Source organism: Manihot esculenta, chromosome 6 (genome assembly GCF_001659605.2).
Source record: "Manihot esculenta cultivar AM560-2 chromosome 6, M.esculenta_v8, whole genome shotgun sequence".
Taxonomy (NCBI): Eukaryota; Viridiplantae; Streptophyta; class Magnoliopsida; order Malpighiales; family Euphorbiaceae; genus Manihot; species Manihot esculenta.
The window spans coordinates 1384544-1488592 of NC_035166.2; the positions used below are offsets into that span (position 1 = coordinate 1384544).

At 30.4% G+C, this 104049-nt stretch overlaps 6 protein-coding genes, 1 long non-coding RNA gene and 2 other non-coding genes across 18 annotated transcripts; 5 read left to right on the forward strand and 4 right to left on the reverse strand.

The window, feature by feature from the left end:
- The first annotated feature begins 2318 nt into the window (after positions 1 to 2318).
- Positions 2319 to 4328, forward strand: LOC110616798. Its single transcript, XR_002488266.2, has 2 exons — positions 2319 to 2593; positions 3944 to 4328. It is a non-coding gene; the product is annotated as an uncharacterized LOC110616798 (long non-coding RNA).
- A 1742-nt stretch (positions 4329 to 6070) lies between these two features.
- LOC110616869 (ubiquinol oxidase, mitochondrial-like) lies at positions 6071 to 12741 on the reverse strand. 2 transcript variants are annotated; one of them, XM_043957250.1, is made up of 4 exons: positions 12376 to 12741; positions 12190 to 12300; positions 12007 to 12122; positions 6071 to 6512 (listed from the first exon to the last, which is right to left on the reverse strand). In XM_043957250.1, exons 1-3 carry the CDS (start codon positions 12724 to 12726, stop codon positions 12093 to 12095), a joined length of 492 nt encoding a protein of 163 aa, XP_043813185.1. In that variant the 5' UTR covers positions 12727 to 12741; the 3' UTR covers positions 6071 to 6512; positions 12007 to 12092. The 2 variants fall into 2 exon arrangements, with proteins under 2 accessions (XP_043813185.1, XP_043813184.1); XM_043957249.1 differs by having other exon boundaries at positions 12007 to 12300.
- A 1061-nt stretch (positions 12742 to 13802) lies between these two features.
- On the reverse strand, positions 13803 to 13876 carry TRNAN-GUU. Its single transcript has one exon. It is a non-coding gene; the product is annotated as a tRNA-Asn (tRNA).
- Positions 13877 to 15438: 1562 nt separating this feature from the next.
- On the reverse strand, positions 15439 to 15512 carry TRNAN-GUU. Its single transcript has one exon. It is a non-coding gene; the product is annotated as a tRNA-Asn (tRNA).
- A 3136-nt stretch (positions 15513 to 18648) lies between these two features.
- On the forward strand, positions 18649 to 38151 carry LOC110617494 (eukaryotic peptide chain release factor GTP-binding subunit ERF3A). 7 transcript variants are annotated; one of them, XM_021760315.2, is made up of 19 exons: positions 18649 to 18818; positions 19231 to 19305; positions 19496 to 19570; positions 20729 to 20782; positions 20879 to 20983; positions 21970 to 22081; positions 22928 to 22973; positions 23130 to 23201; positions 29342 to 29404; positions 29499 to 29653; positions 29832 to 29896; positions 34017 to 34167; positions 34759 to 34864; positions 34969 to 35104; positions 35343 to 35407; positions 35553 to 35717; positions 35951 to 36023; positions 36116 to 36186; positions 37753 to 38151. In XM_021760315.2, the coding sequence occupies exons 1-18, from the start codon at positions 18815 to 18817 to the stop codon at positions 36166 to 36168; spliced, it is 1575 nt and encodes a 524-aa protein (XP_021616007.1). In that variant the 5' UTR covers positions 18649 to 18814; the 3' UTR covers positions 36169 to 36186; positions 37753 to 38151. The 7 variants fall into 7 exon arrangements, 6 of the variants coding, with proteins under 6 accessions (XP_021616007.1, XP_043813346.1, XP_021616006.1 ...); XM_021760314.2 differs by having other exon boundaries at positions 18659 to 18818; positions 19493 to 19570; XM_021760316.2 differs by having other exon boundaries at positions 18660 to 18818; positions 19264 to 19305; positions 19493 to 19570.
- Positions 38152 to 43190: 5039 nt separating this feature from the next.
- LOC110618288 (loganic acid O-methyltransferase) lies at positions 43191 to 44987 on the forward strand. Its single transcript, XM_021761438.2, has 3 exons — positions 43191 to 43581; positions 43651 to 44301; positions 44500 to 44987. Exons 1-3 carry the CDS (start codon positions 43483 to 43485, stop codon positions 44818 to 44820), a joined length of 1071 nt encoding a protein of 356 aa, XP_021617130.1. The 5' UTR covers positions 43191 to 43482; the 3' UTR covers positions 44821 to 44987.
- A 3315-nt stretch (positions 44988 to 48302) lies between these two features.
- Positions 48303 to 51166, reverse strand: LOC110618177 (loganic acid O-methyltransferase). Of its 2 annotated transcripts, none has more exons than XM_021761263.2 (4): positions 51034 to 51166; positions 49999 to 50287; positions 48978 to 49249; positions 48303 to 48851 (listed from the first exon to the last, which is right to left on the reverse strand). In XM_021761263.2, the coding sequence occupies exons 1-4, from the start codon at positions 51118 to 51120 to the stop codon at positions 48501 to 48503; spliced, it is 999 nt and encodes a 332-aa protein (XP_021616955.1). In that variant the 5' UTR covers positions 51121 to 51166; the 3' UTR covers positions 48303 to 48500. The 2 variants fall into 2 exon arrangements, with proteins under 2 accessions (XP_021616955.1, XP_021616954.1); XM_021761262.2 differs by having other exon boundaries at positions 48978 to 49330.
- A 13627-nt stretch (positions 51167 to 64793) lies between these two features.
- LOC110617077 (histone-lysine N-methyltransferase, H3 lysine-9 specific SUVH4) lies at positions 64794 to 82932 on the forward strand. The gene is made up of 16 exons (XM_021759681.2): positions 64794 to 64875; positions 65448 to 65945; positions 67058 to 67126; positions 67415 to 67480; positions 68718 to 68772; positions 68936 to 69045; positions 70006 to 70185; positions 74617 to 74727; positions 76406 to 76504; positions 77079 to 77128; positions 77230 to 77318; positions 80114 to 80273; positions 80708 to 80813; positions 80898 to 81080; positions 81876 to 82265; positions 82536 to 82932. The coding sequence occupies exons 2-16, from the start codon at positions 65466 to 65468 to the stop codon at positions 82647 to 82649; spliced, it is 2262 nt and encodes a 753-aa protein (XP_021615373.1). The 5' UTR covers positions 64794 to 64875; positions 65448 to 65465; the 3' UTR covers positions 82650 to 82932.
- Positions 82933 to 91892: 8960 nt separating this feature from the next.
- LOC110617698 (cyclin-dependent kinase D-3) lies at positions 91893 to 102170 on the forward strand. 2 transcript variants are annotated; one of them, XM_021760658.2, is made up of 8 exons: positions 91893 to 92359; positions 92656 to 92954; positions 93035 to 93143; positions 93603 to 93728; positions 98476 to 98711; positions 98782 to 99102; positions 101189 to 101288; positions 101960 to 102170. In XM_021760658.2, the coding sequence occupies exons 1-7, from the start codon at positions 92255 to 92257 to the stop codon at positions 101244 to 101246; spliced, it is 1254 nt and encodes a 417-aa protein (XP_021616350.1). In that variant the 5' UTR covers positions 91893 to 92254; the 3' UTR covers positions 101247 to 101288; positions 101960 to 102170. The 2 variants fall into 2 exon arrangements, with proteins under 2 accessions (XP_021616350.1, XP_021616348.1); XM_021760656.2 differs by lacking the exon at positions 101960 to 102170 and having other exon boundaries at positions 101189 to 101644.
- Positions 102171 to 104049: the final 1879 nt, after the last annotated feature.

The window sequence follows — 104049 nt, forward strand, 5'->3', positions numbered from 1 at the left end:
TAAAGGTAAAGTTTAATGTTTTAAAATTATAAAAATAATTTTTTATTAGTTAAAGATTTATTCAAATTTAAATGAAATGTTTATAATTTATTTAAAATGAAAAAAATAAAATAATGAAAAACAATGAGAACATATTTTTAATAGAGCATTGAAAAAAAATATATGTGAGATTCACATAATTTTTACTTTAAATAATGAAATGAAATATATAAAATTATAATTAAAATCTTTTAGTGGAACTTTTAAATCTCGTGGTTGAAAGCCAATAAAGGCATGTGAGTGTATTAGTGAGAAATCGAAGGAAAAATAAAATAATTTTAATTTTTAAATTTTAATATAATTAATCAATTAATTTTTATATTTTTAAAATTTAACACTTAAATTTTTATATAATTATTTTGTTCGTTCAAATTGAAGATATTTCCATTTATAATTTCGTTAATCAACTAATTAAAATGATAAAAAATATTTTAAATACCTAAAATATTATCCTGAATACTTAAATACTTTTTAATATAGATGAAAAATTTTATATTATATAAACTATTCTTTCATAAAATTTTATATTGTATAAATTACTTTTTCATCCTTAAATTTTAGTATAATTGATGGATCAATCATTATATTTTTAAAATTAAATTCTCAAATCATTTTATATTTAGTTCGTCTAAAATTACAATTTTTCTATCTATAATAAATATTAATGCAAAGCTAGTGGATGGTAAAATTTTTTCTGAACGTGCAATTTTTTTTTAAAATACTATTTTTAAAAGTTTATAATTTACGTAATAGTTTTAAAGTTATAAATAGTGAAATATTTTAACGAATGAAAATTGAAAAATTAAAAATATTAAAAATTAATTAAATAAGATATTATAGATAAAAGTCAGTGGAGAAATAAAGTATTATTTCAATTATAATAAATAATGATAGACCGATTATAAATATATTTAAGTGTATAATTTTAAAAATATAGGAATTGATTTATTAATTATACTAAAATTTAAGAATTTAAGTGTAAATTATCCATTTAAAAAATAATAAAAATATTTTTATATTTTTTAATAATAAAAATAAATAGAGATCTCTTATTTAACGGATTGATTATAAAGATATTTAAATATTTAATTTTAAAAATATATAAATTTATTTGTTAATTATGTTAAAATTTAAAAATTAAAATATAATTTATTTAATATTAAAAAAATAATGAGAACACGTTTTTAATTAGAAAATGAGAAAAAAGATAAAATATTTGTAAATGAAAAAAAATTGGGATTCACAGAATTTTCACCCTAAATAAAGAAATTGCATATATAAAATTATAATTATAATCTTTTAGTTGCTTGTGGGAATATGAACGTCTTATAAATTTGCTATTTATTTATTTTTTAAAATATTTTAAATTACATTAAACATTTAATTACATAAATTTAAATATAAATAAGATAAGAATTTTTAAAGTCATATAAACTATAAAATTATTTTATATAATAAAAACAATATAATGCTAGATAATATAAAAACCAGGATTACCTTATTTTTAAATGATTATTTTTATTCATACATAATGCACTTTATTAAGGGTAAAAATTATATTTATATATAAACATATAAATTTATTTATTATACATATATATAAATGTTATTAAATAAAAAATTATTATTTAATTCTTAATTATTTATAAAAATTCATTAATTAGCATATTGATTTTTAAAAATATATTAAAATATAAATTTAAAAAAATTATTAATGATTTTTTTATTAATTTTAATTATTAATATTAAAAGAATTTAAAATATTCTTAATATAGAGTAAGTAATTAGTAAATATTATAAATATTTTATAGAAATAAAAAATTAATTAATAAATTTTTCATATAATAAATATTAAAAGATAAAATACTTAACTAAAAAGAGATAAAAAAATAATTAATAGTTTTTTTTAAATTATAATAGTTTTTTAATATGAAAAAGAATTAAATATTTTTTATTTATAATTTTTATTTATTTTTTGAATTATTTTAAAATTATTATTTATTTTTATATTATATTTATATATAAATTGATTATTAGTAGTTTTATTTTATTTTTTAAAAAATTTTAAATTTTTTAATATGTAATAAAATTTAATATTTTTAAAATAATATAATTAAAAAATCAATATTTTTTAATATACACGAGAAAGTACCGTAGATACAAATTATGAAATGGAGAAGTAATAAATTTTTACTGAAGAAAAATACTTTTATTTTAAAAAAAATAAAAATATTTAACATTAATAACGTGCATTAGCTATTATAAGCTCAGTATCCCAGAAAAAAAATCAATAAAATGAAAAAAATCTCGTGGTCCAAAGCCAACAAAGGCATGTGATGTGATCATATCATTACCAGACTACGGTGGGAATCTACTGTGAAGCCTCTTCCCGAGAGACCTTTCCTTTTCTTTGTCCACCCCACCATTATTATTATTTATGTCCTCTCTCAATCTCTTCTTTTCACCAGACCACCGGCTTCAAATGGGTATTTCCATCTAGGGTTTGCTAGCTGGTTTCTCACCCATAGCACATGTGGATGGCTATAAAAGGAAGGTGCATGTTCAAGGGTTTTGTTGTCTGAGTGGGTTTAGGGTTTCTTACAATATGTATGAGGCCAGTAGCCTTCGGATCTGTAAGATTCTTGGGTGATCTTACATACCCAGTTTAGTTTTCTTTGTCATGAAGGATTCCTTGTTTAGGGTTTCCTCCATAACTCTTTCTGCTGGGTGTTAGGGTTTGGTTTTATATGTGCAGTAAAAGGAAAAGAAAAAAGGGAAAAGCTAAACAGTGTGTTAGGGTTAAGAAGTGGAGCTCCTTAAAGTCCAATAGAGGATCTTGCAGGGTAGATTGAGCTGCTGAGCTATGGATACCACAGCCCTATCCCATAATAAAAGGGAGTTCTTTTTTTCAAGTCTTCTTGGATAGGCTTGTGGCTTGCATATCTCTGGAGCTTCATTACCTTATTATGTTAGATCCTTGTTTGGATTGAAGGGAGCTCTACATCTAAATCTTTCACCTCTACTGCTACTGCTGCTTCTTGCTTTCATGATCATATCTTTATATAATGTTTTTCTTAGGTTTTTTTTTTTAAAAAAAAGAGACTAATTACCAAGTTTTTTCTACAGATTAAATAGTTTTTTATTTTATTTTATTTTTATTATCTAGTTTATTTGGTTGACAGGGAATTGGGTTTTTGCTATTTTTGTGTATTTGAGACCGTTGGATCAGGGGAGGATCAACTGCATCAGCTGATGATGTCTTTTTTTTTTTAAAATGTTTTTCGGGAGTTGTGGCCAATGAGGGATTGAAGATTTGAGTGGCTTAGATCACACTCATCACAGGATAGATTTACTGTACTTCTTTAGCTTTTATTATCTGTGCAGAATTGTCTTTTTCTAAAAAAATATATAAACATATCTGCCTTATTTATTTTAATTTAATTTCATTGTTTATGTAAATTAATTTGGGAATTAGGGAGGCTTTGATTAATTCATTTTCTGCCTTTTTAAAGATCTTTCAATGATAATTTTGATTAAAATTAAGATTAATTTTCTATTTAGTTTGAAACTGATAATGGCTAATTGTAGCTTCAATTATAGTTTTGATTTTTTTTTAAAAATAGGGATTTGAGATTGGTAGACTAGAATTTGGGATTTTTAGAAAGTTTCAAATTTACTCATCTAAGCCATTTATCTAAGCCTGTAAGTGTTATAGTTTTGATATTTTAAGCATTTGTTAAAATATTTATTTTATAAAAATAAACATTATCATTAATATAATTATTTTATTTAAATAAAAATATTTATAAATAATTTATTGAATACAAAAATTTTACAATTAATATATGTTAAAAGAGATATTATTTTTCAAATAAAAATAGCTTTTGGTGGCTTTTTCCCACAGTTTTTAGCAGCTGCAACCAGCAAAGATGGAAGGAACTTGACTTTTCTTTCACATGTGGCTAGTAGTTTTCTGGAGATTCGTTTAAGCCTGTAGAACGTGGCTGTCACAGTGGAGGGGAAACTCCGATGAAGGTAAAGGCATTGGTTCAGTTTCGATTTTCATATTTGAATCCGGGTCAGCAACCGAATTCTAGGGCTCCATTTGATTTTCATTTAGATTTTACTCTTATTTTGGGTCTTGGATTTCTTTTATATTAGATTTTCTTGTAAAGAGACTCATTCAAACTTCTGAATCTTTAGTGATTCCTTATCCTGCTTGAACTGAATGAGTTTGAATGAAATTAAAAGGTAAAAAATTTAATCCAGATTGAATTGGAGTTGAACAATATATTATTAAATAAATATTATAAAATTAATTGTAACATTTTATTCTAATTATACTTTTATATACTTTATAACTAATTATTAAAAATAAATTTAAAAAGTCATTTATGTTTTTATTAAACTAAATAATGATATTTAATTCATTACAATAAAATAAATATTTAAAGTTAAATTTTATAATAAATCTATTCATAAAAATAAATGTTAATATATTAAATGGCATGACACATGAATAAAAAATATATTTACTTTTTATAATATATTAATATAATGTTGCTGATATTATTAATTATTCAAATTATAAGTGAAATAGTTAAAAATATTTGATTTTGTTAATAATAATTTTATGTTGATAGTTATTATTAATTTCGATTGAATTTCAATCCGTTTGTAATAAAGAAAATGTGTTTTTTTATAAAAATTTTAGATATATTTTTTTTAATTGATTTTTGGATAAATTAAGTTTCAGTTAAATTTAACAATTTCAGTAAAAATAATATAATCTTTGTATGTTTATTTTATAAAAATTAATTGCAATTGCTGCCTAATCGGTGGGTAAACAATTGGGTAATTTGCACCCCACAGTTTTGTCACTTTTATCTCAGTCACTCCAATTTCTTTCTTAAAACTCCTTAAGTTCGATAACATTTTTCATTCATTCCTCCGTTTAGTTGCTAACATTGAACGTTCACGTGAAAATATATTCTCCTTCTTTCTCTATGCAAATTTCTTGTATGGAATACGAAAAGAATGATTTTTTTTCTCTTTCAAAAACTCCATTTGGCCCATAAACGATTCTATGATTTTCTCAAATCTTTTTTTTTTTCTCTTATTTTTTCTCTCTTATATGATTTCCTTTCTGGATTACAAGTAAAAGCAAAATTTCTTTCTTATCTCTTATTTTTTGATCAAAAATCACGGGAGTTATAGGCAACAAGGTTCCAAAATCTTTCAAGAGAAGTTAGAGCCTTGAGTTAGAGCCTTCCAGAAATGTATGGAGGGGACAAGAGGCATAAACAAGTTGCAGTTTGAGAGGGGAGATGCACGGGCTCTTCTTGAAGAAATCAGACAAGAACTGAATTATGAGTAGGACCTGAATGCCAATCTTCGATTGCAGCTGCAGACTCAGGAATCAAATGCTGAGCTCATACTTGCTCTCAAGGACCTAGAAGAAATGTTGGAGTTGGAGCAGAAAAATGGGGAAACACCTGAACCTTCAAATAAATCAAGATCCTCTGAGATTGCTGCGTCACGAAGTGATACCGACGATGATGAAGAGCAAAAGGCATTGGAAAAACTCGTAAAGGAGCACAGAGATGCTAAAGAAACATGCCTGCTGGAGCAAAGAATAATTTATCTGAGCAGTGAGATAGAGATGTGTAGGAGGGACAACGATGAGCTAGAGATCCAAATGGAGCAGCTTGCACTTGACTATGAGATTTTGAAGCAGGAGAACCATGAAATGTCATATAAGTTAAAGCAAAGTGAGCAGCAAGACCAACTGAAGTTGCAGTATGAATGCTCTTCTTTCGCCAATATAAATGAACTACAAGACCAGATTGAAAGCTTGGAAAATGAACTCAAGAAGCAGTCCGAAGAATACTCCTTGTCTATGGTGACCATAAATGAACTGAAAACCTATATAAAAATGACTAACAAAAACTGAATAAATAACCAAAAACTGATCTTTTTTTTTGAAATTATTAATCAATAACCCAACTGAATCAAACCCAAACAAGATAACTGAATTGTATGATCTTCCTGTCTGAACAAAAAATTATGTAGAACAATAAAAAAAAAGGGAATCAAAGGATGAGCAAGTGATAATCACAGAAGCAAAGTGATTAACATCACGATGATGAGCTTCATCAACACGGATCACTATTAAAACATCCAGCAAAGTTGCATCCTTCGGCAGCCTCCAGTAATCTATTGCAATAGCAGGAGCTGCAACATTTTCAGTTTGACCCTTATTGATATCACTCTTCTATAAGCTCTGTATACGAATGTACAGCTTCTTCCTCCAAATACCCAGTAATTCTGTGAGCCAATTTGGGAGAAAGCATATAAACAACAAAGAACACTCCCTGCACTGCAAGCTCTCGTACCATTTTGGCTTCACAAGCTCCACCATTGTCATCAGATGCATCCTCTCATTCTCAGATTCCTCAAGCAGAGCTTTAATCCTGTTGGATATTTAACAAATTATCTCAAAAAAATCATAAAAATATTTTGAAATAAGTTGCAGATTTTAAGTTGGTTAAAAGGATTTTTTCCACTTTAAATTATCTTAATCCTTATCCTAACTAAACCAGATTTTTTATTTGATTTTGTGGATATCTTAAATCTTTATCTTAACTGAATAATATTTTATCTGATATTGTGGATTTGAATAACCATAAGCACTATAAATAGGAGTGCATTTATGTGTTATGGGATACACACAAAAAACTAAATACTTCTCTTTTCTCTCTATTGTTTCTTCTCTATTTCTGGGTAATTAAACATAAGCTGCTGTTCTTGCTCCTGGGTTACTTGTAATTCAGAAGGCTTGTTAAATCCTGGAGGATACGCAACTGTAGGCAAATTATCCTTAAGGACAGTGATTATTATCACGCCTCAAGCAATATTCTGCTCATCTTTTATTTATTTTCTCTATCTTTTTCTACCATTTTCCAACAATCTTAAGGATAATGGTTGAAATTACTTCTCCCCAAAATACTTTCATTACTGGACCTGTTGATCCTTCTGCCACTGTCATTCCAAGTGGTGATCCCGCTGCAATAATGCAACCTGCCATGACAATGTCCAAGCCATTCCCAGATGTCTCCAAAATTGAACAATTCAATGGTGACAATTTCAAACGCTGGCAAGAACGTGTATTTTCAGTTCTTGATATACATGGAGTTGCTTTTGCTCTCATCGATGCGAAACCTGCAGAAACTTCCAACAAACAATGGGAATTATGGGTTCATGCTAATAAGGTATGTAGGTACACTATTATTAGCACATTATCTAACGATCTCTTTGATGTTTATTGCTCTTATAAAGAAGCAAAACAAATATGGGAGTTCATAATTGCCAAATATACTGCTGAGGATGTTGGCAAACAGAAATTTACTATTGGCAAATTTTACAAATGGGAGATGGTGGATGATAAAGATATAAAGGCACAAATCAATGAATACCACAAACTGATTGAGGACCTGAAATCAGAAAATATAACACTTCAAGAGGAGCTTGTTGCTGGTTTGCTGATTGAAAAATTACCGATTTCGTGGAACGACTACAAGCAGCAACTCAAGCATAAACATAAGCAGCTGTCCCTTTCTGAGCTTATTACTCATATCATCATAGAAGATACAAACAAGAAAGAGATCAAGAAAGCTAAAGGAAAAGAGATCGCTGCCAACGCCAACCTCATTCAAGACAAGCCACACTACCAAAACAAAAGGTATGAAAAGAAATATGATTATAAACCAAAAATTAATAATCATACTTTTAAGAAAAAAGGCAGTTGTTTTGTGTGTGGCAAGCCAGGCCATTATGCACCTCAATGCAGGAAAAGAATGGGGAGAAATGACAATCCTGCTAAACCAAAGGCAAATTTGGTGGAAGCAGATGACATAATTGCTGCGGTCATTTCTCAAGCCAATCTTGTGGCTAGTGTGAATGAATGGGTCATAGACTCAGGTGCTACGAGGCACATTTGTGCAAATAGAAGTGCCTTTTCATCCTACACTCAAGCTAGTGCAGGAGAAGATTCTGTGTTTCTTGGTGACTCAAGGACTACACAAGTTCTTGGAAAAGGCAAAGTGCTTCTTCGTCTCACATCTGACAAATTTTTAAAACTGAATGAGGTGCTACATGTCCCTGAAATTCGAACTAATCTGATTTTTGTTGCTCTGCTTGGTAAAAATGGAGTGAAAGTTGCATTTGAATCTGACCAAGTAGTTATAACTAAAAATAATGTGTGTGTAGGTAAGGGATATTGTAATAATGGACTATTTGTATTGAATGTTTCCAAGATTGTTAATGATGAAAATATTGATTCTTTTGCTTACTTGATTGATTCTTTTAAATTATGGCATGATAGGATGGGTCATGTAAGTTTACCTTATATTAAGAAGATGCATGCAATTGGACTTATATCTAATATTAATTATTCATGTTTAGATAAATGTGAAGTATGTGCTGAATCAAAACAAACAAAGAAAACTTGTGCTTCTATTTTTAGAGAAACAGAATTATTAAATTTAATTCATATTGATTTAGGAGATTTAAAACAAACTATGACTAGAGGTGGAAAAAGGTACTATGTAACTTTTATTGATGATTTTTCTAGATATACTAAAGTATATTTATTAAGAAATAAAGATGAAGCCTTTGACATGTTTCTTGCATATAAAAATGAAGTAGAAAATCAATTAAATAGAAAAATTAAAAGAATTAGATCAGATAGAGGAGGTGAATATGTCTTACTTAATGATTATTATAAAAAATATGGCATAATCCACGAAATTACCCCACCATATTCACCTGAATCAAATGGGGTAGCAGAAAGAAAAAATAGAACTTTAAAGGAAATGATGAATTGTTTACTTGTTAGTTCTAATGCACCAGATAATTTATGAGGTGAAGCCATTTTATCTGTATGTCATTTACAAAATAGAATTCCTTATAAAAAAACTGGTATTACACCTTATGAATTATGGAAGGGTTATCCTCCTAACTTAAAATATTTAAAAGTGTGGGGGTGTTTAGCCAAAGTTATGCTTCCTGAACCAAAGAAAAGGAAAATTGGTGCAAAAACTTCTGATTGTTTATTTATTGGTTATGCTAATTGTAGTGCTGCATATAGATTTCTTGTGCTCAAAAGTGATGTTTTGGATTGTAACACTATTATTGAAACTAAAAATGCTGAGTTTTTTGAAAATATTTTTCCTCTAAGAAATAAAGTTATTTCTAATGCATCTGTTAGTGAAAATATAAATGAAAGTGAAATTGAAGAGTTAAGAAGATCAAAAAGACAAAGGAAAGAAAAATCATTTGGAAATGATTTTTATGTTTATCTTTTGGAAGATGATCCTTTAACTTTTTCAGATGCAATTTCTTCTTCTAATGCATTATTTTGGAAAGAAGCTATTAAAGTTGAAATTGATTCTATTTTAAAAAATAATACTTGGGAACTTGTTGATCTACCACGTGGAGCAAAACCAATTGGTTGCAAATGGATTTTCAAAAAGAAATTAAATCTTGACGGTTCAATTGATAAATACAAAGCTAGACTTGTTGCAAAAGGTTTTACTCAAAAACAAAATATTGACTATTTTGATATATATGCTCCTGTTACTAGAATTTCTTCAATTAGAATTTTAATTGCTTTGACTTCTATTTACAAACTTTATATCCATCAGATGGATGTAAAAACTGCATTTTTAAATGGTGATTTGGAAGAAGAGATCTATATGGTACAACCAGAAGGTTGTATTGTTTTAGGTTAAGAAAATAAAGTTTGTAAATTGCTTAAGTCTTTATATGGTTTAAAACAAGCACCAAAACAGTGGCATGAAAAATTTGACCAAGTTTTGTTAAGTAATGGTTTTTCTTCTATTGAGGTTGATAAATGTGTGTATACAAAACTTATTGGAAATGATTGTGTAATTATATGCTTATATGTGGATGATATGCTCATTTTCGGTTCATGTCTTGATATAGTTCAAGAAACAAAACAATTTTTATCTTCTAAATTTGAAATGAAAGACATGGGAGAAGCTAAAGTAATTTTGGGTGTGAAAATTGTACGAAATGATCATGGGTTAATGTTGACTCAAGAAAATTATGTTGAAAAACTTCTAAAGAAATTTGAGAATTTTGATGTGAAACCTGTAAACACTCCATTTGATGCTAACAGTCAGTTAAAGAAAAATGTTGGAGATGCTATATCCCAGTCTAAATATGCTCAAATTATTGGAAGTTTAATTTATTTGATGAATTTTACTCGACCAGATATAGCTTATGCAGTGTGTAGACTGAGCAGGTACACTCAAAGTCCTAACCATGATCATTGGAATGCTTTGGTACGTTTAATGAAATATTTGAGAGGTACCATAAATTATGGTATTCTATATAGTGGATTTCCCGCTGTGCTAGAAGGGTATAGCGATGCAAATTGGATTTCAGATTCAGATGAGATCAAATCCACTAGTGGTTATATTTTCACCCTAGGTGGTGGAGCAATATCGTGGAAATCAGCAAAACAAACTGTTATTGCTAGATCAACCATGGAATCAGAGTTTATTGCTCTAGATTTGATTGGTAATGAGGCCGAGTGGTTGAAAAACTTCTTGGCAGGCATTCCATTAGGAATGAAACCAACACCTTCTGTGTCTATTCATTGTGATTGCCAAGCTGCAATAGCTATTGCAAAAAATAAAACCTTTAATGGTAAAAATAGACACATTCGGTTGAGACAAAATGTGGTAAAGCAGCTGCTAAAAGATGGAGTTATATCTATTGATTATGTGAAATCAGAAGTGAATTTGGCCGATCCTCTGACTAAACCCTTGGGAAAGAAATTAATAAACGAAACATCGAGGGGTATGGGACTACAGCCTGTTGGAGGAAGTCAACAATGATGGTAACCCAACCTATATGATTGGCGATCCCATGAAATAGGTTCATATGGGTAATAACAAATCATTAGTTGATTTCAGCACTTTATAAAGTCCTACCTATGGTGTTAGTGCTAAAACTGCAAAGAAAGTGAGGTTGAGTTAAAACTCTTAATTATTTCCATATCCTTTATAGGTGGTGTATAATCTGCAGTATACACTTGATGGAATGACCTATATGAGAGTGGAGTGGAGCCGCTCCTATGAAATTGAAGGCAAATTTCTAGAGCTCTCATGAACTTCCAGGCATGCGCATGGCTTATTAGCGCAACACCGCGTCAAACAGCAGAATTATAAAAGTACATTGTGATTGGTGAAAAGTTTAATTTACACTAAGAATTGTTTGGTTCATAGAAGCTTAAACTTCACCAAATATTCAGTAAATTATCTTTCACTTAATCAAATTTTGGTTCATAGTCCAAAAGACACCAAAATTAATACATTGTACTGTACCCAGAAAATATTTTACTTAAATTTATGTTTCAATTCTTTTGAAATAAGTGGGGGATTGTTGGATATTTAACAAATTATCTCAAAAGAATCATAAAAATATTTTGAAATAAGTTGCAGATTTTAAGTTGGTTAAAAGGATTTTTTCCACTTTAAATTATCTTAATCCTTATCCTAACTAAACCAGATTTTTTATTTGATTTTGTGGATATCTTAAATCTTTATCTTAACTGAATAATATTTTATCTGATATTGTGGATTTGAATAACCATAAGCACTATAAATAGGAGTGCATTTATGTGTTATGGGATACACATAAAAAACTAAATACTTCTCTTTTCTCTCTATTGTTTCTTCTCTATTTCTGGGTAATTAAACATAAGCTGTTGTTCTTGCTCCTGGGTTACTTGTAATTCAGAAGGCTTGTTGAATCCTGGAGGATACGCAACTGTAGGCAAATTATCTTAAGGACAGTGATTATTATCACGCCTCAAGCAATATTCTGCTCATCTTTTATTTATTTTCTCTATCTTTTTCTACCATTTTCCAACAAATCCAACCACCACTTTGCTGGAATCTGTGTAGAGACCTCAAGTGCAGCAGCATCCCTCCTACCATGCCAGGCACAGCAGCCACAGTTTATCACATCATGGCGTGGCAGCCATACCGTTTCTGCAATATGTTTGATAAATTTATTCAATGAACCAGACAATTTTACACAAAAATCTAATAAACAAACCAGGACTCGAAGCAGTTTCACTGTCCTGTACGCAAACTTATCGAGAAATGTCTTTGGCACATGATGCTTTGTCAGATCAATTGATGTGTTGGACTGGTAAGTCTCCCATGGCTACACAAGCAAAAGCACAAAGTTTACTATGGCTTAATAAGCAGAGCAGAAAATTTTTTGGAAAAGTTTACATACCATGAAGCAATTCCATGGCCACTCAGTACCATCTTCTCTCAAGATCTTAGGCCTCGAGATGCCCCAGTAACTCGAAATGACCGCATCGTTAATCGTCTTCACCGATTCCGCTTCCATCTCCGCTTGCTTCGCGTCCTTCTCAGTCAAATTGGTCTCCGCCGATGTGCTCATCATCCTTCTCCAATAAAACACACCAAACAACGAGCCATTTCGGCTCCTAAGCTCCGTCCAAATTTCCGTCGGCTTCAAAATATCAGCCGTCGTTGCTGCCGTGGCCGTCGAGATATACCTGCTGTCACTTCCACTATTTAGCAAGCCTCGCACCACCGAACTAAACACCAAGTGGTTCATCAACTTCTAATTAAGATTATGATTTATTAGAAAAAAAAAGTAAAAAATATTCTGCACAATGCAATTTAACAATTTAAATGAATTTAAATATATTTTTATAAAATTACGTAATGTTTATTTTTTTCAATAAAAAATTTATAAATAAAAAAAATTGAATTTTTTCAATTTCAAATAGAAAAACTGTTAAAAAAGTTATCAATTAAATCAAATTCTTAATTTTAAATGAAGAATTAAAGTATTTTTAAATGGTTAATTTAGTTCTAATTTTTCTTAAATGTGATTTAATTCATTATGAAATTAAAAAATGGAGTTTTTTTTAATTATAATATTTTAGGAAATTAAGTTTAAAAGTTAAAATTGAATTTTAGTTGGCATTTTATACATTAATTTAAACAAAAATTTAAAAATGAATTAAATTAAGTTTAAATAGCCATTTGACTTTTTTACCAAAATATTGCATTATATTATATAATAGAAATTAAAATCTTATATTTAGTTTTCATTTATTTATAAAAAATAACTTATATTTAAAAAAATTTTCATAAAAAATATATTTCAACGAGATAATTCATTTTTATTATTTAATTTTAATTTAAAAAATAAAATTTATTAACAAATTTATATACAAGATCTTAATAAAAATTATATAGAATATAGAAAAAGTTATTTTTATATTTTGCTAATGAATTATAAAATTTTAAATGTTTTTAAAAATGAAAATTGGCATTACATAAGATAATGGAATATTAATATAATTGCTCAAAATTTTAATTTTCTAGTTATTAAAACTACTCAATTTTTTGATATATGAATAGAAAATTAATATATTAAGCATTCATTTATTCACAGAAGATAACTTATATTTAAAAAAAATTTCATAAAAAATATTTTTTAATAAAATAATTTATTTTTTATTATTTAATTTTAATTTTAAAATAAAATATATCAATAAATTTATATATTAATATGCTAATAACATTCTCAAACTACAAAAATTGACTTGACTTTATTTTCTTTTGACATAAAGACTTTCAATTTTTTTTTTTATTAAAAAAAATAAAAAGAATACAATTATTCGCTAGAAGGAGGGCTTGAACCTCCGACCTTGTGGTTAACAGCCACACGCTCTAACCAACTGAGCTATTCCATCTGTGTTCTAGGAACTTCTGCAATAAATTTTAATAATTTCTAATTCTTTCTTTTAGAGTGCAAATTTAAAAACCTCCTGTTATTTCATGAAAATTTTTTTTTTAAATATATTATTTATTCTCTAATGTTTAGAGTTTAAAAAAAAACTTATAAATAAAAAAATAATATTTTATAATTAAGAATGGTTATTGAATGTACACATTTATTTGATCCGTCCGAATTCGTTTTGATTTCAAATTTAAAGTATTCACTTATAATTTTGAATTCGAAAAATTTATTATCTTATTTCACTATAGAAAGATATATATATATATATATATATATATATATATATATATATATATATATATATATTAATATCTTTTATTTTTTAAATTATAATTATATTTGATAAACATATGAAGTTTAAATGTTTTAGTTAACCATAATTTTATTTTTTTTCTCATATCTTATTTTAGTTTAGAAATTGAGAGGCTTAATTTCTTGAATTTTGGGTTCAATCAAGTTTCAATTGAAATTTTCAATAATACTTTAGATAAAAAAATTAAAAATATTGATTTAGTAAGATTTGAATTAGCAAGTATGTGGGAGGCATGGAAGGAGCAGAATCATTTCATTTAAGATATCAAATGTGGAGTGGAAAAAAATAATTTATGGAATTAAATTAAATTAATTTAATTAATGTTTGTATAAAAAAACTCTTTTTTAGTTCTATCTATTATATTTTCATATAAATACTAAATCGACCATTTTTCAATTTATAATTAGTTTTACTAATTTTATAAGTTTTTTCTGAAATATAATGTACAATTAAAAAATTTAAAAATATAGTCTTCACTTATTTCACGAAAAATAAAAAAATATTTTTTTATATTTTTTCGTATTTGAAACACTAAAAAATTTAATCAATAAAAAATATTTTTTTAAAAAATAATTCTTCAAATTAAAATTCTTATCAAAATATTTATATATAAATTTATTAATAAATTTTATTTTTTAAATTAAAATCAAATAATAAAAAATAAATTTATCTTATTTAAAAATATTTTTTACAGAAAAAATATATTTTTAATTTAAAAAATAAAAAATATTAATAAGAAGCCTAGTCTTATATATATTTATATTATTTTTTACTTATAGTTGGCCACTTCATTAATGAGGATCATATTCACTTCGATTATAAAAAAAAAAAAATAAATAAAAGTGCAATTGATTTTCTTTTAAAAAATTAGTTCAATAAAATTTTTTTATTAAAGTTTATTTACAGAAATAACTAGTATTTAAAAAATATTTTTCATATCTATATAAAAATTATTTTTTAACAAAAAAAAATTATTATTCAGTATTTAATTTTAACTTTAAAAAATAAAATATATTAACAAACTATATATAAAAATTTTAATAAAATTGTAAAATATAAAAAATGACTTAATTTCTATTTTAATGAAGAAAATATTTTTTGGTTAATTAATTTATTTAAGTTGCGTTAGTTAAACAAATGAAGTGGAATATAAAATAAAAATTTTGTAAAATCATCGTATTATAAAAAATGTGCAATCGCTACGCTAGAAGGAGGGCTTGAACCTCCGACCTTGTGGTTAACAGCCACACGCTCTAACCAACTGAGCTATTCCAGCAACGCGAAATAAACTCTGCAAAGTTTATTTATATTATAATTCTTAGGCCCATTGTTTTGTGGCAACAACGTTTACAAAAATTAATGTGTGATTTCTGGATTTTTATTTTTATTCCTAGGAAAAAATTAAAATTTTGTTAAAATAATAATAGGAAAAAAATCTATCCTCTTCAAACTTTTACGATTTCACCATTTATATCTAATATCAACAAATGACTAACAAAATAATTATATAGAATGATACAAAGACCGACTATGTCAGAGTATGAAATCTGTAAATGACATTGGAAACTTCTTGTGTTATAGACAATTAATTAATAAAAAATAATTATTTTTATTATAATATTAATTGTTATCATTTAAAATAAAAAAATAAAACAAAATTTTAAAAATTTTCACAATAATTATTTATCTTTTTTTGGATTGATAGATGTCATAACCGAGATAACTTATTGATTTATTGCTTTTTCTATTATTTATTGTTTTATTTTTTCAATCATTTAAGTTATGTTTAACGTTAATATATGTATAATTTATGCAATTAATTATTTGTTATTTAACTATCACAATTATTTTTATTATTCAAAATAAAAAAATTATAATTTGAAAAATTTTCAATTTTTAAATGTAATTTTTTAATTAACTTAATTATACTTAAGATTTACACATATCTTTACTTATGCAATTAATTAATGTAATTAATAGTTTTTGTCATTACACATTTTCTTTAATAATTTAATAAAAATTTACTATTTAGTCTCAAAATATTTTCATTACATTCTTTTTATTATCTTTTTCATTAAAAATAATAAAAAAAAACAAATTTTTAAATTGAAATTTACCCTAATAACCCCTTTTTCTTTTTCTTCTTCAATAATCTAACTTTTTTCTTTTTCTTCATCCTCCTCAATAACTCAATTTTTATATTTCTTTCTCTTTCTCAATGATTTTATTTTTAAAATCCATTATTTTTCTTCTTTTTCTTCTTTAATAACTCACTTTTTAAAATATTTTTTTAACTTTTTTGTCCTTTTCTTCAATAACCCAATTTTTAAGATTAAAATTTTCTCATTCTCCTTTTTTTTAATAATTTAAATTTTTTATAAAAAAAATTAAAAAAGAAAAATTAAATCAAAAAATAAAATAAAGAAAAAGAAGGAAATACTTTAGTCTTTTAATATATTTTTAATAACAAAAATAAATGAAATTGGCCGACGCATACAGAGCAAAATTATTTATCATAATTGCATGTGGTGTTGAGATCAAATTATTTTAAAATCACCTTTCGATTAGTTTACCAAAAATAATTTATATTTAGAAAATATTTTTTAAAAAACTATTTACTTAGTGTATGCACATTTCATGAGAATTAAATTTAAATTTATTTTCTGTTGAAGTTTAAATGTTAAAAAGATAATTTACCTATGAATTCTATTGAAGAGGTTAAAAATATAAATATTATTTTTCAATCTAAATTTATTTTTAAAATATCAAAGAAATTCAAATAAAACTGAAAGAGCATAACTCATATTTTTAAATTATTATAATTAATAGTTTTATTTAGCTATTTTTAATAAAAATTTATTTATAAATTTAAATAAAAAAATAAAATTTAATATTTTCATCCCTACCGTACAATTTAAAAGTAAAATTTTCATTTGATCTAAATTTAAATCACACAAGACCAAAGAAAAATATAAAATTTGAGTAAATAATTTATCATCACATTAATTTATTTTTAGAGTAAAATACATTTATATTTTTCAGGCATATCAAAATTAATATATATCTTTTTCTATTTTTAAAATTAAATAACTTAAATTTTTTTAAATCTAAATTGAAAATCGCTCTATGAAAATAATATTTTTTGATAAAATTAAAATATAAACTAGACTATATATATTTTTTAAAAATTTAAAGATATAAATATTGATTTTAATATAATCTAATGATTAAATAATACTATATGTCTAAGATTATTTTTGAGTACTTTCAAAGATAATTAATGGAAGCACTTCGAGACTTAACCTGGTGGAAAATGTATCCTTGTAATCTTGTGAGGTCAAAGGTTCGACTCCCATCCCTATTTCAAAAAAAAAAAAGATAATTAATGGAAGATTAGATGGAGTAGCCTCTACTTTGATAAAATCAAAATATAACAATTAAATTATTGAATTTTACAAATAAAAAAAAAGTATAGGTTAATTTTGACATAATTGATAGAAAGAGTTTTCTCTTTAGTGAGGTTTTCTGGAAGAAGATTTCTTGTTCTCTTGTCGAAGTTTGTCAGCTTCCCATGGCCGGATTTTTTTCGCTTCCTTCTACTTGGTGGTGGCTCTTCTCTCATCCACCTCCAGCAATTGTATATAATTCTTTTATTTTATAGCAACTCCGATGGTTTTTTTTCTGGAGATTGTTTGAAGATCAGTTTATGGTGTATATTTTTTCGTACTTGGGTGGCAAACATAAGGAGGTATGGGTTGATTTTTCTTTTGGTTACATTGCTTTTTGCTATAATTTTTCTAGGTTGTGTTCTTTGAGGGTTGGGGTCTGGCAGTTGTTAATGTCTATTGTTCGCAAACTCCTGTTTCGAGAAATGTGTTAAGAACGCTGAAGAGCGTGACTTCTTCATTGTCGCGGTTTTTAGCTTGATTCGATGACATCCTTCATTGATAGGAGTTAAACCTTGTGTTTCCAGTACTGTCTTCTTGTCTACTTAGATCTAGTGGTTTTTGTTTTTAAGGTTCCTTTCTCCATCTCTCTTCTGGCAGTCTTTAACCTGCTCCAGCTTTTTCAATGCTACTTCAGTATGTTTGTATGCCTTATTGGCTCAGTAGTTGGAGGTTATTTGTCGCTTTTGATAGTCTCTTGTTGTTAGTTAACACAACTGGAGAAAGAGGTGCCTTGATCCACAAATGCTGCAAGGTCATTTGTCATATCAGGATTGGGCCTCTAAATTTGGGCTTTATTTTTCTTTTATTTTTGGGCCTGAAGGCTTGTAATTTTGGTTGTACTTTTCCGAACCCTTTTCTTTCTAATGATGGGAAAAAAATATTTTCGGTTGTCAGGATATTTTAACGAGCTGGAAATTCACACTCTTACGCATGCATTTTTACCCGTAAAAAGATATTTGTCTCATAAGATTTTCTTGTAAGGATAAAAAAGTACTGCACTCGAGAGTATTTGTATAATTTTCCCTTCCTGTAAACCCACACTGTCCATATTCGCTCGTCTCTCTCCCTCCCCTCCATTTCTCATCCCTCTTTTTCTCTCTATATCAAAACCCTAGCTATTCTCCAAATCATGGGTGCGTCTCCGAATCTACTTGCTAAACTTTTATCTTTCAATTTTTCTATTTATCTGATATGAATCTCTTATCTCTTTGATTTTCGTTGTTTGTGATCTACTATTTTGTGTTTGGTTTATTGTTACTGACAATCTGAGCTCTGATCTGAACTTACTAGTTTAATTAATTTCCTTGGATTATATGTTTAGTAGAATTTCTTTGTTTTCACAATTTCATGAAAATTTCGTTTCGTAGCTGAAATCAGGATGTAGTTTCTCTTTGAAGTTGTAATTTACTGGTACGATTGTGGAATTTTCATTCAGCGTTACCGAAGTAAGCTAAATTAGTTGGCGCATTTGCAAGGATTACTTTTTGCTGTATTGGATGATGAATGTGAATCTAAATTAATGTTTTTGATTTTTGTGGTGTTTAGTTTACCTGTGGTTACTCTTTGTTTTGATGGTAGATATTGAGGAGGAGATTCGCTCGTTACAACTTGACTCTGCAGGTGGTATTAGAAATAATATAGTTCATATATTTGATGAATGATATATATATATATATATATATATATATATATATATATATATATATATATATATATATATATATATATATATATATATATATTCCTTCTTATTCTTCTTCTCTACTATGTTTTCAATCTTACGTTGAATGCTTTAATCAAATCATAGCAGAAGATAATACTGGAGTTATTAACCCAGAAGATGCAAAGTTGGAGGAAGTGGAGAAGTTGGATAGAATGGAGGAAGGTTGGTGACACATTTAAATAAGTTTTTAGAACTTTGCCATTAATATATATATGTATATTTTGAAACAAGGGTGTTAATGGCTGAAAGACTGTACCTATTGCTAAGATTATAAATCTGCATTAATTTCAAATTGGATGACATAGAGCTTCTTGAACTACAAACAACCTCATAAAATTTTGAGATGGCTTACTATCAAATTTGATTATATGAGAATCATAGTTTTTAAAGCTTTGCCTCAGGCTGGAGGCCCAACAACACAAGGGCTAGCACCGGTTCACCTGAGTGTGGTCTTTTCTGGGTGCGAAGTGCAATGAAGGGGGTGCCTTTGTTATATTTTATGCCCCCTTCTACTTTTTCAGTTTACCTTATGTTCTTTTATCTGTGCTAATGCTAGTGATATAAGATTGGATATTAAGTTTATGGTATATTATATCAACAATTAAATTTCTATAGGATTCTCTGTACCAGTGTTTCTCTTTTGTTGGTAAATTTATTTCAATTTATTTGTAAACATTTTCCTAGAAACTTGTCAGATGAATTGATCTTTTGACATCATTGCCCTTCCAAGTTCCACCCTTTTTCTATTTAAAATCACTCAATATGTGGTTTGTCCATTAGGAAAATGAAAATCTAGTCTGCTTTTCTATTTATTTAGCCAAGATTGATGGAAAAAGGCCTAGGATGTGGTTCCATTCCAGAATCAAGTACATTTGTTTTTATTTTGGCCCTTGTTTTCTATTCTTATATTTTTTCTAGTCCTTCATACCTACTTGAACATATTTTATTTAAAAGAATGAACTAACTTTTCTCTATCATCTGTTTTCCTTTAAGATACATTTATGCATATGCATGCATGTATATATACAATGTCATTCTTTGCAAGAGGATTAAAAGTGTATCTCTTTTCTTAATTCTCACAAAAAAAAAATTCAAGATAAACTGTATTCTTCTCTCTCTCTCTCTCTCTCTCTTTAATCCTCTTTGCAGAATGTAATTTGAAGCGTAGATGCTCACATTTATGTGGAATTTATAAATGTTTATTACTTGGTCTTGTACACTGTCTCTGCTTGGTGACAGTTCTAATAAGTGCTTAAATATCTTTGATTAAAGTTTGGTATTTAATCTTCATTTGATAAGTTGTGCTTTGGGTATTTACAGATTCTAAAGATGATGTTAGTCTCAACTCTAAGGATGTGCAGGCTGAGTCCAAAGGTTCTTCTGTTTCTTTTGTTATATTTAATCTAGCTTTCCTTTTTGTAAGGAGGTTTATATATATATTCGCTTATTGTTTTGGTTTGCTTCTTACAGTAAAAGATAAGGCAGTATCTGCTCCAGGAGATGTTGAAACACCAGATGAGATGGAAGAAGACAATAAGAAGCGGCACTTGAATGTGGTTTTTATTGGCCATGTTGGTAGGTTAATTTATTATATGATTTTGCCCAGTGAATCTCATTTATATATATATTTATTTTTTCCTTTGATACCCTAATGTATCAAAAGATTATTATTTGTAGATAATTGGTTTCAAATAGAGCTGAATGGTGACTGCAACTAGTTTGGAATTAAAGCTTAATTGTTGTGGTTGGATACATAATTATTGATGTCATCCCATTTCTGTTAAGCAGCTATTGTTGGTGTTCAGTTTCGTGTTATTATACTGTTGCATCTAGTTGTCCTATTAGTGCTAATTGTTGTTTCCTTCTTGTTTGAATATTGATGTGTATTATTATCTCATTTTCCACTCACTAACAGGGTTGCATCTTCCTTCTTTTAAAAGGACCATTCTGCCTCCTTAATTTTTGTTTGGATCTAGGTTTTAATATCTATTCTTATCACAGCTGTGGTTGAGTCGTTGAGATCAAATTGTGGTGTTGCAGCTGGCCTTACCATGAACTATACTTAAAAATTTAGCTTGCAAAAGAAAGGGGTGTATAGCAAGTGGATATTTTATGATGAAGATGATGAGCTTCAGGAGAATGATTTGGAGCGCTTGCAGAATAGAACCATACAGTGCCAGATACAGGATAGGTCTTCCATAGGCCATTTTGCAAGGATTATAATGTCAAAATCACAGCTGTTGATTGTAGTGTTGTAGCTGGGCTTATCATGAATTATACTTAAAAATTTAGCTTGAAAAGAGGGGTATATAGCAAGCGGATAATTATGAAGAAGATGATTAGTAGGTTCTATTGGTGTTCCTTGCAACTAGTAACTGGTAGAATTGCATTATCCTCTTCTTGTATTAGAGTTTCATAAAATTGAAACTTGTTTGCTTACCTACTAATTTTTTGACTGTATTTTGCACCTGATTGCTCGAGTATGTTTTTCTTAAATGAATTAACCCTATATATTTGGTATTCTCTGAGTTCATTTTTTTTTCTGTTACTTTGGATTTTAGATGCTGGCAAGTCCACAACTGGAGGGCAGATACTTTTCTTAAGCGGTCAGGTTGATGATCGGACAATCCAAAAATATGAGAAAGAAGCTAAGGACAAGAGTAGAGAAAGCTGGTAGGGGTTCCTTTCCTGTCTTAATTCGCACTGCTCAAACTGATTTTTGATGGGTCTATTACTAAGTACTTGTGTGCCAGAAAGAAATTTGCTTATTATGTTGGTTGATTATGGCTATACAATTGGTCTGTTCTTATCTTTTTCTTTTCCCCCATTGCATTAGCGTTTATAAGTAGAATGACTCACCAATATCTGCAATTAGGACGACAAGTGAAATTACTACACCTATAATGATATTGAACTCTGATATCTTTCTCTCTCTATTTCTTAATGGGTTGATCAGATTAATAAATTTCTGGGGGGGATTTTGTTTGCCATTTTATATGTTCGGAGGTTTACTCGTCTCTTTGATAGTATACTAATCACTTTTTAGGGAACTCAGAAAAGAGCAACAAGGTTTTAACCCTCAGTAGGCTTGAACTGTATTACCCATGATGAAGCCTTAGTAGTATCTTGGTTTTGGCATTGTAACAGCTATCAAACTGCATAGGTTTTTGGATCCACATGCAGGTTAGCAAAAATGTTAGTCTTAAAATTTGATCTGCTGTTACGCCCTTACCACTTTGGGAGTAATCACCAGAGAAAAGAGTTTTAGCATCATTGTTCCTCTGATTTAGCTTTGAAGCCTGTAATAGATTCAATGATATGGGTTATGTTCTACCGAGCTTTTGGTAACAGAACTATATGATGGAATAATTTATTTATTCTTTTATTAACTTAAAATTTATTGTAATTTTCTAATCTTGCATTCATTAAGATATCTGATGTGCTGCAGCTTGGGTGTTTTAGTTCTTTCTTATTTAGTGAGTGCTTTCTTATAGCCACAATTATCTTCCATGTGATTAGGTACATGGCATATATTATGGATACTAATGAAGAGGAGAGGGTTAAGGTATCCTTAAATTTTCTGGGATTGTTGGTTTCATGAGGGTAGTTATTGTTACTTTCTTGCTAATGCAGTCTGTTGCTCCTATTCATCCATGTGGAGGACTGTATTACAACTTACAAGCTGGATACTGACATTCTAAATGTTTACCACTTATTGTAGGGTAAAACAGTTGAAGTGGGAAGAGCACATTTTGAAACAGAGACGACTAGATTTACAATTTTAGACGCACCGGTGGGGAATCACATTTCCATTCCTAATTTCCAATTTATTTATTCTAATTCTTTGTATCTAAAGTTGCTGCAATAAGTCGGTTTTACTGGATCAACGGATCAAAGTGTGTTCAAAAGCCACAATTTGCATTATTTCTGTTGGTTGAGAAGTGTAGTACTGGAAAATTGTCTTTTGGCTACATGTTCTTTAGCCAGTTGAATTGCCTTTCATTTGCTTTTTTTTCTTCCTCTCATTTCCGGTGAGATCACCCTTCTACATTCCCCCTTCTTCTGCAGTTTTACTTGCTTCTTGATTTATAGCTGTTATTGTTTACACGTTGCATAAATCACATAGATGTAATTTTTGTATAACAAAACTTTTGCTTGTTTATCTTGTAATATTCTTTATCTATCTTAAGATTCTCAGTCACAATTAATGTTTATATTGTTAAGAAGATTCTGTAAGTAGGTCAGAATCACTGTGTTAGTGCCTTAGTTTAGGAAGAAATTATTCATTCTAATTAGGAAGATGTTGTACCTCTAATTAAGCATGTTTCCTATTTAGTATCTGTAAATCCTATTTAACCCCAAAAACTTGAGGGAATAATCAAGCATCTTAATTCAAGCAGATTCTTCATATGTGTAGTATGGTATGTGTAGAATGATAATATTTGTTATATTTCACAATAGAGATTACAACCTATTTATACATGAGAGACGGTATCTGAACAGAAAGGAAAATCAAGCCTATGATTATACAATCCCTAAGATTAAGCAACTGACCCATCTATCAATATTTACTTCCTATATTAATATATTTTCTTTCTATAACTTATAACACTCCCCTCAAGTTGGATCATAAATGTTAATCATGCCCAACTTGTTACATATATAATCAACTCGAGTCCCATTTAGAGCTTTAGTGAAAATATCTCCTAATTATTCTCCAGTTCATATATGTCCTATTGATATTATCTTTTGTTGGACTTTTTCACGAACAAAATGACAATCAATCTCGATGTGTTTAGTCCTCTCGTGAAATACTAGATTGGAGGCAATGTGGATAACTGCTTGATTATCACACCACAACTTAACAGGCACTGAATTTGTGAACCCAACTTCTTCCAACAGTTGACGTACCCACAAGTAGGGATGGCAGGCGGGCGGGTTTTCACGGGTATCCGATCCGCCCAAACCCTATTAGGACGGATTTGGGTATTTACAAAACGGATTTGGGTATTTACAAAACGGATTTGGGCGGATTCGGGTTTGAAAAATTTTACCCGTCTTGGATTCGGGTAGGGTTCGGGATTAGGTGATCGGATACCCGTTACCCGAACCCGTTTAGCTATACTAACCCTAATTCCTTATCCCTAATTCATTTTCTCATTTTACTTGAGCTTCTCTCTCTGTCGGCGCCTCTCTCCCCCCTTCCCTTCCCATAATTTCCAATCGACGCCTCTCTCCCACTTCACTGACAACTGCCGGCAGCCTAGTCGGCACCGGCGACATTTGCTTCCTCTCCCCAGTCAGCGATATCTCCTTCTCTCTCTCCAGTCGGCGATATCTCCCACTTCCCAGTCAATGCATCTCTCCCCATTTCACTTGAGGAGTGCCGGCAGCTCAGTCGGCACCGGCAACGTCTCCTTTCTCTCCCCAGTTGACGATAAATCTTCTCTCTCTCCGGTCAGCGATATCTCCTTCTCTCTCTCCAGTGTGGCGACATCTCCCACTTCCCAGTCGGAGACAACTCTTCACTTACCAGGTTAATGTATTTTCCAGTTTAAATGTTATGCAGATAAACTTTACATCTTTTGGCACATTGATATATTTAGTCTCATGAATTGATTTTTTGAGCATCTTTTGTCAGGGGTTTTCCTAACCTTTCTTTTTGCTGTTGTCATCTTCTCTTGTGGTTTTTTTGGATGCTTGGCATTTGTCAATATTGTTTTGAATATTATACTGCAAACTGGGGGTTCTGGCTGACATGCTTGTTGTAGTCAGTAGCTATCTATTTTCGGAACTGCTAGTTTAGTAGTAAAGTAACACATACTGGAATTATGCTAGAAACATGAAAGAAAAAATACTCTTTTCTTTTTTCAGGCACTTAAAATGGTTTTGGAAAAGGAAAATTGGCTGAAATTACAATCAGATACTGTAAAAACAATCAGTTTTGATGGGCTTGTTGGGGATGGGGCACCCTTGATCGTTCCATCAGGTGGTGACTCCACTAATATCAGATTGCGTCATTCTCATAAACCATTGAATCTGGTTGACCCTACTGCTGAGAAGAATGGTTTTACAAGTCGGTCGGGTTCGGGTAGTGTGCGGGTATTGCTAAACGGATTTGGAACGGGTACGGGTAGTAAAATTAAAACACTAAACGGATTTGGGACGGGTTTGGGAATTTTATATATAATCGGGTTCGGATTTGGGTACTCCCAATTTCGCGGGTACCCTACCCGTTGCCATCCCTACCCACAAGATTTCACAAACGGCTTGTGCCATGGCTCGATATTCAGATTTAGCACTAGAACGGGAGACCACATTTTGTTTCTTACTTTTCCATGAGACCAAGTTATCTCCCACAAAAACACAATACCCAGTAGTTGACCTCCTATCAACTTTCGAGCCTGCCCAATCAGCATTAGAAAAACATTCAATATTTGAGTGCCTATGGTTACCATAGAATAGGCCTCGCCCTGGGGCCCTTTAAGGTAACAAAGAATCTGTCCCAGAGCATCCCATTGGGCAACAGTAGGAGAGGACATAAACTGACTTACCACACTCACTGAATATGCAATATCAGGATGAGTCACCATCAAATAATTCAGCTTGCCAACTAATCTTCTATACCTTCCAGGATCTGCAAATGGCTCACTGTCTTCTGTGGTAAGTTGAAGGTTAGGGGTCATTAGGGCATTACAAGGTTTAGCACCCAATTTTCCTGTTTCTGCCAACAAATTAAGAACATATTTTCTTTGAGATAAGAAGATGCCTTTCTTACACCGCATAATTTCGATTCCCAAGAAATATTTCAAGGAACCCAAATTCTTTATATGAAATTGTGTTTTAAGAAATTCTTTTAGGGATGTGATGCCAGCAATGTCACTTCCTGTAATGACGATATCATCCACATATACTACAAGCAGAATTACTCCACTATCAAAATTTCTATAAAACACTGAGTGATCACACTTACTTATCTTCATTCCAAACTGTTGGACCACCTCACTAAACCTGCCAAACCATGCCCGAGGACTCTGTTTCAAGCCATAAAGGGATTTTCGAAGTCTACAAACCTTACCTGACTCCCTCTGAGCAACAAAACCAGGTGGTTGCTCAATATAAATCTCCTTCTGAAGATCACCGTGAAGAAAAGCATTTTTAATATCTAGTTGATGCAAAGGCCAATCATGAGTAGCCGCCAAGGAAATAAACAATCGGACAGATGCGAGCTTGGTAACTGGGGAGAATGTATCAGAATAGTCAACTCCATAAGTTTGTGCATAACCTTTGGCCACTAAACGGGCCTTGAGGCGAGCAATAGATCCATCAGGGTTTACTTTCACTGCAAACACCCATTTGCACCCAATAGCCCGCTTTCCTGGGGGCAAGAACATCAACTCCCAAGTACCATCAGTGTCAAGGGCCATCATTTCCTCTTCCATTGCAGCACGCCAACCAGGATGGGACAAAGCCTCAATAACAGTTTTGGGAATTGAAATAGAATTCAAAGCAGTGACAAAACAACGAGAAGAGGAGGATAATTGATCATAAGAGACACAAGATGAAATAGGATAAGTGCAAGTACGTTTACCTTTGCCAAGAGCAATGGGCAAATCCAAATCAGACAGTGAAGGATCAGTGGGAGCAGGATCAGTTGACGAAGAAGCGGGTAGCGGAATGGAGTCAGAGTCCTCTAAGCGTCTCGAATACACATGAAAGATGGGAGGGCTACCTGGTACATGAGCGAAAGGTGTAGGAGTAGTCTGAGGAGACAGAGAGCGAACAGTGTATAACAAGAAGTCATCTTCCTCCTCCTAGGTATTATAAACAGATGATGGCGGAAAAAACGGAGCAGACTCAAAGAATGTTACATACGCAGACACAAGATACCGATTCAGATCATGAGAAAAACAACGATATCCTTTCTGACGTCGAGAGTGGCCAAGGAAGACACATTTGAGTGATTTGGGATCCAATTTAGTAACCTGTGGACGAACATCACGAACAAAACAAGTACAACCAAAGATACGTGGATCAATAGGAAACAAAGATTTAGTGGGAAACAAAATGTTATAAGGGATATTACCATGAAGGATGGAGGAAGGCATGCGATTGATAAAAAAACAAGCAGTGGATACAGCATTAGCCCAAAAACATTTAGGTACCTTTATTTGGAATAAGAGGGCTCTGGCTACTTCAAGAAGATGCCGATTTTTTCTTTCAGCAACTCCATTTTGTGAAGGAGTGGCAACACAAGAGGACTGATGAAGAATCCCTTTTTGTAATAAATAAGATTGAAATTCTCCAGAGAGATACTCTTTAGCATTATCACTTTGTAATATACGGATGGAAGTATTGAATTGGGTTTGAATTTCAGCATAAAATGCACAAAAAATAGAAAATAATTCTGAACGACTCTTCATTAAAAATAACCAAGTAGTACGAGAGAAATCATCAACAAAAGTAATAAAATATTTAAAGCCAGACTTAGACACAACAGGACAAGGACTCCAAACATCTGAATGGACTAACTCAAAGGGGGACGAAGCCCGTTTATTGACTCGAGACAGTGTACGTAAACAATGATGTTTGGCAAATTGACAAGATTCACAATCTAGAATAGACAAAGAATGAAACTGTGGATATAACTTCTTTAAAGCCGAAAGAGAAGGATGCCCCAAACGACAATGAACATCAAAAGGTGTTAAACGCGTGGAGCATACCAGAGATCGAGGAGATCGAGGTAGTTGCTTATCCAAGACGTAAAGACCCTCTGACTCACTCCCTCTACCAATAATCTGCTTCGTCGAAAGATCCTGAAAAATACAGTGATCATGAAAGAATGAGACACAACAATTCAATGCACGAGTGAGTTTACTAACGGAAAACAAATTAAATGCGAGCTTAGAGAGACATAACACAGAGGATACAAAAAGAGAAGGGGTTAAGTTGACATGACTAGAACCCATGACAGAAGATTTAGTGCCATCAACAAGAGTAACATAAGGCGATGTATGAGACTCAAGATTGGACAAAAGGGTAGAATTAGCTGACATATGATCGGTAGCACCAGAATCAATAACCCATTTGGAGGATGAAGACACAAGACATGCAGTAGAGTTACCTGACTCGGTGATTGCAGTGATAGAGGAGGAACTAGAGGATTTTAGAGATGATTGGTATTGGATGAATTGTGCATACTAATCTGCAGATATCAAAATTCCCTGATCGGAAGATCCATTCAATTTGTGTTCCGTGATTTTAGTCATCATAAGAATCACATCAGTTACAGTGGTAATTTTAACTTCAGCCATAAGGACAACTAACCCAAAACGATAGCAACAAAAGAAACACAGAATCAGAAAACAGTACCCGGCGTGAACAGTACCATGTGAACAGTACTCGCGAATAGTACGGATGAACAGTACCAATGAACAAAACCCGAACAGCAAACAAACTTCAGATCTGACAAGGGAACGATGTGGCGACTCCAACGATGGTGAGATCCAAATGTTACCCTTTATGGGTAACCCAAATGAACAGAGCCCTAGGTCTCCAAATTTTTTTTTTATTTAAACTTGACTAGAGAGAAAAAAAAATAAATCTCTACGAGAATGACTATGATATCATGTAGAAGGATAATATTTGTTATATTTCACAATAGAAATTACAACCTATTTATACATGAAAGACGGTATTTAAACAGGAAGGAAAATCAAGTCTATGATTATACAATCCCTAAAATTAAGCAACTGACCCATCTATCAATATTTACTTCCTATATTAACATATTTACTTTCTATAACTTATAACAGTATAGATGACAGACCTTCATGTTTTCTTTCACTTTTAACTTTTTGTGTGATGAAAGATTTCACATTGTGCTTTTTGCTTGATTAACCATTTTCTATTGTGCTTTCATTATATATATAGGGTCACAAGAGTTATGTTCCTAATATGATTAGTGGAGCCTCTCAAGCTGATATTGGTGTACTGGTGAGTTTGTATTGCTTAATTTTGTTTTTTGCCTATTCTTTTTGGGGGTCTTGGTTATGGGTTTTTGATAGACTTTCATTCTCTTACTAATTAGGTGATTTCTGCTCGGAAAGGAGAATTTGAAACTGGGTATGAAAGAGGTGGGCAGACCCGTGAACATGTTCAGCTTGCAAAGACATTAGGGGTCTCGAAGCTTCTCGTCGTTGTAAATAAAATGGATGATCCCACTGTGAACTGGTCAAAAGAAAGGTGCTTTTCTTGGTTTAATTTGTCTGTGCGTGTATTATGTGTAGACATGAATAACTGTGTGCCTTTTATTTTGTTTGATTGCACTTTTTGTAAATGGCCAAAGGAGTATTTTTTGCGTGTGTGCATGCATGTGTGTGGTCCTTTTAGTAGTTTTTTTATGCTATTTTCCCCCTCTCAGGTATGATGAAATTGAATCAAAGATGATACCGTTTCTAAAGTCTTCAGGCTATAATGTGAAGAAAGGTACTGGATGTTTTTTTTAAATGGATATAACCTATCAGATAATTAATCCTATAAATTTTTATGCATTTCCATTTTACATTATGCCTAATTTTAAATTAAAGTTTAGTGGTATCATTGATCACATTAGAACTTTGTCAGTATTTATTGGGATGTGTTAGAAATAATTAATTGGGATGAAGTAAAATAATTTTGGTAAGTTGGCTTGCAATGCTGCGAAGATGAGTCTTCTTGTTTTGCTGTGGTGAGCTAGAGTTGCCATGCTACATTTTTTAGCTGTCAATGATTTTCTGGTTTCTGGTTAGTAATGTGTTCAGGTTGATATGTTTGTGTATGGGTCTTCAAGCTCACTCTTCTCTGTTTATTCTTTCCTTCTATTCTCTTATTCTCTTATTCTCCTCTCCCCCCCCCCCCCCAAAAAAAAAAAAAAAAAAAGAGAAAAGAAAAGAAAATTGCATCTGCTAGATCGAACACATGGTTTGAGGTTCTGAACCTAGCATCTGATTCTGAGTTGAGTCTTTTTTGTTCCAGTGCCATGGGTGCCTCCTTTTACTTGTTTAGGATAAATATGGTAGAGCGGTCCACTGCAAAAGGTTGTGAGAGCTGACAATCTATGACAATCTCCAACCTTATTGCCAGGGTATGCATGAAGAGCACACTTTCTTGTGTCCCTTCATTATTTTTGTTGCCCATTTAAAAAACATAGCAAGTTAAGTGATTCACTAAACATGTTTGCAATGTGGTGTGTGCATAAAAAATGTAGTACGCTGGCATTCCAGAAGGACCAGAACATTTTGTTACATGTCTTGGATCGCTAAAATAGGATTCTGAAGGGATAAGAAAGAAAATAGGAGATGAAGAAGAATAAGAAGTCACTTAACAAGAAAAAGAAAGGAAGAATGTTGTGAAGGTTAAGAAGATAATGGGACTCTTTCTTTAATTTTATCTTAAGTGGAGTTAGGTGAGGGAAATATTTGACTAATTGACAGCTTAGGTGAGATTCTAGGAAATAGGAACTGTTGTTATTTCAGAATTAGGCCCTTGAGTAGTGTGAACTTTGGGATCTGCCAGTGGGCTTCACAGTTGGCCCAGTTTGCCAAAATGGCGTAAGCCATTTTTGACTTTGCTGGGCCACCATGCGTATGCCCATTGTTGCTTTCATTCCCAATCAATGTGGGACCGAATTTCACATTCCAACACTCCTGCAACTGGGCTGGACCTTTTGAGGCCCTATTATAATTTTCCTTACAAGTGCCTGGGTCTAGCCTCCATCTTTATATCCAGCCTACCCATGCTTCTCTATATGGGCTTGGGTCTAGCTCTATTTTGAGCTCATTCATGCTTCTCTACATGGGATTGCGTTTGGTCACCATTTTTTTTTGGTAAATTATGCTTTAATATTTGAGTTATATCATAATTAACGGATCAGTCCTGTATTTTTAAAACCGAACACTTAAACCCCTTTATTTTCATTTTATCTAGATGCACAATCCTTCTATTCATTTCTCTGGATGTTCAAAGGTAAATGATTGGTCAAACATCTGAAAACTATTTTTTCTACTCACAATACCCTTATTGCACCGTACAACACATATAAAAGAAATTTTTATATCTAAAAATCCAAATTCTCCTTCTTTCGTTTTTATTTTTATTTTGCAACTTTTATGTATTAAAACAGATCAGTTTCTGGATTCAAAACCTATAGTTTTACATTTAAGTCCTTATCAGTCCTTGGATTCAAAATCTGCAGTTTTCTCAAAATTTCTACTATTTTTAATTTTCTTGGTATGAAATCAAACTAAATATATAACATTAACTCTTTTCTTTTTATGTACAAACACAAAACAATTTGAAATTTTCTGGCTTGCTGCCATTTCACAAATTTTCTGGGTATAGAATTCAAATAATTATAAACACTTAAATCCTTCAATTTTTATGTATTAAACAAATATTCAAAATTTGTAGTTCTCAAAATATCTACCATTTTCAATTTTCTTGGTATAAAATAAAACTAATATATAACATTAACTCATTTCTTTTTATACACAAACACAACACAATTTGAAATTCTGGCTTGCTACCATTTCACAAATTTTTGGAGCATAGAATTAAAGTAATTATAAACATTTAAGTCCTTCCATTTTTACATATTAAAACGGATCAGTCCTGGTTTTCTCAAAATTTCCACCATTTTCAATTTTTTCTAACTTTCCAAGCCAAAGCAAACATTACAAAATAAACATTTTCATTCATTCAAACACCCCATACAATTAAACCATTTTTGTTACTACTACAAGCAATAAAAATATACAAATTAACAGTAAAGTTTTCAAATTTCCTAATAGACATCTATTAACTTGCTATTCACCTTCGGAGGAGAATGAGAAAGGAAGGAGGATGAGAAAGGAAGAATGAAGATTTAGATTTTTAGACGTAAATTTTTTTTATATGTGTTGTATGGTGCAATAAGGGTATTGTGGGAAAAAAAATTTTCAGAGGTTTGATCAATCATTTACTTTTGAACTAAAGGAGAAATGGATGGAGGGACTATGCATTTGAATGGAATGAAAATAGAGGGGTTTAAGTGTTCAGTTTTAAAGAGACTAAAGTGTAATTTACCCTTTTTTTTTAATCTAATAATTAGTACCACTAATAATAATCGCAATTATGTTCTTTAATGATTTAAAGTAATAATAGGTGCACTGAATTGTGTCAAATAAGCATAATTCACGTGCCACGATCTAATTGGCATACTTACACCTTGTGTGCACTGGATTTAGTTTAGTGGCATAGAATGTATTATACCAGTATCATGACCAAAGGGGTACCACATTAAAACAAAATACATGTTAAAGATTTCAAGGGATGCTCAATATATAGCATGTATATTGTATGGTTGTGAGATGTCTGAAGGAATTGACATATGGGAAGCCTCTGGGATTGAGTTAGTTTTCCCTCCTGCATTTTTTTTGAAAGTTTGAGATGGCTCAATCCTCCAGTATGGCAGGACGTGATGGTTGGGGATGATAGAAATCTTGTGGGAGCCTACCATACACTTTACACTCTGGTGTTCAACAAGTAGGCTTTGGTGGAAGACTGCTTGGCATACGAGGTTTGGTGATTAACTGGAACCCATTTTCTTCAGGGATTTCAATGAGGATGAGAAGATTTCTATTGTGCTTGTCTTTAGCAAGTTGGCAGCAATGAGGAGACAGATTGCATGGGTGGAATGCTACAAAGGATGTGAATTTCATTTATAAGCTTTTTTGGATCTAATTAGAGTTACAAGTGAATATTTCCCTTGCCTGAAAAGTTTAATCTAAGATAAAGATACATTGGATGTGGATGATTTAAACAAAACAATTTCCTTGGTTGGATGACAGATGTAGTGCAATAGGGAATAGGGATGAGGAATTTTGGAAGAACTTCTTCAAGATTAGGATGGTATTAGAGTGGTTGCAAAATGGAAAAAAGTGGGGATTATTTATATTCCTGGTTTTTCTGAAATTGGAGAGGAAATGCATGGGATTGAAGGAAGTTTCATTCTGAATTGAAAGTCTAAAATATTATATCTTGTGATGTGCTGCAAGTGGAACTTCTTTTTTCCTTATATTTTTGTTTTCTTAACTTGCTTTGTATGCATTAAGAGTCAGGGAGTTAGTATCTCTCTTCTGGCATTGGCTACTTATTAATTTGTTCAGTTTCATTATATATAAATAAAATAAAAGGCTGATAGTTTGTCAGGTCATTGTGCTTTATACCAAAAGTGGTTCAGTTGTAAATCTGAGGTGCTTTTGGTTGGTGAAAGTTCTTGGTTTTTGTTTGGGCTTTGGATGTTCTTGTGGCTTGGCCTTTTTAGAACCAAATCCTATATATGTGTATATACATTATCCATGCTTTCATCATTGTTTTTCTCATCTGAGCAACTGGTCTTCAAATGAAGTTTGCGAATATGTTATCATCTGGGCTCAAAATACAAAAAGCTAAGATAATAAGTTGTAAATTTATAACTGGATTTTTTATGTGATTGCTTGTTATTTTGATGATATGAGTGTAATGTTCTAGGTACATGACATTATCTAAATATCTTTTGAGCGTTATTATTATTATTTCAAATATGCAGATGTCCTGTTCCTACCAATATCTGGGCTGCTTGGTACAAATATGAAAACTAGAATAGATAAAAGTGTGTGTTCATGGTGGAATGGCCCGTGTCTTTTTGAAGCTCTAGATGCTGTTGAGGTTCCTCTACGAGATCCAAAAGGTCCTTTTAGGTGAGTCATTTTTGTTCTTTTCCATTCATCTCTTTGCTGGTCCATTCTACATTGTTTGCTTTTAATAGGCAAATATTCTTTTTGCATGGTCTTTAAGAGCTTGATAATATTTCCAAGGTGCACTTTTTCTTTTGGAATCAAAGAAAAGAATGTCTATTCCTTTTACGGTATCTGGGTATCCCAATTTTTGTTTCATTTTATTGCACTATGTCAATTCTGACTGCTTTTGAATTGGTTTATATATTTGTATTCCTCTTCTCTGAACATACATCTTTATTACTTTCTAGCACCTACAAGAATTCAAACGATAATATTTGGCTTAAATCTCCTGTTCTGAGGAGAGTTCAAATGTCAATGTTATGCAACTGTTAGCTGGGGAGGTGTTCATTTGTTGATGCATGAGAGGTTCTGAACATTGATATGGAATGCTACTGTATTAGTGGGAGTTCTATCTTATTTTTTTGTTACTTTCTTTTTTTTTTGACTCTGCACTATTTAGAAGATCTTCATTGTTGAATTCAGTTCCTCTGAGCTATTGTTGATCTTAAACTTTTTTCTGATCCATGAGCTACTGTTGATCTTAATTTGCAGGATGCCTATTATTGACAAATTTAAAGATATGGGAACTGTAGTCATGGGCAAAGTAGAATCTGGTAGTATTACTGAGGGCGATTCCTTGTTGGTCATGCCAAATAAAGTGTGTTCTCTAAACTTGAGTTGATCTCTTTACTCTCCTTTTCAGTTATTCTTAATTCATTGCTGTTGTAATGAGGCCTGAGGGTTATATGTATCAATCTGCAGACTCAGGTGAAAGTTGTTGCTGTATATTGTGATGAAACCAAAGTTAGGTGTGCGGGGCCTGGAGAAAATCTTCGTGTTAGATTATCTGGGATTGATGATGAGGATATATTGGCAGGTTTTGTCTTGTCAAGTATTGGTAAGTTGTTCTGTTAGTCTATCCCTGATGTACCAAATAAGGTCCTATGCTTGTTGTAGTAATGGGAAGCTAAATTTGTCAGTGAGGACTTTCTGCCTTCTGTGTATCTGCAAGTCCATTTGTCTGAATGTAAATTTTCACCATTTCGTTTGTGCTCTCATGCTAATGTATGGGCATGCTTTTGGGTCTCTGCCAAAATTTTTATGTTAATCCTGTGATTTTTCTTTTCATTGCACAGCAAAGCCAATAGCTTCAGTTACAGAATTTGTTGCTCAACTGCAAATCCTTGAATTGCTGGACAACGTATTCTCCCAACTTCAATATTCTGATCCATATTTGCTTTTCCTGTCTTTTTTCAGTAGACAATCGTGATGTCAACTTTTTCTTAGATATAATACCCTGATGATAATTTTAATTGACTAAAGTGCTGATAACTTGCTGCTTCTAGGCGATTTTTACAGCTGGCTATAAGGCTGTTTTGCACATTCATTCTGTAGTTGAGGAATGTGAGATTGTTGAACTGCTACAACAAATTGATCCAAAGACAAAGAAACCTATGAAAAAGAAAGTCCTCTTTGTGAAGAATGGTGCTGTTGTTGTGTCTCGCGTTCAGGTATTTGGTTCAGCCTTCTTTTCATTTTCCTTCTACACAAGTTTGTCTGTAGCTTGTTTCCTGGAAGAGCTTGATTGTAGCTGTGCTTAAATTTTTGAGTCTATAGGATTCAAATGCATAGAATTATGCGCTCATTCAAGCATAAATAGTACATTAATTTTTGATGGTTTGATACATGAGTGTGTAAAGTATTATCTGATATGTATTTTGATATTTGATGATGTGCTTCTCAGGTAAATAACATGATATGCATTGAGAAGTTTGCAGATTTTCCTCAACTTGGCAGGTTTACTCTTCGTACTGAAGGTAGGTCTATGAATATTGCTGTTGTCTTGCTGATGCATGATTAATTCATGTTCTTTGCGGTCAACTCTGAATTGGAGTCCTGGGCTTTACAGGGAAAACAGTTGCTGTGGGGAAAGTCACTGGACTTCCTTCAGTTTCTAGTTAAACAGTTTTGGTGTTACAGGTGATTATGTAAATTTAATTTAAATATTTCTTTCATTACATTAAATTGTTTATGTTCCAAGTTCCCCTGGGCGTCATTTTCACTGAACCCTGCTGGATGCCAAGTTTTTAGGAGTTTTTCATTTTGCTTTTGATTAATTTAGTCATTTTGCTAATTGTTAAAGAAATTTAATGGTCATGCTGAGTGAGATGGTCAATTATCTGACATTTTTGTTCGGCACTCATGGATCAGGGTATTATAAATATTGCCCTTTATGTACTGAATGAGACAATGGTGGAGTTTGAGTGGATCAATTTGATATTTGAGGAGGGTGAATTGGACCTTTTATTGAAAATTTTCAAATTCTGCGCTTGCTTGAGGATTTGTGAATTGGATGATCAAGTGCTTCCAAAAAGTAATTCAAATATGTGCAATAACTCAATAATGACAACTCAATGAACAATGTTGGTCATTTTATGTACTCTGAGAACACGGTCTGTATTGGTCTAGAATGGGTGTAACAGGTGATACACAGATATAAGGGAATATGAAACATTATATATCAGTAGTTTATGTGAAAATCAGAAATTCTTTGCCTTGTTTGGTGTCCTGAGTTCTTTTTATAGATTGATCCAATCAAAAGGAATATATTTCCACTTTTTAGGAGAATTGAGGCAGCCTTAGAACATGATGATAGGAAGGAGAGGTTAAAGAAAAGGGAAGAGAGTGGTGGGGAGCATACTTTGTATTTTTATTGCCTTTTAAAGATGTTCTACAGAATGGGATGGGGGTTTATTTTTTAACTTTGTTTGTACTTTTCTTTATTTGGTTAATATTTGGTACGGTTGGCAATGCAATTATATTCAACCAAAATGTGAACTGATTAGTAATTGTCTCACAAACCTTCAACCCGTGCAGGACCTATTAGTAAAAAGGGTGCACTATCCTGCATAAGTGCATAACCTAATTAGTAAGTAGGTTTTGTTAATAGTTTAACCTATTTAGCAATCTGTGAAAACTTATTTCTTCTAGCTTGTTTATATAAAGCATTTTCTTTTCCCACTATAGGTGATTGATATACAATACTATGATGATATTTAGTCCAATGTTAGGTTCATTGTTGACTTAAGTCATTTTGCTAATGGTCTTGAGAAAAATACTAACAACGAAGGTAACCAGTTTGGTCTACTTTGGACCAATTCAATCTGATCTATTTTACCATTTCTGATTTCAAAATCACTTCTAAATCCATTATTTAAATCCATGTGCTCAACTTCCCTACCTCACCATATTTAAGTTGGGTTATTCATTATGTGAATGCTGCCCTGTTTGGGAAAAATTATTTATTTGTTTTGTTCATACCTATTTAGCATTGTTATTAGAATTATATTAGGATTTGATTGTTTATTTGACTTCTATTTGATTTGTTTGATTAACATTACTGGCACTAAGTCTTGTCTACTTGTGCTATCCATGTTGCATGATATTTGGTCATATAGAAAATTTTCAGGGTTGGGGTTTATATGGTGTATTGGCTTGCAATTTGTCGTGCATCTTCTTAACATTTTTTTAATATTTTACATGCAGTTTTGATTCAAAAGGATAGCTTTTTCTTTCTCGCGTACTTTGCGTGAAGTGCCAGCATGCCGAACTTGTTAACATATGGTAGTTTCATATATTTTCATGGAATGAAGCTCCTATAGTTACATGGTGAGTTGGTTATTTTGCTGCTTTTTGGTGTTCTCAAAATCCAGAATTCTCAGGTATTCATGATTTAGATATAAGAAATGCAGAGCATGCCCCTTACTTAACTGGTGGTAATTAACCAGTTTTATCTGTTGTAGCTTTCTCAGTATGGTTGAAATTGAGTTACTGATTCCCAGAGTTTAGAATGTAGCGTGGGCACTTGTCTAATACCCATTAAAGTGTATATTGGTTTCAATTATCGTTTATTTTTTTAGTGGTTTTGGCTTTGCCGAGTTTTTACGGGCATTGTTTCTTGCTTGATTATTTACATATCAGGTTGTGATAAATTGTTTTGGTATTTCTTTCAAATACATCCAATTCATTTTGGCAATTAAGTTTGAAAAGGACAATGGGATAGTATTCAATTCAAAGAATATTTATTCTAAATAAATACTAATGTTTATTTTTTATTGGTCTTTTTATACTAGATTTTAGAGCATTCGATTCAAATCGAAATAACAAACTGAACCGATTAATTTTGAAAATTTAATTTTTTTATTTGGTTTGGTTGAGTTATAATTTTTTTTAAAAATTAGTTATTTCTGTCGATTTGATTTTAATTAGAAAATTCAGTTTAACTGAACCGAATATAAAAGAAAACGTTTTCAATAAGACTTCTAATTTAAACCTTAGCTCCCCACTCCTTAAACACCTCATGCAGACACAATTCATGATACTTAATCTTTTCAATTTCCCTTGCCCCAATCTCATTTCCTCTCTCCTTCTCCTCTCCTCCTTTCTCACTTGAAAATTGAATCTGCTATTATTGTCATCGAGGATTTTGCTAGTTCACCATCACTGTCGTCATTGACCAATGAAGGATCTTGCTGATTCAACGTTGTCGTTGGTGTTGCTCAAGAGAGGATCTTGTTGTGGCTCCCCTCTATATTGATTTTAACTCATGTCATTGCTGCTTCGTTCTACTCATCTTTGCTGCAAACCAATCGTCTTTTTATCTGTCTCATCTCTGTCGGCTTGAATCCATAGATCTACTAATCTCCGTTGGCCTGAATCCATAGATCTACCATCAATATTATGCTCGACAGCGGTGAAGTCTCATCTCCACCGGTTTGAGTCCATAGATCTACCATCGATATTGTACACATCGATGGTGAACTACTTTTTTTATTTCTGTTTAAATTGACTAGGAATAGGTAATGGGTTGCTATTGAGTTTTGTATGTGGGTTTTGCAATTTTGCTATTTGATTATATATATGTAGATTTTGTTAAGTTTTGTATGTGCGTTTTGTAATTTTGCAATTTGATTATATGTAATGGATGTTGTTTTGTTTTTGTTTCTTTAATCTCTATTTAGATTATTGGTTTGAGAATTTAGTGTAAATTGTATGTTTGTTTGCTTTTTTTTTTTTTTTTTCAAAAATCTTTATGCAAAGTTGTTAGTGAAAATAGATTTGAGCGTTTTCTTAGTCCTTCCTCCATCGTTGTAAACTAACTATGACAGGAGAGAATAGCAAAATTGAATTGTATCAAATTGAAAATTTTTTTAATTTGATTTTTCATATACTTTTAGTTTGATTTTAATAATTTTTAAATTTTAATTTTTGATTTTTTTTTTTTCAGTTTTGTTCAACTGAACCACCAGATTGTAAACCCTAGTCTATGAGTCTATATGTTTAGACAAATAATTTTAAAAAAGAATGATCCCAGTGAAATCAAATTCTGGATCAGCCCTACTTGCGAGTGTATCGTATCTTTAGGCAAATCCTTCCCTTTGAGCAGTCTTATAAGAGCTTATATTTTATTCTTGGATTCTCTCTCGGTCTCACCATATTAATTTGCAAACAAGTTTATAAACCCTTCTCACTCATTATTCAAGGGTGTCTAGAAAGTAGTAGTCCTTCCACTATTTCTTCAATGAAGCAGAATATGGATGAGATGTCGAATATGTTGGATGTCACTCAAGGCAATAATATTTTTAACAATGTTTTAAAAATGTAAATTGATTATTGGACTTGAAAGATTTTGATATTTATCTTGATATCTATTTTTTGAATTTTGTATTTTACTTATTTTAATTTTTCTATTTGGTTTAATATTAAAAGCACATGAAATTATGTGCCTGTTTAGTTTGATTTGAGAGGAAACTGCCTTTCAAGGTAAAAAAAAAAAAATTTCTTTTAGATGCTGAAAAACAGTTTGGAACGGGTTCTGTAGTACTCTGTGTTATTATGATTAAAGTTTATCAAAATTTTTGTCTATTGAATAAAAAAAATTTTAAATGTATAATAATTTTTGTTTATAATATCGAATATAAATATTTAATGAGATATTTTAATATATAATATTTATATATGATATTTTATTTAATAAAAAGTTGTGTAATAAATATTTATTTAATATAATATATTTAATATTATATGTAATAAACATATAATATATTTATTTTTAATATAAAATAAAGAATTATATGTTTTATTAATAAAAAATTTTATGGATTCTATTGTAATTTATAATTAAAAATTTTTAAATTTAATTTAGTTCTTTTAACTATCATTAATTGAAAAGGGTTTTAACTTCATTGTTTTAATTTTTCCATTCAAAATTTAAAATATTAATTGAAAAGGGTTTAATTTTATTAGTTTGATTTTATTATTTAAAATTTAAAATTTTAGATATAAGTATGAGTTAATGTTTAGATTTTTTTTAAAATTAGCCAAAATGTTAATTTAATTTATTAATTAATATGTTTGAAAGAAATGCTTTTCTAAATGATAACTTTAACGACAATACGAAATGGATCCAATCTCCCGGGTCTTACAAGGCTCGAGACTAAGTTCAGTCCCGGGTCTTACAAGGCTCGAGACCAAGTTCAGCTGTCCCGTGTCGGATTTCGGTACTATACAGTTCAATAAATATAAACCCGAAACCCTAGTATGTCAACGAAAAAAATATGACTTAAAAATTTTAAGAATATATTGTTATGAAATTAAAAAAATTTCATCAATATTTATAAAATATTTAAATTATAATTTGAATCATGTTAATATTTCTTTTTTCCAAATATATTAATTAACATGTAATTCGCTTAATCTAATTTTTTTTAGTAGTTAAAAGACATATTACCCAAATACATATTTGAATTCTCATTTTCAGTATAAAATACAAACCTACATTTGAATCAACATTATGTTAATTACTATTGAAATTAACCAAGATTATAAAGGAAACAATGATAATAATTTCAATTTAAGGTTTGCATTCTTGAAAATAACTTAAATATTATTGGGCTAGAATTCAATCTTATTAAAATATCATTAGTGTTTAATTTAACTAATGCAACTAAAAATATTATTATGTGAAATCAATGATAAACGCATATATAAATAATTTATTTTACAATTAAGATAAATGTGAAATTATTAATTTATCATATCAAATTATTTATTTTATTATTTAAATAAGTAAACAAATATTAAATAAAATAAGAGCAATGTTGTACTATGTAGAAAAAATTATTAATTAATCTCAATTTTAAAAAGTATATTAAAATATTTTAAAAATTTATTTGTTAATTTTAACCGCTTAAAATTATAAAAAAAATTTAAAATTTTTTTAATATGAAGAAATTAATTAATAAACATTTTTATAAAATTGAATAACTAATTAATAAATTTTTCATTCAAAGATAGGAAGTAAAATAGATAGAGTATCTGCGAAAATTAAATTATTCAAATTCAAATGCTATTTTTAAAAATAGCAATATCCGATTAAAAATTAAACTATCCGAACCCATTCAAAACTCGATTATTATTATCGAATAAAATTCGAACCCGTTTAGTCTTATATATTTTAATTAATAATTTATGTAAAAATATTTTTTATTAATAATTTTTATTTAAAAATTTAATATTTTTAAAAAATATTTAAATTTTAATTTTTAAATAAAAATATATAAAAAATTTATAAATATTATTGTGAAATATATTTTTTTATATTAAATTAATTATTTATATAAATGGGTTCGGATAGTAGGTATTCTATATATAAAATCTGAACCCGTATTAAATTAGATTATAATTACTCAAATCTGTTCTATTAGGGTTCGGTCAGATCGAGTACCCATAAATACCCGATTCATTATCATCCTTACTTAAAGGGACTTAATGGTAAAATATTTAACCGTTAAAATTAGTAAGATCATTAATGAGTAGATTTTTAAAATTTTATAATATTTTTTAATATAATTTTTAAAATTATTGCGCCATATCCATATCAAAATATATGAAAATATATCTATTTTTTTCATAAATATTAATATATTTTTTAAAATTTGAAATGCAACTAATAAATTTTAAAGATAAATGGTTTAGTTCTGATAGAAATAGAATTAGTTAAATCTTTTTCTAGAAAAATGTTAAATGAATATGAATTAACATAGAACTAAAATAAAAATAATTATTAAAATATCATATAAGAATGCAATTATAAAAAAGTTGACGCCCTTTGCACAATTACTTCAAATTTCATGTAATGTAATGATTTTAAATTATATGAAAATATAGAAGAAGCCAAAAGTGTCATTTAAGCCTTAAGAGATAAAGCTTCCTTATCACAACATAATTATCAAAAAAGAATATCCATTTGTGCACTTTCTATATGCTTTTACAAATAATTATTTTTTTTATATAATTATATTTAATTTTTTTATGGTAAAAAGATATATAAAAAAAAAAACTACTTTCCCTTATATACTCTTACCAATTTTGCTTCACTATTAGAATTCCCAGGATCATGTTCAAATAAAAAAAAATCACCTAACCGAATTAATTTAAAAATTCAGTTTAATTTTTTATTTATTTCAATTTTATTCGGTTTTAATTTTAAAAATTTCGGTTATTTCGGTTCGATTTTGATCAAGAGATTAGATCATATTAAAATTAAAATATTTCAATTAAATTTTAAAATATTAAAAATAAAGTGTAAAAAATAAAAAGTTTATTAAAAATTCAAACCGAATTAAATTGAATTAAATTGATTCAGTTTGATTTAGTTTTTAATCAAAATCGATTCGATTTGATTCGATTTTCATAAATATCAAATTTTCAATTTTGATTTATTCAGTTCGGTTCGACTTTAAACCGAATTGACCGAATGCTCAACTCTATTCACTATTATTTTTTTTTCCTATAAAAAAATATAAAAAGATATACTATTTAAGCCTCAACACATAGAGCTTCCTTATCACATCAGACCACTCTTATATGTTTGTGGAAATCTTTTTTTTTTCTACGTTTAGGTAATAATTCATATATATATATAGTGACAATAAAAAAACAACAATTATGAAATATTGACAACATGATATTACCGCTGCTTTCCTAATCATCATTTTAAATTATATATATATGGAAAGTTGTTAGGTCCACCAAAAGACTTTATGCATATGAATGTGTATACGTGGAATCCATGTGGATCAAATTCAAATAACATTTTTTATATGTATATGCATGCATTTGAAAGGGAAGAGAAGAAGAAGAATCTTATATAATATGTTTTATTCTTCAAGCTTTTTAATGCTTAAATTCTTTTTAATTTTTCATTGCTAGAAAATGGAAGGCTTGGGAAAAGAGAGACATGATATGGGAGAATCATTTCCTATGACTGGTGGAAATGGGTATTACAGCTACTTCAAGAACTCCGATGTTCAGGTACTACTGCTATCTTTATTAACTAGAAAATTTGCTCATATGTCTAATGCTTGTGATTTTCTCATGCAGAGAACTGCAGTAGAGATGGCAAAATCAATGATACTAAGATGGATTATTGAACACCTTGACTTAGAAGAAGCTTCTTTCAGCTTGTTCACCATTGCAGATTTAGGTTGTGCATCAGGACCCAACACATTCATTGCAGTAGACAACATTGTACAAGGTGTAATAAACAAGTACAAATCCAAAAGCTACTCTAACCTTCCAGAGTTTCAAGTATATTTCAACGATCATACTGCCAATGATTTCAATACGCTCTTTGCCAATCTTCCTTCAGACCTAGGATATTTTGCAGCTGGAGTTCCAGGGTCTTTCCATGGCAGATTGTTTCCAAAATCATCCTTAAACTTTGTCTACTCATCTTCGGCGTTGCAATGGCTTTCAAGGACGCCAAAAGAGTTAAGTGAGTTGAATTCTAGTACGTGTAATAAGGGTAGGATTCATTACGCAAATGCATCAAATGAAGTTGGTAAAGCTTATTCTGCTCAGTATGCAAAGGACATGGAATGTTTTTTAGCTGCTAGAGCTGAAGAGATTGCTCCTGGTGGATTAATGGCTATGATTATTCCAAGTCGTCCTGATGGAACACTTCCTTCTCAATGTGCCCTTAGCCATGTTTTTTCTCTGGTGGAGTCCTCCATAATAGATATGGTAAATGAGGTATGAGTCATCTTTCTTTTTTCACCTATTTCATGAAATTTGTGATTGAATTTGAATATTGTATAGAATTTTATTTAAAATAATATGCTAAAATTTCGTGATTTTATTAGACGAGTCATAGATGATATTTCGAACGTGATATTAACCGAGTCGAACACATTGATTTTAATCAATGATATAATTGCATACCAATTTCAGGGAATAGTGAGCAAAGATCAATTGGACTTGTTCAACTTGCCTTTGTACAGTCCATCAGAAGAGGAGCTAAGAGCATTGGTAGAGAAAAATGGATACTTCAGCTTTGCAGAATTTGAAACTCATGAATTTTCAATGCCATTACCTTCTGCTGAATTTATTAGAGCTGCTCTTGAAAACCTTATCAGGAATAGTTTTGGATCTGAGATTACTGAACAAATATTTGATAGATACTCTGCAAAATTTGCTGAGATTTCCCGAGACACTGCTGCTCATTGCAGTTCAATTGGTTTTATTTTCCTCCTCAAACGTCGCCGTATTTGAGATACACTTATCATTGGATTCTGTATGTTTCAACATGGTCTTTTTCTTTTTGTTTTAGACATAAAGATAATTGCATTATAAGACTGCTAAACACAGTCTGTCTTAGTAATGATTTCAAGTTTATGTATGTTAACTTCTTGCACTTTTCTTTTTATTTTAATAATATTTGGTCAAAATGTTAGATTTTTTTTTTTTTAACCAGAGAATTATAATTTTTAATTTATTAGATTTAATATTATCACAATAATTATAATTTATTAATATACAAAAAGTTGCACTTGTCAATGAAAAAAATTAAAAAATAATTATCGAGTCTTAAAAATACGTGATCTAAAATTATAAATAAATTAAATTAAAATTAAAATTAAAAATTAAATAAAATTAAAATATTAATTTATGTATATTTATTAAAAAGAAAGTTTAGGATATAATTATTAAAATTGATAAAATTTAGAGTTTTTTTAACGATCATCGTTATATTAAAATATTAATTTTTGATACTGATGACGTGACATTTTCATTAATTTGATGGTTAAATTTAATGGTATGATATAAATAAATTTATATAATTAATTTAGAGTATACTAATTAACTTTTATAATCTTTGTGATATATTTATTAAAATACGAATAATTTAAAATTTTTTTTACCATTATTCCTAAAAAAAATAATAAAACATTCAAATAGAAAAATAATATTACCATTTCACTACAAGAACGCTATAACAATATCATTTAATTCGCCAATTGGATCATTATACCTACTTATTCAAAACTATGCTTTTAACTCCGTCTTTTGAAAATAAATATCCACCTTAATACTTTTATTTCTAATCCGCTAAAATAATAATAATAAAAATATCTGATAATGTAAATATTTTTATATTTTATGAAAACATTGAAGAAACAATTTTATAAATTTTACAAAATTAACAAAATAAAAATTATTCCTTTTTGGTAATTTGTCAATTATATAAAAGTTATAAAAAAAATAGTAAATTTATTTCAGTTTTTGTAAAAAAAAAAAAATCTCTTTTTTCTTTAAATTGATCAATATATTTAAAATAAAAAATTAAAAATCAATAATTTATGATACTAATAAAAATTTAATGCTTTTAAATCAATAATTTATAATACTAATAAAACTTTAATGCTTTTTAACACATTGAGAATTAAACTATTTAGTGTTTTAAATTTAAAATAGAATACAAATTTATAATTTAAATTTAAAATATACTATATAATAAATAATAATATTATTTGATATATATTAATATAATTATATACTAATATATAAAATAATAAAAACATAATAACATAAAAAAAATAATATAAAAAAAATTATGAAAGTAATAAAGAGAGAAAAAAGCTCAACAGATAAAATACCCTTCTCATAATAATAAATAAAAATGGAAAGGAGTGGAAATATATAACAATATTGTTAAAAATACGTTGCAGTAAATTATGTCAGAAATTTCAAACTTAGGGGTCATTTTTATTTTTAAAAATATGAAGATTTATAACATTTAGTTTTAATTTAAAAAAAAAAATATTTTTGACCCAAATTTACCTTTATGATCCCTTTGTGTCTCAATACTCTTGCCTTCTACTCTTTCTTAAACCTGACTTCTTCTTTCCATATCCTATGAAAGACGATCTACGTCAATTGAAAGATTTGGTTTTCAGTTACAAGTCAAACATTTTATTTTTGATGGAAACAAAAACTCTTAGTTCTCGTATATAATTTTTTCGTAATTTTTTACATTTTGATGGTTGATTCTCAATTAATAGATAAGGATTGAGAGGAGTTCGTTAATGTGGAAGAGTCGTGAGTCTGTTTTTATGATTGACTTTTCTTCAAATTTTATTGATTCGGTTGTTTCGAAAGGTAATGTTCAATGTAGGTTTACTAGTTATTATGGGTTTCCAGAATCGCAACGACGATGTTAATTTTGGAATCTTATTCAAACTTTATCTCGTAAAAGCTTTCTTCCGTGATTTTATTCTGAAAACTTTAATAATTTATGCTTGAGACATGAGAAAGAAGGATGTGTATTTTTGTCAAATTATCTTATACAGGGGTTTGATTTTGAATGATTGTAAATTTTTATTACACTCTCTATAACTGATATTTCTATGAGATGAATTCGTTGTAATACTATTTTAACTAAGTTTGGGATGATATTGAATTTTATTATTACAATAAGTTTTTTTCTTTAAAAAAAATTAATTTTAAAATTATTTAATTTAAAAATATATTAATTTATACTAATGGTAATACTCTCAAAATATTATATTTTGATGGTTTAAAAATTAAAATAAATTTATATTTTATACCTTTAAGATTTATATTTGATAATAATAGTTGATAAATAAGATAAATGGAGAGATTTTAAATAAGATACGAAAACTCAATCTCCGAATAAGAAACAAGGTTTAAATGTGTCACAAGTATTACTCTTTTAGGTTCCTTTTTCATAGAATTTAAATGTCTATGATTTTGGAATTTTTATAAGTAAATATTTAATGATCCTCGACAGAAAAAAAACTTAACTTGCATTCTTTTATTTCTTATTTAAGTTTTTTATTTGAGAATATTTGGGAATTAAAAGTATTTGAAATTTTTTTGAGACTATAGATTTTTAATTTGAGAAATTATAACAATATTTTTTATATTAAAAATAAAATTATCAAAACGTTTGAAAATTTGACTTAACATACAAATAATTAAAATTTTAGATTAAATCACAAAATTATACAAATATTTAGTTTTTTCATGTAAATAGGCCAATTTTTTAAAGTTGGTTACATCATGTAGCATGTAAACCTCACGACAAAAATAAAAAATGACATATATGATGCCATATCAGCATAAACATCCTTCTAATTTTTATTTTGAATTTAGATAAAATTATTAAAATATTTGAGAATTTGGCATGTAGCGCCAATAATTAAAAATTTAGATTAAATCGTCAAAACTCATAAAGATTTAACATTTTTGGCAATTTACGTTGCAAGTTAATAAAGGACTAATTAGATTCCGTTAGGAGAATTTTAACTAATATCGTTTAGTTAAAATGATATAAAAGAAAAGATAGGTTAGAAGCCGAAAAATCTTATTAAAAGTTTTCAAATGTTGAAAAAAGTGAGTTTCAAATAGCAGTTAAAGAAAATTATTTATGATTAAAAAAAACTCTAATATGTAAAATTATAAAAATATCTAAAAAAATAAGTAAAATGTAAAATTAAGCTCTAAATGGTAGAATTTTCATATTGAATTTCGTAACAGCCCTACGACTCTCGTCACACTTTTGAAAGTCGTGCGCCTCGAAATTTTTTTTTCGAAAAGTTATGGTGGGTTTCTATCGGAGGTCGGCAATAAAAGTTAAATTCAATCCAAATTTATCATAAATTTCAAGTCTAGTTGTTTCGTGTCACAAGTGAAAAAAAAAAAAAAGAAATTGACTTGTTAAAAGCAAATGAGGTCCTTAATAGGAGAATACATTATTTACTTCAAACACACTTGCAAAAGAAAATAGAAAATTATACAATACATTGGATGCAGCACTCTCTTAATAAAAAATAAATGAATCCTCCTTGAGATGATAAGGATGGATTTACATATGTAATTATTAGTGAGAGTACATATGTATCGGAATCTCGAATCATACATCACTACATTTATCTACCAACTTCTTTGCGTTTAAGTATTAAGAACACAGTTGAAGCCTCGCCGTGTTGCAGAGGAAGAATATTTTCATGGAGCTTTTGAAGAAAATTTTCAAAGAGTTGATCCAAATTGAACTCATCTCCAAAGTGCTCTTTCAAAAGTGATTCCATGCCAGCTCTGATGTGAGATGATACTGCTTTTGCTTTTGTTGAATTGCTGCTTTGGCTCTTCTTTAAGGGAATGCAAACTACTCTTTCTATGTTGAAACATCCATTTCTTTTTACAGCTTCTTCCACTTCTTGTGGAGAGGTGAAATACACTGGGATATTGAAGTCATCCACTTTCTCTTCACTTATGATTCCCTGTAGCAATAAAGAATGATGATAATAATGATTGTAACAATCCGAAATCAAAATCATTATCACCATTAAAGAATAGGCGAAATCGGGTGATTACTATGATGATGATGAAAGCAAGAGTCTGCTAACCTTGTGAGCCATCTCCATGAGGCTAGATCCTAAGAGATCATACGCTATGTTGGAATAAACTTGAGAATGCGGAGTTTCACTCAACCGGCCAGGAAATGAAAGCAGAAGCAACCCACCGGGGACGACCTCTTTTGCCCTAGAATCTAGAAAGCAATCCATGTCCTTACCAAACTGCTCTGTGTAAGCCTTGAGAGTTTCATCTCCAGCACTAGTATAACAGATCTTCCCTTTATTCCAAGCAGGAGAGCTTTTGTCCAATACCTCTTTTGGCACTTGAGAAAGCCATTGAAGGGCATAGGAAGAGTTCATAATGTGGAGAGAGGCATTTGGAAATAAGCGACCATGAAAAGAACCTATATTCAAAATTTAAACCAAACAGAGTATATGCATACATAATAAAAATCAATAGACTATAATCAAATTCAATCATTCAATTCAGTTCAATCATTGATTCAATTCGGTTTATAATTAATATCGACTAAAATTCAAATTCGAAACTTTATAATTTTAGAGAAACTTTAAAACTATTTGATGAACGCCGGGTTTCCTACATTTGGGAAGTGAGGCCGGATCCCGAAAAGAATACAAGCCTAAGACCTATCGGGTCATCCTTAAGTAGACTGATCGTAAATTTTAACTCAGATACATGGGGCAGGCCGGAGGGATCATGAGTGCAGACCCAACAGGAGATAACCCAATCCGGGATGTGACATGAGGGAGAAAAGCTGACCTAGTCATTTCGCATTCTTAACAGTACGCGCGTCGGGAAATTAAATGGCCGACTAGTATACATATAGGTTTGAGTGACAGAAACAGGTGTCATTATAGTAGAGAGGCGGTTAGACAGACAAAAGTAAAAGGGATAAAAGGGAATGAAGGCGATTTTCTTAGGTCAAACTTACACACATATTGAAAACTCTATTTTCTGGATCTCAGCATATCACCGTTGAATTAAAACTCATTGATTGAATTATTTTATTTTAATCCAAAGACACAAAAGTGATTTTGATTTGGTAAGAACCTGGCAAACCCATAGGGTAATAGTTGTTGTTGGGAGGAATGGAGGAGAAGAGGGTGTTGAAATCATTGGAAACATGGTCATTAAAGAAAACTTGATACTCAAATTGGGTCTGGTACTTCTTCTCTACAGCTTCAATTATGTTTTGGATTGCAATGAATGTGTTGGGCCCCACAGAACAACCCATGTCTGTGATTTTAAAGGTTTTGTTAGGCAAAGAATGGATGTTGATGTCTAGCTTTTCCACAATTGCCTCATTGATGAGTTCCTTTACTGCGTCTATAACTTCTCTCTGCAAATCAATAAATAATAATAAATGAATTAATTATAATTATAAAAAAGTTAATTACTATCAAGTTCCTATATTTTGTGAAAAGAAACTACTTGGTCCCTTTTTTATTTGATAAAAGCTTTGGTTTAAAAGTTTTTTTTAATAAAATAGGGTAATTTATAATATAGTTCTTGAGATTTAATAAAACATACAATTTAGTCTCTATCATTTTAATAATAAATAATTTAATTTTTAAAGTTTCATTTTGTTAACAACGTAGTCATTTTATTAAAATTCACTGTCCGATTATAACAATTTAGTCATTGAAATTTCTCTTTTTATAATGGTTTAGCCTCTTTAGTCTTATTAATTTGTAATAATTTAATTCTTATAGTTTTAATTTTTATAATAATTTATTCCTTTTAATTTAAATTGACGTGTTCAATTGACAGTTGAATAATGGCAAATTTAATGGAAATACTATTTTGTTAATAAAATAAAAACTCAGAAACTAAATTGTTTATTATTAGAAAAGTAATGACTATTTTGTAAGTTTTGCTAAATTTCAGGGATTATATTGTAAATTATTTTATAAAATATAAAAAAATTTGATTAAGTGATTTAGAAATAGGGACTAAGTAGTTAACTTTACTAAAGTATAAGGACCTAATAATAATTTATATCTTATAAGAAAATTGAGATATATATAAACATTAAAAAAGCTTGAAGAATTAAACATATCACAGAAGCTAATTACAAATAAGTACCTGGTATGAGGAGTTGTTGGAATAGCTATGAAAGCCATCTCCACCTTTCATTGGATAAGCCTTAGAGAAATTCCCATTCTCCACCATGTTTGCTTATTCTCCTCTTCTCTGTCTCTCTCTTCTTCTCTCCTCCACTTTCAAATGCTTATATAATGATCTATGAGTTATAATTTAAAAATGATTATAAAGAAATTAATGATGCCATTCTTTCATATAATTATCTTATTATTGTCATTATCTATGAATTATATATAATTAATTATTTCTAGAAGAATACAAATTAAGTGGTCCAACATGAATATATTCTTTTGACAATTATGTTGTGATAAAAGAAGTTCTGTCTTAATATATATTAAGGATTTATTTCGCGATCATTTTTTTAATATTTTGACTCGATCAAAATACAATCGAGAGTGATTTATTAAAAATTATTCGTTGTAATGTTTAATTAACTACAACTAAAATTAAACCGAACAAAATAAATCTAAAATTGAAATTTTAATATTTATGAAAATTGAATCAAATTGATTTTGATAAAAAAATGGAATCGAATTTAACCGATCTGATTTAATTCAGTTTGAATTTTTAATAATTTTTTTTATTTTTTAAATTTTATTTTTAGTATTTTAAAATTTAATTGAAATATTTTAAGCTTAATATGATCTAATCTCTATATTATTGAAAATAATATACTATTATCACTAATCGATTCGATTCAATTTTTTTGATTTTTTTTGATAAAAACCGAACCGAATCAAAATAACTGAAATTTTTAAAATTAAAAATCAAATCGAAATTAATTCAATTCAGTCGATTTTTTTATTTACTCACCCTACCTATTATTAAAAACCAGAGTTTAAATTATTTTTAAAATCATGAAATTTTGAATTTAAATATTAATAGAAATTAAATGTAGCAAAGACAAAAAATATTATTTATCAAGGATAGGGGTGAGCATTCGGTCGGTTCGGTTTAAAATCGAACCGAACCGAATAAACCGAAAACTGAAATTTTAGTGTTTATAAAAACCGAACCGATCCGATTTTGGTCAGAAACCAAATCGAACCGAACCGGTCTGATTCGGTTCGATTCGGTTCGGTTTAATCGGTTTTGATTTTTAATAATTTTTTATTTTTTACACTTTATTTTTAATATTTTAAAATTTAATTAAAATATTTTAATTTTAATATGATTTAATTTCTCTATATTATTGAAAAAACATATTATTATCACTAATCGGTTTGGTTCGGTTTTTTCGGTTTTTTATACATTTCGATTCGATTCGGTTCGATTTTTAATTTTAGAAATTTCGGTTAAATTTCATATACTTTCATAGCTTCAATGAAAAAAATTTAAAAAGTATAAAAAGACAAAATTAATTTGTAATAATTGATTAATTTAATTTTAAAAAATAATAACTGAAGTATCAACGGTCATATAAACATCCAAAAATTAAATCATAATAATAAATCAAATAAATTAAATTAAAATATTTTTTATATATTACCACTCAATTGGTAATTTATTGATGTGAGACTTCTCACACCAAACAGTAGCTGAATTTCACGAATAGCTTCCTAATGGATTAAATTTTCAGTATTTTATTTTTTTATATTTCCTATTCAACACAGAATTAATAGGTTAGAAAGATTAAGCAACGCGCTTCCAAATCGTCTGAATATAAACGCTGAGATTCGTGAAAATATAAATTTCTTTTTAAAAAAATTACTATTTAATTTTTATATTATAATAAAACTCATTAATTAATCTTTTAATTTTTAAAAATATATTAAAAGTTTTAAATTTTTATTAATTACTTTCTTCATTAATTTTATTTATAATAAAAAAATCTAAAATTTTTTCTAATTAGTTTATATTTTTATAAATTTAAAATCAACTAATAAATATTTTTATATTATATAAATTAAATAGTAAAATATTTAGTATTTAAAATTAATAAAAGAAAAATTGATCAATAGATTTTTAATAACTTATGGATAATATTTTAAAGGGCAAACTATCATTTATAGTTAAACCTTTAAATATTTTTTAATTTGAGCCATTTTTTTCAATTTTAGCTAAATTAAAATGGTTATTAACAATTTTAGTCCGGCCTCGGTTGGCGATTGAAATATGTTTACGAGGCATGCTGAGTCAATTTTAAATTGTGAAATACCTGATTAAAAATAAATTATATATTTCACAAATTTAGTCAATTATTTTTTCGATTTAATTTAAAATTTCCATTCTCACCTAAGCAAACCATGTTCATGCAGTAATCTACTAAAATAAAAATAGTTCAATTAAATAATTTTTGGGTAGGATTACACGATAAAAAATAACACTAACTTAGCCTAAAATTGCTAGATACTTATTTACAAATTAAGTATAATTTAATAGTGAGTAAAAATAAGATAAAAATTACTTTTTGACTAAAATAATTTATAATAAAACACTTATTCCTAATATCTGTAAGTAGTTAATTTAGAATAAGAGACTTATTTACAAAAGTAATTTGTAAGACTGTGTCAATTTTAATCTAGTGTAGAGAGAACTTATTTTAATATGATAATAATATTCTGTCCTATTCCTTGATGTAAGATTAGTGTAAATTATTGAATTCATTACATCAAACTAGATTCAAGTGGGTGCAGTAGTAAAAAATATATATTTTACTATAGTTGATTCAAATATATTTTGCATTGAAAGATTAATTTTTACACTAAATTAATAGTCACGTCAGGTTCTGTTACACTATTTTTTTTATTTTTCGACTAAAATTGACAGAAAAAATAAAAAAATTGTATAAAGATTTGGCTAAAATAAGAATTTATCATAATTATATTAGGTGGGATTCACAATAAAATATTATTTTTTTACTGATTCAACATGTTATATAAGAGATTTTTAATTTTCAATTGATTTTTGAAAGAAAAATTAATTAAAATTAAAAAAGGACAATTTGGCTATGAAATCGGATACCGGTGGTAGCATGCGTGATAGACTTGGAAGTTTTTGCAACGGAACTAGTTATATTAAAATCAGGCACCAGTGGTAGCATGTGTGATAGATTTAGCAATTTTTGCAACGAAACCAATTATGTTGAAATCAGGCATCGGTGGAAATATGGGTGATAGACTTGACAATTTTTGCGACAGAAATAATTATGCAGAAATCGATCACCAATAGTAGCATGGATGGTAGACTTGGTAATTTTTATGATGGAAGCGGTTCTTCCAAAATCGAGCACTCGTGGTGGTCACATGGGTGATAGATTTAAAAATTTTTGCGATGGAAGCAGTTATGCCGAACTCGGGCACCGGTGGTAGCATGGGTGATAGATTTGACAATTTTTACGATGAAAGCGGTTATGCCGAAATTGGTGCCCGGTGGTAGCATGGGTGGTAGACTTGACAGTTTTTGCAATGAAAGCAGTTCTGTCAAAATCGAGCACCGGTGGTAGCATGAGTGATAGACTTGATAATTTTTACAACAGAAGCGGTTCTGCTAAAATCGAGCGCAGGTAGTAGCATGGGTGATAGACTTGATAATTTCTAAGACAAAAGCAGTTCTGCCAAAATCGAGTACCGATGGTAGCATGGGTGATAGATTTGGCAATTTTTACGACGAAAACGGTTCTGTCAAAATCGGGCACCGGTGGTATCATGAGTGATAGACTTGACAGTTTTTGCAACGAAACTAGTTATGTCGAAATCGAGCACCAGTCGTAGTCGCATGGGTGATAGACTTTGCAATTTCTATGATGGAAATAGTTATGCTAAAATCAGGCATTGGTGGTAGCATGAGTGATAGACTCGGTGATTTTTGCCACAGAAATGGTTCTGCCGAAATCGGAAACCGATGGTTGAATGAGTGGTAGACTTTGCAATTTTTGTGATGGAAGCGATTCTGCCAAAATTGGGCACCAGTCGTAGCATGAGTGATAGACTTAGTAATTTTTGCAACGGAAGCGGTTTTATGGAAATCAGGCACTTGTGGTAGCATGGGTGATAAAATTGGCAATTTCTGCGATAGAAGCGATTCTACCGAAATTGGGTGTCGGAGGTAGCATGGGTGATAGATTTGGTAATTTCTACGATGGAAGCGGTTTGACCGAAATCGGGCGCTGGTGGTAGCATAGGTGATAGACTTGGCAATTTTTGCGACGAAAGCGGTTAGGCCGAAATCGGGCACCAGTGGTGGTCGCATGGGTGATAGACTTGGTGATTTTTTGCGACGGAAGCGGTTCTGCCAAAATCGAGGACTGGTGGTAGCATGGGTGCTATACTTCAAAATTAATGCGATTGAAGCAGTTCTGCCGAAATCGGGCGCCGACGATAGCATGGATGATAGACTTGACAACTTTTGCAATAGAAGCAGTTCTGTCGAAATCGGACGCCGGCGGTAGCATGATGATAGACTTTGCAATGGAGGCGGTTTTGTCGAAATCGAGCACCGGTGGTGGCATGGATGATAGACTTGGCAAATTTTGCAATGGAACCAGTTATGCCAAAATCAGGCGCCGGTCATGGTCGCATGGGTGATAGACTTTGTAATTTTTGTGACGGAAATAATTTTGTCCAAATCGGGCACCGGTGGTAGTATAAGTGATAGACTTGGTGATTTTTGCCATAGAAGCGGTTTTGTCGAAATCAAAAATCGGTGGCAAAATGGGTGGTAGACTTGGTAATTTATAGGACATAAGTAGTTCTGTTGAAACCGGGCACCGTGGTAGCATGAGTGATAGACTTGGTAATTTTTGCGATGAAAGTGGTTATGCCAAAATTAGACATTGGTGGTAGAATGGGAGATAGACTTGGCAATTTTTGTGACAGAAGCAGTTCTGCCGAAATCGGGCATCGGTGGTAGCATGAGTGATAAACTTGACAATTTTTACAGTGGAAGTGGTTTTGCCGAAATCGGCATCAGTGGTAGCATGGGTGATTGACTTGGCAATTTTTGCGTCAGAAACAGTTAGGCTGAAATCGGGCACCGATGGTAGCATGAGTAATAGACTTGGTAATTTTTGCGATGGAAGCAGTTATGCCGCAATCGAGCACCGGTAATAGCATAGGTGGTAAACTTGATAATTTATGCGGTAGAAGCAGTTATGCCAAAATCGGGCACCGGTGGTAGTATGGCAAATAGACTTAGCAATTTTTGCGACGGAAGCAATTATGCTGCAATCAGGCACCGGTGGTAGCATGAGTGATAGACTTGATAATTTTTGCGATGAAAACCGTTATACCGAAATCGGATACCGGTGGTAGCATGGGTGATAGACTTGGCAATTTTTACAATCAAAACAGTTATGTTGAAATCGGCCACCGATGGTAGCATAGGTGATAGACTTGACAATTTTTACGATTGAAACAATTATGCTTAAATCAGCCACCAGTGGTAGCATAGGTGGTAGACTTGGTAATTTATGTGAAGGAAGCAATTATGCCGAACTTGGGCACTGGTAGTAGTAGTAGGGGTGATAGACTTGGTGATTTTTATGACAGAAGGCGTTTTACCGAAATCGAAAATCAACGGTAGCATGGGTGGTAGACTTGGCAATTTTTACAATGGAAGCAGTTTTACCGAAATCAGGCACGTAGTAGCATGGGTGATAGACTTGGCAATTTCTGTGACGGAAGCGGTTTTACTGAAATCGGGAATCAATGGTAGCATGGGTAGAAGACTTGGCAATTTTTGCGATAAAAGTGGTTTTGTTGAAATCGTGCATCGGTGGTAGCATAGGTGATAGACTTGGCAGTTTTTACGACGGAAGCGGTTCTACCGAAATCGGGCACTAGTGGTAGCATGAGTGATAGACTTGGCAGTTTTTGCAATGGAATCAGTTATGCTGAAATTGAGCACCGGTGGTAGCATGGGTGATAGACTAGACAATTTTTGCGATGAAAGCGATTTTGTCGAAATCGAGCACTAGTGGTAGCATGGGTGATAGACTTGGTAATTTTTACGACAGAAGCAGTTATGCAAAAATAGACCACCTGGGTGGTAGACTTGGTAATTTTTGTGATGGAAGCGGTTCTGCTAAAATCGGGCACCAGTGGTGGTCGCACGAGTGATAGACTTAGGAATTTTTGTGACGGAAGCAGTTATGCCAAACTCGGGCACCAGTGGTAGCATGGGTGATAGATAGACTTGGTAATTTTTGCGACATAAGCAATTACTGGTGGTAGCATGGGTGGTAGACTGACAGTTTTTGCAATGGAAGCGACTATGTTGAAATCAGGTACCGGTGGCATCATGGGTGATAGACTTGGCAATTTTTGCGACAAAAGCAGTTCTGCCGAAATCAACTTTACGGGCAGTAACATGGGTGATAGACTTGGTAATTTCTAGGACAGAAGTGGTTTTGCTAAAATCGGACATTGCTAGTAGCATGGGTGATAGACCATACTAGACTTAGCAATTTATGCGACGAAAGTGGTTATGTTGAAATCGAGCACCGGTGGTAGCATGGGTGATAGATTTGACAATTTTTGCGATGGAAGCAATTTTGCCGAACTCAGACACCGGTGGCAATATGGATGATAGACTTGGCAGTTTTTGCAACGGAAACGGTTTTACCGAAATCGGACACCAATCGTAGTCGCATGGGTGATAGACTTTGCAATTTCTGTGATGAAAATAGTTATGCCAAAATCGGCCACCGATGGCAATAAGGGTGATAGACTTAGTAATTTTTGCCACGGAAGCGATTTTGCAGAAATCGACTTTACGGCAGTAGCATGAGTGATAGACTTGGTAATTTCTAGGACAGAAGCGATTTTGCCAAAATTGGGTACAGATGGCAACAATGGTGATAGACTTAGTAATTTTTGCCACGGAAGCGGTTCTGCCGAAATCGAGTATCGGTTGCATGAGTGATAGACTTAGCAATTTTTGCGATGGAAACAATTTTATCGAAATTAGACACCGGTAGTAGTATGGATGATAGACTTGATAATTTTTGCAACGGAAATAGTTTTGCCGAAATCGAGCACCGGTCGTGATCACATGGGTGATAGAGTTTGCAATTTCTGTGATGGAAATAGTTATACCAAAATCGAATATCGATGGCAATAAAGATGATAAACTTAGTAATTTTTGCTATGAAAACAGTTCTGCTGAAATCGAATTTATTCTATTTTAAACCTAAAAGATTAACAGTGCCATTGAGTTATACTATTAAAACTAGAGTTAGTTGCAAAGGGTTTATGGAATTGGTGGTGGAGTGCCTATGTCTGCTTCGATGCATTTAGATATATTAAGTTTTCTATTGATTTTATCAATAATAAAATAAAATAAAGTTAAAAGAAATAAAAATAAAGTCAAAATAATATGACGTCACCGTAATGTCCAAAGCGGTTACAATTTTTTTTTGTTGAATTACATTACAATAGTTTGTTTGATGGTAGATAATAATATTTTATTAATATTTAAAACAGACGTCTTTTAACACTTTATTACAGTTAAATTTCATCAATATTTATTTAGTTTTGTTTAATAATATTAATAATTATAATAACTGTTAATTATTGTAGTTGTGAACATCTATTTAAATAGCATTTAACAAAATATTATTAAGAGTAGAGAATATTATTTTAAAAATGGTTGTCCAATAAAATCTTTGATGGTAATTAGTTTTTCACTTATTTTGACAATTAATTAGGTTTTGAAAATAGCTAAAAGACTGAATTTATCTACTTTAAAATAAAAGTAAAATATTTTTAAATTATCACTAAAAGATTAAATATATTTAAATAAAATTAAATAAATTAAATAAAATGTAATTCATATTTTTAAATTTTTATAAATATAATTTTATTTAATGTTTTAATGTTTAAAAAAACTTAAATTTAATATTTTTGTCTCTCATTTATAATTGGATTTATTATTTAAATAATATAAATTATAAAAATTACAAAAATAATGTAATTTTAAAATATTTTGCAGAAATAATGTTGGCTTATGAAAACATCAATGTAATTTTACAGTGGTATTTTCTCGAGCATGTAAAATATTTTAAATATTGTGCACGCTCTTGAAAACGCCACTCGTAATGGCATTTTAGCAACTGAAAACGCTCCTGTGAATGGTATTTTCAAAAGCAATTATTTCTCCTGAAATGCCATTCACAATAACATTTTCAGGAGAAATAAAATTCCTGAAAATGCCAATTAAATTGGCGTTTTTAGTAGTAATATTGTCTATCCCCAATCACAGTTGCCACTCTCACAATATTTCTGCCACCCATCGCTGATATATTATTTGTAAGTTTTTATATTCATGCTCAATTTATTTAGTTCTTTGTTGTGTTATATAATATATTGTCTACAAAGAAATTAAAAAATAATTATTATTCATTTATTTTATAATTAAAAAAGATAAAAAATAATACATTATAGGTATATTAAATTCTATATTATTTTAATTTTATGTTATTTTATTAGAAATAAGTTTTAGAATAAATATTATTCATTATTTAAATAATTTATTATTATAAAATTATGATAATTTACTATTTTAATAATTTATCAGCATTATTATTGAAGTGTAGAGTGTAAATTGAGTTAATTTGCTATTTTTGTGAAAAGAGCAATCCAAAAAATACATAATATAATATTTAAAAGCAACTAATGTCCCCTAAGTGCCCTCCTGTACCACAACATGGAAGCTTTCTTACACGTTGTGGATTTCTTCGAATATCATGTTGTTGCCCTTCCGAAGGAGCTTTTGCCTCACCTTCTGACTCCATATTTCTATTAATATTCATCTCACCTTGTTGCATAGAAAAAAACAGTTGAAATATCATAGATTGATAAAAGTCACTAAAAAAATGTCTAGCATAGGATGTGTCTTGCGTATTATGATATGTTGAAGTAAATGCATTAAAAACTGGAATGATATACTGATGCGGTGTTGTATTTGGATATTGAGATACACTTAGTGATGGTGTCATCATTTGAGTGAATTAAATTGGTATGATATTGCTTTTTATGAGGAAAATTAAATTGAAATCCAAATGAAGTGTTCAAATTCCACTCTTTTGATGGCGTGGAAGTTAATGAATTTGATATTGAAGAATGGAAATAGTAGTCGTATATAGTTGGAGAGATTTGCAGAACATCTTCTCTAGAGTGAACATTAATTGGAATACGTCTTTTAGACATAGTATGTCTCTTCCTTCTTCGTTATTTGATAGGAGGATTAATACGAGGTATTTGTATAGACGGAGGAGCTTACTAAAATAAATGAGCAGAGATACTCGACATTTTTCATTTAATAGTCCTAACATACTGAAAACTCTATCGAATTGAATGACGTGTTTGAGAAGATGATTTTGAGAAATTATATACATCATGGAGTTCGTCCACCTACAATAAAAGTAAATTATTACTTCAAAAATACAACATGCAAATGTATATATTTTTTTCAATATAATAGTTATAAAGAAAATATGTATGCCGTCACTCCAATTTGTGCACCTTTCGAGGAGATCCAACGTCTTTACGTTGCATAAACTATTGTATATATTCGAAACGTGGTCCCAATGGTTATTGCAATGAGCGGCTATTAGCAATGCAAATATATCGATCATTCTAGACATTAATGTAATGTGAATATCAATGTGACCAATTATTATCTAATTGGCCACGCAAGTCAATACAATACAAAGAATCATCTTGTTGTGGGGGGCAATGGAATTGGTTGATCCATTTCAAATTGACGGAAACAACGATTAGGTTGGTGCCATTTAATGATGTGAAAATATATTAGTGGTACAATCGATTTCCATACACTCCTCCCATTTAAAAAATAATTCGGCAAATTATTCCCAACTGATTGATATGATTTCCAAATCATCTACAAGCATGTATCCCTTATTGAAGCAAATAATAAATTTAATTTAAATAATATTTTAAATTATCATCAAAGATAATTAAATATTACTTGATGGGGGTGTTGTTGATCTAATTGTATTCGTAATACTTATAACACATACATAGATGTTTGGTTTGTTTGCATTGGAGCTTTCTACCTGACAAAAGATATTTAATGACACATAAGTAAAATTTACTAATAATTACTAAATAATTTTGTTAACTTATATAATATGTACCTGAATCCATATGGTTTAATTGCATCTAAAGATTGTGGTATGCGAATTTGCAGAGCAATCGTAGGAATTCTTTCACATGCCCAAAGTTGAAGAAGTATTATGTAACCACCAATTTAAAATGCATTTGAATTAGTTTCACGACACATTTCTCTATATAACTACTATAACCATCATATTGACTGAAATCTAAATCTTAATAATTGTCATTGTGAATGGTTGACTTAATTCAGTATTGATCGCAGTGTCTATATTATTCATCACTTGATTTTCTATATTGTGCATCTGATAAGCTGTCTCAACATCAATTTTATCTAACTCAACAAAAAATTCAACGTGATTGTAACTTTGAATTGTATTTAGATTATCAAATATAACATCAATATCGTCGTCATCCCTAACAAGCAAAGTCGACCAATATATTGATCCATATCCAACTATGGGGTTCTTATAGATAATTCTAGAAATCTTTTCATCACTCCTTAAACCTATTGCACTTGATATTTTACGAATCAACTCATTGAAAGTTGGCTTACTTCTGAACTTAATTCTTCTTGTCTTAGCACATTCATTTGCAATATCGTATTAAAAGCCATATATCGAATAATTTATTTGACCTCCCAATGAACAATGAATGAAACATCTGATGATGACATTTTTTGTACCTATAAAAAAAGTTTGATTACATTAATTTTATGTCACATGGAAACATAATTTTTGTTTAGTTTATATAGTTTTCATTTTTCAAATATAATACTATGAAAAATTTCATTTCACTTGTAATATTATTTTTGAAGATAAAATTTAAATTACTAAAATAATCATAAAACTAAAACTACATTTTCTTACAGGGATAAATACATATATGCCCTTTTAGCAATATTCTCCCATTTACAATATAACACTTAGGACATGGGTAGATTTTGGTTGACTGATTTTAAACCTATTACATCAATATTGGTGTATTAAAAAATAAAAGAATACACTAATTCATTATAAGTGTTCATATTTTCTCTTTTCCAAATTTGCATTATTATATTAAAATAATGCAATAGTATTATTTCACTTAAAATATCAAACATCTCCGACTCTGTTGTTTTATATCCGGTATTAATAGTTTCTTGCAAATATTTGTTAATCTTGTTAACATGCTCCATCAACCCAAACGATGAGTCCATTCTAACTTTATATATATTTTCCTATATTTTTCTCATTCGCGCTTCAGCATATGCACTTCGCAATACTTTAGGAGTTATAATTGTCATAACCATCTATAAATTAAAATAAACATTACTTTACCATTCATAAAAATATTATCTCTTGGCCAATTTATTTGAGATTGAAGGATAAACACAATTATTAAGAGATGATTAAAATATAACAAAATTAAACTATGTTGGATAATAAATGACAATGAATAATAAATTATAAACTTAACTTAAAATAATTTAATACATTTAAACCATCTACAAAATTAAAAATATTAATTTTTTATTCACATATATAAAACTTACCTTAGTCGCAAAGTTGTAGTATCGAGCAGATGGATCAATATCAAATTCAAATTCTACCTATAAATAAGTTAAAAACCTACATATTAAACTTTTAAGGACTAAAAAATAAATTTTATGAAATAATAAATAATAACATCCGAATAAAATTTCAGAAATGAAAAAATAAATAACTTACCTTCAACATATGTAAAATTCTCAAATAAATGGCTCAATGGCAAATTCAGATTTCATCTACAAATAATGGTAAATTTACATATTAAAATTTAAGGACTATATGAGAAATTTTATCATATAAAAAATTAAACTCATAAAAAATTATCAAAGAACTTTTTTTTTTTATAAAAATATTCAATACGAATGTATGCTAAGGTGAACGAAAATTTTAAATTATATATAAAAATAATTAGTATATAAATTTTAAGGACTAAAATAAAAATTTTGCATAAAATTTTTTGTAAATGTATATATCAAAATTTAAGGATTAGAAGATAAATTTTATCAAATAAAAAATTAAACTCATACAAAATTATAATAGAATTTTTTTTATATAAAAAAATTCAACATCAATGCAACCACTTAGTGAACGAAAAATTTAAATTATATATACAAATAATTAGTATATAAATTTTAAGGATTAAAATGAAAATTTTATATAGAAATTTCCGTAAATTTATATATCAAAATTTAGAAGATAAATTTTAGTAAATAAAAAATTAAATTTATACAAAATTATAAGAGAATATTTTTTATAAAAAAATTCAATATGAATGTAACATAAGATGAATGAAAATTTTAAATTATATATATAAATAATTAGTATATAAATTTTAAGGACTAAAATGAAAATTTTACATAAAAATAATTATAAATTTATACATCAAAATTTAAGGTAAAAAAAATTTATATCAAGTAAAAATTAAACTCATACAAAATTACATAGAATTTAAAATTTTATGCTTCAAATCTCTTAAAAAATTGTAAGGACTAAAAGAAAATTTTATTACCTCCTTCTGCTTCAAGACTCTCCAACACCAAATTCAACTCAACTCACTACATTCTACCTATTTATAGAAGCAAGTTCACGGGGAGAAAACTCGGAGCATAAAATCTCTATCCGTGAACTTGCATAAGTAGCGTGAGGGAGAATAATGCGTGAAAGACATGCACACGACCTCCCATAGCCATGGCAAGGGGCATGGCAAGTCACTGAAAACAAACCATGGCAAGGGGCATGGCAAGTCACTGAAAACACTATTGTTAGTGGCGTTTGCAGGATAATGAAACAGTTTCTGAAAATGCTACTGATAGTAGCATTTTTATAATCAAAATAATTTCTTTAAAAATTTTTTTTTACTGACATCTTTATGAACACACTATTTTAGTAAATATTACAAGGTGCACTGAATTTTTTGCAGCAATAGAGGGGGCCAACTCTAATTCTACTAGCTGCATCAATGTTGTGTCGGCTTTGACTGTCTGGTCTCCTCCACCACAGGGTTGAATTAAGGTTAATATTGATGTCTCTTTAAACTCACAACGAAATTTATTAGATTTCGGCTGTGTAGTCCGAGATGCTAATGATAGATTTATGGCGGCTAAAGCAGGCTGTTTTTGCAGTCAAATGGAGGTTAAGTGTGCTGAGACAATGGCTTTTCGAGAGACGTTGAGCTGGATTAAAGAGTGCGGATGAGATCGAGTTCTTTTCGAATCGAATGCTCAGATTCTTGTTGTATCCATTAACAATACTTCGTTAGATGATTTATCTTTTAGTTCAAAATTATAAATTGCTTCTATCCAGAAACAAGATGTAGTTTTATTTACAGGTCTGCGAATGATGTCGCTCATATTCTAGCAATATCAACTCATTCTGAGTCAAGTCAAGGAGTTTGGATTCATATCCTACCTCCTCGTATAGTTTTTTATTATCGTTTCGAGTTGACGATATTTTTGTCATTTGAAAAAAAAAAAATCCTTTATAATTCAGATACAAATCAAACTTATTTACCTGTTAAAATAATTGACCGGCCTTAAATAGACTTTTGTACTTTTTACAGGTCCAAAATGGCCTTTTTACCTTTTTTTACTTATAATTAAAAAATAATTAATAAAAAAAAAGAGAAAAAGCCCTAAATTGGTCCTGAGGGGTGGAATTCAAATATCTCGGGATTCGCTCTTCGTCTGATCATTTTCTCTCATTTCTGTCTCGCTTTTCTGGTATGTGCTGCTTCATGTTGTACTCTTTTATCTATCCCCATTTCAAAAAAAACCTATAGAACAGTGAGACATTATAATAACCAGCACCTTGTCACCACCAATTTCAGTGAGACTCATGCTTACATTTTGGGGTTTCCCCATTTTTAAAAATTGTATCTTTAATTAGATTTTGAATGGGGATTTTCATTTCTTGAAACCCCATTTCCAATTTTATGAACAAATCCAATTTGGCTAAATCACTAGCCACTTTAACACTCATAAATGTTATCTCATTGTTGTTCAGAGATGAATTTGAAAGTGATTTTATGGTTTTATTCGTTTTGTCTCGTTTTTTAGTGGGTCACATTGATCATTTGAGTACTAGACTAGAGTCTAAATGTGGTCCAATCTAATAATTCATCGATTCTTTGTCTTGAAGTAGCGAGTTGGGTTCAGTGTTTTTTTTTTTTTTTTAATTTTAATTTTAATTTTTGTTTGCTCATATTAGTTGTAGCCGTCATCTTTGATTTTTTATATTTTTTTTCCTACAAGGGTTTTATTTCTTATTCAATTATTTTTGGTTTTTGATGCAGAATTTTGATTTTGGATTAATGGGTAGTTTGCACGAAGGTGGTAATGATTCCAATCAGAACACCAGCGAGCAAGAAACTCAAACTATAGTACTTGATGTTAATGTGACCAACAACAGTTCACATGTAATTGAGAAGTTGAAGTCCAAAGAACTTGTTCTGGAACGAAGGGTTAGCCAAAGACTTAAGAATATTCCCCAAGATAAAAGACCCTATTATGGTGATGATAATAATGGTGGCAAGAAAAAGTCTAAGGTTGATTTTTCAGCCAAAGATTGCCAACCAGATGAGGCTAGAAAAGAAATAGAAGATAAAGGCACTGAAAGTGGCTCTGCAATTGGTGAGCCCGATGATACAGAAATTATGGAAATAGAGGATGATGCTTATTTGAAATGGACAGATTATGAGGGCTTTATAGCTGATTCTGTTCATCAAAAGGCCATCAATAGGGTGAAAGAGACAATACGGATTTTTAACAAGCATAGCCTTCACTTTGCTCAGGTGATCTCGTTTGCAAATATCTATCAAGCGAATGGATTAAAAAAAATCATATATTAGTTTGAAAGTGTTTGTTTCTCTAATATCATAAATAAATAGAATGACTCATATTAATTTTTGTTTTTCCCATCTCCATTATGTCAGATATTTGAACATTTTGGTGCCTTAGGCTTACAATTGCCACATATCCATATTTGCTATTTTTTTTTATTTGAATTAATCTGATAAAAGGAAAAGGAAAAAGAAATAATTTCTTTTTCGATTTTGAAGTATCTTTATTATTGCATGATAAAAGGTGCAATTACTTGTTTGTTCATTTATACTTGCTAGTTAAATCAAGGGATTTAGAAAGATGCTTTGTTCTATTTTATGCTTTTGTTTTCCTCCACATCATTCTTTAGTGATGAAGTTTGTGGGTGGTGAATTACTTTATAGATTCTATACTCTTGGCTTTGTTTTCAAAGTTTTGAAATTTAAAGCGTAGGCATTGAAATTCATTTATCATGTAGCAAATAAGATAAGGAGACTTGGATGTGGACAAGTAGCAAAACAGATTTCAGTGGCTTAAATTAACAAAAAAAGGAACATTAGTATCATTGCGGTTAAATTGAAATTGATTATTGTCATTAAATGGTTGTGAGTTAAACTAATTAATTAACAATATTCTTTATATTCTTACCTACTTCTTAGGAACTATCCTGCCTCTCTATGTTTAACTTTGAATAGGCATTATACTTGGAGAGTTTGGCTATCCAATTCCAAAGTTTTCATCAAATGAGTTATAACTTTCATTGAAGATAACATTACATTTTGGAAACAACTTGTATGTAAACCCAATTTAGACACTGAGTTTGATTTATAAAGTGTCTCTTTTACGATGACTTATTGATGAGGGCATCTTTGTCGTTTTGTGGCTAGTTTTAGTAGTTACTCTGAATATGATTTGTCCATAAAACACATTTATTGGTAATAAGATCCTTCTGGCGATAATTTATGTTAAGCAGAATATATATTTTTTATGTTGTGAAATTGACAGCTCATGAGTTCCTTAATTTGGATAGATAATTGTGTTGGAGTTAATATCCGTGCTCAGAACTAATAAATATTTGTAACAGGAAGAGAGGAAGAGATGGGAGAATATTGGAGAGGTCAATGATGAGCAAATTGATAATGGGACAGGGAATGTGAGAATCTTAACCTTTTGCTTTCCTTCTTACGAACTCCCTATCCCTCAATCCCTTTTCTTTTTTTCCTCATTTCTGAAAATTTTGTTGTTCTTGTTGTTGAACCCATCAGTTTAGTCAATATGTTTTAAAAATTATTGTTCTTACATTGCTTTCCTTGCTGCTGCTCCCTTAGGACCTACAACAATAGAAGAATGATAGCATTGAGCTGACCATTTTGTGCCATATGTTTTGTAATGTAGATCTTATGTGGTTCTTATTTATGTTACTTCCTTGAGAATTTTGCAGAATGAAAGCCCAATTACTGACACCAAGCGATCTGTCATTCGACCTGATCTTAAGGCAATTACTGAGGCAAGTTGATAGCTGTTCTGCATCCTTTGATTATCATGGACATCCAGTGGCATGCTTTCACATTTCTGTTATTATGTTGCTTTTGGCACAATAATGGTGAACAAAGATGTCAAACTGAGATTTGAATTGAGGATTCAAATATAAGAGTTGGGAAGTCTATACAAATCAAATTGTAAGATTTTATATAATTAGTTTATCAAATAAGAAAATGACTTGTTTTAGCTTAACAGATATTTAATCATGTAGGTGACTGGAAAGGCACTTGTTTTAAAAGCAATCAGTGTGTGCCTCATCCACCATGATACATTCTTCTCATGTGTATGTTGCATGCATAAATGAAAAAAGCATTCAAAAACATTTCTCATGTTAATTTAATAATTAAAAAATATTTGACATTCTTAATCTATATCACATTACATGGATGGTATACCTTTTTTTTTTCTATTTATGATCTCTACAGCTTCAGTTTCACAGTTTTAACTATCAAGTTAAGCGTAGGGTTTTCTGACCTATGGAATTCCTATTTTAGTTCATCTTTAAAATGGTCATGTTTCTATATCATCTTAATACTTGTTTAGGAAAACAAGAAATTAGAACCATAATACCATCAAGTCGATTGTTTCTTATCATCTGAGTTGGTGTTGAATTTTATGTTTGGGGAGAAAGAAAAAGAAGATGGCCAAAGAAAGAGGCAACCTTTGAGATGGAAAAAAACTGGAAGAGAGAAATAAAAAAAATAGTGATTATAATATAGAGATCAAGAGTGATTAAATAAGATGATGAAAAAAAAAAAAGAAGAGAGAATACTTACATATCTTGTTTAGTTTGAAAAGAGTGAAGATTGTACAATTTACTTGAATCATACACTTTGAGTCATGAACTCATGTTTTATCTTTTATATGGTGACTCATAAAACCAATTCAAATTATATGCTTGAATTCCTTCAATAATGCAATCTGAATATGATTCTAAACTATAATGGCGAATAATTACAGTTAGTTGACAGTCTTCTCTGACCATGGATTGTTAGGCTTAGATTGATGCAATATCAGCACTAATTTATTGATTGTCACCATGAGCCATTTTATCTCTTATACATAATGTCAGCCTTTAGAATGATACTTTTTTTTGAGTGCTCATCTTAAAATTCTAGTCATTGGTGCATCTTAAAATTTTAGTGGTTGATTCTTACATTGACATAATTATTATTATTATTTTACTTTGTTGATTATGGCAGATGCAAAATGAAAATGAAGTCTTATACCCTGAAAAGATGATTGGTCATTTACCTGGTTGGTGTACTGTATAATAATTTGTTTTTTGGGTCGATATTTACTTTCCATTATTTTGAGTTTTATTTTCAATTGTGTCTACCTTTCTAGTTATGCAATTATATTTTGCTGCTTTGAAATTTTTGGACTTGAAAATACTATGAAAGTATTTCTAATTATGCAGGTATTGCTGTTGGCTACCAGTTCACCTCTAGAGCTGAAATGGTAGCCATTGGTTTTCATGGCCATTGGCTGAACGGAATAGATTATATTTCAAAAGTTTCTGGAAAGCTGGTAATGTCCAATTAGCAATTTGTCAGATATTATAATGCCTCCATTTATATTTTTATATCATCCCACTCTTTTTTTTTTAGTATCTGGGAATTTTTTTTATATTTCCTTCCTGCATCCTGAAAAGTGGATAGTTTGGTAGTTTGTATAAGGATTGGTGCTTATGAAATCACTCATTTTTTTTTTTGCTACTATTTTCTTAGAACTTAGTTATCAGAGACAGTAGTATAGAACCAAATTCTAAAATCTATCTCAAGCTGACTTTGCGTGTTAAATGAGCAATATGGTTGGTGGTTGGTGTTATTCTATTTCCTTTCTGAAATTATAATGTTGCTTTTAAATTTTGAAATAGTTGATTTATTGTCAAGTTTTTCAATCAACCTGAATCAACTCACACTGTATGTCGTAGCTCCCTTATGTTATGGCAGTAATTATCTTCTATGACCCCATTTTTTCCCAAAGAGAAGACAAAAGAGTATGAATATATATCCCCTTCATGGATACTGCCTTTGATGCTTAAGAATAGCAAGGTTACATTTGTGTGCATCAATGAAGAGTACATTTCAGCTTGTGATTACCTTAAACTTCCTCTTTTAACTCCTGGGAGATAATTTACATTTGTTAATTTGCCTTTAGAACTCATTAAATCACATTAACTTTGATGATCTGGCTAAGCTTAACTATGCATATAATTGAGCGCTGGTAGTCTTCTAGGAACACATTTATGATTTACCAAAAATGTTTATCCATGCTAGTATGATTACTTGGAGTATTTGTGTTAAGAGAATGAGTGAGAATTTTTATGGAAATTAAAATAGGCAATTGATGTTGTTAAGCAGTCTGATCCTGCTTGATTGGCTGGTAGTTGGCCATTGATTAGGACCTTTGTTTGTCATGTTAGGCTTATATTAAATGGAGCATGTGAGCTTTTAGAATGCTTAAATGTCTCTTGGAATGTTGCAGAATCAGAATTATGGTTATACCTGCCCACTAGCAGTGGCAATCGTGATGTCTGGACAATATGAAGACGATGTTGATTGCATACATGAGGTTGTTTATACAGGCCAAGGTGGAAATGACTTGCATCGTAGTAAGCACCAAATCAAGGATCAAGTCATGCATCGTGGTAATTTGGCTCTTAAGGTGTGATGTGGATTTATGTTTGTATCCAATTTTTGTCATGCTTTGTCATGTTACATTCCACAGATACTATTTTGGTGTTTCAATGCAGAGTTGAAATTTAAAGGCCCTCATTATGAGATGGCAACCACAACCTAGTGAAAAACAATGTCCTTAACCTATTCCCCTCATAGTGGGATGATTATGAACTGATTATATGGACCTTGCAAAGTAGCAAGCCCCATTAGTAGGCATAATCCTTGTGGACAATTATATAATTTCGAATACTCTGCTGAACTTACACAGTTACACTAGAAGATTCTGAATTTTTTACAGTCATTCTTCTTTAAATTGTAATATAGATACCTAGTTGAAGTGCTTGATTTGGAAATTATGTTTCTAGGAATGGATTTAAATTTTAAAAAGAAAAAGAGAACAAGAAGAAAAAGAGCGGGGAGGAATAAACAAAAAGGCTACGTCATTCATAAACATGCTACTTAATACATAAGCTTTCATATCTATAATGAAACATATAAAATATTGTTTCACAAATTACTCTAAATTATTGATTTTGAATGCTGCAAAAATTAAGGTGATTTGTCTTCCATTATCCCTTGAATTATGGAGACAACTTATCCTATATTAGGAGTAATCTTGACATTTATTAAGGAAAATCTCATCAATTCTCATACTCCCCCTTGATGAGATTTTTCTAAAATTACGGATTTAGGCCTTTTTTGAGCTACATGTGGGCGTAACGCGCACCTTTGGATCTAATGGATCTGAGCAAGCCTACACCTAGTTCTGCTTACTTGATTGGTGGTGAATGTAAAGGTGGTCTTCTCCCTTTTTCTATATATATTTTTATTTTTCTTTGTTTTTTTCCTCAAGAAACAGAAAATGAAAAAATTTGAAGAAATAGAGTAAGGATTTTAACCCTTGGCTCTAATAAAGGAGAAACAAAGAGTAGAAGACTAGGGACTTCAACTCTTGGCTCTCAAATCAGGAAGGACAAGAAGAAGAAGAAAAGAATAGCTTGATACTAAAGCTCATAGCTGGAGTGATAGGGTCTTTCTGCCTTGTGCACGCCATAAATTGTGTTGTGGAGTGCCTAGCACACCCCATGGTGTGCTAAAGTCCTTTCCAGCTGCTGACTTGTACACTTATGATCCTCCTTCCTTACTTGAGTTGGTTCCCTTTACTTTAATTCTAAAGTGCTCCGCAACACTTACAGTCGATAAATAATGGATTTTGAAATTGAAAGGGGAAATGTCATTAAAACTGCTAATCAAAGGTAACGACCCTTATTTAAAGGTTGTGAAGCCATTATTTGTAAGGCAACGACAAGAGGCCTTTTGTAGGCAGAAAGAAGTGTTGCTTTATTTTTTCCTGTTCTCTAAATATCCAAGCATTTTGCTGTCTTTTCCCAATTTCCTTTACAATCAAGATAAACCCTTCATTCTTTTTTCCTTTTTATAATGTTTTTAGTTGAAGAGCTAAGATTATCAAATAGACAAGGTGATTTGAGGTGAAGCAGAGCAAATCAACACTTCACATTAAAATTTTTGCAGAACGCGAGTTATTTGTATTTTCAGTGTACTTATTTGATGAAAAACATTATGATTTATGTTAGGTTGCTTTTGTAACTTTACAATAATGAAGTTTGTTTTGCCCACCATATATGTTATTTTTATTTTATAGCTTGTAGCTATTTTTGGAATCATTTTTATGTAAATACATAAAATAATTAGAAAATAATATGAAAGAAAGTTTCGGACTTCAATAGTGTTTGCTAAATATAAATTTAGGCTTTGACAAGATAAAATGTAGGAAAAATGAATAACGTGAAGTTAACTCTTGAAATCAATTTTTCATAAGCTAAATCTTTATTTGATGTATTTATGCATATTTTTTAGTTGTGTATCTTAATTTTGATTCTATCTTTAAATATCGATTCATTACTGTGAACTCAGCAAAATTTTTACAAAAATTTGCATAGTGATAGGATATTAATGTTACATTACAGCTGGCATATTTTTGTTACTCACGGAAACAACTATGAACATGACTGACTGTTATTTAAAACTGTAGTTTCAATTAGGTCGTTCGGTTCCGGTTCAACTCTAGCTAAGAACCAAAACTTCTGGAACCAAATTTCGGTATAATTCTAAGCAATTTCAGTAAGGTTTCGATTCGGTTCCGGTTGTTATTTTGGTTATGTTTTAACTTTAATTTTAATTTTAATTTCAGTTTAGACCTTGATTATTATACATAAAATTATATATTCTCATATTTATTTTAAAATAGTAAATAACTAATATTAAAATAATAATACTAATATTTAAACAATAATAATATTAATATTAAAAATACATTATGTGTAATTCTCATAAAAATATTATATTATTTTATATATAACTTTAGTTAAAAGATACATGTGTAATTAATATCTAAAAGTATATTATATTACTAACATATTATTTACTCATATCATTAAAAACTATAAAGCAATTAATACATTTATGGCTAAAAAATAAATACACACCAACATATATATAATTTAAATTCTATTACTATAGATTCAATTAATAAGGATATATATGTGATCTATTTAGATTACAATAAACTATAGAAAACATGGTTCTAAATAATGGCCATTACGTTATGTAATGGCTGTTATGTAACGAAAAATTAGAGGTCGTTACCTGTTACTCTATTATTTAAAGGCCCTCCTGATTTCCATTAGTAACGGCATTATTGAACGCTATGTAATGGTAACGGTCGTTATCGAAAGTTAACGGTAACGTCCATTACTATTAATTCAATCATTCTATTTTGCATGCCAAACATAATATATTATGAGGTTCTATTGAGATCCAACAATTTAAGAGCTCTTTTCTTTCAAACTCTATTTTTCTTTTCTCTCAAACAATTCATTTTTTCCTACATTTTTCTTTTATAAGCTTATATCCATCATAAATTACTCCATTCATTAGTGTTTTTCTTCTAAAAGATGAGTTTATTTTTCTTTTTCTGTTTTTATTTTTATAATATGCACTTTTACATTTTTTTTTTTTTTGTATTTTTGTTGATTAAAGATCATTTTTTATGTTAGTTTTGAGTTAAAATTATACTTTAGTTTATCCAATATATAAAATAGTGTGACTTTTTTCATTTTAAACTATACTCATAAATTTATTTCATTCAATTAATTGTAAAATAACTCACATAAAATCTTATGCTTAAGTTTTATTAGTCAGTTATTAATGGCCAATGCTAAATGTAATTCATATTTAGGACGAGTCATAATACCTAAGTTAGTTATTATAAATGAATTAAGGTATAGGTTTTTGTAATTGATTTTTGGTGTATTATTTAATTCCATTACATTAGTTTGTTATAATGATGTTTAATTTAAGTTATATAGTTTATATTCAATGCATTTATGCCTATTATATAGTTGTTTACATTATTCTGACTTATATCTATCAATATTAATTTATTTTATGAATTTTGCAAATTGTTTTAGAAAATTTGCGTAGCGCCAATCCGTTAGCGTTGTGTTACTGCTGTTGCATGCCTATTTTTTTGTTACTCGTAACTGCAACAATGAATGTGGGCGCAACCGCGATTTAAAGCCACGATAGCTAACAAATTAAATTATTTAAATTATATAGTTAGAAATTTTTAATACCTCATTAGAATATATGGTTATTTTATAATATTGTAATAACTATTTAATAGTTAATAGAGAGAGTTTGTATTAAATTATATGAGTAATTTAATTCACAAAAGCGGGTAAATAATATTAAATATAAGAATAATCAAATAGAGTATATAAACACATATGCGCGTGCGCACAAACGCACAATGAACTAAGCTTTTATCAAGTTGAGTCTTGAATAGTCCACAAATAGTTTATTTTATTTATATCATTATTTATAGTAATTTACTATATATTATTTAACACTATAAAATTAGGATTTGAAAATTCTTTGTATAGAATCATATATTTTAGTATATGATTTATAAAATTATATTGAAACTATATGATATATAAAAATATTATTGAAACTATATAATGGAACCATGATATTATTAAAATCACTTAAAAAACATACACCTAAAAGTCAGTTTTTTCAGTAGATTTTTAGTAGGGCTCCTGTTCGGTACCAATATTATTCTTGATAAAAAATTAGAACCAGAACTAAATAACATTGGTTCTTGTTCAGTTCTGATACAGTTTGGTATGGTTCTTCCATCCCTTGTTTCAATTAATTCAATTTATTCATATTTTAAATTATCATGTTGACTTTTTTTTGAACCATTTCGCACAACTCGATGAATAATATGTGGCATTGATTGAATGAATTTGGAAACACCCAAATAAATGTTGAGTGCTTGAATCAATTGGCTATGTCACCAAATTTTTGTTTTTATTTTCATTTCTTGTAGAATAGTATGGAGCAATGTGTACCTATCAGAGTCATTCGTGGACATAAACTGGGTGTGGGTGTTGGTCGGAGTAGATCTCGCAAAGTGTACACATATTGCGGCTTGTACAAGGTGGACAATACTTTTTCTTTCAGCTCCTCTTATTTTTAAGGACTTATATATGTTATAGTCATAGTGTGTTAATGAATGCTCTCGTTACAAATTTTGAAGATGCACAACTTTTGCGATTATGCCCAACACTCACCATCAATAAGTGATAATTTTCTAGGAGGCACATTGTTGTTACAAATGTGTGGATTCTCAATTTTAGATCTTCATGTCTTCTCATTGTATATGCATGTGATATAAATGCAAACACACATAAATACATGCATATACACAAATTATAGGCCCATATTATTTGAATATTCTATACTGCGCATTAAAATTCAATTGTATTAATTTGGTCCACAGAGTTGTCAATTTCATTTCAATTGTGTTAGATGGATTCAAGACATGCCTGCTTTGTTGACGTGATTTTGAGATAAAACTTCTCAACATGAACAATAATTGTTGATCCAAATGATGTAGGTCCTTCTTGGGGCTCTTAGAGCTTATGGATGTTTAGATATGAAAAATACTTCAATGAATTTCTTGAGGGTATAATTTTGGAAAACATTGCTATTTGCCTTCTAGCTTAACACCATTCAAGCATAGAAACATGTTTAGATTCATAAGCTATAATTGAAACAAAATCAGTAACTTACAAACTAAATTCATGAAATTAGAAGCATAGTTTCATAATTTGCTAATCTCCATATTTGCCTTCTGGCTTCACGCCATGTAGCATACACACATGGCTTACATCCATTGGATATAATTGAAACAAAATCAATAATCAACAAAACAAATTCATAAAATTAAAAGCGTAGCTGCCCCCATTTGTACTATGATCTGAAATAAGTGTCTAAAACATTGGTATTTCAATGTCGTAGAATATTGTGGCACATGTTGTGGTAGCTAAAGCTAAGGTTTGAGGAAGGACAATGAAAAGGAAGAGAGGAGGAGAAGGAGAAGCAACAACGCTCAAGCAAAGGAGGAATAGGAGGAGAATGAGACTCTTTGTTATCTTTTTATTTTTATTAAGTTTTTTTTGTAAATATTATTGGGTTAACTGCTAAATGAGAATTTTTGTGGAATACAGACTAGTAATGACTATTTATTAATTATATATTTAGTTATTTAAAGTATATTGTTTAACATTAGAAATTAATAATAATGGCTTTTAAATATTAAATACTGTAATTGTTATTTTGAAAAATTTTATCATATATTTATTAATTTCTCATTTTAAATCAATATTTTCTTAAAATAAAATTTGTTAAATAAAATTAAAAAATGAATTGTGCCAACAAAATATAATTTCCATATTACATTCTAGATTGGTGCAGTAGGACTTTCTTATCATTAGCCCATATATATATGAGCCATTGTCTTCTCACCTACATCAATAATTTCTCATTTGTAATTGAAGTTCTGTTTGAGAAATGCTTTGTTTTTCATTTGTTCATTTTTAGTGTGGAATTAATATTGATAAGCATAGAGTGACTGATTATTTAACATAACATATTTATCTTTGCTGCTGAATTTCATATAGATGATCAATATTTGATGTTTGTTCAATAAAAAAAAATGAAGTTATCCTATGGTAATTCCACTTTTGGTATGTACTATCCAACGGGTAAAAGTTTTGCAAGTGCTTAAACTCTGACAATATCAAGTGTTCCATTAATTTTCATTCTGTCTGTAGGTTGTAAAGCATTGGGCTGAGAAAGGTATTTCAGGACATAATGTTTTTAAGTACCGTTTAAAGCGACTTCTTGGACAACCCAAAGTGAACATAGATAAGGTGATCATCTTTTTTTCCCCTTTCTTATGGTGGTATGTTTACTTTCTATTGCGGGAAATCATATATATATAGATATGTTGTATATTCCTTTCCTTGTAGATAGCTTGATTCCAGGTTTGATTCTATGGGTTAATTTTGGAGATTTACATACCTATTTATTGAATATATATATAAATATGTAATATTTTTCTATGTGAAATACATCAGATAGTCTTCTACACTTTCAATCCTACAGAGAAGGCATTTTGGTAGTTTATCATAGTGGTTTACAATAAACAAATTGCAAAATCGTGCTTTATTTGGTGGTTTTGCGAACATTTTTTCTCCTTTTTTCCTTATTTACAGGCAATGTGTCGGTGAATTTACCCTTTGAATAATTTCCTTTTTTAATCCATTACATAATGGTATGGTGGTTCAATGCATCTCACACTTAGCTGTAAAGAATCATGCTTGAGTTCGTTATGTCTATTTGTTTCTATAGACAGATTTCTTTGTGGCATAATAATTTTTTTTTCCATTTGTTTTACTTGTCTGCCAATAGTATTAGTCTAACCAATTTGTGGCTATTGTTTAGGTTCATTATGAACGACAAAGAAACTCTAATGTCTCTTCAAGATTACCTGGGTATGAAATCTATAAATTAAGCTGTTATGTAAATGATTGTACATTGTTTTTCTCGAGCATTATAAACATCATATGAACTGATTTATGTACTGTTTTCTAAGCTTGGTCTGTGAGGACATTTCTTATGGCAAAGAAGCTATATGCATACCTGCGACAAATATGATCGATCATCCTCCAATTGCACCTGCAGGCGAGTTTGCTATCGACTTATGCCTATTTTGTTTTAGCGGATCTTAGCTTATTGCATTATAGTTGTTTGATTTTCTTTTTCCTAGTTTCTAGTGTTGTATTGTTGTATGAGGAAGAAAATTTACATCACTATATAACTTCTACTTGTTGCATTCACAACCTTTACAGTCTCATAAGATTGCATTATGATATTAGGCTTCTTCTTTGTTTACATTATGATATAATGTGATCATGTCAAATCCTATTCTCCTTCCTCTTCGTCTTCATCCTCTTCTTCTTCTTCTTCTTCTTCTTGGCTTTGTCTCCAAGTGATCCTTCTCCTCCCTCAATTTCTGCCCCTTTTTTTGTTATTATAAATACAATAACAAACATGTGTGATAATCCAATTTCATTTTTTTTAAAATAATACAGCTAAGTCACATGATGTGAATGAAATATTAATATTATGTTGCCATGGAATGCCATTAAGATATGCTCACAATGATTTGAAGACCGGACTGAAATTACTCTTATTGATGAGAAGTAGAGGAAATATCCAAACTGTCTATAAAATAAATATAAATTTAATTAACACAAAAATAATTTGGAATAATTCTTTTTTAAAAAATAATCTTTTCAAGGTTTGTCTACCAGAGGATCATTAGTGCAGTCAGCCGCTGTCAATTATTCTATATTAGTGCCACAACCACAATCTAACTTAATTTAGGATTTTTTCAAGATCATCTCCATTTTTGTTCTTTTTTTCAAAAAGAAACTATGAAAATCTGTTTTGCTGCATATCGTGTTTTATGTTTTCTTTACTTTTTTTTTTTATCCATGCATTTAGCATTTTAAAGGCTTATGAAGGGCATTCCACAGAGGAGGAGAGAAATCGATCCCAGAGAACTGATATCAAGATTCTACGCCTTGGGCCATCACAATTAAGCGGCCTAGGCATGTTTTCCTTACTTCCCTCACATTTGTTTTCAAAACACAGAAATATAAACTTCGAAACAAGTGACAGTGGTTTCTTCATTTTAGTTTTTCTATATAACTGCAGTGCCACTTGCCTACTTCTTCATTATTATACTCTAATTTTCTTTAGATAATTTTTTATTGATCTTCTCTAAATTCATATATATTATCTAATAGTTTTTTCTTTTCATTCAAATTAATTTTTTTGAGGAAATATTTATTATATACTTAATAGTTACAATAATAAGGCTAATCTATTTACGGTAAAAATGTGGAATTTTCGAGTATTACATTAACAAGCATAGAGGAATTTGATCTTTTCAGTTTCTTTTGAGTATCATCTACCTCTTATCTGGCAATACATAAAGATATAAAAATATGGATTATCTTAGATTTTCCCTTTGGAACTACTCATTACTAGTAATATTTTTTTACAACTAGGCCTTTATTGATAAAAGGGATTCATAACAATCATGTGATTGTGTTTTATACAAATTGTGATGTCTATTTTCACCAAGGATTTTCTCCTTCAACTAAGCACAACAGATGGTATTTGATTGGAATGGGAAATTACGAACAACAACAACTAAGTCTTGGTCTTAAACCAGTTGGGAACGACTATATAGATCCTTTGTCCCTGTTCATCCTATATTAATCCAAAACTTAAAAAAATCCTTTGATATTACTTCCCTTCACGTCATATCAAGTCTCTTCCTTCCCTTTCTTACTCCTTCCTACTAACTTACCACACTTCCGTCTTGGGGCGTTTTAACAGTTGACACTCTATATTAGACATGATTTTATCTCCAATATGTGTTACATGCATGCTCAGACGAATGTGTTAATTAATAATCTATTCATTATCATGTTACTGAACATTTATAGTAACATCCACATTTTTTCCAAACTGAAAAATTATAAAAAAGAAAAAAAAAAGTCAATTTGAAGGAGGTAAAGGTTGAACTACCTTTTTGAGGCAATACTTATGTTTTATTGAAAGTAATTATATTTGAAGTTTGAAGTTATGTGGATATACTCACTTTTAAAGCTAAATTTCCAGGGCAAGGGAGATGGTGTTGTGGGTTGTTGGGGTGGAGAGTTGGTGTTTAGAGCGCATGAAAGTGAAGGGATATGTGGCATGGGAAGGGAGTGTTATGGATAGTTTTGAGTTTTTGCTTTCAGGTTATTTGATGTAAATTTGAGATGCTAAATATTATTCTGGTATTTGTCCCTAGTTTTTTGTTTTTGAGATATCATTCACTTCCCAAGTTTTTTTTATTTATTTTTCTATTACCTTTTCTTTTAATGGGAAATGGCATTTGAAGTACAAATATAAAAAAGATGAATGTAGTAGAGATGCAGGTTTTATGATGAATATCTGATACTATGATGATAGATAAGATTAAGAATGACCATATCCAACTGAGTGCATGTAGCACATATTAGGGATAAAATGAGAAAGGATCAACTGAGAAGATGTGGTCACTCCAATGTAGAGAACCAGCAGCTCCCACATGGAACTGTGATAAATTAGTGGTAAGAGTAAGGAGAAAATGGAGAGACCTAAAATAATATATTGAAAAGTAGCACCAAAAGATGTATAATTGAATATCTATGAGGAACTGGTCTCAAATAGAACTGAATGGCAACAAACGGCAATATAGCTAACCCCAACTAGTTTGAAATTTGTTTCCATTGTTGTTTCTTTTGATATAGAAATGCTTGTGATGCCCATTCCGTATTCTCTTCAGTGTTCTTATGTTACTGAATGTGTTTACTACCACATGTTGATTTTTATTAATTCTCAGGCTTTATCAATGATAAAATCTCAAAAATTTGTAGGGTTTAAATATACCAAATCTGTTCAAGTTACAGAAAGTATTACTGTTCCTCCAAGTGCTTATGGATGCAGTTGCAGAGGCCAATGTACTGATCCAAAGTCTTGTTCTTGTGCTCAACTTAATGGCTCTGACTTTCCGTATGTCTGCATAGATGGTGGGAGGTGAGTTGTGATTACGCTATTGATCTAAATCAATCTTATTTGGTCACTTTATTGGAATGGTGTACACCAGCATTGATCCAAGATGGAATCTTATAGTATAATGCTACAGACTCTTTGTTTATCTGGTAGTTTTGCTAAAATTTACCATTTTCTCCATTACAATTATTAGTGCCATTCATATAATTCAACTGGGGCTGTTGCAGAAAGTGTCTGGTACGGCAACATGTAATTTTGAACACATTTCTGAATTAAATTCTTTTCACCATAACTTTACGGGACTTGAACTTATTAACATGTAGATTATGCCGTTTTTACTGTCATTTTTCTCTATTTGCAGCCAGTTTAGTCGCTGTCCTGAATTAATCTGCTATATATTGGTCACTTTTCTTTCTCATCTCAGCCAGAATATACTCTGGAATATTTTCTGTTTTCAGACTAATTGAACCAAAGGATGTGCTGTTCGAATGTGGACCAAAATGTAGCTGTGGACCAAATTGTATTAACCGTGTATCTCAAAGGCAATTAAGATACCAACTTGAGGTATATTATCTGTGCAATCAAGAAGCAATCGCTATTCATTGTCAAGTAGCACTGGTGTCTAATTGAAACATTTTCTTTGGACAGGTCTATCGTGTGGATAACAAAGGATGGGCTGTCAGGTCTTGGGACTTTATTCCTTCTGGTGCTCCAGTTTGTGAATATGCTGGAATTCTTAGAAGGAATGATGAGTTGGATAATGTCTCCGAGAATGACTACATATTTGACATTGATTGCTGGCACACAATGAAGGGAATAGGAGGAAGAAAGGTACTAGTATCTGATCATTTGAGAAACTGGCACTTTTATGTGCTTTCTGAAAATCTAATACGGATATTGAATGTTCGGAGTATACAGTTTACTTCTCTTTTGTTCTCCCTTTCTTTTATCTGTTCAATAGCATTATCTGCTGAGTTTTTGACAATATGTTGTATTTCAACTATTTGATATTTTATAGTAAGGAGATGGGATATCTTCAACTTGTTGGTTTGAATTTTCATTTTAGAACTAGTTAAATATTGAAACAGTATGAGACTATTAGAATTGCTGAGATATTCCCTTGATTTATGGGATGACTATGAGAAATCATGTGATTGATTAGCAAAATTATTGGATTAGTTAATGTTCATATTAAGGAAGATTTTTGGAAAACCATATAGATATTGTATCTTCCCCTATAAATATGGATTTTCATGTATTATGCTAATATACTAGTCAATGAAATGCAACCCTTTAGGGTCTTGTGTTGTGACGTAGGCTCTCAGTAGCCCAATCACATAAATCGTCTTTGTTTTTTTATCGTATCTTTTCTATCATTCTAAATTTCAACAGAGACTACATTTCTCAGTTTTTTTGTTGGTATGCTGAATTTTGGTTTTAACCAGTCTATTGCACTGGTTTCAAACTCTTTGCCATTTTCATTATAAACTCTTCTCAGAATTTACATATGTATGACTGCTTCTGTTCTGGTGCTTGTTTCTAAAGCATCTCTATGTTGTAATTCTTCACATTCTAATGCCATGTCATATAGAGGCAAAGGCTTTTACTGAGGCACTTCTCTTGCAGAAGCGACAACACGATAGATCTATACCTACAAGTGATCTTGCAGAGAAAGAGGACCATGAGCTGACAGAGTCTATAGCTACAAGTGATCTTGCAGAGAAAGAGGACCATAAGCTGACAGAGTCTATAGCTACAAGTGATCTTGCAGAGAAAGAAGACGATAAGCCGACAGAGTCTATAGCTACAAGTGATCTTGCAGAGAAAGAAGATGATAAGCTGACAGAAATTGAGTCTGAGTTTTGCATAGATGCAGGTTCCTGTGGTAATGTTGCCAGATTTATTAATCACAGCTGTGAACCTAATCTATTTGTCCAGTGTGTTCTAAGTTCCCATCATGACGTTAGATTTGCTCGGATAGTGCTTGTTGCTGCAGATAACATACGTCCTATGCAGGTAATTTTCTCTTATTTCTCTTCCTCTCACTTTGGCTTTCATGGATATTTCTACCTAAACTTGACCTAATATTAGCCATTATATTTGGAATTTGTGTGTGGAAAGTGGGCAAATCATCAACATCCTTTGACTAATGTTTGATCTATAAGAAAAGTTTTGTACTCTTCCTGAAGCTGCGTCAACTTAAAGTGTTATGAGCTTGTCCTGAAGCCAAAGCTGAACACCGATTTTATTTGGAATAACTAAAGCGTGTTTCGTTGTTGCAAACAGGAACTCACTTATGACTATGGCTATGCACTTGATAGTGTTGTTGGTCCTGATGGGAAAATAAAGCAGGCACCATGCTTCTGCGGTGCGAGCCAGTGTCGGGGACGTTTGTATTAAACAGATGAAGGCTTCCAAATGAGTTGTATTCCTTTCATTCTTCATTTCCCCCTCTCTGAAAGAAGCAATTACCAGTGATGGATAGTGTATTTGATGTATTGTCTTCTTAAACCTGTTGGAAAACTCAGTGATGAATTGGTGTGGAAATGCCCCAAAGGAAATGTTCTTACACACTTTACTTTTAGGTGTTGTATAAGTAAATGCTACCTTCTTGATGTTTCTCATATGAACAGTGCGGATTTTTACCTCAGTGGAAAACAATCAGATGATTTCTTGAACCTCATTTCTTGATTTGCATAATTGATTCATGTTGTTTACTAGTTATGCATTGGCATATTTATACCCTACAACTCTGTGAAAGCTATAAAATTTTTTTTCCCTAATTTAAGTTATTAAATTGCCTGTATTTATATTGTGTTTATTGGATCCATGTTTAATTATTTGTTTGACCCTATTATTGTTATTAGAATAATTTATAATATAGTTTTTAGGATTTAATAAAACTTACAACTTAGTCCTTTCCATCATTTTATTAACAAAATAGTACTTTCTGTTAAAATTCACTATAATAATTTAGTATTTCGACTTTTAATTTTAATAATTATAATAATTAGTTTTTATAATTTTAATTTTTGTAATAATTCAGTCTTTTTAATTTGAGTTGATTTCATAAATGGTTAACTAATTCAAGGATGATCAGACCAAAGCCGCCTATAGAAGAAATGAAAATTTCCATCACTTCTTTTGTATTTGGTTGGTAAAAAATATTAGAGTTTAATTATAAAAATTTAATTTTGAGAATCGATTATAAATAAAATTAATACCTATCAAAGTTGATGAATTTTAAACGGATTCTGTAAAGTTTGGATAATAGTTTTTTTTGAACTAAATGTCTGTATAAAATAAAAGAAAATTTATTATTTAATCTCTAGAAAAATTTATTAATGGGTCTTTCAATTTTAAAAAATATCTTAAAACGTCTTTGATATTTTAAAAGGTTTATTACTTAGTTTTTCATTAGTTTTAACTATTAAATTTTATAAAAAAATTTAAAATACTCTCAATACGAAATAACTAACTAATAAATTTTTTCAAACAATAAGATTAAATAATAAAATACTTAATAATAAAAACTAATGAAATGATTAACTAATATATTTTTTAAAACGTTAAAAATATTTTAATATATTTTTCAAAATTGAAAAACCAACTATCGATTTTCCTATATTATAAAGATTAAGTAGTAAATTTTCTTATAATAAATTCCACAAACTTTTCCATATACCACCTCTCTACTTAGTTACTATTAACATTTATAGACAATAATAGAAGCAAGGATTGTCGCCCCACGACTTGCAAGAGACTCCAAAACTAAGGGATCCGAAATAGTAGAATCTTTCCTACAGCTTTAAGTTAAAGGTTTTCTTTTGAAATCTCGACATATTGCTACCACCGAGCCCATGCTTAAGCTTATTAAAGACTTCTAACCAAACTTCCATCATAGAATCTCCCCCTATCCAAGAAGAGATTACCTCAATCTCAACAGAAAATGAATCTGAAGAAAGTTAATAAACTATCCAACACTAGAATGTGTTGGATTAATCTTGGAGATGCTAATACCAAGTTCTTTCATAATGCTGTGAAGATTAAAGAGGTCAAAAATACAATTACCAGCTTCAATTTGCCATAGGGGTGATGAATGAATAGAGCAGGATTAAAGAAGCCGTAGTTGGTTTTTATAAACAACTATTGGGCTTTGTCGATCAGAGGAGGCAGTCAACTGCATCAGATATAATTAGGGGAGGTCCTATGGTTTCAAAGGAAAAGGTTGCTATGTTATGTGATGTTGTCTCGGATGAGGAAATAAAGAACATTTTCTGGTCTAGTGGGGTGGATAAGGCCCTATGTATTGGTGGATACAATGGATTTTTCATCAAGAAAGTATGGAATATAGTAGGAAGGGATGTGACAGATAATAACAAATAGATTGGGGAGGGTCCTTAGTAGGATAATAAGTTCTGCTCAATTAGTCTTTGTTCCAGGCAGGAAGATTGTGAATAATGTACTGCTAGACTATGAACTTGTTTAGAAATTACCATAGAAGGGAGGGAGTTTCTTATTGTGCACTTTAAGTAGACCGTAGGAAAGCTTATGACTTGGTGCATTGGGACTTTTTAGAGGACATGTTGATTGGTGTGAGCTTTCCTACTATATTCTTTGATTGGGTTATGACTTGTGATAGGTCTATTTGATTCTTAGTCTTGGTAAATGGATATATAGAGGGATTCTTTCAAGGGAAGAAAGGAATTAGACAGAAGGATCCTATGTCTCCTTTGCTCTTCGTGTTGGCTATGGAGTATTTATCTAGGTACCTGTCAGTAAGAGTGGAGGAAAACTTTAAATTTCACAAGGGTTGAGCTTAATCACTTGTGTTTTGCGGATGACTTGTTCCTTTTTAGCCATGGGGATAGGGGTTCTGTGGAGATTCTTGGTGAGGGTCTGAAGCATTATGCTTTAGTGGTTAGGTTACAAGCGAATGATTCGAAGAGCTATACATATTTTGCTAGAGTTCAGGGACCTATCAAATAGTAGATCTTGCATTTTCTAGATCTTAAAGAGGGGATGTTACTCGTTACTTATTTGGGAGTTCCTTTGGTTTCTACAGCTATGAAAAAGGACCATTTGAAGAGATTGATTGAAAGAATTATAGCTAGAATAACAAGCTGGATTGCTAAAAACTTATCATATGTGGGCAGGCTTCAACTCATCAACTCGGTGCTTAGGAGCTTGCTTTGGTGCTACATCTTTATTCTTCCTAAATTTGTAGTGTATGGCACTGATAAAAGATTTAGGAGCTTTTTACGATTGAGAACTGGTGAAGGAGGAAGAAAAATAATTGTTGCATGGGATAAAGTATGTAGATCAAAGAATGAAGGAGGCTTGGGAATCAAGGAGGTTATGTCTTGGAATAAAGCAGCTGTAGAGAAACAAGTATGGTACTTGGTTGCTATTAAATCATCTCTATGGACCTCCTAGATGGAAAAGAATGATTGAGGAATGTGAGCTTCTGGGAGATATCTAAACCCTTAGCTGGCCTTGGAGGCATTTAATAAACCTAAGCAAACAACTCAAAAGTAACTATTCGTACAAATTAGGTAGAAGAGAGTTCTCTTTCTAGTATGATCCCTGGCTCAACAGGAAGAGTGTGATAGATAAATATCTTACCATCAATATACAAGATGTTGATGTGCCTAAAATTGCAAAAATCAAGGATTGGTATAGACAAGTGAAATGGAGGCTACCAAACCCGTCAAACAGTGTTACTGAGGAAACTTGGGCTTAAATAAAAAAATTACGAAGCGAAGGAAGAGTAAGATGATAAGATTGTTTAGAAGTTGTCCATTACAGAAAGTACATTATTGCCAGTGCCTGTAAGCATTTTAAAAGAGCTGAGAATAAAGTAATATGGTGAAAACTGGTGTGGGATAGTAAGATTGTCCCAAGGGATCTGGAAAGAAATATTGCAAAAATGTGAAGCTGGAAGGGAAGTGTTCAGTTGGAGGAGAGAGATATGTTGGATGGTACGTAGAGCTACTGGCAAATATATTTTGGCTAAAATTAGAAGAGTTGCTTTTGCTGCATCTGTATATTATACCTAGCAAGAATGTAACTTGGTGGTGTTTCAACGTAGATGTTTTAGCGCAAGTAGAGTTATTGCCAGAGTTTTGATGATTATAAAGTTGAGGTTAATGGGTAATAGAGATAGGAAAAATGATAGATGATATAATTGGAATTGCTGGAATTGTGGCCAATTGACTTGTAGTTGTTGATATCCTCTTATAGGTGCTTGGAGCTGATTATGGTTTCCTGCATTATACAGATGTTGATAGAACTATGATATTGGTCTTAGACTTAATTTGCTGAAATGGATTGGAGAATTGAGCTCTTATAGCTAAAATTGATTGGGTGCCCATTTGCAGAGTGACAGTGTTGATCTATCCTTTGCTCATCTACTCTCAAAGCAAAGCTCAATAGCAGTCTTGTATGCAAAATACATTTGTACTGACAAGTCCCTTATACTGAAGTTTTTTTATTTGTTATTGGATAATGGGTAGGATAATTTCTGCATCCTCAATCAAATGAAGTAGACAGCTTTGTGTTAGGCATTAGATGTAGTATGCAGTATTCCTAGATCATTTATCACTTTTATAATCTCTTTTCAATTTTTTATGTTCATAATTATATCATTATCTCAAAGATAAACATAATTAATCGGTCAATGAATACGAATGAATGTAATGCTACTTAACAAACTACATCGTCTCATGGTTCTCTTAACTTTAATTTAATTTGTTTTCTAGAAATATCATTTGGATTGAATCATTCTTAATATTTGGCAATAATATAAGAAAACAAGAATTAAATAGGTATCAAGTAACTGATCAAAATTATGGGTTACATAGCGAAATTTATTTATAATCGTTAGTGTATCACGTAATATCAAATAGAGATTAAACTTGAATTAATCTTATTGGATACTTATCACATATATAGTATGAATCATGTACCACAATATTAACTCTTCTTTCTATGGAGTGTATATCTATATATTATTCAATACTATATAGATGCTAGTTACATTCAATGTTTAGCTTTGAGTTCATATAGCGTTAAGAAAGAATATTTAATTTAATTAAATATAGTTAAATTCATTCTCGAAGGCGACACTAATGCATACACTTTGAACTTTTTATATTATCACTTTTGGTATTAATTAGTTTATAATTGTCTCATTTTCGTTAGTCATTTAAATAATAAATATAATTGCCGCAATAGGAACTCACTTATGACTATAGCTATGAACTTGATAGTGTTGTTAATCTGGTGGGAAAATAAAGCAGGTGCCATCCTTTTGCGGTGCGAGATGTTTGTATTAGACAGATGAAGGCTTTCGATTGAGTTGTATTCCTTTCATTCTTTGTTTTCCCTCTTTAAAAGAAGCAATTACCGGTGATGGATAGTGTATTTGATGTATTGTTTTCTTAAACCAGTTGAAAAACCAATGATAAATTGGAGTGGAATGCCATTAACAAAATTTTGTTCATATCTTTACTTTTAAGTGTTGTATAAGTGAATGCTACCTTCTTGGTGTTTCTCATCTGCATAATGCAAAGTTTTACCTTAGTGAAAAATAATCATAGGATTTCTTGAACCTCATTTATTGATTTGCAAAATTGCTTCATATTGTTTATTTAGTAGCTATATTTATACCCTACAACAATTTGTGAAGGCTATAGCTCTAGTTTTTTTTTTTTTTTTTAATTTAAGTTATTAAATTTCTTATATTTATATTATATTTATTGGATCCATGTGTTAAGTATTTGTGGTAAATATTTGTTTGATATTATTATTATGAGAGATTTACAATTTAGTCCCTGGGTATTGCCACTATTAACAAGTCAGTCCCTGTATTTTTAGAAACCTATTAAAACGTCCTTATGTTTTTTTTCCGTCAACGAAATAGTCCTTCCGTCTATTTTTACCGTTAAAAATATAGTAAAAGACTAAATTACCTCCTCATTATTTTTCTCCTCCTCCTCTTTCCTTTTCTTCTTCATCAATTCTTCCTCCTTCAGCTTCTTCTTCTTCTTCTTCTTTTGCTTCTTTTTTCTTCGTTTTCTTCTTTTTCTTCTTTCTCTTCTTCTTCTTCTCCTTCTTCTCCTTCTTCTTCTTCTTCTTCTTCTTTTTCTTCTTTTTCTTTTTTTTTTCTTCTTTTTCTTCTTTCTCTTCTTCTCCTTCTTCTTTTTTTCTTCTTTTTCTTCTTTATCGTCTTCTTCTTCTTCTTCTTATTCTCTTTCTTCTTTTGAGGAGGAGGAGGAGGAGGAGGAGGAGGAGGAGGAGGAGGAGGAGGAGGAAAGAAAAGACAGGGACTATTTCGTTGACAAAAAGAAACAATAAGGACGTTTTAATAGATCTGAAAATAGATAGGGACTATTTCGTTGACAAAAAGAAACAATAAGGACGTTTTAATATATTTCTAAAAATATAGGGAGGGACGATTTCGTTGACAGAAAGAAACGATGAGGAGGGACTATTTTATTGACGGAAAGAATCGATAATGACGTTTTAATAGATATGAGAAAAGATAGAGACTATTTTATTGATCGGAAAAAAAACGATAAGGACATTTTACTAGATATGAAAAAAGATAAAAATGTTTTAATAGATTTTTGAAAATGTAAGGACTAACTTGTTAATAATAGCAATATCCAAAGACTAAATAAATGGTTTTATTTGAGGGTAAAATTGGATTTTAAAAATTTTCTCTCTCCTTTATCTAATTTTAACGGAAAAGAGGATGGAAGGATTATTTTGTTGACGGAAAGAAAATATAAGGATGTTTTAATAGGTTTCTAAAAATACAGAAACTGACTTGTTAATAATGGCAATATCTAAGGACTAAATTATAAATCTCCCTATTATTATTAGGAGTTAGCAGTATTCGGTTCAAACTGAAAAAAATATAGTTATTTCGGTTCAGTTCGATTTTGATTAAAAAAAATCAAAAAAATCGAATGAACTGATTAGTGATAATAATATATTATTTTTAATAATATAGAGAGATTAGACCATATTAAGGTTAAAATATTCTAATTAAATTTTAAAATACTAAAAATAAAATGTAAAAAATAAAAAATTTATTAAAAATTCAAACCGAACCGAATCAAATTGAATCAGATCAATTCGATTGGATTTGATTTGATTTTTAATTAAAATCAGTTCGATTTGATTTTTATAAATATTAAAATTTCAGTTTTTGATTTATTCATTTCGATTTAATTTTAAACTGAACCGACTGAATGCTCACTCCTAATTATTATAATTGATATTTGAAGTATTGCCTGTGAACTTTGAAGTAGGTTGAATATGCTTTTTATATAAAAAAAAAAATTATTAATCAATCTCTACGGTATAGAAAAATTTACTAATTAGTCTCTCGATTATGAAAAATACACTAAACGTTTATAAAATTTTAAAAATTAATCTAATTAATTTTTTCATATATTTAATTATCAGTAAAATATTTAATTCTTAAAATTAATGAAATGACTAATAAATGATTTTTTTTAATATTTCAGAGATATTTTAATGTATAATTCAAAATCAAAAAATCAATTAACAAGTTTTTCCCGCGACCACAAAAGCTAAATAGTAGTTTTTTTTTATATAAAAAAAACTTATCTAATTTATTTATGTATATATATTCAATTTTAACATCAATGCAAAAATAGCAAACTTGTTGCTAATGACTGAAGCACTCTCAATCTATTTACAACTCCTTTTCCATAAATGTACTCTTTTCTTTCTTTTTTTTTTTATTTGTCTTAAATTATAAGATTGTAATTTATTGATTAGCTAATATGCCTCTATTTAATCTCTATTTAATCTCTATTTAATATGTATTGAAAAGGTAAAATTTATTAATTCCAACAATAAAATATTAATGGAATAATATAGGTGAAAGGTATATGAGAAAAGAGAATATAATATTTAATTTTTTAACTATATTAGGTATATTTTTTTAATATATATAAAAAACAAACAAAATTTATTTTTTCCCATCTAATAAATTTAATTTAATAAATTTTTTTAATAATTGTATTGTTTAAAATGAAAGAATTATATTTTTGTTAATTGAATAAAAAATTATTTTAAATTAAGTTGAAATCTTGTATAAATTTACAAAAATTCATTTAAATTTTTTTCTTACAAAATGAATATATCAAATAATTTTTAAATTCGTTATTTGTAAAAAAAAAAAAAAAAGAATAAGTGAAGTTTTGACCTTTAGATTTTAACTTGCATGAATTAAAATTAAACAACTTTTAGCAAAGGCAGAAAACAACAATTATATAAGATATTTTATTTTTCTCATAACTTTATAATATTTGAGCATATTAATTTCTTATATTATAAAAACTAAATTTTTTCAAAAACTTTGAACTAAAGTTTTTTTTTTAAATTTCAAACTATTGCGGCATCAAATCCACGTCGAAAGATTTTAGTTTTATATCAAAACTCATTTTTAATGAACTAAAATTAAGGAAAAACCATTGCACAAATTGATTAATTGGCATTGAAATGGCTGGTTGAAACCAAGGGACCAGGATATAAAGGACATTGGAAACATCTTTTGCTTGAAAATTTCTCCCAAAAACATGTTCATTCTAGTAGTTTTAGTCTTAATCCAAAAGCTGATAAGCCCATTAAATGAATAGATAATGATTAGGAGATATTTTTGGGAGATAGGAAAGAGTGATGAAAGCCAACTAAACTCGACCCAAATATATTTTAGCATTTATAGAATAATTGTTTTATAATTAGGTTTGTATTAGAGGGTAATATTTACTTTTTAGAACTCGGGCTAAACATATATAAAGCTTTTTCTCTCCACTGTTTGAACCATGAGATATTTTCTCAATTTCGATTTAATTTAAAATTTTTGTGATTTCATCTACTTTATTCTGTTATTCTAATGCGACCGTTCTCCATCTCTTTTTAAATCAGAATGATTGCCTACGAATGAATTTAGTCTCTCTTTAATTTTGGCGAGATTTATAAATAAATAAATATTTTATTTATTTTTTATTTTTATATCTATGTGTCACCTTGATAAATTTACTTGAATTTGATTTAAATTGCATGAAATCTATTTGTATTTCATGTTTTAGTTTGTAAGCAAGTATTTTCAAAGGTTTCTTATTCAATAGAGGGTCTTATTGCATGTTTGAAAGAGGTGGAAAGATGAAAATTTTGATACCCACTAATTTTCAATGAAATATTACTATAATTTTTTCATTTGAGGATAGATATTTAGAAAGAGGGAGATAATTAGAAAATTTCCATACATATCTTGTCTTGTTAATCCATATAATAATAAGTAGTAGCATTATTATGATCTTTGAAAAAAGAACACTCAGCCCAAGGGATCAAGCTTATTAAGAATGCAATATTCTTGTTAAAAGGTTAGAAATAGTTTACAAAATGAAAATAAATAAATAAATTATTAAATTAAACCATATATTAATTATATCTAAATGTAAAACCAAATGAAATCATATGACAAACATTGAAATTTATTTTAAATTTAATCTATCTACAATTTAATTGAATTCTAGAAATTTTGTGAAATGAGATTGAATCAAAGGCTGTATAAAATCCCATAAGAAAAAGTAAAAAGATAAATTGCTAGTCTCCTTTTCTTTCCTTCAGTTCACTACTAGTTCCCTTCCCTTCCCTTCCCTTTTGGTTCCCTTCCGTCCAAACAGAGTATTTATTTCCCTTACTTTCCCGTCCTTTCCAACCTACCAAACACGCTGCAATTCGGCCAAAATCAGCTCTGTCTTCCTTTCTTTCTCCCAATCTGATTCCTCAAGCCTATAGAATCTTTTTTCACCGTGTAAGATAATAACCAGAAAAGAACCAATTTCCAAAACCCTATTTTTTGAACATGAATTCCTGAGAAAAATTCATCGGATTATATAGATATCAATTGCAATTGTATTAGTAAAAGAAAAGAACGGAAAGAAAGAAAAAAAACAACAATGTCAGAAAACGACACAGAAAAGAAAGTTGCTGATAGGTATCTCAAGCGTGAGGTGCTTGGTGAAGGTACTTATGGTGTCGTCTACAAAGCCATCGATACTAAGGTAACCCTAAGATTGTATCTTTACTGCATCCTACCTGTGTTTGCTTTTATTATTGGATTAATTTTTTTTAAAATTTTTTTACATAAATGATTGGTGGTGAAATTTGTTTAATTGTAGCTTAAAAATTGAAGAAATTTTCAATTTCAATTTTTTTGTTTGGTTTTCTGGAGAAAGGCGGGGGAGAGGATTTTCTTTAAGGTTTTAATTACCTTCCCAATATGGATAATGAATATGATGCTGAATGTAAGGTGTGTGCTTTTTAGTTTGTCTGATTGGTCACTGCTGTATATGTGCAGACTGGACAGACAGTGGCTATTAAGAAAATTCGGCTTGGGAAGCAAAAGGAGGGGGTTAATTTTACAGCACTTCGAGAGATTAAACTGCTTAAAGAGCTTAAAGACCCAAATATAATCGAGTTGATTGATGCATTCCCTCACAAAGGAAATTTGCATCTTGTCTTCGAGTTCATGGAGACTGATCTTGAAGCAGTTATTCGTGACCGAAACATATTTCTTTCACCAGCTGACATAAAATCATACTTTCAGATGACATTGAAGGGACTGGCTTACTGCCACAAGAAATGGGTTCTCCATAGGTATTAGCTTTGTTCTGGGAAGCTAATATGTATAATATTTGCTAACTACTGCCTCTGATGTTCTGTACTTGCATTTACAGAGATATGAAGCCAAACAACTTGTTGATAGCTTCTAATGGACAGCTTAAACTTGCAGATTTTGGTTTGGCACGAATTTTTGGGAGCCCAGATCGCAAGTTCACTCACCAAGTATGCTTCTCCTCCTGTAATTGCTGGTTTCCTTTCAGTTTGCAATTTTTAAGCATTTTAAGTTACAAGGGTTTGGTAAGTAAAAACACCATATCCTTCAGAATTATTATTTTTCATCAGTATGCTTAGCTTACCGGCATGGGATACTGCTTATTGGCACAATGAATAATCTGTTCTGAAACCTTATGTTAAGCACCTGCGAATTGTTTTACTTCTATTTTTCCACTTTTGTATACATATATTTTTTCAATTAGTTACATTTTTTTTACCATTATCTTTAGTTGATTAATCTTTTCTGGGAGAAACCCTTTTCTTTGTTGCTTATGATTGTCTGCTAGATGGACATCATGTTGCATATTCTGGTTATAGTACTTCCCAAGTTATTTGCCTTATCATAATTTTGTGATTACTAGTAATTTTAGCTAAGTTAACTGACAAGCTTGGATTACCATTGAGTAGGTCTTTGCTCGATGGTATAGAGCGCCTGAGCTGTTGTTTGGCACCAAACAATATGGTTCTGGGGTTGATGTTTGGGCTGCAGCCTGTATATTTGCTGAACTCCTCCTTCGCCGACCATTTCTACAGGTAAGCATGATTAATTCCACTATTGGTATTTCTTTAGAATTTCATCTATATCGTTTGTTGAATACTTGCAAAGATACTTCATAGCATGTTTTCGGTTGTACTAATTAAATATGTTATGCCATTCGTGTTGTTGTTTCTTCAAACTGGGTTTGTTGATTTCCTTTGTACAATGATTAGTTCTTCATATATAAGATCTTTTGTTTCCTACCGAGTGGGGGTTGCTTGCTCTCATCTAGCGTCAGTTTTCATAAAGATTTCATTCTGATCTTTGACCATTTGATTAGTTTCTAAGTAGGTTTATTGGGCCCAAAATTTGAGAATACATGATTGTATAATCTCTCTTCCAAATTTTGGTGAAGAAGTTGTAATATAAGTTCTCTTTAAAGGAGCCTGAAGACCGAATTTGGATAGGTTGAAATAAAACCAAAGTGCTAAAGGATGGAGTAATCGAGTAAGAGCACTTTGGTTTTTGTCCTTGAGAACGAAAGAGACGTCCATGTTTCTACAAACTACCTAGGCATTAAACTGATAAGTCACATGATGAAGTTATAAGAAAGAGTGGTTGCACAGACTTAGGGACACTACTAAGGTATCAGAGGACCACTTTGGCTTTATGCTTGCTAGATGTACAACCACCTTCTTTTTTGTTAAGAAGATTGATGGATTTGTAGGGAGAGAGAAGTATTTTCTCATGGTATTGTCGAGTTGAAAAAGACTCGTGTTATAGTATTGAGGAATGTTCTTTGGTGGGTTCTAGAAAAGCAAGAACTCAATTTCAAAAATATAAATTTCACTAAGGACATGTATAAGGGGCAGTTACTAGTGTAGGAACAACTAGAGCGGATGTGGATGAGTTTCCATAACAATGTGTCTCCATTAAGGATCGACTTTGAATCTATATCTGTTTGCGTTGGCTATGGATGAGTTAATCATATATAAGATATTAAGATGATGACTTATGGTTCATATTGCTTGCAGATGATGTTATCCTAGTGAATGAAACTGGTAAAGGAGTTAATCAAAGATTCAAAAGTTGGAATTGTGGTGGAGGACTCTTGAGAATTAAGAGTTTTAGGCAAAGTAGAAGATGTGCATCATGAGTATGGTTCTGGTAGAAAGAGTGGGGGTGTGGTGTTTAATTAAATGGAGTTTTAGTGGCAAAACGCAACCAATTTAAGTATTTAGGTTTTATCATTTGAAAAAATGGTGTATTAGATAAGGATGCATCTCTCATTGAGGATAATTAAAATGGTTTTATCATGACTAATATTGAAAACCAAATGCTGCCATATGAAATGCAACAAATTAGTGGTAGAAAAAGTAAAGAGGAAGAATGAGGAGACCTAATATAACGTAGTGTAAGTAATATCAAAATATTTACAATTTTTGGATATTGTTGTGGAATTGGTTTCATCAAAAATAGCTAAATGGCAAAAAATATTCATATAGCGTACCTCAACTAGTTTGGGATTAAGGCTTAGTTCTCGTTTTTTTGAAATCGAACACGCTTGAGAATATCTTGCAATGAAATTGTGCATTATGAACCTATTTGGTTTGAGACATTACTTAGAATGTGTGAGAAATCGTATATCATATTGTGATTAACAAAGCTGGAACCTATTACTATTTGTTGAGATTTGTTTTTCCCTTTCATTGTGTAGGGATTTTAGCCTTAATTGTAGAGATTTGATTTGTTGCCTTTCTTGTAAATCTTCCTAGTTAGGCTTATTACTCTTGTATGAATAAAGATGTCTTAACTCTTTAAAGATTATCAGAATACAATTCAAAAATTCTCTCCCTAAATTCTACATGGTATCAAAGTTTTGATCCTAATATCCTAATTTGGTGTCTAATTTTTGCCAATTTTATCAATTTCTCTCAGAAACCCTAATTCACCCATTTTTCGAACTCTCCTACCTAGACCCTTCTTCTATCCTTATCGACACCCTCAGACTAGTCGAAACCCCATCGCCGGTCGATCCATCAGCTCTGGCCACCCAGACCTTGGTGCGTGTATCACACGTGCCACCTCTTTCAACACGTGAGAGTCATTCCCGGCGTTGTTTCACTTTTCGACCGACGTTGTTGACATCCTCTCAGTGCTTCCAACATTCTTTTGTTGTCTTTGGCTTCATTTGGTGTGGGTAAGGTGTTTCTTTGGGTTTCACTGTAGCTTTTTCCCTATTTTGAGATGGCTGAAGGCAACGCAACTGCCCTTTCCAATGCTTTGTCTTGGTCAAGACTTGGTATTGCCTCTCTTGCTCATCGTAATGCTTGTGAATGGATCATAAACTCCAGAGATAATAAACATATGACAGGTTCTTCTAAAATTTTTCTCACCTACTCTCCATCTCTAACACAAGATCATGTTTGAATAGTTGATGGCTCCTATAGTCCCATAGTTGGTACAAGTTTTGATAATTGTACTCCGAATATCACCCTTTCCTTTGTTCTTCATGCACGTGGCTTTCCTATTAATCTGTTATGTATCAATGTTCTCACCAATTCTCTCAATTGTAAAGCTAATTTTTTTTCACTTATTGTATCTTTTAGAATCTACAATCTAGGAAGAGGATTGGCATTGATAGTCTGTAAGATGGCTTATATGTTTTGAATGGTAATCTAGGTGGTGGTGTAGATCAAGCTTTCTTTGTACGAATAAAGATGTCAATAAGGAAATAATCTAGTAGCATAGGAGGTATTCCAGAATTTGAAAAAGTATTCAAATTTAGGGGGAGGATATTTATGTTGGACGACTGGAAAGATCGAATTTGAAGAAATGTTCAAGAAAAGAAAAGAAAGATAAAGTCATCGAGCAGAAAATTCAAGAAAAGAAAAGAAAGATAAAGCCATCGAGCAGTCTATACCATGTCAAGAATTATCCTCAAATTCTCCCAGTGAGTTACCTCTACCAGGAGGCATTTGCCCCCTATTGCAAAGATGAGTACAATCAGAATTCTGTTGTCTTGTGCAGCCAACCTTAACTGGAACTTACAACAGTTTTAGATGAAAAATGTATTCCTCCATGGAGATTTAGAGGAGCAGGTGTATATGGAAAGTCATCTAGGATTTGCTGATGAAAAAACACAAGGAAATGTATGCAAACTTAAGAAGGTTTTGTACGGTGGTTTGACAAATTTAACAAGGCCAAGATCTCTTTTGGCTACCAGTAGAGCAACGTGGGTCATACTCTATTTATTAGGTACTACAAGAGCAAAGTCACTCTTCTTATAGTTTATGTAGATGATATAGTGATGACAGGAGATGACAGTGAAAAAATAGTTCGACTAAAGAAGCTTCTGGCCAAAGAATTTGAGATTAATGATATAGGAAAGCTTTAGTATTTCCTTGGGATTGAAGTTGCAAGATTAGAAAAAGGCATTTTCATTTCTTCTAGTTCTGTTGGAAAAAACAGTTATGTTGAGATGCAAGCCAGTAGAATCTCCCATAGAAAGCAATCATAGGCTACCAGCGGGGATTTGCTAGTTAGTTGATACGGGGAGATATCAGAGATTGGTGGGAAGACTAATTTATCTCTCTTATGTTAGACTTGATATAGTATATGCAGTTAGCTTGGTAAGCCGGTTTATGCATGACCCTCGTAAGTCTCACATGCAAGTTTTCCTTCGTATTTTGAGGCTCCTATTCTCCTAACATTGTCATTTCCAAATAAAAGTTTTTACAGATGCAGATTGGCCTGGATCTCCAAATGATAGGAGGTCAACGTCTAGTCATTGTATATTCATTGAAGGAAATCTTATCATATAGAGGAGCAAAAAACAAAGGGTAGTTGCTTGATTAAGTGCTGAACCCGAATATAAAGTTATTGCACTAGGCATTTATGAGCTTTTGTGGTTACAAAGATTGTTGGAAGAACCGAAATTGTTGGAAAATGGCGAATTACTCTTGTATTGTGACAATAAAGTCGCCATCATTCAGTACTACATGATAGAACAAAGTATATAGACATTGACCGACACTTTATTAAAGAAAACTAACAGTTGTTATCTTGAGCTTAGCTCATGTTACTTCAGAAAAAGAGCTGGCTGATGTATTCACCCAAGTTCTTAACAATAGAACTTATCATAACCTCATTTGCAAGTTGAGCATGTATAATATCTATGCACCAATTTGAGAGAGAGTATTGACAGATTTGTTTTTCCTGTTAATTATAGGGATTTTAGCCTTAATTGTAAGAGTTTTGATTTGTTGCCTTGTAAATCTTTCTAGTTAGGCTTATTACTCTTGTATGAATAGGGATGTACTAGCTCAGTAAAGATTATCAGAAATACAATTGAAAAATTCTCTCCCTAAATTCTACACTATCCAAATCATTGTGTTGCTGACCTATTGTTTGGTTACCTTTGCTGAAGAAAACTTTTTTTTGAACAAATAAAGGTGATTTTTTTTTTGGCTCAACTTTTATATTTTAGCATTCACTAGTGCTACAAAAGATGCTGTATTTGGGAAGCTAGTTAATATTTATCATTGTTTGCACATTTGTATTTGTAAAGGATGTCCTTATCTGGTTGGTAATTTTGTGTATTAATATTTGATCATTGGTTGGCTGAACAATCCTTTTTTAGTTGGTAATCTTATCAGGCAAATTACTTAAATATCTATGACTTGTTTTCTAATGGAATATCCACAGTTACATCCTGTCCACTTATTTTTTTTCTTGCACTATTTATGAGTGTCAATGTCTCCATGTTTAGTACTTCTAACGTTTTGATTTGAATGGATATAGGGAACAAGTGATATTGATCAATTAGGGAAGATTTTTCAAGCCTTTGGGACTCCAACACCTTCTCAGTGGCCTGATTTGGTCTACCTTCCTGATTATGTGGAATACCAATCTGTTCCTGCACAACCTTGGCGTAAATTGTTTCCGATGGCTACTGATGATGCTTTAGATCTGTTGGCAAAGATGTTTACTTATGATCCAAAAGTTAGAATATCGGTTGAACAGGCATTAGAGCACCGGTATGAAGAACATTCCCAATGGAAACTTCACATATCATTTGTTTCTTGCTCTCATCTGTTTTCCTTCTAGGTACTTCTCATCTGCACCTCTGCCTACGGAGCCGGCTAAGCTCCCTAGACCTGCCCCCAAGCGGGAATCTGTCAATCCTAGAGCTTCAGATTTCCATCCACTGGAGGGACCCACTGTGCTATCACCTCCAAGGAAGGCAAGAAGAGTGATGCCTGACCGTGAGGGATTCGATGGAAATGCATATCAAGTTGATAAGATTGATGAGCATGGTGAAATCAGACAGGCAGCTGGGAATTACACTGGCAGGAATGAACAGGTGCCAATGTCAATAGATTTTTCTGTTTTTGGATCAAGACCTATGAGCAGACCGACAATTAACAGGTGAGCCCATATTATTTAAGTAATCCTTTTATATCATAATGGGTTTTAAACCTTATCAGAATACTGAAGTCAATCAGATTACAAATATTGGTGGTTCTGGAGTTTTAAGCATTATAGCATCAATGGTGCAACTCCATATATGAGTGTAGATTATCAAAGTTTTATTTGAGCAGAACTTAACTTGAAATTAAGTAGGAAAATGGTGCAATGCTTATACTATTTGTGGGATGCATGGGACACTATATAAACTTGTAAAAACTTTATCATTGATTATTGCTGAACATAAAAGACGAGAATAAGATGTCCTGAATAGAAAAAGGTAGAAACTTCTCATCAAGATCGGCTTTTAGAAAACTAGAAAGTTTGCCAGTTAGAAGAACAAAATAATTGAAAGTTTTATCTGATGCAAATGCAATAAACACAGAGAATAACAGTTTTAACAACTGTTAGTTCCACTTGATAAAGTCATATATACCCCCCCCCCCCCACCTTATCGCTAAATTCTACTGTCCATACTGAGGAAACTACATGTATTATCTTTTTTACAGTAACTTGTGAGTTGGGCTCCTACTCACCTGCTGAATAACCAATATTACAAAGTTCCTCCCATAATAATAGCTTGTGCAGTGAACACACTTTGGTTCAATTGAGATGTTCCTGCCTCTCAAATTACACAAAATTAACAATGCCTGAATCATAATTTTGTTGGAACCAAATGTATGGATCATTTTTTGACGTTTAGCTGTGTTAGACACCAAGACTACATTAATGTCCAAAATTTGTAAATCTTTTGATACCACTTTTTTCCATGTCATTTGTTGTCTTCCTAACTGGTCACAATTGTCTTGACACATTTTATTTCCAATATGTGCTACATTCATTTTCTGACAGATGTGGTTATTTTGATCTTATCCATCGTCCAACATTCAGTCCCATACAGAATAGCTGGTCTGAGCATATCCCTATATAAGTTTTTATTTTTCACTTTGTTAGGGATCTTATGGTGGTATAATACGTCGGTCGTGCTTCTCTATTTTATCCTTCCAATATTGATCTATTACTTACATCCTCATCTACAGTATGATTATTCTGTATCAAAGAACTTAAATACTTGAATTAATGGCAATTAGGCACAAACTTCATCCATATGAACCTCAGTCGCCATTCCTTCTATGAGAGCTAATTGGCACGTCATATGTTGCACAGTTATTATACTTAGCTTACAACCCTTGCTTTCAAGAATCATTCTCCATGTGTATGCAATACATGGACAGAATTTGCAGCACCTACTTTTTATTTGTCCAAACCTATATTCAGCAGGGAGTCTGGGCTGTTACTAAATTCAGTTTTTCCATTAAATGTTGGGAGCTTCACTTTTATGAAATAATGGTCAATATAATTGGGTCGGTTGGTTAAGACACTATAGAAAATTCAATCTGATTCTTAATTTGAAAGCCTGAAGAAGCTGAAGGGATATGTATGCTTCCATAGGACAGAGTGTAGGAGCCTCGGAGACACGTCTCTTGGTGTAAAGGATAGATGGCCAAATGCGTTGAATTTTTTAGTTTTGTTTTCAATTTGAGGAAATAAAATTAAATGGTTCTTAGCATATGGGATGGTATTGTACTGATGCCCTTCAATATCATTCTTCTGTGGGGAAATTACTGTTTCATCCCTGTATTATAGGGAAATTCATTAGTTAGTCTCTAATATATTAAAATGTTCTTGACATTTTAAAAATTTTACTAATTAGTTTTTCTGTTAATTTTAGCCATTAAATATTGTACGAAAACTTAAAATGCTTTTAATATGGAAGGGGTAATTAGTATACTTTTTACAGAACTAAAGGATCAACTAATAAATTTTTACAAACCAGAGGAGCTAAATGGTAAAACATTTAATGGTTAAAATTAATAGAAAAACTTATTAGTAGATTTTTTAAAATCTCACTTTTAATGTATTTTCAAAACTAATGGACCAACTAATGAGGTTTTCTATAACATGGGGACTATATAGTAAAGTTCCCTTTTTCTGTGTGGCTTGTGCCACAGTGATTGATATTTATTAATGTTGTGATCTCATGCAGTGCTGACAGATCCCATCTGAAGAGGAAACTAGATCTTGAATTCCAGCATCCAGAATAGAAACCATTTTGGATGGACTATTCCAGGGAATGCATTTATGAGGTAATTAATGATTGTCGAGTTTGTTTGTAATTATGCGGCAGTATTTCCTATTTCTTACGCTGACAAGCAACAGCCTTTTTCTTGGCATTTTCACCTACTACTAGGAACATTATCATTTTTCACATGTTTGAAGTTGTGGCACAAACATGGGAATAATGAAGATAATTTCCATGGAAATACTGTGATAACAATTGGAAAGATAGGACATTTTTTTAGCATTTTAAGAAAATTCAGTGTGCTATCCCTGGATTCCTTTTTTTTCTTTTAAATCTTTTTGGCCCCCTCAATATTTGATGCTTGATACTATTTGAACTGTGCTTGGGTGCTTAAATTCCAATGCAAATCATGTTTTATCATTTTTTTGGCTGTTGAATTGACCTAGAATATTGCTCTGCTTTCATTTTTTTTTTCTTTCCTCGTGGATGGATGGAATTTACCTTTCAATTATAAATGATTTCTCCTTAATCCTTATCTAACTTCCTCCCTGATTCCATTTTCATGTCTTTCTGGATTCGATTGTTTATTTGGTTTCTTCAATATAGAGATAATTGCGACTTGGGAATTTCCTTCAATTGATCTGTGAATTTTTGTAGGCATATTTATTATATAAATATAATATATTTATATAATTTATTTACAATAAAAATTTTATTTCTAATTTATTTCTATAGATTTAAAGTATCCACATAGCGGCTCAGTCATGGTAAGGCACAAGCCATTGGTTCAAATACGACGCGGGGCTTTAGCCTTTTTTTTTTTCATAAAGCCCAACTATGGTATTCCTATGCAAGCGTGGTAACTATTTATATGTTTTATATTTTCATGAATCTAAGAACTTTTACTTGTATTACATGATTTGGTCTACATATTGGTAGAATTATACACAAGATTTTTTGTATTTTTGCTCTCTTTAGCCTTTCTCTTATCTTCCTGAGGTCTTTCTTCATTAGCATGGTTTTTTGAAAAATTTTATTTATTTTTGGTATGGACAACAAGCAAACCTGTATTTCTTGATTTTAATAAAATCTCTACAGGAGTTTGTTTTTATCTATTATTATCTAAAAATAATCAACTTATTAATGAATAGACGAAATCAAGAAATAATTTCACATTAAACAATGTACTGTATGACAGTGTTTACTATATTAGGAATATCAAATTATCAATGAACTCAATGGTTGAATTTGCTTAAGATATTTTTTTTTTAGCTTATGGAATTTATTTCTTAATTCAATATTCTTTACGTGATCTACCTGCTTCCAACGATTGGTGTTTGGTATTCTCTTTATCTCTTTCGTTTTGAGGCTATAAATAATTAGGAGTTAGGATTTGTTTAGTCTTGGGTGGGATTCTTTTAAGCTTTTATTAAATCTATGTATATATCTTTACCAAAAAGAAATTTCACGCATGATTATGATGAATTTCATGTAATTATCCCTACTATTTATACTAATTAATATGCCAACTCAATAAAGTGATTTCTATAGTTACTTTATTCAAATAAAGTATTAATTGCTCTATTATAAAAATTAATCAAAAATTTTATATTTTATATAAAATGAATTAATTTTTCGTAACTAATCATATTACAAAAAAATATATAATATTAGCAGAAAAATTATAATAATTAAAAGAATATATAACCATTAAAATAATTTTTTTAAAAAGAAATTATTGTTATTTTATTAATTTATAAAAAATAATATAGATTTTTATAAAGTAGTCTCCAATAAGGTGACTGGTTAGAAAGAACAATTCCTCTCTAGAGGCGGAAAGTTTGTTCTAGTTAAATCTATTGCTACAATAGATCCTTACTTGTAAAATAAGGATGGAGATAATTTATTATTGATTGTATTATAAATTATATTGATTGGATGCTATTTTTTTAAAAAATATAATAATGTTATTTTTTTAAATTAAAAAAGCTAAATATAATTTTATTATTTTATAAAAATTTAAAATAGGGATTAAAATTTAGAATATAATCCATGATAACTATTTTTTTTACTTATGTATTTGCCAATGATTTTTCTTTAGCATATGAAAGCAACTTTTTACAATAGCAAGTAATGACGGATTGGAAGGAACAATTTCTCTCTTGGAGGGAATGAAGTTCTAATCCAATCTATTGCTACGACTCTTTGCTATGTCTTAATTCCGTATTTTCTAATAATTTTTTTTTTAGAAATTAACTCCATAAATTTATTATTTCTAATTGAATAAAAAAATAAAACCTTTTATATTTTAAAAAAAATTATTAATTAATTTATTCATTAATTTTAACTATTAAATATTTTATTATTTAGTACTATGATTTGAAAGAATTTATTAGTTAATCACTTAATTTTATAAAAATATATTAATTAATCTTTTAAATTTTTTTTATAATATTTAATAGTTAAAATTATCGGTATAATTAATTAATAAATTTTTTAAAATAATCAAAAATATTTTAATATATTTTTTAAAAATAAAAATTGACCGGTGAACTTTTTAAAAAAAAAATTATTGATAAGCGCATTGGTAATAGTGCTCAGTTTTTCGTAACGAAGATGGCGAATCTCATAACAATCGAATACATTAGGTGTTGCAACTCACTGATCCAAGGACTCAGATCGACCTATAAAAGTTGCATTAGAATTTTCATTTGGTAAAAGTTGACAGGATTCATTCCATTCCTATTGCTCTTATATCCACGAGAGATCACAGTTTTCGGCATCATGATGAAATAAAATCAGATCAAGCTTTATCTCTGGTCAAT

What these genes read in the sequence shown, in the direction of transcription:
- LOC110617698 (XM_021760658.2), top strand. Translation starts at nt 92,255, where the DNA reads ATGTCAGAAAACGACACAGAAAAGAAAGTTGCTGATAGGTATCTCAAG. An exon ending in ACAAAGCCATCGATACTAAG is followed by an intron (nt 92,360 to 92,655) that starts GTAACCCTAAGA and finishes GTATATGTGCAG; the next exon opens with ACTGGACAGACAGTGGCTAT. An exon ending in AGCAGACCGACAATTAACAG is followed by an intron (nt 99,103 to 101,188) that starts GTGAGCCCATAT and finishes GATCTCATGCAG; the next exon opens with TGCTGACAGATCCCATCTGA.
- LOC110617077 (XM_021759681.2), top strand. Translation starts at nt 65,466, where the DNA reads ATGGGTAGTTTGCACGAAGGTGGTAATGATTCCAATCAGAACACCAGC. An exon ending in CATATTGCGGCTTGTACAAG is followed by an intron (nt 74,728 to 76,405) that starts GTGGACAATACT and finishes TTCTGTCTGTAG; the next exon opens with GTTGTAAAGCATTGGGCTGA. An exon ending in GTCTGCATAGATGGTGGGAG is followed by an intron (nt 80,274 to 80,707) that starts GTGAGTTGTGAT and finishes TTCTGTTTTCAG; the next exon opens with ACTAATTGAACCAAAGGATG.
- LOC110618288 (XM_021761438.2), top strand. Translation starts at nt 43,483, where the DNA reads ATGGAAGGCTTGGGAAAAGAGAGACATGATATGGGAGAATCATTTCCT. An exon ending in TCAAGAACTCCGATGTTCAG is followed by an intron (nt 43,582 to 43,650) that starts GTACTACTGCTA and finishes TTTCTCATGCAG; the next exon opens with AGAACTGCAGTAGAGATGGC. An exon ending in TAATAGATATGGTAAATGAG is followed by an intron (nt 44,302 to 44,499) that starts GTATGAGTCATC and finishes TACCAATTTCAG; the next exon opens with GGAATAGTGAGCAAAGATCA.
- LOC110618177 (XM_021761262.2), bottom strand. Translation starts at nt 51,120, where the DNA reads ATGGTGGAGAATGGGAATTTCTCTAAGGCTTATCCAATGAAAGGTGGA. An exon ending in CCAACAACTCCTCATACCAG is followed by an intron (nt 50,288 to 51,033) that starts GTACTTATTTGT and finishes ATTGATTTGCAG; the next exon opens with AGAGAAGTTATAGACGCAGT. An exon ending in TCATGGAGATGGCTCACAAG is followed by an intron (nt 48,852 to 48,977) that starts GTTAGCAGACTC and finishes TTATTGCTACAG; the next exon opens with GGAATCATAAGTGAAGAGAA.
- LOC110617494 (XM_021760314.2), top strand. An exon ending in ATGAAGAGGAGAGGGTTAAG is followed by an intron (nt 22,974 to 23,129) that starts GTATCCTTAAAT and finishes CACTTATTGTAG; the next exon opens with GGTAAAACAGTTGAAGTGGG. An exon ending in AGGCTATAATGTGAAGAAAG is followed by an intron (nt 29,897 to 34,016) that starts GTACTGGATGTT and finishes TCAAATATGCAG; the next exon opens with ATGTCCTGTTCCTACCAATA.
- LOC110616869 (XM_043957249.1), bottom strand. Translation starts at nt 12,726, where the DNA reads ATGAACCACTTGGTGTTTAGTTCGGTGGTGCGAGGCTTGCTAAATAGT. An exon ending in GGCCATGGAATTGCTTCATG is followed by an intron (nt 12,301 to 12,375) that starts GTATGTAAACTT and finishes TTGCTTGTGTAG; the next exon opens with CCATGGGAGACTTACCAGTC.